Raw genomic sequence first — 106,129 nt, 5'->3', positions numbered from 1 at the left:
CCCCCCCCCCCCCCTCCTTTTTTTAATTTATTTTTTTTATTTTTAAATATTCAACACATAAAAACACAGTACACTAAACACACAACACAGAATAGATTTTAACAATAAAATCCACATACTTATCATACTTTAAATCTTTTTATCTTTATATTCAGTATAATAAATACATCTTCAGTGGTGGTGGTATGAAGAGGAAAAGTTTTCTTAAACTGTGTGCCTTTATCCTCCTATACCATGGCAGGCTTTTCCCCTTGTTTTCAACCAATGACCGGCCATACAGACTACTTTATAAAGAGCACACCTTGGCCTTTAATGCTTTTATCCCCTTAGCCATCATACCTATTACTATGATTTTCAAAAAAATCTCGGACAGCATAATATGCATTGTTTAATAAACAAGTCTGATAGTACCAATAGTCATACCTGAAAGATTATTGTGTTGTTAAATTGAAGCCCAAATAAAACAACATTTTGCAAGTTAAAGTCCTTGCCATCATCAATTTCTAGTTTATAAAATACAGGCAGACATTAATTTAAGAAAAAGTAATAACAGTTATGGACACAAAGACACACTGGGGATGGGAATCACCAGAGACCCTTCTAAAGGATATTATCATGATAAACAAACATGCACTGCAATTTATTACCCCCTTTTAAACTGCAATTTATTTATTTATTTTTTGTCAATCTAACATGAAGTTTTCAGCCTGATCATCTCACTTCAGTCATTTTCATTTATATTTCAGCAAAATATTTCTAGTGGACTAAGAAAGCAATTCATTTTATTATTGGATTTGCAATATAAATAAATGATACAATAAAAAAAGATACTTGGCATTTGTATATCAATAAAATATTGTCATGCAAAAATCAAATATGCTGCATTAATTTTTCCATTACCTCTTAACATATACTAAAACAAAAGCATAGATGGGATTTAAAAGACTGGAGACAACTGGAGTGAATGACCTAATGAGCTTGTTCAGTTATCAGCAGGCAGGATTTGTCTATAGTGAGATCCTTGATCAATAAGTAGTAGAACTGCTGTTTAGGTGGCTCTGGTCTTACTTTTTGCTGGGAGGCCTACAAAAGAATTTCATAACATAAAACAGTGCAATATCACGAACACAAATTAACATTTTCTCTTCATCCTTCTCGGTCTCTGCCATGTGAAACACATCATTCTCATGTCATAATATTTTCTTTTTTTCCCCAACATCCTGCTGTTCTGTCTCTCAAACTAATGATACAAAATGAACCCGAGTCACTACCAATTCTCCATCCAAAGCCCAAAACTGGCCTTAATTTTGGGTCTCCACCTGTCAGTGACAGGGGCTGACACAGACCATCCCCTTCTCAAAAGGCTGCGTGCGTGAACGCCTGATTCAGAGATGTTTGACGCAGCTGCCACAGCCTGGCAGTGTTCCTCTCAGCTCCAGTTACATTTGTACCCCTCTGTGTGGCATGTCTGTCATGGGTGTCCACATGGGACAAACAGGTGCTCACAGCTGTCTGCTGGCTGACACAGCGCTGTATGATTATATAACACAGTATGCCGTTGTAAGTTGGCAGACCTTGTTCTTATTGTCTAAAGCTATGGTTCGTACAGAGTTTGGCAAAAGAGCCTTTATGTATGCAGCTCCATATGTGTGCAGTCTTCTGCAGAAAGACTTAAATCTGCACTCTTTGGTTCCTCCAGGCTGTTTCAAAGTACTGTTGCAGGACTTCCTCTACATACTAATGTCAGGGAGTATATTAGCTGGTCTTTTAATTGTCCTGTGTTTATGGTTTATTTATAGCATATATGAACATACTTTTCAGTCGTTTCTTGTGTTATTTTGTGTTCTTTTTGGTGTTTTATGTCATTGCTTTGGAGTTGTTTATTTTGATTTTGGATCCATGTTGTCTGAAATGTAAGGCATGTGTTTGTGTTTACCTGGTCTGTATGACACCTCTGACACATATTTTATAAAAGCGGCAGTCGTCATATCCCAAGAGTTGGCTGCAAATTGATGTATGTGGTTCTAGGTACATGAATTTAGGGCCGTTTTATGTCTTTGAGCGCCCAAATTGAGCTTCTGGGATTAGATCTGCAGATTTATGGCAAGGCTTACTCAGTCAGAATAGTGTTTGTCTTTGAAATATTCATTGGCCTTTCAGTGCGCTCTGCATCAGGTGCAGCCATGAACGTGCACATCCGTCAGTATCACCTAAAATCCCCTAAAAAGTTTTTAATAAAACAACTTGTGACAGTTCTGACTCTACATAAGCGCACATTTGAAAGAGTCTGTTGTTGTTGTAACTGTTATTTGACAAGTCAGACTCCAATGTTTATTTTCTTCTGCGGCAGTCTCCACAGTCAGGTTGTCATGAGGGGATTAGGCATACTTCGTCTTTGTAAAAAGGAAATCGGAATGAAACCAAAAACAGCAGCGGCACACACGATAATATCTGGTGCCAGTTTGCCATGCCGGCCTGATCCTCTGTGTGTGTGCTGTGAAAACAATCGGCATTGTGGGTGTTTTGTCCCACCCACTCGGCAGAACCTGGAGCCCCACTGAAGCGAGGGGACTGGGAAAAGTTCATACATGCACAAATCCTAAGCTGCACACACATGCACTTTGCAACGCCTGTATTTTCTGTACATACATGTGCACACAGAGTACAATGTCGGGCTCTGAGCTGTGAAAATCTTGATAAGTTCATGACCGCACAAACAGCAGCACGTCTCCCTCTCTTTACTGTCTCCTCTGCTGACCCCTCTCTCTGTCCTCTGTCCACTCCATCTCCTCCTCCTCTTTTATTCTCTTGTCATTTCACCTCCACCCTCTCTGTCCTCTCCCACTTTATCTCCTCCTATTCTGCTCCTCCACTTGTCCTCGCAGAGTGCACCTGAGTGACCCCGTTACGTTGGCAGCTGGGAGGCAGATAGCCAGCACACCCGCCGGCCTCAGTATCGCCCTCTTATCTTCCTTGCTAGACCAAATATCTCTCAGAGTGTACAGGCAGACACAGTGAGATAGCAGGTTGCATTCACACGAGCGCAACCAACATAAATACATAAACAACACACAAACATCATCGTCACTGCTATCTCCCATCAACTTCTGTATCCCTGTGCCATCACCCTCATTACTCGTGGCATCTTAGTCGTGTCATGTTCCTGTCGTAGATTAGTTGATGAAGCTTTAGATCAGATGGAGCAGATGATTTTTGTTCCCTACACTGTGGTGCAGACAGTCTCTGTGTTTAAAATGAGCCTACGTGTCCCTGTCCTGTCATTTACTGTCACCTGCAGTACCCGTAATGATACACTAGGTGTCAGTGTATGGCTGTGGTTAACCATAGTCCTTCCTGGCTGTCACTGAACACAACACACTGAAACTGCTGTGGATGGATTTGCAGTGAAGTCTCTTCAAACACACTTGTTGCTGCAGCAGAGGTCTTTCCTGTAAAATAATGGACTTGGGACTGGGTCAGCAGTTGAAATTCACGCTGTAATTTTGTTGTGTGAAAAGAGTGATTTTTATACTCTTGATTTTGGTAGAGTACTTGCAAGAGTTGGCTTGTAAGCTTTTTGCAGGGATAAACTCTTTGCACTGTCAAATTGCCTGAAGCACCCTTTCCTCAGTTATGCGTGGTGTACGAATTCGGGGTCGACTGATATTGGTTTTTCAGGACTGATACAATATGGATTATTAGAATTTAGTGAGTCCGTTTTGCATTTTCAATCAAAATGAAAATATTTCTGTTGAAATTTAGAATTTGGATTACAACAAACTCCAACACAAAACTTTGTTTAAATGCCTTTAGCAAAAGTTTAATCAAAACTGAAACTTAAACATCATGTACAGCAAGTTCCCAGCAACTCTTTTTTTTTATAAAGTTAAGTGAAAATCTAAGTAAAAAACGAATGAATAAAAACAGCTCCCTGAGGTTTTACAAAATAAAAGTTCCTCCCATGCTGGCACTTTCTTTACATGTATTGCAGACTGCCTTCCCTGCTGTTGGTTGACTGTAATATGCACACTTTTTCGTTAATTAATTTTATCTGTGATTATTAAAATAAAACAGTGATACAGATAATCGGCAAGATGCCAAATATCGGCCGTGATAATCGGCCAGGCTGATAATCTGTAGACCCATAGTACCAGTTCACGTAAACAAGTGAAGTGTTGTTTAAAGCAGGTTTAAAAATGCAGAAGTTACAAAGTGCCCTACAGGAAAAGGAAAACAGAAAAGGGAGATCAGGAGACACTATTTAAAACAAGGAAGAAGAAGTTTAACAATGGAGTGTATTTATTCCACAGAAACTTAAAGAGACACAACGTCTGGCCCATGTCAGCTTTTGTGTCTTAACATGACGACAGTCCATCTGGAGAAATAGTTAATTGCAAAAAAGTATTTGTCTTTCATCTATCTTTGACCCCATTATAAATACAGCTTTTTTACGAATTTGTGTAAAAAATTCTAATCTATCTGACTCTTGCAAGTCATTTGGAATCAAATTTTGTATCTGTAGCAGACCTAATGTTTGGCTGATATCAGACATAATTGTCAACTCGTTACACTCCATTTCTATCGATCCAACTCGAACGCCGTGGAGTGGGTAAATTCAAATATGTGGACTTAGGCAAAACCACTAGGTCATTGTTAATCGGTATTTAATTCCTGCTTTACGTCATCTTATTGCCATCTTTAAGATGTACCTTTATTTTGAAATTACCGTGCCACGTCTTAGTCATTTCCACCCCTGTGCTAATAGTGCTAGTTATCTAGCCCCGGGCAGATAATAATCTTAATTTGTGTAGAACTTTTCAAAAACAAGTTTACAAGGTGCTTCACAGACATAAAAACAGAAAATATACAGTACAATTATAAGATTCAAATAAGTTCAATGCAGCTGAGAAAAAAGAAAGAAAGAAGATAAGAGACAATGATTAACAGAAAATAAACAAATGAATCAAAGCATAATGGTAAGAAAACAAGTAAAAGACAGTGAGGATATTTACTATTTCAAAATCGTGTCATGACAAACTTTGTGATATCAGTAACGTCCAAAAAATCTGTTTAATACCGCATCATGATGAAACTTGTGATTTACTCTATGAATAATCAGTCAACATATATGACATACCTTTTTAATAATTCTTGTTATCTATTTGAAGATGTATTTCTAAGCCCTATTTTCATTTTACACGAAGCAGAGCACATCTTCCAAATAACCCTTTTCTGAGCTGAGATATGATGGATTGGTTGCTTCCAAAAATACCCGCAGATCCATTTGAGCTGTTGTTATTGTGCGGCTCTGGCACTTTTAGGACAAGGCCTGGAGGCGTACGAATGTTTCCAATCTGCCTTGATGTACCTACTACCTCTCAGAGTTCCTTTCTCACTGATTGTCTGTGATTGAAACCTGAGAGGGACTTTGTTTCCAGCCAAGTATTGTCTTGCTGTAGGGAGAAAAAAACGACAACCAAGCCCTCAATCAGAGACCTCTGCAAACACACCAACTAACTTCTCAGCACTGATGCAGAACTATTCAATTAAATCTCATACTATACACACACCGAGCCATCCTCGGAGGTGTGTTTCCTCCTCTGAGCGAGCCTTAACCACACTCTGCAGCTCTCTCTCGCCGTCTCTCCTCCTGAGGTGTTTGCATAGGGAAATGGTCCGTGAAATGGCTTTGATGGAATCAAACTCCATATTAAGACAAATACATATTTCATAGAAGTTGATGGACTGATTGATGGCTGTGTCTTCATTTCCTCTGTGCATCACAGCCAGAGAAGATCTTTATCAGAAACAGTAATATGAAGGATCATGGCTCGGCTTGTTTCAGAGAGGAGCTGTTCTCTTGTCGTGTTGTGACTTTGGATGATTCTTGGTGTGAGGGTCTTTATGTGTAAAATAAGCATGTTTTTTGTGTGTTTGTGTGCTCGTACAGCACCTGTTGTCTTGATAAAAGCCACAAGGGGGCACCAAACTGCCACATGTTGATGTTGTGGTGTGTCCTGACTGAAAGCTCACTCTGCTGTTGAAGGCAACAAACACACTTTTGAAAAACTCACTGAAGGATGACCAAAAATGCGGCAGCAACAGTGTCCTGGATCCACGGCCAGTTGATGTGGCAGCAGACTCACATCGGAGAGGGTGGAGGGCGGTTCACGTTTTTTAACCAATGCAAGTGTTGTTTTAGCATAACAAGGCTGGCTGACAACCCCCTCTGACCTACCCCACCTCGCCCACTTGCACCACCTTTCATTAACCTCAAAACCCAAATCCATCCAACTGGACCAGTGATGGCAACTCGCTGCCGATGCTGGCGGTCACACCCCTCTGCACAGCCATAATGGGCCGTGGCACAATTGGGGGCCACGTAACCAACAACATTCCCCGTCCTTCCAAGAGGCCGGTTGCCTCTTGCCTGTTACCAGTAACGCCGTTTGTCCCTGTTTGTCTGCGCTCACCAAAAAGGAAAGAATGTTTTCCCCCACAACATGGCTGTGTGGGGATTAAGGCCCATTCTGAGTGGCCCCGGGTCGTGCGGCAGATGTTAGCCAGGATAGTGCTCGTTGCCGTGCCGACAGTGAGCCGGCGGGATCGGCCCGCCCAGACGACGTTAAGCCTATGTACACGTACGGGAGAGCAGAGGGGGGAGGAGTGGGCCGGTGGAGGGCCTGTCACACATTGGTGGGAAATTTGTCACAGTGGTCACACACTAATTCATCGACACTGTCTCTGATCATCATCACACATGCACGTGCACAGAAAGAGCTTCGTCTCATGCTGGACATGAGGACAGGAAATAAGTGCCCTCAGTATCTATCTGTGAGTGGACGTTATTACTTAAATATGTTTATTATTTCTGATTAGCCTTGGTTAGACTACATAAGGTACATTTACACTGTAAAAACACGTGTGTTGTTGGATCAGCTTCACTGCGTTCTGTAAGGTGTGTACGTCAGGTGAGCTTCTAAACCAACAGGTGCCCATCATCTGTCAAACTCGCTCCCCTGTGTTAGAAATCTTTTACCTCCCAGCTGATGTTTTAATGTGATGTGTTGTTTTAAGTGCTAAGACCTCAAGTGCTTGACACACAGCCCGTGACTAAATGTAGAGATGGCATCGTTGATGAGAGAAAAATCATTCGTGGCAACTATGGACGATTCTGTTGTGTTTCAAAGAAGTTTTTCACCAATATAAAAAGAGCCCTCACATAAAACTAGACTTTCTCTGCTCGGGGTTGACAGATTATCAGCCTGGACGATTGTCAGGGCCGATATTTTGCATTTTTCTGATTATCTGCATCAGCAATTTATTTTAATGAGCACCAACAAAATTAGTTAGTGAAAAAAGTGTGTCAGTTCATGTGTGTCACGTGTGTCGTTCAATTTTCACTGGACTGTATGCAGGGAACTTGCTGTGTATGATGTTGAAAGTTTCAGTTTTGAAACTAAAGCTAAAGGCATCTAAACAAAGTTTTGTGTTGGAGTTTGTTATATTCCAAATTCTAAATTCAGACTGACATTCGTTTTTAGTGTAAATGCGTATCGGTTCCAAATATCTGTTATCGGTCTCATTAAGTATTAATAATTGGTATCGGCCCTGAAAAAACAACATCAGTCGACCCCTAGAAAGATGCAAATACTTTTAAGACTAGTGCTTCATGACCAGAGAAAACAGAGAGAAGGGAGGTAGAAAACCTACAACTACCAGAATGCATCTTATCAGATGAAAAAACGTTCTTGCTGGTGGGATGATATAATGTGGACTGGTCCATGTGTAGCAATGGCAGCTGACTAAATCTTGTATTACAGTTAAACGGTAAACTAAAACATGTTTCTGAAAACATCTGAGGTGAGAAATGTGTAACTCAGTCACAGATTCCTGGTTTATATTTGATCAGCACATGTGATCTACATTTTTCGTCCAATGGAGTTTCGCGGGGGTGAGGGGGGATTTCCAGGCATTGGTTAGATGGAGGAAAGTTTACCACAGTTCATCTACACAAACTACCCACTATGTTTTGATGCAAAAGTGGTCGAAAATTAGTGAAGTGTCCCTTTAATGCATAGATTTTTAACTTTTGGCAGGATTAAAGGAAAAAAACGAAACCTGATCACAGCAGCTGGACAGTAGATGTAAGAAAATACTCTTTTTATCCCTGAAACTAATAATGTGTCATTGACATTTTGCTAATACAGATGCACAACGGCAGGTGAGAAAGTCTAAGTACATGAAAGAAAAGGATTGAAAAGGGTAATTTTAATAGTAATTTTTTAGCTTGTTTTGCATGTTTTCGTATTTCCTACAGTCTGCGCTGTAACCATTTACCCTAACTGCAGTGAACTCTGTTTGAATTGTAGGCGTGGGGTGAGGTTGTATGGTCGTTTGATGTGAAAGACGAGCCTGTTCCTTTTACGTCAGACAGGTCTAACTGCAGGGTGAATGTGTTTAACATGGGGGCCCAGCACAGGCCCCTGTGGTACTTGTAACCGTCAGGCTCAATGGAAAGAGGATACAGGGTCTGACAAGACATGACTTGACCCAGCGGTAGAGGCAGAGCCCCGCTATTGTCCTGAATAAACAGCAGAAATCAGTGTTGGAGAATTTCCCCTTCTCTGTTTGTGTGTGTGTGTGTGTGTGAGAGAGAGAGAGAGATAGAGAGAGAGAGTGTGTGTGTGTGTGTGTGTGTGTGTGTGTGTGTGTGTGTGTGTGTCTGACAAAGTGCAGGGAACAAGGAACTCCTTCGGGGCAAGCGGAGCACAACACTGACAGAAGCAGTGTGTCTAAGTCGGTGGACACAACTTCCACAATGACTGTACTCTCTAAGGAAGACTATTGGGCAGGACAGGGCTGTTTTCACGCACGGCTGGGTGTTTGGGCGTCCTGACAGATGGAGAACAGCCAGATGTGTGTGTGTGTGTGTGTGAGTGTGCATGCACGTGCGTGTGTAAGGTTTCCTTATTTCGTGCTCTCATTCTGCTGATTTCAAACCTCAGCAGCAGCATGACTGACCCTTTACTGCAGGCGACAAATGACTAGACTCCACCATGATGGGAAGAACTTTTCCCAAATGTGTGTCTTGACACCGTAGAGGTGCAAAGGCCAAACTAATTTTAAAGGGTTGGCCGCCATCTTGGCTTTCTTTTTCACAGTGTATGTACTGTTATGGCAGTTGCTCAGCAGGTAATGGTATAATGGCAGGTATTGTACATAGTTTCAGAAACTATGTACAAATCACTGAATAATCCTCAGATCTTTTTATGAGCAGATTTGTTGGCGCTACTTTCTTCACCAGAGATAGTCCTAATGAAAGACTCTGTTCTGTCACCAACCAGCTAGAGTATGTCCTTTAATAGCATGGGCAACTTTATACAAAAAATACTATATCTTGTGATTCTATTGTTGGTATAAAGTGATCACACATACTGTTCAAGCTAGACACTCAGTTCACAAATATGGATTGATTTATAGGTATTGGCTTCATAAAAATCCAACCAGAAAGTGTCAAATCCCTGCACTTTAGGGCTGTCATTCGGCAAAGATGCGTGTAGTTTAATAGGCTTCTACTGAAATACTTAGAATAAATAACAGTCATGATAAATGGTTTGTTGTCATCTGTTAGGTAAAATGCCCAAAATGGCAGATTGCAATCAAAATTTTTAGATGAGGTTTGGATTATGGCAATCACTAATAATATATTGTTAGCTGCTGTCATAGACTTTATGAAGGTCACTGCAGTCCCAAAATAGAAAACAATGAAACCCCCACCGTCCAGACTAAAGATCATGTGACAATGATAAGGTGTGATAGACAACTGCCAAGTAAAGGAAAGAGCTGAGAGTCGACGCTAGAAAGGATTTCATTTCTACTTCTAGACAGGAGCGTACTGCAGCAGGGGGAGCAGGGAGATATGACACCGGCGTCCATCTCTGAGGTCACGGCAAAGGGGACAAACTTCTTGGTCCGAGTGCCATCGACATCCGACCACTCTGTGCCATGTCAACCTGTCAGAGAGGGAGAGAGGCGGAGGGAGGCACTGCCTGCTGAGAGGTGTCCGAGGTGTCATGGCCTCGTCTGGGAGGTGACAGACGGCGTGTGTGTGAGTGTGTGACGGGGGAATAAGACCGCTGAGAAGTCTAGGGGACGTTCATCGTGACCTTTCGTTTTGCCAGGGTCCATCTCGCTCTGTGCATCTGACAACAACTTTAAAGGACCCCGTCTTCCTGAGCCCTTGACAGGTGTGTGTGTGTGTGTGTGTGTGTGTGTGTTTTTTGGGACCTGAGAGTGCATTGAGGTTGTGTACACCGATTGTGGAAAGCATTGTCTAAGCTGTAGGTTTCTGTATGTGTTTGTACATGCCCAAAAATAGAGCTAGAGGACATTTTTGTCCTAAAATAAAGACTTTGCAGACACTTAATGTTCCCCAGCTGCATTCCTTTTGATTCATAGGGAAAGTAGTCATGTGTCACCCAGTTAGATCTGAAAATATGCTCGCTCTATACAAAATAAAATGACTGTTTATTTAAATGGAGTCTGGTGGAATTGGCAATGCCAATTTCTGGGCTTTTTGTAATTAACCCTTTGAAACTGGCATCCCTTCCTGTGCTGCTTTGAGACACCTTTCACAAGCATTTAAACATCTGAACCCTTAGCCAGTTGGTTTGATTTCTTTTGGAAACATGGGAAGAAAGGCAACTAGGAGCTCAGAAAGAAATGAAAAATAATTATCAGAATTATTAGAATTTTTAAGCAGTTTATTGAGGTAATTTTATTTAATTTTATTTTTTTTCGGAAGTGAGAGTAATCTTACTTTTTTAAAAAAAAGTATATCTCTGTAGGGATCCTTCCAATAATGTGTTCAGACACTCACAGTCTGATCCTGTCAGTGGAAAAAACAAGTACTTTTAGTGGATGTAAATTGATGGTGCCCACGGGCCCATAGTAGTTACATTACAGCCTGTTAAAGGCCACTGGATGCAGTGGTCTCACTCAACACTGGACCAATTTAAAAAAAAAAAAAAAAAAGGTCTTTCAAATATTCATGGGAAAGTACGATCCAGGTTGAAAAAATGCTTGCCCCTTAAAGTTATTTGACGAAGCGTGAGGCGCCGGTTAGTGTGTGTGTGTGTGTGTGTGTATGAACTCTGTACGCCTTCAATATGCATTTGTATATGTGTACTTAGGTTGGTTTTTGTCTTTTTGCTTTTTGAGCCATATGTTTTTACATGTTTTGTGCATGTGTCTGCACACAGAATAGATTTATTTCACTCTGTGTTTGTGAGTCCATTTGTGCGTTTACCGTTTATACGTGTGTTTGTGGTCAGGAGGTGAGGGGCGAACAACAGGGCACCAAACAGCTTTAGGAGAAGAAAATCCAACAACATAAACAAAACCGCGGTCAGTGTGACACGCGTCACCTTCGCTGTGACAGGGGACAGACACCGGAGAGGCACATAGTCCCCGAGAATCTCTTTGAAGTCAGCCAGAAATTGTGCCGCTGGTTTGGAAGTATTGTCTTTCCTGCCCTTGGGCGTTGTTGTAGGGCAGATGCACTCAGCTTTTAGAGAAACACTTGCCAGGATTAGGCCTATTAGCTGAACAGGGTGAATGACAACTATCACTGGTTTAGTGGAAATTTTAGATTCTTGTAACATTTTGTAGGTGTGATTAAACCAGAGGCCTGCCTCGTCTTTTCCAACAAATCGTCTGACTAATCAAGACTTGACTCTCCACCAAATGTCTCTTTTTCTCAGTTTTGTCTTGCCTGTCTGTCTCAGTCATTACTGGAGCTGTGTTTGTGTTTCTGCTCCGGGCGTTGGGTAAATACCTCTGCTGGAGTATTTTTTCCGCCCCCCACTTCCCACCTTCCTCCCTCCATTACCCCCTCTAATGACGTTTACACATCTGCTTAGAAGAGCTTCCACTCATCTCTCCGTCACCCCGTGTCCATCTTTCCCTCCCTTTGTTGCACATGGACATGCTGAGGCTGCAAGATTATTTTTAAGAATGACATTTTCGATTATTTGACTACAGAATTTATATTCTAACAGGGCAATTTAGTAGCACATAATGTTCATACTCCCCTGACCAACAAAAATGAAAGAGTTGCGAGGAACAAAGATATTCACACGCCCATAAAAGGCGACAGATGAGAGAGGGAGATTCATGACTACAAAAGGACGTCAGTACTTCTCTTTGGTTCCAAAATTACATCTCTCTCATTTCTCAGAACTGCACTATTGTGGCCACATGTTCAAAAGTCATAATAATCATTTTTCGGTTCTACCTTTTAAAGTTTTAGTGTGGAGAAATTAATGATATCCAGCGGTGATGTTGCAGAACTCAAACTCTTCTGTTGTGCCAGGCATGTACAAGAACTACTGTGGCCAATGTGAAAACACAACAAATGTGAATAGCCCTCGTTAGAGCAGGTGTTTGGTTTGTCTGTTTTGGGCTACAGTGGAACAACATGGTGTACTCCGGAGAAGAGGACCCGCTCCATATGTAGACACAGTTGGCTCATACATAGTTAAGGAAACTACAGCAACTTATTTCTTATTTGTTTTCCTTGACTATAAACTAATAAAAACATAGTTTGTATATTTTTACCATTTCTGCAAGTAGGTGTACCCAAATCATACACACTGGACCTCTAAAAAGGTTAAATAAGTCCTTAGCTGTAAAATAATCAGTTGATGAACTGATTTGTAGAAAATGTGTAAATATTCTAATAATTGCTTAACTTATTAGTCCTTATTTTAAGCAAAAATGGCAAATAACGTCAAATCCAGCCCCTCAAATGTGATGATTTGGTGCTTTTCCCTGTCGCAAATGATCGTAAACTGGATATTTGGGAGTTTTGTACTTGTAGGCATGATGAAACAAGGTTCTTTAGGACACCACTTTGGCTCTTGGAAATTATTATGTGCATTTTTCACATTTTTCTGACATTTTATTAACAAAACCATTAATAGATTTATTTAGAAAATGATCATCTGGTTAACCCATAACAAAAATATTACAAACTCGTTTGTTCTGTTAGCAGTAGTTATGATCCCTGCGTTTCCTTGTCTGATCACATGTATGTACACTGTGGTCAAACTTTTTTTTTTTTAAGTGTTTGCTGTTACTTCTTGTTGTGAATTGTGTCATTATGGGGCAAAAAGTCCCTCTCACTCTTTTTCTCTGGACACCTGAACTTTTCAACTCCTCACCTCCGCATGCCCTCCAAACCTGGAATAGTGCTTCAAGTGATCTACACACATTTGCATGCAACAGTACACACACACACACACACACACACACACACACACACTCATATTCTTGCACACATCACTCGATAAAGAGACTTGCCCAGCGGTCATGTCACTCGAGCTTCGTTTTCCTGCTGATTGACACGGCCTATAAAACACACAGTCACACACACATATGCACATGCATACAGAGTGACTGTACCTGTCACCTCTGCTGAATAGTATTACCTTTACCTCATTTTGTTCTGCCTGTCAATCACTTCTATTCTTCTTCTGCCGACAGCTGAATGGGCTCCTGTGGGACTCTCTCTGTGTGTGTGTGTGTGTGTGTGTGTGTGTGTGTGTGTGTGTGTGTGTGTGTGTGTGAGAATGTGAATGAAAGCCTGCTGCCTGGCGCCACTTCGCCCACCCTCCACTGTCCTCCGCCAAACCCTCTTTCTTGTAATGGGACAGTTGAGACCATACACTGTACTTGTGTGTGTGTGTGTGTGTGTGTGTGTGTGTGTGTGTGTGTGTGTGTTTGTGTGTGCATGTGCACCGCCGACAGGCCTCACAGCATGTTAACTCTGAAGAAAATAGTTTTCAGTTCGTCCCCTCTTTTTCTCTTCTCAGCGGGTCAAGTTCAGTTACGCCTTAGGTCCTCAACAAACCCGCTGAAGTAGAGTGACAGACAGACAGACAGACAGACAGACAGACAGACAGACAGACAGACAGACAGATGGTAAGAGAGAAACGGTGGAGAAGAAGAGAACTTGACAAGAACATGACTAAGCGAGCCTCCAGACGAGAGGCTACAATGTTTTATTACACCTCACAGTACGCCGCACAACAACGTTGTGTTGATTGTGCACTTTGACTGAAGTTTTACCTGGTTGAAATTGACCAATCAGAGCTCAGCAGGTGAAATTAAGAATGTGAATGTCATCTTCCTACATAGCCCCTGAGCAACATTCAAGAATCAAGGGGGAGATACTCATGTTTGTTTACTGAATACGTCCGGTGGACATTCCGATGTTGTTGTTTTTTCTTGCTTATATTTCATTTTTGTCGTCTTATTTCATTTGCCATGTTTGATATAAAGATCAAACTTAATAACAGTGCCAGAAAATAGTGATGAGCATGAGCTGCATGAGCTGTACAGAAGTAACTCTGAAGTTGAATTTTTTTTTTTATACCATCTTCTTGGCCGTTTCAGTAGTAGTTGTTGAGATATGCTCTGGACCTGCAATTTCATCTGAAAATTCAGGATACAAAAGGTACTCACTTGTTTCTCAAAGCATTATTCACCCATAATGCACTCCTCCTCCAGGTCATGAATCAGTATGTTCTGAATGCATAGATATGATGCACATATTCTTAGATTCACAATGACTTACGCTCTCTGAGAATATCATTATCTGTGCAATCGTTGTCAATTAACATTCATAAATCTGCTTCCTTATAACTCCAGAATGTTCCTGAGAATAATCACTTTAGATACACTGATAACAGGAACTGCAAAGGAATATTTGGGCATGTTGTTAATGGTACCACCTTCCTAAAGAGTAAACGCATGCAAAAAAAACGTTGTACTTCCTGTTTACATTGCTGGAGCATGATTTGGAGCTGCAGAGCTAAAACCTTAAGCATGATTATCCCAACAATAAAAGTAATAAGAAAAGTTTAATAGAAGGAGTGAAAAATCTGTGTTGCACCATCAGTATTTTTTATTTATTTTTTAAAATTTGACCTTTATGTTTTGGTTCTTTTACTTAGAATTTGCAAAAATCTCTTCTCCACCACACAGACTCACATCTTATCTGTTGTCTCAGCGGTCACAGCCCTCCGCGATTTACATTAGACTCCGTTCAGGGATTGATCTTTTTGTTTTATCCGTTTTTTCACCCCTGATTATCTCACTCTTTCTTCAGCGGTGTGCTGTTTTCCGATTTTGTCCACCTTTCTTTGCTCTGATATGACACTGGAAGGGAGAGGGCTTCTCCCTCAAGGATACACTGAAGATAAGAGCTGGTGTGAGTGTGTGTGCGTGGTTTCATATGTATGTAAATGCGTGCATGTGTATATTTCCTCAGGTATCGCACAGTTAAAAGATAGGAGGAAAGTATGCATCGTACTGTATGTGCCTTTCCATGCATGTGCTTGTGTGCCGTTATGAGTTCACATATCAGAAGTTTGAGAGATTGGACGCAGGACTGACTTGAGTACCTGAGTGAGCTTACTGAATACATGAGTGTATGTATTCAAGTAGTCTGACTGAGACTTGGCAGGAACTCCAAGGCACCTCAGATTGGAAAATATGCACTCACAATTACACACTCACACCCTACCTATCTCTCTCTATGTAGATATACTTTCTGGTCGCTCTTTGTATGTTTTTCATGTTTGCAGAGTTTCTCTCAGAGAGTCAAAACAAGACCAGGCAGTCGCTGAGAGAGAGAGAGAGCGTCTGCGAGAGATAAAGGTTGTGAGAGAAAAAAAGCCAGAAAATTTGAAACACTGTCCTTTTTGAGAAAGATGAGACAATAAAGAGTAAAAACTGCAAGAGAGAAAGAAGAAATCAGACACTTAAATACTGTCCTTTTAGAGAGATGAGACAAAGAATGAGGAGAGTAAAAATTGTCAGAAAGAGAGAGTGAATGCTTGCAGAGAGGGTCAGAAAGCTTAATGCATTTCTAATAGGAGGTACCTCAGAAAAACATGAAGGACAAGAAAGGTGGGGACAAAGATAAAAGGCGTGGGACAAGTAGGCAGAGGGATGATAAGTGAAGGTACACAAGGAGAAATAAGAGAGAGAAAAGACTAAACTGGCAAACTTACACAGAGCCAGCTGAGGAGAGAGTACGTGTGTGTGTGTGTGTGTGTGTGTGTGTGTGTGTGTGTGTGTGTGTGTGTGTTGGAGGGTGGGGGAATGAGGCCAGGCTGTGATGGCCTTGTGTCAGTCATCCCATGGCAGCTCTTTAACCCTGTAATTTACCACGTCACTCTTTTCATAGTGATGGGACGACTGCACGAGCTGACAGCACTGCCTCTGGCGTGTGTGTGTGTGTGTGTGAAAAAAGAGAGAGATGGTTAGCGAGAAAGAGTGCATACCGATGAGAAGGAATTCTTGAGATGTCAAACAAAATGTCTTTGAACCTGCCTTCATTTCGACTTTCTCTCTCTCTTGTTGCAGTGCAGCTCCAGATCTGCACCACGGCCCTAAGAGACCCTGAGGTTATCGCCACATTCGAACTCATTTATCACCTGACCACTGTTGCAGCATAAATTACACTGCTGTAAGTACCCCGAAATTATCTCACAGTGACCAGTCACCAGCCACTGGTCGATGATGCTTAGCTAATAGCAGATAAAGATGAATGACGCTTTGCTGAAGTGAAGTGAAATATCTGAGATTCAACAGTTGCCATCTTGAGCTGGTGACGTCATTCGGGGTCTGATTCGGCACAGAAGCGATCCCCGTGTTGGGGGAGTTCCCATCAAGACACCTTCTGTCCAGTCTGACCAATCACAAGCAGTGTCATTGAATGTTAGCACACAGATTGGCACACACAGCTGTCAATCATGGCAGAAAATCCCCTTTGAATAACTAATTTAAAACAAACTTATCAGAAAAATAATCACTCAAACAAACTTCAGGTTTTGGGAAAACTATTCAGTATGTACTTTGAGTTTGAAGTTTATCCCATGTACCATTTACCAACATGGAGGGGGCGGGGTTTATTACCCATACTGCACTCAGCCACCAGGGGGCGATCAAGATGTTTTGGCCTCACTTCGGGGGAGCTGTCATGTCGTCCATCTTACAATCTGCGCTAGAAACATCGAAAACTTTTATGGCAAACAGAAAGTGACGTGTTCTCTATGTAAAAACATCAAGACATAAAATGTGTTGGTCCTTTACGGGGTTTCCACGGTCATGGAAAACCTAGAAAGATCATGAAATAAGTCGAAATCATAGAAAGTTTTGGAAAAGTCATCAGTGTTTTTGTGTATAATGAAATTGTGACAGTAATCTTCCATGAATAAACATCCATGTAACATGAGGGTATATACTCTTTCTGAAGCTGTCAATGTAACATAGTTCTAATATTTGTCAGTGTGTTACTTTCTGTTAACCGTCACGTCCGTTTCATCATTTTCTCACTACGTTTTGTCTCTTCTGTCATTTATGCCTGCTAGCTTAAATTATGTTTGAATCTGATATGTTTAAGAAAACTTCAGGCAAGTTTGTCAAGAAAAAAAGGTTCCTTGAAAAGTCAGGGAAAAGTTTGGAAATTTTGTCCATGAAAATATGCGGGAACCCGTCATTCGCGATTGAGATCGGTCAGCTGAGCATGCGAGACTCAGCTGTCCCATCAAGTAATAAAACACATATTTCACAGGTTTCATAACATTTAGCAAACCCCCATTCAACCTACACAAGGGCCACAGAACGTGAGGAACTCCTCTCGATATCATATGATCCAGAAAAACACCACTAAAGTGTTTATGCTTGACACACGGTGGTTAGCAGGAGTCCTGCCATAGATACCTGTGGCATCAGCTTTAACTTTACAGTTTAGTTTTGGATTTCACAGCGGGCAACTCGAGACAGATGTATCGTACAAGATTGGGCCATATTGTACTTAAGTCCTATTTCTGTATAACTTTCTTTCGTTCACGTTGTGATGTAGAACTACAGTGGAAAGCTCATGTATGTTGCCCCCGAATCTGTACTGGCTTCCAAAATGTGTTTTTTAGGTGGCTACAGAGTAACTACAGTGGATTCTCAAGCCACCTTATCAGCCTGCCGCCCCAAAACCTACTCGTGTCATTTATACCTTTAGGGCAGCACAAGTCAGGCTCGATCCACACGTGATAGTAAATTTCAATGACAAGGACAAAACTTTCATCCATATTTGTCAACCAGATCAAGATTAAATCTCGTTTCAAAGCCCCCTTTCTTACCAATGAACATCAAATTTCAACTCAATCAAGATTTCGACTCTTTTCAAAGCCCCCTTTCATACTAATGAACACTAAAACGACCCAGTATAACCTTCACATTTTAATGAGGTATTAAGAGAGGAACAAAAGTCTCAGTTCATCCCGTCTAAAAGGTTTCCTTTGCATAATCAGAGCAGTTGATGAGACACTGATTGTCCCTCCTGCCTCACTGTACATTTTGCTCTCACCTTGGCCAAGAAGAAGTTTTCAATTTTTCAAGTCTGTGAGAGATTTTGGATGTCCTTAACCAACCAACTGTAATTGTCTTCATCCTCACCATCATCATCTTGTCGTATCTCTCGAGACGACCTGTTTGGCTTCTCCGTCATTCAAAATCAAGACCAAATTAAATCAAACATGCCCAAAGTACAACCAGATAATTTTATTTTGGAGAGGTCAGAGTGTAGCCTTGTTTTAAAAGAAAATTAAAAATATCATCCATATCATCCATCTGTATATGCAGTCTTAGGTGAAGACATGTCAGTCTTCCACCGGCATGTTAGAAAAGTTATTGGTAGGAGTCAAAGAACGATGTTTGTGCTGAATACCCACCTGGACACCCTTCGCAGCCGGACATGTTGTATCCATGTATACATTCAGAGCATTTAAAGAACAATAGCTCTGTGTTAGATTTTGTTAGCTTAAATAAATATCCATTCTGGCTGTTGAGAGCAAGAAAGAGTGAGAGATGGGACCGGATTACGATCCTGATATCTCAGAAAGGCTTTCATTGTTTCTCTCTGTCTCAGCTAAATATTTACCTATAGTTCTGTCCGTGACTTTCTCGTGCTGTTTCTTGCACACACAAACACACATTGAAGCACACTCATACAAAGGCACTTTCTTCTTTCTCTTTGCACACATACAGACACTCACACATGCTCTCGCACTCAGTAACCACCCAGAGGGGACAGTGGAAGAAGAGCAGAGAAAGAGATGCAGAGAGCAGACAAGGTCGTAGTTCCTGTAGACTGTCTTTGAAAGAGGAGTCGTATGTTTTCCCTCCCCTCCTTTGATGTTAAAGCAGCCTCTTTACTAGTGTAAAGACAGGGTACAATAACCTAGACCCCCCCACCCCCTCACACAGCCCTCTGTACGCTGGCCGCACACCCCCACAAAGCTCTGCGGGGGGACAGGTAACCCACAGCAACCCCAGCCAGAAATCAGAATGAGTGTGGCAGCTGTCCAGGACCTGTGCAGCATGGTGTGTGTGTGTGTGTGTGTGTGTGTGTGTGTGTGTGTGTGTGTGTGTGTGTGTGTGTGTGTGTGTGTGTGTGCGTGTGCGTGTGCGTGTGCGTGTGCGTGTGCATATGTGAGTGAACATTTTTGAGTGCAGTGAAGTCACTGTACCAGTCTTGTAGCTTTCAACAAAATGTGAAACCATTTCAAAATCACAGAATATTGTTGTTTTTCAACACGCTGCTCAGTTTAATTCATACCTGTGTATGACTGGGTATTGGGACTCGATACCTTTTTAAAGTATTGACCCAGTAACCTAATATTAAGTCGTATCGAAGTGTTTTCAGTCAAAAGATTGTTTGCTGTAGGGGTCTGAACCCTGACACTTCTGACTCCGTGTCAGATCAGCAAACTCTCTGCTACTGCCGTCTCTGGAGCTGCTGTCCTCCTAGAGGACGTTCTGCCCGGTTAGCACGAGCTAACAGAGCAGCTGCAGCTAACATCTAACATCGAGCCATTAAATGGTTCCCTCAAACTCACACTGACACAGAAATCTTTAGACTGTTGTTCAACTAGTTAATACTGGTGAGGCAACATTAGCCATGTGATGCCAACAGTTAGCCTTGTCACCGTGTGTGTGGCAGGCTGAACTCTCACAATTGTCCTTGGCACCAAGCTAACTTTCGTGTAGCAGCAGCTACAACTCATACAGTTGTACACGGTTGAGCATGGTCTATTTGATTTGTGTGCTGTGATGCCACCAAAACATTCAAAAATATAGCTGTCCTTCAAGCCACTGCATTCGCGAATGAAGTACTCTGTTGGTCTCTGTGCCACTTTAAGGGTATTGGTATCATAATTTCTTACCCAGCCCTATATCTGTGATAGGTTTTATACGTTACTGTCCTCAAATTATGCCATCACACTGCCTTCTTTTAAAGGCAGGTCTATAAACGGGGCTTCGCTGAGCTGCATATCATGCTTTTCTGGGGTGTTTGTTCTGGTAATGCAAGTTCGATCGATAAGGATGTGACTGAGGACTGTCTGTGTGTATTTATGTGCATTTTTCTAACTCATCTGTGAGTAACAGGTAAACGCAAGGCATGGCAACTTCAATTTACGAAGTCACATTTTATTAGAGGATACAGGAAAAACAATACATACACAAGAATACAGTTAGTAAAATCTGAAAAATGTAAAAACTACAAAAGAAAAGGAGTCAATAAAATAGAAGAAAAATGGCCCTTACACAAAAACGGCCGATGAACCATTTAGCCACCTCACAGAAACAAACAGACACACACTGTATATATTATACAGTGTATATATTAATCAATCAATCATAAGGCTAAGAAAAGAGCTTGTGACAGATCTGCAGTCATCAGGCAGTCTGTTTCAGAGAACAAAACCAAAATAACTAAAGCAGCCTCACCAGATCTGGATTTTACTCTTGGTACAGTTAAAAAAAACACCTACATGATGACCTAAAGGGGTCTGATCAGAATGTAGTTGCAAATGTGCAGGGGAGTCAAACCATTAAAAATGTATTTCTATATTGCACCAGCGAAGTTAATGCAAGTACTGGAGCCATATATTTGGATTTCCATGTAAATAGGCCGGAGTGGGAGTCATTACATGCTGATGTGTAGGATGTGACAGCGGGGAAGATCTGCAGCCACTGTTAATGGACTTATCTTCAGTTACCATTTTAGCACACACAGGAACACCTCGTCCTGAACAAGCACTCTGTCCTTCATTGATGTCTCTCTCTCTCTCTCTCTGTTGCCTTTCCTCATTCATATGTGCCCGCTGGGTTTGTGGACACACACATCATTCCTGCACGCTCACGTTTTTACTCCTGTATTTTCTGTATCTATGTCGGCCCCCTTGTTTCTTCTATTCTGCCGTAAATTCCCCGAGACCCCGACAGCTGCAGAACAAGGTCTCAAGAACTTTTAGTTGAGCCAGATGGGCAATAACTAAATGAAAGCTGGCTGAAATGAGGTTTTCCCTCCAAAAGGGCTGACTTCCTCTAAAAAAAGCTGGTTAGGAGAGGATAAAAGAATCCTCTTATGTCAGTAAACTCGTTACGCCGTCGCTGCCAGGCCACGCTAGCCCCAGCGTTTCCATGGCACCCAGTGTTATCTGTGTGTATTTTTGTTGGGACTTGTAGTTTTGGGGTTTGAGTGGGAAAATGAGATTTTTTTTCACCCCCATACCATGAGGTGCAAGAGGGGAAAGATAAGAGAGAGTCCCCTCTCAGCGTTAACGAGAGAAATAAGAGAGAGGGGATGGAGAGACGCCGAGCATTAGCTGCACAGATAGAGAAATGAATGGCCTGCACAGCAATACTGCTACACCTTTAGCTACACCGTACAAAGACTCTGCACAGACTGTGGAGAATATACTCTCACACACACTACTGTGTGCTGATCTGAGTCCATCCCATGTAGGTTGTAATTTACACAGTGGAGTATCCGAAAGTCAAGAGTAAGGGTCGACAGATTATTGTCCTGGACAATTTTTGGGGCCTATATTTGGCCTTTTGCAGATTATCTGTATCTGTGTTTTTTTTAATGATAGCCGGTAAAATCAATAGCTTAAAAAGTGCAAGGAAAGTGTCAGCATGGGAGGAGCTTTTACTTTGTAAAACCTCAGGGAGCTATTTTTATTTATTGTTTTTTTTATTTGAATTTTCTCTTGACTTTATAAAAAACGTTTCTGGGAACTTGCTGTATTTAACGCTGAAAGTTTTAGTTTTGATTAAACATTTTCTAAAGGAATTTAAACAAATGTTAAACTGAGTTTGTTTTATTCCAAAATCTAAATATTGACAGAGAGATTCTCATTTTTATTGTAAATGCATATTGGTGCCAAATATTGGTTATCGGTCTCATAAACTACTATTATTAAGCAGTATTGTTTTTTTATTTTTATTAATTTTTATATTAGCCCTGCTGTGTGTGTCAATATTAGTCAACCCCTAGTCAAGAGCAGGTGTAATTGATATCTTATTGATTCCACAGTGGGAATTTCTTCCTCAGAAGTGGCTCAGTACTCAGTCGGGACTCTGCTCACACAGACAGAAAAAATAACAAACTATCATTATTAAAGGCAAAATCCCACAGAGGAGAACAAAAGTTAAATGACTGAAAAATAAAGTCAGTAATAAAGGCGCAGGGATAGCCAGCACCTGTCAAACACTCGTCCTCTGCTCATTAGCTGATGCGAGGAACACGGCCTGCTTTGTTTTTGCTGTCAGCTCCAAAGTGTGCGTCCGTCACTGCTCACCTCTTATGTGTGAGCGAACGTGCAAACATCTCAGTGTCAGTCTGAGTTCATGTGCATGTCTCTGTCTGTCTTTCTTTCAAGCTGTTTCAATGTGTTTATTGGTCAAAATGTGCACTCTTACCTGTAGAGTAACTGTTATTCCAACTTACAGGGAGTGCAGGTACAACAGGTGCTAGACGTGGTGCTGCATAAGTTTGTTCTGTTGCAGCACTGTTTTTTATGGACTCTTTATGCTTTTTTATGTTACTTTGACCTCTAATTGCTGCTACCAACACTATGGAAAAATTATTAGCTTAAAGCCTCTGGGAACCCAGATCACCAAAAACTTTTTTAAAGATTATTTTTTTGGCATTTTAGCCTTTATAAGATAGGACAGATCTATAGCGTGAAAGAGAGACAGAGAGTGGGGACATTGTCTTCATTGATGTGGTTCCTGCCATTGATGCCACACCAAAAATTTTCTTAATATGTGAGTTAAAGTCTTACATGCATAATAAAATACATCAAATATGATCAGAAATTAGCCTCAATCCAAATATGAAATACTGTCATTTCGATTTTTCACAGTTTCCTGAAGCAGCATTGATTTGGGTGTGGTTATCCCCAATCATATGTCATATTAGATTTAGGAGTCAAAGGGCTGAACTACACCGACTCCATGGCTGTCGTCATGGAGATGAGGGACGGTTGTTAAAAGTGGGATCCAAGGAGTTGTCAATCAAAACATGATCTGCCACGCCCACACCGTGTGGAGAAACGCTGTTATCCTAAAATGAGCTATTTGAATTTTCATTCAGAGTTTGTAGATACTTAATGAGACACTCAGCTCTGATATAACATGCATTCTTACTATTTTAGGCCACATTTCCAAAGCTTTAAATTCAACAGTGAGTTAAAAATAAATTAATCAGGTCACTAGAAAAACATAACCATTACTGGTACTGTATTTCTATTTCTATTTTTCTATTACGTTTTTTTAATTTTCTATTGATATTTTTATAAACTTTTTATATACAACTCCACTTCCACTGTGCTGGCGTTAGAGTGACTGTAACGAACCACAATATCCTCCTGGGATCAATAAGTATTTCTTTTTCTGATTCTGAAAACAAAAAGTAAATTTTCTGTTCTGCTGATAAATGTTCGGTCATCAATGTATTGTGTCTTATCTGTGAAATAGAAGTAAATAAAGGTTTCCTTGCCACTGCAGGAAATGGTTCTCTATTCACAAAAATAAACAGGAGGTCTGTGTCAACGTGACATTTTAGATTTCTTACCGTTAGAGTTTCAGTGTAGAAGTATAAACCTGGCTAAAAGTCAAAAGGGGACATTGCCTTATAGGAATTTATCTTTGCTTTACGTAAATGCTTTATAATACTATAGAAAAGTGCTGTTTTGCTTTTGTAGCTTCGTGGTCGTAGTAACTGCAGGTCACATGAGTCTGTGTATGCATACATGCACACTTTGTTTGACTATTAGGTTTATTTATGTCAATCTATTATGTCGTCTTGTCAAGATATGCATCTGCGGTTGTGTTTGGCTCCTTCATTTGTTCTTTCGCTCTCACTCTTCCCTCCCTGCAGACTCGGGTTACACTCCTCCGTCAGATGGCGTTTTGCCTGGCTGAGCTGCACTTGTGGTCCACCAAGAGCTCACTCCAAGTCAAAGGTAGCACTTATCACCGTGTTCAATCTCCCCCTCTCTCAATAATTCTCTCTGTCTCCTTTCTCTCGTCCCACTCACTCCGTCTTGCTCCGCGTCTTTCTGTCGTCACTCACTTTGTTTTCACACCTTCTCCTCACCTTCACTGATATCTACTTTAACAATCTGACTCTCAGTCAACGCCATTTCTCTCTGTCTGTTTTCACTTTTTCTTTGCTGTCTTCAGACTCTCCCTCCACCAATGTCTGTTTATTGCATAATGCACGACGTTCTTTATATTGTTTTTACAACATGAAAATGTTTGTCTGGACAGTTTAAAGTGTAATTGCTCAGCATAACCACAAGAAACTCACAAAACCAGTGAAACATCTGAAGGTCTCCTGAGACTACACACACGCTGACTAATGTTAAATGTTTAAAAACATAGGAAGAAGGAAATGAGCACCTCAGGAAGAAATGAGCCAAACATTTGCAAGATATCAGTAAAAAGGACAAGGAGTCACCTGAAAATTAGCACAAAAAAAGGGCACACAAAAAATACAATAGGAAAGTAAAACAAAAATAAACACACAAAACAAAAAGCAGAAATTAACCCAAAAAAAGTGCTTCAAATTCTGTAAAATAATATTTTTTATAAATGGATAATTTGAAATAAAGTTTTCTGTACATTTTTGTTTTTTCAAAAATAATTCTCTGTCTTTTTTGATACGTCTGCCAGTCGCTGATTTTGGTGCCCGACAGACTCCTCATCTGAGTCCGGGTCTCACTGAGGCTCAAACGTGTGGCTGAATCTCTCTGTTTCCTCTAACATTAGCCGTGTTGATGCGCACTGCTCTTTCAGCAGCCACACTGCATTTATTCATATTTCTAATTTCTTTTGGCACTCTGGCAGTCCTCAAACCTTTTCAAACATCCCGTTTCCCTTTTTTGTATGTACGTTATTCTTTCCAAAGGAAGTTATTCGCATTTGTCTAATTCAATATGTGACATTTGGATTATTAGGCAGACACTTAAAACCTGTCTGGGTTTGAACTTTAAATATTTGGTCAGCTTTGTTACTATACAGGTGTGTCGTGCTCTAATCAAATATAAGTTATCAGTCTGTCATTGGAGGAAATGAAACAAAAACAAACTTTTGAAAGTCTTCTATCAGGATGAGCTGTATTTGCCAGATATGTGGACACACAAAGAATTTAACTCTGTTTTTCACGTAACGTTACAAGCACACTACTGAAGAAGTCAGCTGCACATCACTCCACCAACATACACTGAACGAAAGCGAGCAATTCTTCCCCATGAGGCCCGGTGGGCGCAGTGTAAGTTTGACTTTTCTGGCAGTTTTTGTGCGTTTTCCTGCTCGCCACCTATCAGTCCATCTCCTCTGTCAGACAGAAATGCTCTGTTTCTCCATTTTCTTGTTTTCTCCTCCCTTCCATTCTGTCTTGTCTTTCACAGTCTGCTGAGCTTTAGACGAAGATAGTGTCTCTCTGAGGCTGACTCTGTTGTGTGTGTGTGTTTATGTGTATACACAAAGGTACGACAGGGTGTATATCCCAGGTGATGGTGACATATCCTTATTTGTTTGTGTTTTTTTTCCTGCTGTGTGTGTCTTTCTGCTATCTTGGAAAAATGTGGATGGATACATCTGAGCGAAGAGGCCTGGTCGCTCAGGTGTGACGCTCCCTATCACCACCTTCCTTACATCATATACATCAGCCTCAAAAACAAAAATATGGATTCATAAAAACAGCTTCTACTGTGTGACGCTGTGAAAGAAATCTTTTTTTATGTGGTTTGTGTGCATGTTTTACATGCGTTGATGATGTTTGCGACATCCCTCACAGCCTTCTGCTGTTTGGCTCTGAGCAGTTTGTGAGTTAATCGCTTTGCACAAGAAGACCTCAGCAGATTTTATTATGAAAAAAAATGTGTTTATCCTTCTTCCACAAGAGACTAGTTTAGTTTAGGAGTTAGTACAAACTGGCCAGAGTTTGGAGGTTTATTTGCTAAATGTTAAGGAGAACTTGGACGTTTGACCTTTACTGTGAAGATTAATAAATGCGCAGAATTTGACACAAGAAGGCTGTTTTCACATAATCTGGAGAAAAAGCGAATCTAAGTTTAAGAATTGCACGGACAAGAGTGACTTTTGTGACATCTTGACTAGTTAGGAAGCCGATCAGCATCCAATATATATGACAATAAACTGTCTTTACAGCTGGGAAAGACAGAGACAGTTATTGGCACTAAATACAAGCTTAAGATAAATGATGCTGATGAGGTACAGTGTGAAGCAAATATCGAAAAACGGTGTCAAATACCAGATCTCTCGACCAATCTGTCTTTGGGGAAGAATCTGCAGCAACAATCTGATCTAAAATTGCAATAAAGCTGAAGTTTGTTATTTCCTTGCAACCATTTGCTAATATTAAGGTGAAACTTTTAGTTGACTTATTAATCCAGCGCCACTTCAACTACGCTCGTGCTGAAAGTAGGCTTCACCAAAAGCTTAAAAGCAAAATGCAGGCAGTGCAGAATAATGGAGGATAGAGGGGTCAACAACAAAATGTATGTGAGCTATAAAAAACACAACTAAAATGTACTTTATATTATGAATATTTCCACCCCTTTACTTTGCCATCAGACAATAATTTCCAACGGGGAACTAAAGTCGTCACTTTGCTCTCCTCGAAGACCGACTCCATTTAGTAAAACAGTAATTTAACATCACTGAACACTTGAGCTGCTGGTCGATGGCCGCCTCGATCAGTTAATTAATGTAATTAATTTGTTAATTTGTGTAATTGTGTGACTTTTTGAAAGCGTTTGCTCGGATTTTCCAAAGTCACACAACAACGCAGACAAACTAACGGACCGAAGCAGCAGTAGACGAGCAGCTCCCGTGTTCAGTGAGCTAAAATGACTGAAGCATAGAGGGGGAGCTGAAGCTGTTAACGGCTTCACTTCTGTCTGAAAAAAAGGAGAAGCGAGGAAAATATTCCCAATAAAGCGTCCACCTAAAACAATATTGATTTTCTTGAGTGGGACCATCTTAGGTGGTGAAAATCCGTTTTTCTGCTGTCCCCGTCCACAGCAGTTTATTCCTTAGCTTCCATGTAGGTACTCCTGCCTTTTTCTCCAAACTGGGGGCATGCGATCATTATCTACTTTAGGTAATACATTAACTATGGATAAGCACCTCAAACAGGCCCATGTCATTTCATTCAGTGTTAACGCTCAAAAAAAATGCTTTCTGCGGGTTTAAGAGCATCTTATTCATTGTTTAAAAGAAAACAGTTAAGGTTGGTATTGGCAGAAACTCAAGGTTACAGACCCGCTATCCGTGTCAGAAAAAGTGACATCAAGCCATTACTAATAGTGGTGTGTTTGTGTGTGTTTGTGTGTCTGCCATCAGCTCTCCTGTTGTATTAGTGTGACCTGGCCTCGGGAGCAGCAGCAGCAGCGGCGGCAGCAACAGTAACTGAGCGATAAAGAAACGATGTGTTGTGCGAATCCGAGTCTGGCTGCTTATGGTTTTGGGCCTGCAGGAATAACACTGACAAAAAAGGCTCCGCTCAGCAGTTTGTGTGTGTGTGTGTGTATATCTACCAGAGTGTGTGTGTGTTTGTTTGAGCTTGTTTAATGCTATATGTATGTCGGTCATATGTTTTTATAGCTGCCTGCTGAGTGTGTGTGTGCATCTGCTTTTAAATGTTTATGTTGCGTGTGTGTAAATCGGAGTCAGTCCCTCAGGTGGGATGGGTTAAGGCACACTCCTGTCTTTATTAATACCCCTCTGCCCCCCCCTCTGTTCTGGCTCGGGCCCCCCCACACCCACCCCCCCCCCTCCTCCTCCCCCCCCAGGGGTTCTCTGAACTGTTTTCTGGCCTCGGACCCCCCAACACCCGGTAAATGCCCGAGCGAGTAAAGAAACGGTCTGGGGTGAGGTGGGGCTAAGTCCTGGGGGGGAGGTGGGTGGGGGTTGCTGTTATGGTTTGAAAGGACGCAGTTATAGGCCCACACTGCACTGGTAAAATGGCCGGGCCTCCATCCGGCATTTTGGGGCCTGTTCATTTATATCAAGGGGTTTGTGGGGAGAGTGGTGTGTTGTGCTGACGTGGGGGGTTAATGCATACTGTAGGTGGTTTGGGGGGGGCTGACACACTAGGAATGTGACTTCTTCATTAATGCTCATAGCCCTCCTTGCAGGGGAGGTGCCGGGTGCTTTTGGGATGGCCGGAATGTTTAGTGGTGTGTTGGTAAAGCTACCAGAGGAGAGGGGGTCCCTCCAGGTGGGGATGAGTGGGATAGTTAATTGGCACAAGGGGGTAGAGTCCTAAGAATAAGAGGGTTTTATTAATACCCCCTCCCTTGTGCCCTGTCGGATCCGTAAATGTTAATGATTTTTCCCTGCGTTAATAAATCGAAAAGAAGGCACTTCCCTCAGGTTTTGCCTGGGACCCCCCCACTGAGGAACAAGGCCTTTGTATAGGCTCTTCGGTATTAAACACACCAACACCACCCCATCAACTAGAAAGCTACACACACACACACACCCACCCACCCTCCTCCTCCTCCCTCACAGGGTCTTATCTGAACTGTGGTGCTGGCAGACGGGACAGGCCACTGGCTGATAGCGATTGTTTATCCCACGGTGCGAAATTGCTGATCTGTCTTCTGCTTTTCCCTGACAGCTAGATGTTCATCTCTCTCCCCCCTCTCTCTCCCTCTCTCTCGCCCCACAGATACAGATATTGGCACCTATCAGTACTACGATAAAGGAGAGCCAGGTAAATAGTGTTTTATATTGGATGTCTGTTTGTGTTTAAGATAAGTTGCATTTTGTCTTGTTTTCGGAAAGTATGTGATTTCCTTATATATGAAGAAGGGCTTTTTGCTGCCTCCCACGCTCCCATAAGCTGTAAAAACACACACAGACACACAAATTATTGGTCCTGCGTATTTCACCCGTTAGCCACACACACACTCATGTCCACACAGAGCATATTAGTATGTAGGATTTACAGCCTAAAGCCTTATATACACATGCACATACACACACACACACACACACACACACACACACATACACACACAGGTTATTAGGCCTCCGTGGTTCTATCTCTTACACCGAGTGTGTTCCTGTTGACCCGGGGTCTTGCCGTACAACGATAGGGAAACTAAACTGTTGACTTTCTCCTAGATCACATAGCAGGAGGCCCCATGTAGTCCAGCCTCATATTGCCTCGGGCCAGGAGGCTTCCCTTACCGTCAGGAAGTGCTCAAATCGCTCCCCCACGGTCCTCGCAGTGCAGGGACGGGCTGCTTATCCTTCGTTTTTCTTTTTTGTTTTTTTTTTAAAGGAAATGATGTGTTTTGTGAGCATTGTTAAATTTCCCAAAGAGGGTTGCTACATCATCATCTATGTGCCACGCCTTAAAAATGTACCTTGCTGAATACATTCAAACTAATTTCCCAAAGTCAGCTTTTCCAAAATTACACTTATGTTCCCAAGAGGTGCTCCAAATTTACAGCTCAAAATTCTGTGGCTTAATCTTTGTCCAAAATTTTGGTAGATTATACAAATGTATAAAGAATGTAAATAGCGCTGGGTGAAATGAAGAAAATCAAATATCACAGTATTTTTCACCAAACGCTTTGATATTGATATATAGATTATAATTTTGGGTTGACTATTGGTACCTCAACAAAATATTTACACAATGAGATTTTTTAAATGAATAATCATCAGTGCTGTGGATATTATGACTGAATGAGTGAAGGCAAATGATAGGACAGCTAGAAAAAAAAGTCGGAGACTCAACTCATCAGTCGGAGACCCTCAGTTGACCGAGGTTGCTTCAAGTCGAGCAGTCGTTTTTTTCAGCTTTCAGCAAGTTAACACAGTCTCTCTGTTTTGTTGATATCTAGAGTCGTTAGCTTGTTAACTTTATATAGATTATAGATTATAGATTTGATGGCCGCTGTCACACTGAACGTCCCGCTAAGCCCCGTTCAGACTTTAAAACTTTGTGTGGAAAACAAAAGGAATCATTGAATATTCAAACTAACCGGCCAAATCTGATGTGATTGACATAATTCTGAATCCGGTACAGCCCTGCTTACCATACTACAATATCCAAACCTAATATGACCTAATATAATACTGTTACATTGGAAAACAATGAACCAAACTTTTACGTCACCAGTAGAACTATATTTCCCCACTTAATAAGCCCTTCTGCTATGCCAACAGGTTATCTTATCTTAAAGTTTGTTTTTAAACATTTACAATCGAGTTTACATTATCAAAAGTAGGCTGCTGCTAATATTTCTTTTCCTTTAGAAAATGTTGTGACTTCAGGTGTGGCGGTGGCTCAGGAGGTGGAGCCGTCCATTTATCCAACGGTGGTTCGATCCCCAGCTCCTGCAGTCCAAATGAGTGTGTGTGTGTGTGTGTGTGTGTGTGTGTGTGTGTGTGTGTGTGTGTGTGTGTGTGTGTGTTCATTCCTGATCAGAAGCCTTTTGCCAAAACTGTATGAGTGTGTGTGTGTGTAGCATTTTAAGTGGTCGCTAAGACCAGAAAAGAACTAAATAAATGCAGTTCATTTACCTTTTATCTATCACACGGGAGACTGTGTGTATTGTTTTCTGTCTATATTTTAAATTTGAGTATTATTAGGTTATAAAAATACCTTCTTTTATTTAAAAATTAATTCAGTACCTGCAATAATTAACTTTTAACAGCCACCTGGGGAAACTAAATGCTCCAAACACAACATCAGCATATTATCACCTTTTAAGGTAATACAAGGAAAATATTAGCAAATAGACTCATATTTGTGTCCACTGGATGATTCAAAGTATGATTTTTAGTTGTATTTAGTCTCTCCTGCTCCACTGTCTTCACCATCCAGTCTCTAACTTTGTCTTTCTGCTGTTTTTGCTGCTTAGTTTAAATGGTTGAAATAGTTATTTATGTGCTGGAATAGAGGTGATGAGAGAGATAAAAATGAACCAAAACAATTACGTTTTGGGCCGTAAAACCAAAATAAAGACGGTAGAACGCTCTGAGGGGAGCCGCAGAGTTAGGTGATAATTATTTGAAGGTTCAAATACACCTTTAAAATCAGCTGTTTGATGCATTGTGAATATGAACAGTTGATTAGAGCAGCTTTAAATCGGACATTTCTGAGTGCATAAACCCTCTCTTGCCCGTCGTTCTCTATTTTTAAAGACATACTGTAAATATCTCTACTTTTCCGTGCTTCCTCAGTCAATCCTGTTTTTTGTGTCTCTTTCTCTACGTCCTCATGTCTTCCCTTTTGTTACTGTGCCTCTTTCAGATGTTTCCGCCTCTCTTTCGCTGATTTCCTCCTCTTTGTCTCAGTTTTTCTCCCACCATGTATATTTTTGTTCCCTCTCATTTTGTGTACAGTATGTCTCTCCCTCTCATCACGGGGTCCTCTCCCGTCTCTCTCTCATCTGAGAAGCTGCCTTCTCTTTCATTCCAATCTTCAGTGGGGAGACGATGCTCTCGCTCCAAATCCTTTCATTTGGAGGATTACTAAAGTGTGGCTTGATATCAGAGTGGAGGGAGGACAGGGGGAGGAAGAGGAGGGGAGAGACAGAGCAGGGGAGCACTTCCCAAAAGTATCACAACATTTTCACACAGCGCTGTGACGACAGCTCAGGTCATGATACGACTGCATGTTAAGTAGATCACATTAGATTAGTATAAAATGTTAGTTTGATATTTTGAATGGACACTTAAACATTCATCTTAACATCATAAATTGAATGTGTCTAACAAGAATATGACCAGTAATTTAGTTTCCCCATGTAAACACAGCAGCACAGATACACACTTCAGAGTTTTACACACTAGAGAGAGGAACATTAAACACATATTCTCATCAAACTCTCATTAATTATGCATAATGACTCATAAGACTTATTTTGTATACTGTAATGTACTGTTGCATAAGCATATACAATGCTTGTTTTAACATCAGTCAACCATAATATACTAATTTAAAGTGAGCAGGCTGACCATCTAAATACACTGACATTAAACAAATAAACAAAAATGTGCACGTGTGTTCAAAACAATATACTGTCTTAATATTTTGGCTCTTATTACACAAATCCATTTGGCATTCAAAGTCCTTGAAAAACTGCTTCATATTTTAGGCACATTATACAATGTACTCACACTATAACATTTAATATTCATCACTTAGTAAGCAACAAAGTAAGTTTTTTGTCTTTTTTTTTTAAAATCTGGTTTTTATTCATTAACTCAAAATATTGGCTTATCTGGGTCATTAGAGGCTTGTGAGTGCATTCGATTAAATTTGATTGACTGATTAATAAATCCACCATCTGCAGAGTACAATGTTAGTTTTTTTCCCACTTGTCTGGTTCAGTAATCTATGTGCCATTAAATCAATTTTTACTTGCCATTATAAAAGCTTTTAAATTTATTATTAGTTTTCAAATAACAAAAAAAGACTAAAAATAAATGTTCATGTTTCATACATAAGCAGGCCCTGGAGGAGAGGATGTTGGTGACCTGAAAGATGCTATCAGTTCCTGTTATGGAAGTCAAGAGGTTTTAAGAAACTTCCTTTGAAAAAATTTACTTCTTTCACTCACATCCGCTAATGTAACACAACTACACTCCTGTTTCCAAGATGATTTAAATGCTCATTTGTGATTTAGCTCCTGAAATTTGTTTTTGATTACTCTGATTTCTGTATTCATGCATTGGTGCATAACATCACCTGCATCCTAACTGGCCACCTTGAAACTATCGAAGAAGATGCGCAGTGAAAAAGAGAAATAAATCTCTAATGTGAAGTAACATTAGTAACATTTGTTCATGAAAGACTCGATCACTCACAGTAAAGAAGCTGGTACAATAACCAACACCATATCTTAACCAGAAATCTTGATTTTTGAGCTGATATTTTTCCAGGTGTTGTTTTTAACCCCTTGAAACCTGAGCAAATTGACCTGACTTCTTCAAAAAACATGGGAACAAGGCAATTCGCAACTTAACAAGAAATTGCACAAATAATTAGCAAGAAATAAGTAGAAAGTTACAAGTAAATTACCTGAAAACAAAAATAAATGAAAAAAAAGAAAAAATGACCTAAAATGGTATAAAATAATATTTTGTTTTCTGTAACATCATTTTAAATATATAATTATGAGAATGATAGTTTTCTGGATATTTTTTCCGAGTTTTTTTCTTTTTTGAATAATATCTAATAATCCCCCCAGCTAATTTTCAGGTTACTAACTTGTAATTTTTAAGTAATATTTTGTAATTTGCACGACATTTGTTGCTATATCACTTATTTTCTCCCCCCTTTTAAAGAAATCAAGCTCAGGTTTCAGAGGTTCAAACGCTCAGAAAAGGAGTTTGAACGCAGCACAAGAAACTTGATGTCAGTCCAGGTGTTAAAGGGTTAAGTGTGCACTCAGCTTTAAATGTCCATGGACCAGATGTAAAACTTTGAGTAGCCCTGCACTAAAATAATCAGCTACCTCCCCATATTTATCATAGAACGATAATTACGCAAGATAGCAAAGATATCTGCTGTGCCGTGATTCGTTGTTCCCCATCTCATGGCGTGTGTTGCACAATGTTGTGTTTCAAAAGTCGCACTTTATTAATCTCAGGACGCAGCCTTCATGCCCTGAAAAACAGGCACTTTTGAACGCTTGCATTCTTTGTGTTTACTAAAAAATAAATGGAGTTGAGAGCCCAGAAAACACTGCATGTATGGCCCCGAAGAAAATATGTTTTTAGGGCCTTTTAAACTGGAAAAAAAGTATTTCCTTCTTTTTGTGTGCGCACTCAGTTGCCAGGTATTACATTACACTCCATTAGATTAAGCCCAGTGTACCCAACAGTCATGCAGTAACTTCCACTCATGTTTTTGTTGAAATGGCTTTGAAGAGGTGTTGATTTAACTATTTGACCATTTTTGGAGGCTGTGTTGCTGTTCTAGTTCTATTGCATTACACTGACAGATGTCTGTTATTTTTGTCCACCTTATTTATATCAATGACGACAGGCTACATAAAAAAAAAAAATCCTCTCTGGGGCGTTGGTGGCTGAGTGGATAAAGCAGGCACCACATTAATAAAGGCAGTGTCCTTGCTGCAGCAGCCTTGGGTTCAGCTCCCACTCAGGGCCCTTTGCTGCGTGTCGTCCCCACTCTCTCTTTTCCCCTTTCACGCTATTGATCTGTCCTATCTAATAAAGGCTAAAATGCCAAAAAATACTCTTAAAAAAAACACCTCTCTATAAAATAGTTCTGTTTATATCAGTGGGACCACGTTGTTTGGTCCATGTATTGGTGTTGTCGCTCCGGATATCAGCATCATTGAAGTGACTGTGACGTTCAGTATTTGCTTGTGTTAGTTCCACATCTCCCCACTAGAGGTAGACCCAGGCTCATTGGAGCAGCTCCGAGGGTCCCCTGCAGCCAAACACCCCCCTCCTCCACCTCCACCCAGCCCCAGAGCAGGTGCCCATGTCTGGGCCTGTCTGGCCCCTCACCCCCTTATCTGATTAATACTACTAATCCTGGAGGTGTTCCTGCCTGCCAGAGAGGCCGGCCACCACACTGGCCACTTTCTTGCTCACAGTGACCGGGCCACGAGGCAACGTTATGGGTTACAGTTTGCCAACAAGGTCTCTTGGTGCTAAAGGGAGGATGTTTGAGCTCCAGCTTAGTTTCCCGTTCCCCACAATCCACATCACATGGACAGACATGAGTCATTTATATCCCAAAACACCAGACACATGCTTCAGATGTGACACGCTAAAGGCACAATCTGTCACTGCTTGTGGGTAATGTGGTCAAAAGTTTTTGGAGGGAAGTTCTTGACCTGGTTCGTAAGATAATGAAACCGAAAATCCCTGTTGGGAGCTGTGAATCTTGGGTATTTATCCAAGTGATTTTACCGTGCGCTAATAGACTTGTGTGTCCTACAAGCTAAAAGAGCAACAGCTAAGGGAAGAAATATGTGAAAAAGTATGAAGCATTTTATTAAGTATTTATCAATCAGTGTTGGAAAAACTGACATAATTCACAAAAAGGAGAGCGATCAGTTTTTGAAAATATCTGGAGGAGCTTCATGGATTTTTTGAAACCAAATGTTGATAAATATCAATAAAAACAAAGGAGGACTGAGATCAGGACAATTGGAAATAAGAATATAAAGTCTTGTAGCCCATGTAATCTTCATGATTTCTGTGTATTGAAATCACTGTATCATCTATGTTTCACCTGTTTTTTTGTCTGTTTTGTTTTTTTAGGGATGCACGATATTGGATTTTTTCCCCCAGATATCTGATATATAACAGCTCATTTGGCTTTGATCATCAAGTCTCTTCTGTAGTAGAATAAGCATTATATAATGGATACTCCGTTTTCGTGATGTCCCACCAGAAGATGGAGACATGAAATATGATGCTTTTCATAATTTGTAATATTCATTCATTGTTCAAAATAAGAAAAGTACTTCAACTTGGGGTTTATGTTTTGTACATGTTCATTTTTGTCAAAAAATTTCATTTTAAAGCCAATATCTGCCGATACCGACGATATGTGATATTGTAGTGCATTCTTATTTTTTTGCTTTTGCTTTCTTTTGTTTGGTATACCATATTCGCTATTATTTCTAAGTGATATTTGTTATAATTTAAAAAAGTTGTTAAAAAAAAGACTTGAGTCATAATATATATTCCAAATCTAACCCTTTAATTGACCTTTTTATTTTATTTTTTCCAGCCTCTTCCCTGGAGCATCACTACTACAATGAGAAACTACATTTCAGTGAAGGTAAGTTTCTAACAGAGGAGTTCAAAGTCTGATTGAGACAATTTATTCTTCACGTCCACCCGTGTGTGTGTGAGAGTTTCAGCCCTAACAATCTTCCCAGTGGATGACCATCTTCAAGAAATCGCTGTCCTCGTCAGTCAGCTGTCCCACATCCTCTGTTCTCTCCCTCCCTCCCTCTCTCTGCTTTTCACCCAGTAGTGGAATACAAACACCCTTATCAGGAGACGAACACTCGTCCCCCCTGCCCTCCCCTCCCTCCTGACCCCCCCACCCTCCACACCCTCATTTGCATGCATCTGTTTACCTCCTCTTCCCACTTATTCTTAATAGAGAATCCCACTCCTTAATGGTTCGTTTCAGTGAAGATGAAAAGAAAGAGTGTAAAATAAACACATAGGGGAGTGATTGCTCCATACTGAAAACAGCAGTCCTTCCTTTCCTTTTTTTTTTTCCTCCTCTCACTGAACTTCATGTATGTGCGTGGGCAGAAGCAGATGCACAAATTCAATTAGCTGTTTTTTTTCCCTTCATATCCTTCCCTCCCTCTGTTTAACCACTAGAGATGGAGGGGAAAAGGGAGGGCTGGGAAATTAAAATGAAGGGGCCTTGGTGTGGTACGTGTCGAGATATGTGCCGCTAACTGTGAGGTTGCATTTGGGAGATAACTCAACTCAAGAGCGCCAAAAGTCCTCACGATTAAATATTTGCTGCTCCTCGAGGACCGGTTTGTGTGTTTTTGAAGGGACATTTCGCTTTCAGTCGAATATTTTTACTCCTTCAGTGCGGCTACATCAATCTGTAAGCAGCAGATTTCAGACTTTTGCTGCTTTTGGGATTTGGTAGTCAGACATGTAAAACTTGTAACTGCATCAGTGTAGTTTCTACATGGTAAGCTATGGTTTTACATTGAGTCTTAAACTTAAATGAGTGGCATAGCTACTGGTGCTAAAAGTGACCAAAGCTAGCGTCAGACGTTCACAAACTCACCTCTGATCATCTCGGCCATATACTCAACAGATTTCATGTTTTTTTCCTTGTGTTAATACATTCCCAAATGACCATTTGTATTCATTATATAAATTAAACTTTGTTTTTATTACATGCCACTACAGTGAAGAGAATCCTAAAAACAGTCTTTATGAATACATTTAAACTAGCACCACATATAACATTAAAACAGCATCAAAACATCCATTTACAAACTCTCACACAACTCGTGCAGTATTATCCAAGTCTCATTTATGCAGTCGTATGCTCCAAACTTCTTCAAATGCATGCCTTTTCACTAATACACATTTTTCTTCATACATGTAGTGTTATTTTTAAGTGTAGATGGTTTTGCTGAGTGTTGGAGAAATCGGTTGTTTTCTCCAGTTGAATGGAAATAGTTGGTACTCGATTTGTGGTGCTCAAAGTGGCAAAAATTACACTTGAAAAATCAACAGCAATGTCTCTTTTCAGAAATCATGACCCTGTTACTCAAAATAATCCACAGACCTTGTTGTGCACAGTTTGTGTAGGAACTATTTTCTTTCTACCGATCTACACCCGCCAACCAAATCACCGCGCAGAAAGAAACTTGCATGTATCGCCTGTTGGCACCACTGAGCCGAGGAGGACACCTTTAAAGTTGACATCTTGCGCTGTCGTGATCCAGGCCTCTCCCCCATGAGGTGATGCTTCCTTACTGAGTGATTCGGTTGTATGGTGTATTTTTTGGGCACTTTGAGCACCCCGATGAATGCCATTTAGTTCCATTATATTGGAGAAAGCAGACATCTGCTACTCACACCAAAATAATCTAGACTGATAAATGGCACTACAGGTAAGTGAAAAAATGTGTATTTTTTATTATTTTTTTAATTTTAGGATGAATTTTCCCTTTTTTAACAATGCTTTTAGATGATTTTGACTGATTGTTCCAACATAGCTTTTCAATTTTCTTACAATAGAAGACTGAATTTGTAATATAGAACTGACACTAATGCTGCAATTAGTAAATACTTCATAAATGATTAACCTGTTGATTATCTTTCAGTTAATCGATTCATTTGTTAGTCTATAAATTGGAAGAAATTGGTGACAAGCATCAATTGCAACGTTACAGTCCAAAACCGAAAATGACTCAGTTTGCATCAACATCAAAATATCGATATATGCAGTAAATCATAACGTATGAAAGCAAGAACCAGCAGATGTTTGACCTTTTTATTCAACCATTATAAAAATGTTGAAAAAACAAACAAAGCACTAACTCGGGATTTAACTGGATTTGACTCAGAATTTCTCCGTGTGGTGAAAATGGCGCTTAAATTCATGATTGTGCCCTTTACTCTGTATGCATCCACGAACAGATTGAGCATTGCTTTGTGGGACGCCAGCTTCATGTACCTGCATCTCTTTATTCCACCTGACGGTCTTGTCACCACCCTTTATTCCTCATGTCACCCCTCTTCATACTTAGATCTCAACTCCGATATAAAGTTCAACCCTTTTACCCTTTCCGGTTTTTGGTGCCACATTCTTCTGAATTCCCATGAGGGCCTTTAAAAAAAAAAAAACAAAAAAAAAAATTCTCGTATGTCTGTGTTTAAAAGTTCAAGTCACATGATCTTCAGATTCTTCTTGTGTTTTTCCTCCGTAGCTCGAGGCTATTCGTGGACCCCCAGGAACCGCCGACCGGAGAAGCTCCGCGATTCGCTGAAGGAGTTGGAGGTACCCGCCTCCTCTGTTAAACCCTCCACCAGCTCCCCGCCCGGCCTCTACCCCCCGTCTTCTTCCTCCCTCTGGGGATTTTCGGAGTTTTCCCTTTCCGAAACGGCCGATTGATTAACAAATAGGGGCATTCTCTCTCTTTTCTCCCTCTCCCTTCACTCTCCCTGTCGTTCCCGTTTGTTCTCCTCTCTCCCTCTCCTCTCTCATCACCTCTCTTTTGGCCGAGCTCTGTCATCGAGGGGGATATTTGAGGGGATCAGGGGGCTGCAGGCTGCCCCCTCATCCCTCCTCTTCCTCCCTCCTTCTCTCCCTCTCTCAACCTCTCTTTTTTGGGCGAGCTCTCTCATCGGGGGGGATATTTGAGGGGATCAGGGGGCTGCAGGCTGCCCCCTCATTGCTGGAACCTGTCTGTGGCTGTTACACACACGCACGCACGCTCCCCACCCAACCTCCCCACGCCCCCCACCTCCCTCCTCTCACCCGTAACCATTGTCTGGAACCAGAAACACCCCGGCTCACCTCCACACCCTCACCTCCTCCTCCTGCTCCGTCCCTCTCTCCTCCCATCCAATCACCCCAGCTGGGTTTGGAATGTGGCAGGAATGACTGACCTTACACACACACACACACACACACACACACACACACACACACACACACACACACACACACACACACACACACACACACACACACACACACACACACACTCTTTACCTGCATCCTCTTTCAACTCTCCCAGCTCTCTGCTGCAGCAGCAGGTGGTAAGTGTCCGGTGCTTTGTACCACCAAGACAATTAATGCAAGTATGAGCTGCACTGGCATTTCAAAAAGATGGAAACTTTTACTGCAAAGATCACTTTTTCACAACTAGAGCCGAGAAGATACTTTTTCTAGTTTATTACATAACATGAAATGTGCATTTTCAATCCATTTACTAATATTAAAACTACCTACCATTTTTCTTGCGCTGCGTTCAGATGCCTTTGACAAGCTGTTTTACCCCTTTGAAACTTGAGCAAATTGGTTTAATGTCTTTCAAACACATGGAGAAAAAAAGGGAATGATCAACTTGGCAAGAATGTCCAACTAATTGCAAAAAAATAGTAAAAGTGAAGCGGAAAATGACCTAAAAAATTAGTTTTAAAAAGAGAGGAGGATTATTAAAAAAAATCCAAAAAGAAGAAGAAAATGTCCAAAAAACGATATATAGAATTACAGCGATTTTATATTTAAAATATGTTAGAGAAGGAAAAAAATAAAAGAGAGATAAGGAATAATAATTTTTTTTTAAAATAACACTTTCTCTAAGATAATTTTCTTTTATTTTTAATTTTCATTTATTAAGTTTTTGCTCATTTTCAGGTAATTTTCTTGTAACTTCTTTACTCATTTTTGCAGATTTTCGGGGCCATTTCTTTTTAAGTTGCTTGTTGCCTTGTCCCATGTTTTTGAAAGAAACAAACCAATTTGCTCAGATTTCAAAGGGTTAAGGACAGTTCTGTTGCGGTCAGCAGCAGGTCTGCGTTCCCATGTTTACTTGTGTCATCGGGTGCTTTGTCCCCAGTTTGTTCTGTTAGTCTCACCGTCCTTCTGTCTTTCCCTCCGTTTTCTATGACGCTCCTTCAGGAACTGTTGCAGACCAACACCTGCGTTCACACCAGATGGAGGAACAAGCATTGCTGCCAGGTACACACCCTCCTCAGACCACAAACACACACACACACACACACACACACACACACACACACACACACACACACACACACACACACACACACACACACACACACACACACACACACACACACTCTCTCTCTCTCTGTTGGTCCGCCCAGACCAGGCCTCAGACTAAGAGCTTCACTGGACTGTAATACCAGTTACCAGGTCATTTATGGATAATCGGGAACATGTCAAACAAATCATCAGAATTTTGATTTGGCAGTATTTGATCCCCCATTTTGTATTTGTTATTATTATTTATATAGCCCAATATCAGAGGAAACTTGCCTCAAGGGACTTCACGATCTGTACAGCACATGAGAATCTTTGACCCTAAATTCAGGGGAGAAAAACAATGTTTAAAAAAACACTTAAACGGGGGAAAACTGAAGAAATCTAAAGGAAGAGCATCAGATATTGTTTGCATAGAAGAGACTACAAAAGCAAAATTACAGTATGGAAAATCAGCATGATATTAGCTGTTTATCTTAATTGAGGTTGAAGTTTGAGAAAGAAAAATTTAGCTTTGACAAGTGTCTTTTTTCAGAGCAGAGGTTTAACTGAGGATCTTTTTTGGCTAAATTTAATGTAAGTGAGATGCCAACTTGATAAACTCTCATACAGTTTCATTCATTTTATTAATCTTAAAGTGATGATCTTTGGGATGCTTTTTCTTTCTTTCCAGGTTTGAGATTTAACCACTTTTACTGCTGATCTCTGTCAGCTGTAATCTTGTAAGATTATAGTTCATGTTTGTTTATTACTTGTTGTGTGTGTGTGTGTGTGTGTGTGTGTGTGTGTGTCTGGTACCTTGCAGGTGTTGCTGAGCAGTGGCGTATTGGTGACTCTGACTCTAAATGGACCTCAGCTTGATAAAGTGTACGTAGACCGCACATTAGTGGGCCGACTACCAGCCAACACTGTGAGCGATGGTTAGTTACACACACACACACACGCTCAAACACACACACATTGTACAATAACAGTGACTGAGTTCAACTATATTTTAGTGGTGGAATAAAAGTTTCACTTAACTTCTGAGATTTTACGCTTTTAAATAGATTTTTTTAAATTCCTGAATCAATATAATTCAAATGCAGAGGTGGAAAGAGCAATACAAGTCACGTGACATTTTATCTGTTTCAGGAAAAGCAAAACCAAAGCAAGAAAGAACACAATGTTCTCTCATTTAAGGTCTGAAAAACAGAGCGATAGCAGTGCAGGAGCTGAGCAAATCAGTGTGCTGTGCACAGGTCTGCAATGAAAAAAGATTTTACCCAAATTTAAAAAAGTATAGTGTGGATGATAGTGTATGGGAAACACTGCATTAGCTTAATGCAGCACAGAGCAAGGTTACAAACTTCAATGGGATAAAATTGTTAAAAAATAAATACAAAAAAAAATAGTGATCAGTTTATTTGCCACTGTAAGCAAATATAATACTTCTAAAATAAGACTGACATGATCTGCATTGTTTTTGGAAATATGTCTAATGATATACAGCCTTGAGAAGTGTACAATTTAATGTTTACCCATGCTCTAGAGTTAAAAAAAATATTTAAAAAATTGCAATGAATCTTAATATCAGATCACAGTTCTTGTAGAATCCAAACACATTTCACATTGGCGCAAGTATCGTGATAAATCGTCCCATCACTACTCTAAATCTTTGTGGTTTTTCCAGGCTTCAGATAGCTTGTTTTTTTGTCTTAGGAATGCAACATACATTATATGTGTCTACTTCCATAAAAATATATATGTTTTTCCCTCTTTGGATGCTGATGCTGGGTTAGTGCATTGAAGGCTTTAGTCATTTTTGACTGTGATTTTGGTGACTTTGGTGCCACTGATGCTAATCAGAGCTGCTGCAAAACCATCATGCCTGTTACGGCGGTGAAGAATTCTTTCTCCCGTATTGTTGCGATGTTTCCATTCACTGAATGAAATTATGGTTTGTGTATGACTTAAATATTCCTGAGGTTTACTGTGGAGGTTCACTAAGCAGATTTAAGGACACAAGCGTCATTGTTTCCACCACATGGCTGGGCTACCTATCTCTGCCCACAGCCCAGCAAACACAGGGACATTTGCATTCAAATGTTTAAAAGCACAAAACCATCAACCACGCACTTTCTCTCACACTGTCAGCACCGATTGAGTGTTTACACCTGCTCACCCCCCACACACACACACTTCCCACTCTCCTCACCACTTTGTGACGCAAACACCCGCTCACACACACACGAGAGGCAACTCACACACATAACAGGTGCCACAGGTGAGCCAGGCGACTCTGCCAGCTAATTGCGGGCAAATCCTTTTGTGCTGTGTGTGTCCAGGGGCCTTCCCTTAAGAGCATCCATCAGTGTTTTTCTCTCTCCATTGCGCGTTCCTCCAGGGAGTACCCCCCCCCCCCCCCCCCCCCCCACACACCGCGCTCCCTCGCTCTGCAAACCTGGCAGGAGAGAATAAGGGACCGTGGACACCGGCCCAAATCTGCTAATTATTTCTTTCTTTCTGTATCAATTATTTGTTCATAACACCGCCCTCCCTGCTTCCGTCCGGGGTCTCCAGACACCTGATAAAGCCCCCATAGTGCACACACACACACACACACACACACACACACACGCACACACACACACACACACACACACTCACACACACACACAGGCAAACACGCACACACTCGTTCACACATGCATACATATGTAATTACAGACTTTTCTTTTATATAGACCAGCAAGCACTTACCGTATGTCCACTTACATTTACAGGCACACACACAGTATAACGCACATGCACACACCCACGCACACAATGACACATAGTGAGGTCCACACATACACACACACATCCACACACACCCAGGTACATGTACACCCACTCACCTCCCGCTGCGCTCCATTCAAAGCCTCAGAGGCACTAATTATATTGTGTGTGTGTGTGTGTGTGTGTGTGTGTGTGTGTGTGTGTGTGTGTGTGTGTGTGTGTGTGTGTGTGTGTGTGTGTGTGTGTTTGGGGTGGTGGTGGGAGTTGTAGGTTAGAGGCTGTTCTCACATCTGTCACTTGTTAAATTAGCCTTAGACAATTCAGAAGAGAGCCAGACCACATCACGCCATCGAACACATTTATAATGTACAATTATTGAAACAGTTTACAGTTACAATCAAGTTGTGACTGGTGTGTGTGTGTGTTTGTGTTTGTGGTGTGATGTGATGTACCATAGGTACATTTATCTACTTGCTGTCTCTATGCATTTGTTTGTTCAATCACTGCAATGTCAGATCAATTTTTTAAGTCAAGTGCTAAATAGAGCTGCAACCAATGCTGCGTCTCCTGTTCCCTGATTCCATGTGAACGCAACATAGAGGTTATTTTCATAAAGGATTAGTCTATAAAATGTCATAAAGTAGTGAAAATGCAAATCATAACTTAAGAGTCTAAATTGAAGTCCTTAATTTGCTTGTTTTATCTGACCAACAGTCCAAAAAAAAACAAAAAACATTTATGAAAATTTCTTGTTAAATCATCACATTTAAGAAGCTGAAATCAGCAAATATTTGACATTTTTGCTTGAAAAGTGAGTGAAACTATCACGCAATTATCAAAATAGTTTCCTTTTAATGTTTTTGATTTATGGACAAATCATTTCACCTAGAGCCAAATATTTAAAGTCCAGTGTGTAAGATTTAGGGGGATTAATTTTTGTTAGCAGTAAGGACTGCAAATTGTAACCATCTGAAATTTCTCCTGGTTGAAATTCCTTCAGTGTTTGTTGTTCAGGAGGTTTTTATCGGGAGCAGAATTATCCACAAGTCTCTTTTCTTTCCAAAACAAACATTCAGACTGGTACAAACACAAAAAAGAAGTTTTACTTAACAAATCTTCTCCCGATGCTGCTTGTTGCCTTTGGACTTCTGCAGTACAGTGGACGACGTGAAAATGTCCCTAAATAGAGCCAGTGTTTGGTTTGTCCATTTTGGGCTACTATAGAAAACATGGCGGTGCTATGTAGATATAAACATCTCATTCTCAGGTATTTTCAGGTGATTATGCACCAAAGAAAACATACTTATTATATTTATTCAATTTCTGCCAAAATATCCCCCTAAATCCTACACACTGGACCTTTTGAATGAACCGTAGTCACTGTACAATGACAGGGAATTCGTTTACATTTTCGGAACAGGATCTGACAACTTTCTAAAGCAGAGAGGTTACAGTATCTGAATGCTGAAGAAAATCCTCTTTCTGATTTGCACGCCTTCATCTGAATGTGAGGCCTGCTGCGTTTTTGTCTCCCTGAGACAACAAGCAATTGCAGCCAGATGTGTTTTTATTTCACAATGCAACAAAGCGGGCTTACCGTCCCCTCGTAAACTTTGTACGTTCAATGCCGGTTACCTTCCTGTTTCTGCCATGAGCGCCGATTGCATCATACAGAGCAGTAGATTACACATATTTTACACCATCAAAGTATTACCGGCTTCCTTTGGCCGATGGCTGGGCCAAGCTGCGCATATGCTCCACGATTAAGCATCCTTAAGTGATTTTTCATAGCCGGTTTCATTTACCCGTGTTTAAATGTGCTTTTGGTTAAGCCCATTGGCCTCTTATGTCAACATGCTGCTGAGGAGATGGCATTAAATGGATTTAGGGGACTGTGTGTGTGCGTTTCTGTCTGTGTGTGTGTGTGTGTGTGTGTGTGTGTGTGTGTGTGTGTGTGTGTGTGTGTGTGTGTGTGAGACCATGTGCGTGCTTTAACATATTGTAGGTTTGTTTTATGCTTGTGGGTTTGAGTTTGTGTATCTGAGAATACAAAAAAATGGTTGCAGGCTTGCTTGTATGAATGTATGTGTTGCTTTCTGTGCATATCTGTGTGTGTGCGTGTGCGTGTGCGTGTGCGTGTGCCTGGGTGTATCAGGGTGGGTCATGAAGGTCTGGCCCTTAATGCCAAATCAGCCACCTGGTCCCAGATTGGGCGGCAGCCTGGTTTCATATCCCCTCCTTCATTTGGGAATGAATGGGATTAAACCTAATCCCGTTTATAGACACCCATAGAAATCAATACTAAACTGCATTTAACTTGATTTGTCTGTAATCTATTACAAAGACGCTTACTATTGCATTAAATGCTGTTTCAGGAAGCCATGGCATCATTAATGGCTGTATTTTACGATGGTTTTAAGCCTTGAACCAGTTTTCATTACAAATGCTTCATAATCCAACTTCAACATGAGGACAGACTGACTCAATTGACCTGATTTAAGATGCTAGTTTTTCTGTATTTCTCAGCGATGTTTCACTCCCCTCTTGAATATTTGCATATTAATTTGAAATTTTCACACAACAGGGTGATTTGAAGTGTAATCATACCAAATACCCGCACGTTTATAAATACACACATGCCACGGCTAATTGGCGGTTAGATTTCTAAATCTCGGGGTGCAGCCTTACTCGCTCAACTCAAAGCAGGATATCTGAGAGACATGTGTAACAACCCCCCCCCCTTTCCATTTAATTGGTTTCATAAACAGATTAATTTGAAGGAGAGGGGGGCTTAATTGCTAATCAGCGTTTCCATGCAGCTCCTGAAGAGTTGAACAGGATCAAGTGTGTTCTTCTACCACAAAAAGGCCTTTAGAGCCTGCAGTACACTGACAGGGGAAGAGACGAGAGAACAGGGGAGGAAAGAGATACAAAGAAAACGAGAGGCAGGGCAAAGAGAGGATGCAGGAGAGAGAGGAGGAGAGGAAAAAAGAAGGGAAATTAGGTGAAAGGGAAGGAAAGAAGAAGTAAGGGAGAGGAGAAGAGGGAGAGAAGAGACGATGAAACCTCTGTCCTCCCACTCTAAAGTAGTGGATATTAATAATATAATGAAGTGAAAACATAGAAGAGAATATTCATAAACATTATCAGAATCTAAATTGATTGTCAAGTGCAGAAATGTTTGAGAAAATAATTCACTGAAGTTGCATCCAAGGCATCAGGAGAGTAAAATAAAGATTCACAAACTCACAAAATACAGACTTAATGCAGCAGAGAGCTGGAGTGTGAAACTTAATGTTGCAACACATTGACTCCACTATGTTCCTATAAATGCATTAAGTTAATTTTATTATGTTTCTATCACCTTTGTTGACACTGATAGGCTAAATATATATATATAAATAAAATAGGCCTTCATCAGTATGAGCTGCAGTAGTCTATGTACACTCTTACACGAAGGCTGAATTGTTCAGTCATGCAGTGACAGATAGATAGAGAGGATGCTGCATCTTCAACATAAAAACTTCAAAGTAAAACAAGAAAACTGCACAAAACTTAATCACAAAAATGAGAGCAATTTAAAACAGGTAAATCCTTTAACAAATATGTAACATGTTAGTGAAGATTCTCAGTCATCCAGGTCAAGGTGATTTTAAGTGCTACATTGTAGGCAACTGGACTTGCTTGAGTGTCTTGAAGAGGTTTCATCTCTCATCCGAGTGTCTTCCTGAGGACTGAAGAGGACGCTTGGATGAGAGGTGAAACGTCTTTCAGAAACTCAAGCAAGTCCAGTTCCCTGTGATAGAGCGCCTAGAATTTATTACATAACAATAAAATTAACTGTAAAATGCTAAAATGTTAATTCATTCTGCTTGGATTTAAGATTTCGAGATTGTAAATTTAGAAAGTCAGTGTTTACTAAGGAAGTTAAAGGGAATTTTTTGGTGTGGCTGTATGGGGTACCTATCCATGGTCAGTGTATTACCTAAAAAAGATGTAGTAGTACTACAGTTTGCTTGAGTTTTTAGTGACTTTGGTGAATGCGAACTAACCCTTTAAAACGCCAAAGTCACACAATAAGACAAACAAACAGACCAGCAGCTCCCATATTCTGTGAAGTAAAATGATTGTTTTTGTCAAAGGAGCCTGGTGGCTTCAAAGAGAGCGAGGTGAAACATTAGAAAATACAATCGAAACCCACAATAGAAGTAAACAGTATGTGATTTATGGCATGTAAGGAGATGGTGAACTTTTTATGGATCGCCTCAATGATACACAGTCGTATTTTGTTTTGAATGATGACATCCATTGACATTTGTGGTGATGTCATTCCCAGCGGTGCTGAGCGATCGGCTGATTCTGGTGTCCCTCCCGGAGCAGAGCCAGGTGGCTGCAGTCTACCTCAACCAGAAGAACCAGGACTCCCCAGAGGCTGGCAGGCGAACAGACAAACTCTCCCCCTCTGAAATCAAGGTACAGTGGAGCGCACTGATGGAGTCTGCATGAGCTATGTGTGTGATTTAGCATTTGTGTGTGTGCATTTAGGCCATTGTTTCTAAAAAAGAGAGAGAGAGAGAGAAAGCAGAGACAAGAAAAGAAAGGCATTAACATGTCATTCTGAATCACCGTCCAACTCTATTCTTCATCGTACCTGATGATGGCCAACATTTCAAAAATGTTATTCTTGTATTTCTTTCATGCTTAATCCGAAGAGGAGAGTACACTTTAGTCACATGTTCTGTCAGTAGCAACACACACCAAGAGCCATTAAACTGTTAAAAAAATACTAGAAACATGCTATATAAGGTAGAATCTGATTACTTTCAATGTAAATTTTATCAAATCCAAATTGTACTAACCCTTTAAACCCACTCTATTTGAATCAAAACACACTAACTGAGTCTTTCCTACATCACTGACCTTTTTTACCATGACAATTAAAATAAAACACGGTTTGGAAAGTCTACTCAGAATATTGGCTGTTAAATAAATCGGTATTACTTGTATATACAAAGTGGCAACCACTGTAACACTAAAATGCCCAACTTAACAGCAGAGATAAACATGTTTACAGCCTGGTATAAAAAAAAATATTTTGTCTCTATAGCTGATTTCAGCATTCATGACAATCAGTCGGATCAACCCTCCGTCCTCCACATCTCCAGCCTCTTGCCAAAATTTGGTCACTTCTTGCTCCAATAAACCGAGGTGATTACAGCCGTAATGCTGAACTTGAGGCTACAAAACCTACAATGGGTGGCGTCACTGTAGCATCGTCCATCATTTTTACAGTTTATGGTACGTACATGACAAATGAGGACTTTGGTTATGTCACTTATCTAACATTTAACTTATTATCAAGCAATGTGGAATTAGCGAGGACGTAGCTTGTAATTTTGGTGGTTAACCAGATAGCTGCCCGCTGTCAGGATCTATCCTGATATTTCTGTGTGGATTTTTGGTGTCCGTCCATCCTCTCTATGTGGCCTAATACAATTAATAAATGATAAATGTTTGTATTTTTGAGCACAACAGGTGCTCAAAGTATGCGTAGGTTCAATGTAAACACCATGTGCCATCTGTGGTGTAAGTATGCCTCCAACTCTCTCCGTCTTTCCTGTTTCTGTCTATTAATCTCTCATAAAGGTGTGTATTGAGAGGCAGTGTGATCTGGAGGTGTTTGTGTAGGTGTTAGTAACAGGTCTGATTATGCTCCGTCCCGTTCTTCCCTCCCCCAAAAACAAACCTACACTGTGTCCTCCGTCACTCGCTGGCTAACCGCTAACCCTGGCATTATCACATTACTGCCAGGCCCTTTTGTTAAGGTGTGTGTGGGTGTGTGTGCGCGTGCATGTTGGTGTGTATAAAAGCAATCGTACCCGGCGTGCGTCTGTCTCCAGAAGTAGAGTCCTGATAAGACACCCCCCTCCTCTCCACCACCACCACATATTGTACACCCCACACCTCTGTCAATGCATGTGCATGCAACCTGCGACATACACACACACGAACGTGTGCACACGCGCACACCCGACTCCCCATCCCCCATAACAAACACACACATGCACACACACACACATACACATCGCCCTGGTCCAGTGGGCTAAGCTGGAGAAGGGAGAGTGGGGGGCGTTGAGGGGGGGCTAAACTAATCCGGCCCACAGAAAGTGGTTTTTGATTATTGCTGACCAGCAAACGCCAGCAGAAAAAAAAAGAAAAAAAAAAAAGAGAAGAGGGAAGAGATGGGTAGGGATGGTGGGATGGAGGGGGCGTAAGGGGGGTTGAGATAGTGTGTTATTAACCCCGTGATTTTCTGATTTTTTTTTCTTCTTTTCCATTTCTAATCTGTCAGTGATCTCCCGTTCAGCTGTTTGGGGCAACTCTTTGTTCCCTTTATCATCAGATGTACTTCCATCATTTTAATTCATCTCGGTATTTTGTGTCCAAGGCAAATCCTCCCGCCCCCCCCACCCAAGGGGGCAAGGAGGGCAGACATGGACCACTGAACCTTCAGCTTGTCGATTTACTAATTTCTGCATGTTTCTCCTCTTTTAAAGTCATTTTTTTTGTACCGAGGTTCATGTTTATGACGTATTTCAGCTTTTACAACATGCCTTTCTGTCACACGTGTGTGTATAGTTTTGTATGTGCTAATGTGTGTGTGTGTTAGCCATCGACTCTGGTAGCTGGTTCATTGTGTTAGTGAGTGTGACTGGAGATAAAGTGTATGAAAGGCCTGTATATGGGGCTCCGTGTGAAGAAGGAATGAGCTGTGGTGTACATGAAAGGCAGGGTCACAGTGTAAGACCTGCAATTTCACCTGCGTTAAAAGTGCTTCTGGATGGAGCACTGTTTGTTTAATGGTGTGTGTGTGTGTGTGTGTGTGTGTGTGTGTGTGTGTGTGTGTGTGTGTGTGTGTGTGTGTGTGTGTGTGTGTGTGTGTGCACTTCTCATACCAGTGCCTCTACATGTATGTACATGTGTATTTGTGTGCATACATGCATGCATTCATGTCTGTGTGTGTTTCTGTGCGAGTGTGTGTGCCCCCCACCCCAAGCGCCACGAGAGCTCATTACTGTGCGTCTCTTTGTTGTGGCCCGTAGAGCGTGGCGGACCTTCCCAAAAATATGCACATCACTAAAACAACAAGCCCGACAGAACAAAAAACACACACATTAATAATGGAAGCTAAAAAACAACCTTAGATATCAACAAAAACAGGATGGGGGAAGGACATGAGTGATTTTTTTTGGGGGGTGGGGAGGACTGCAGATGTAGAAGTTTCAGAGCCCTCAGGTGTTAACACACCAGGTAGGTGAATCCAGATCACTGAGACACTCTGAAAACTTCAGGTCTTCATAAGATATGCTTTAAATCTGTTGATCTATACTGTCTGTTTATATTCTGACTGTACTGCCCATTTTCCACAATCCATTCTCGCTTTTGTGTTTCCATGTGCAGGTGTTTTCTGTTGAGGCGAGCGGACGGGGTCGTGGGCTTCGTAGACGTGTGTGTCTCAACCGTCTCCAGGATGTGGCGCTCTGCTGGTGGGACCTGGAAGAGTCTGGTGAGGAGCTGTGGCCCTGGACTTCAACAAGCACGCACAGGAACAACCTGGTCCTGCTCAGCTGCTCACCTGCTGAAGGACTCAAGGTACACACACACACACACACACAAAAGAGAGTACAAGTCACCAGGTAAAGCCAGTATACACTATGCGATTTTGGGCTGTCTCTGTCAAAAGATGTCCTTCGTGAAAGAAACATGCCGATATCTTTGGTGATGGCTCGAAGACGGTCGTCCTACGTCACTTAGTGAGAGAGATTCAAGGATGGCCGTTGTCATGGTTGTGGAATAAAATTTCTGACAGTGGGTGGGCTTTCCTCAAATTGTGCAAATTAAATTGCGGATGTAATGTACGTCTGATAGAAACACGTCAATTTCTAAAAAACATTTATTGCAAAAAAGTTTTTACGCTCACATAAGGTGGTATTTCAGGCGATTCGAAAAAGCCATATTTCACAGCCCTGCAGTGGAATCGCTATTTCTTACTGTTATAGGTCACAGGATGTCTGTGCACTTGTCGGTAGAAACTGGCTCTTACAGGCATGATGCAGCAGGTGCTACAAGAGGTGTTATTGCATCACATAACATATAAGTTGAGCAGATCATTGTAAAGTTTTGAATCCACAGTTCCTCCGTGAAATCATGGACTATCACCTCCCAGAAATCCCTGATACGAGGTCTCTCCCACATATAAGGGCTCGCCCTTCCATTATCGCTCACATAACACGCCAAGTTCACCTGTTTCGATTGGAAATAATGACAGCTTGTGCGGTGGCTGCAATAAAAATAAAGCTGCTAATGTTTTGAACGTCCATCGTCATGCTTCTTAGGCTGTTATCACGAGAGGAGAAGTCGCACAACATCATTCAAAAATATTGCTTATGTTTTGTGTTAATCTTTGATGGAAATTTGGGATTTGGTATGACCATCTTTCTGTGTGACTGCTGTTACGTCCTACAGTACATCTACTGACCAAACAATAGAAATGCAGCATGAAATGACGCGCTCTATTAGATCCATGTTGCGTAGTGTAGCTTGAACTAAACTTATAAGATTTATAAAATGTCACCGTCTGCAGGAGGCTTGTGGGGTTACTGCGTCAATGTCAGGTGGCAGCACAGATGGAGATTTTTTGGGGGATGCAGGCGACGTGTCCACCTCGATATTTAGAACGTGTGTTTGTCTCCACCAAACAAAACATGAAAGTAGCAGGGGGCTTTTTTTTTGACAAAATAGACACTTACACCACAAATTGATGCATAAAATTCACCAGAATGTAAATGTTTGATACTCAAAATTTTCTGACGCAGGGGCTTCAAGCCCCCTTGTCATGTGTCCACCCTTAACGTTTAAACAAAACCCACGCCCTTGGTTGGGTGGCTGGTCTGCTGCAGTAAGCTGTAGGGTTCTTGTACAACTGGAGTGAAACTGGAACAATTTTCTAGGCGATAACTCGAGTATGTTCTCAGTGAGTGTTGGCTAGCAGCTATACTCAGTTTCCAAATAAGTGATTTGTTTTTATATTTGCAGAATTGGAGCATTAAAGGCCAAAAAGAAGCTCATCCCACTGAAATGTGAAATGTGTCCCAAATATGACTCGACTGTTTTCAACATGGCAGCCAGGTCACAAATGTTTTTTGTTTTGTTTTTTTTTTTTACAGCTAAACAGTACACTAAAATATGTTAATGACAATGTTTTAGGCGAGAAACAGGCCGTGCAGTAACAGAATACTGATTCATATTTGACCATTGCGACCTAGTGTGACAGTTAGACCTGAGTTTGGTCTGGGTTCGAGAGAGAAGAGGGGGGCAGGTCTTTCTCTTGATGTACTTTGATGCTCTTTGTGTCTGTTGTTGCGACATGGGTGAAAATATGAAAATGAGGAAAACCTGTAGTTTGAGCAACAGCTTAAGAGCCAGCAGAAATGTTCACTGTGAGGGGAGCAGAGAGATTTAGGCTCTGGTTAGGTGGAGGGAAGTCCACCACAGTTCATCCGCACATACTAACCACATTAATATGATACAAAGTTTGTTGAAAATCTGCAAATTATCCCTTTAAGATTATAGTTTTCCCTCTTGTTGCTTGTTTCTGCCTCCTTTAGCAGTTGGTGATGCGAAGGCCTCGACAGCGTTGTTATTGTTTTTGCAGGAAACACTAAAAAAAGGTCCAGCTCACTTTCTCTTTATAATGAAATCAAAGCTTTTTTCATCAGCTAGAGAGAACGAGCTTGGATTCAGATTCAGGAAACAAATCATTTTAGATGTGGCCCAACATACAGTGCAAAACAAACCGGAAAATAAACGTACAGCATGTGTTCATAATAAAACTATAATTTAGTATAACACTGTGTGCAAAGATTGATAGTGTTTATGTAGATGTACAGGTCATTACCTTCCCTTTTATTTAAAATGTTAATGGCAGTTGTAATGAAGGAGTTTTTAGGTGTTTTTCTTGACAAAGGGGACTTTATAGCAGCGACCTGATGGTAGTAGCTAGAGAGGTTTATGCAGAAGGGGAGTGGGATCTCTTGTAATGTGACTGGCTGTCCTTTCAGCTGTTTGGGGATAAATCTCACTAATAATACAAAGATTAAATACAACAAAACAAGTAATGACATTGCACAAGTGCCTATAATAAAGTTTTTATCTTTAACCCTTTTTAAAACCTTTTTCCGTGCTGTTTAAAGCCTTAAACTCAGTAAACAATCATACCTCCAGCTGTTTAAATTTATGTTGTTATTTTTGCACATGCACACACACCTACTCACACACACACTGAGGCCACATAGTAAAAAAGGCAACAAAGCCACTGTTGTGAGTGGAGACCTGTGTTGTCCTGGATGGGATTGGGGACGGTGTGTTAGTCACCTCAAGGGTGGCACCTCTGTGTTGCACCTCCATGCATCACCATATGAAAAAAGCGAGGAGAAGCTAAGCTGTGGTACAGCGTGAAGAGGAACGCCTACACACTTACACACACACACTCTCACACACACTCGTCTTAGACACACAGCCTCATGGCCTCTGGCAAAACCCTACCCGTGACCCGATTCTCTGTCAACGTAGGATTGTCCTGGTGCCAAAAGCAGATGAAAGATCCCAAATTACCGAACTGGGCTTAACTCTACTCCTCATACCGTGTTCCCCGGTAAACATATGCAAAATATTTCACCACACCAGAGAGAGAGGGGAGAGACTCTGCGAGAGGGAGGAAAGATGAGCGTTACCAATTGCATGCTAGGAAAACAAATTCACGCAGGAGAGAATGAGGGAGGGATGGGAGCTGTGGGGCGGGGGGGCACATGAATATTGAAATAAGCAAAGCAGATGCTGTTCGCTGCTTTTACCGCTTCTTGTTTTTGGAACGCTCTTCACATTTATCACACTCCTTCACCTAGTTTATTCTCTCTGTCTCCTTCACCCCCCCTCTCCTCCTCCTCCTCCTCCTCTCCTCCTTCTCCTCCTTCCTTCCTCCACGCTTCAAGAACATTAAAGTCTCTTCGTGGGGCTGCGGCATCGCGCTCTAATGAAAGCGTTTGTTGTCATTTTTCAGATGCGCGGTGTGAAATTAAGCGAGCAGTTTATGTAAGAGCCGTGGCGGGAATCAAACGCCGGGCACACATCGGGAGACGCCAGCTACTTCAATCACTTCAAGCTCATATATATGTTCCTTTTGTTCAGTTCGCTATCTGCCGCACTAAGCCAATTTTCTAGCCAGTCTCTCGGCATTTAAAAAAGTCTGATTTCTTTCCCTATGTGGTCTTAATTCGTATGCCCCCCCCTCACGCTGATAAGTGGAGCCACGGCATGCAGGGGGGTGGAGGGTGGGAAGGAGAGAAAAACACATACATAGTTCGTTTTTATGCATCCAGTTAACATTTTTAATTATCCTTCCTTCATGCTTCCCTCCCGTAACCCCCCCCCTCACAAACACAAACACACACAAGATCCTGGAATTTAATAATCTTAATGAAAACACCAGATGAATGTTTTCTTGCTTTTTTTAAAGTTGATTTTTGGTTTTTATATGTGTGTTTGTGAGCATACTTTTTTTTGTTTGTTTTTTGAAGCGTTTGCGATCCTGTTATCTGTCACCAAACAGTTTCTCTTCAGTCGTTTGATCTGCATTTGTGAATTCTTTTAATTATTTGTGACTTTAGCACTGTCTAGCATGGATTTTTTTTGTTATATATAATTATATAGCAGTTAAATATTCCTTCCCTTAACCCCTCCCATAAACACACACACACACACACACACACACACACACACACACACACACACATACACACGTACACACATATATCCTGGAATTTAATTATTAAAAAACAACAAGAAAACAGTTATCTGGTGCTTGGTGGTTGTATGTGTGTCTGTTTGTGTTTGTCAACATTTTTAAAAATTTGCGATCCTGTTATCTGTCACCAAACAGTTTCTCTGCAGTTGTTTGATCTGCATTTGTGCTGTTTTTTAACTATTAGTGAATCTAGTACTGCATGGGATTTTTCATCTGCAAAAACCTAAACAGATTGTCCATAAAAGACAACCTTAGCTGAAAAACTTTCTATAGAAGGAATATATAACCTTATAGCAATTAAAGATTTCCCTCCCTTAACCCCTCCCACAAACACACACAAGTTCCTAAAATTTAATAATGAAAACACCAGATGAATGTGTTCTTGCTTTTTTGAGTTGATTTTTGGTGGTTGTGCGTGTTTGGGAACATACTTTCAATCTTTTTTTAAATTTTGTTTTTCAAAGCATTTGTTATCTGTCACCAAACATTTTCTCTGCTGTTGTTTGATCTGTATTTGTGTTGTCTTTTAATTATTAGTGACTTTAGCACTGTGCAGCATGGGATTTTTCGTTTGCAAAAACCTGAACACATTGTCCATGAGAAACGACCTTAACTGAAATAATGTGTATGGAGGGAATATGTAATTGTAGAGCATTTTATACTTCAGCTCCTCTGCAACTGCTATAATTTAGAGTGCATTAGAAACTAAAATAGCTGTATAAAATGGTAAAATTTGCCTCCAAATGTAAAAAGCTACAGCCTAAATGTGCAGAATTGAAGCATTTACAGCAGGAAGCACATTTCCAGCAATGCACTGCAATTACCCCCAAGCTCCAGTTCTTTGTAAAAACCAAGCTGCTTCCACAGTTTCGGGTCCGGTGAATAATGTTCCCTCTGTGCTACAATTATGTTCAGTGGTACCAATTATGGCAGTTAAGGTGTGAGGAATATTTCTGTTAGTAATCCCGCTGCGCCTGTGCATTTTCTCACATCAGTCCCTCAACGCTAACCCTAATTCAAACACCTAAAAACTTCCCAGTCCCACCCCCCTCCCCTCCGCCTCCCTCCCCGACATCCCTTCATCCCTCGACTCTCCTCCGAGTCCCTCCGTCTCTCTCTGCCCGTCTCTCCCTGTCTTTCTCTGCTCCGTGAGCTGGAAAATTGGCTTCAAAAGGCCACTGCTGTGAACAAGGGCCAGCCACACAGTTGGGCCCGTCCGCTTTATCTTTCACGCCACGGAGGGGAAAAAAAGGTGCCGGCGAGAGAGAGACAAGAAGAATGGAGAAGAATAGTTTTGACCAGTCACTGAAACCAATAACCAGGAGAAAGCTACTTACTAGAGGCCTCTCTCTCTCTCGCTCTCTCTCTCTCTCTCTCTCTCTCTCTCTCTCTCTCTCTCTCTCCTTGTCTTCCTCCCCGTGTCTCCATCCTCTCTCTCTCTCTCACTTCCATTCTCACTCTTTCTCATCATCTTTTGTGCATATTTCTGTCTGTCTGTATCCCTCCCTTTCTGTCTCTCTTGCACATCCTTTCACTCACTTGCTCGCTCCCTCTCTTGACCTTATTCATCATTTTCTATTTTATGCTCTCAGAACTGGGGAATACAGCACGCTAACATGCCACAGTATATCCTGGAGAGTTCACAGGCAAACAAAGCTTTGCTTTTATGAATATATTCAAATGACACATGCATGCTGTATTTCCAAAGTCCTTTTTCTCCACTTCTTTTAAATGCTGGCTGTTGTTTTGACTTCCAAAGTGTATTTGGGCTTCATTCATGCAGTAGTTTGTAAAACAGGAGTGAAAATTGTTGCTTTAAAAATGATAAAAGAGTTGGAAATGTTGCAAATAGCCTCAAGCAGTATTGAAAGATCAATGCCCAGAAAACTCTTCTCGTATTCATTCCTACCAGCATTTATATTTAAGGTCCGTGGCAGAGTTCATACATGAGTCAGCTGCAGATGAATCTATATGTCATCATTCGTCCTATGTTCATGTGTCATCATGCTTACGTTAGCATGAGTGTTTGCAGTTTAAGAGTTCACGTGTTGAAAACCCCGCAACCCTGAGAGTCATGAGTGGCTGTGCTCTAATCTCCAAATCAGCTGTGTTGCCTTCAGGGGCCTTTTGCTTGCCTTTGCTCAGCTCGTACAGAATGTAAAATGAGGCGCAGCGTGGCCTTAAAAATGACCCAGAGTCAAAATGCTGACTGTATTAAATGTTGTGTTTGTAAAAGAGTGTGAGATGCAATTTTTGCTCTGCGTTCTGCTGTAGCTCTGTTGAGATTTATGGACTGTGTCAGACTGCATATTGCACTTTTATAGAACATTCAAAAGGCTCTTCAGCTGTACATTTAGTCCCAAGGTACAGACGGTCCAGGTCTAAATGAGGTCAGGGCACAAGTCGTGTAGCTGCATTTTAGATGCTGAATATTGAGTTAGAAACTTTTAAATCTGATTGAAAGGATCTTAAAGTCAACCAGCACCTGTGTTAACAGGTTAGAGCAGCCGCACCGCCTGTAAGCAGTGCGGCACGGGCAGAGATTTGGAGGCTTGCTGCTTTTCTTTCAGTGTGTTCCTTTTTTTCTCATGTACGTTGTTTTTTTATAGCCTTGCACCTACATGTTGTGTCCATAACTACCCTCTCGACTTGCATAATAAACTGTAACATAAAGGAAATACTAAATTGTTTTTGCGGCCAGTTTCTTTCCGTACCAGGGTGTTGGAGAGTTCTGGTGTGAAGATACCCCCAAAATCCCTTACTTTATCCAGTTTTTACTGGCTGAACACGTGTTGATTCTCCAACATCACACCATGTTTTTTGTGTAAGTGTCAAAATAAAAACATAAGTTAGTCTTGCGCTCTTTGACCTCTTTGGCTGTTGAACCGGGTCGTGCAGTGTTTGCTCTTCGCCTCTGAGCTGCAGCCGACACGGTCCCCCTTCTCGTTTCCTCGGAGGGTCACCTATCAGGGGAGGCAGAGCTGATTCAGCTGCACCTCATCCCTCGATGGTGCCACGGTGGCATGCTGGCACAGCGGGCAGCGGGCACAAGCAAGCCGGGCACGGGATGAAAAGCTGAGAGGATGAGATGTGGTTTGTTTGGGGAGGGGGGGTCAGGGTTTGTGGGATGGAAGTAGGTCTTGTGAATCCTGTGACAGCATTCTGCAGGATGGACTCGATGGACCCTTCGGCTGCTTTGTGTTTGTGTGCAAGTTTGTTTAATGCATGTGTCACTTTGTCCCCTGCAGAAATGTAGCTATCCAGAGAACCGCACCCTCCCAAGGATACCCCGCCCCTTACATGAATTGAGCCCCTTTTGCCTGCTGCCTCATATAAACACACACACACACACATATACACACACACTGCACCCACCCCCTGGGGAGCAGCAGGAGCTAGCTCTGGGGGATTATGGAGAGGAAAAAAAGCTTTCAGGAGGACAGTCATCTGCTTCTCTCCTGCTGTAGACCACGAGCAGGCAAAAAAAAAAAAACCTTCCTCCCTCTAAGTCCCTTTTTGGCAATGCCTGCCAAAAAACTGGGCCGGGCAGCTTTGCGAAAGGAAGGCAGGCAGGCAGGCGATCCTTCTTTCTGTCTACACGGCGAAAAGAAATGGGCTCATTTAGCCAAAGCTGCCACGGTCAATGCAGAGCTCTGATAGAGGCTTTGGTTAGGTGAAATCCCTCCTATAAAGCTCCGTCAGAGACTGAGGAAGTGTTGGGCTGCTGTTTAGCACAGGCTGATGTCTCCTGTCATCCACCTACTGTTGCCGGTTCCTCGTGGGTGTTTTATCGACAGCGCCACCAGTGACACGGCCTTTCTCCATCAGTGTCAATGCTCGCTTGTATAGCGGGTCCATTGTGTCCACTCCCACCAACTGGTTTTGGTCCAGGAGCAAATCATCTGAATTCTGGATTTGACCATTAATAATTCCAAGATTTCCTCTTGAATCATCCTCTTTTATATTGAAAAAGGCTGGTTTCTTGTCAGTCACCATGTCTAAGTGTTGAGCTCTTGGCTCGTCGTGCAGGTAAACAACAGAGGAGGTTGTTTATCGCTGGGTGCTGGGTGCCAAGCTGTGGCATGCTCAGGGAGAAGACGTTGTTGACCTTGAGTTAAAATGGAGCTCTTATCATTAGCTGTCTTGATTGACAGCCTGGTGTTTATGAGCAAAGTGGAAGGCTCTATTTCTTCCATCTCCGGGGGGATTTGGGGCTGCTGCCATGGCATGACTCATTTCTCTGTGTTTCTCTCACGTGTTCCTTATCCTTGTTTCAGTCAAAAACAGTGCTGGCATAAGTCGACATCTTCCAACTCTTAAGAAGAAGAACATGTTAAAACAACAACAATATTACCAGATCAAGTTCCACTTAGTGATATTTATAACCTGAAGGGTAATGGCTAACCACTTCAGTAGCAGGAGGGAAATTCCAAAACCTAAGATAGATACAGGCAGAAATAAAAACAGAATCATCAAAACAAAACAAAATCAGTTCACAGACTTTAAACCGTCAAAAATACATCCTGCAAATCCACCCACTTCAGTTCAAGTCTACCAAACTTAGATAACGTATACGGTAAAGTTCAAGTCTCCTAGATAATTTGACAACTCTATGGGTTTTGTATCATATTCACCAGTTGTCCAGATAATTTATTTTTGTCCCGTCAGTTTTCTATAGGCCCTCAAATCAAGAGTGCTTAGAGCTAAATGTTGACGTAACCAACTCATCGCAGGTATACAGTTTACCATATTTATCATCTTAATTTAGAGTGTCAGCATGCTAACATTCACTAACTAACATTAGACTCAGTGCAGTTTGATAGATTTTGACTGTATAAAATGATGGACATTGTCACTGAGACACAGTCACCCACTGCTTTGTGGACTCCTTTTTTGAAGCCTGGAGTTTGGCTCCATTGTTGTTTTTTTGGAGCCAAAAGTTACAATGTTTGATGACGGGGTGGAGCTGAGGTGGATCTGACTGATCACCTTGAGTGACGCGTCACAGACAGTCTGTCACTCATTGCACCCACGCCCTTATATATGCTTAACTTTCAGCCTTAATATAAATGTAAGCAGACGAGTTATTATAAAAAATGATCTCCCTGCACAGTTGTCATGAATGTTAAAATACACTATGAATACCAAAACCACCAACGAGGCTGTACACGTTTATTTCTGCTGTAAATGTGAACATGTTAACATGGGGGACTTTTGGGATCAGCTCACCTCTGGATCCAGCCTCAAGTGCACATTCAAGAAACTACCGTTTCTGGCACTTTATTTTCAGCCGCAGAGGTTGCCGCTTGTTATTTAGTCATAAAAACATAGTATTGGACAAATTAGTGTTTTGACTTAATGATGGTAATAACTGAACAGTGAAAAATCTCAAATGTGATAACTCTTTGTAATAATATGACAGTTATTCCTAAAGAGCCATGAAAACACAAATGTCACCCTTCTTGTGGTACAAATAGAAAAGAAAAGTCATTTGGCATCTTCCTCTGGGGACCATGAATAACATGGCTTAACAGTACCTCATAATTTCTAATCTGAATTTGAGAATCTAAAAAGTTTTAGAATAGCGAGTTTGACATCCTCCTGCTTCCACCTTCATTTAGTGATGCAGTCAATAGGATTTTAGGTCAGTCAGTGGATGTTTTTAAAACTTAAATAGATGAGTAAATTCTCATTCATACATCTTTGGTAACAAATGTTAAAGTTTTTGTCTTCCTACCCAGAGAAGAGAAAAACATGTTATTGTGAACTGTTGAATCAGATCAGATTTATAGGGAGGATTTTCAAGTGTCCATCACTTGAGGACTCTTTGTAATCATTCTCCCTTCTCTCTTTTTTTTCTTTTTCTCCCTCTAAAGGTCCTCGGTTCTCTGCGGACAGAAGGAAGTCCTCTGGACTGCCGCTTCAGTTTGCTCCAGCCATACCAGCTGCTCACAGTGGAGCTTCCTGCAGGACCCCGCGGATTCAGAGAGGGGTCCTGGGCCGACGCCTGCGTGTACGAATGTGCAAGAGGTCGCCTTCACCGCCTGTCCGTCACCCGCATCCCGCTTCCATCCCACCCTGTCTCCTGCTCGCGTCACCCCTGTGAGACCACACTTCTCCTCGGCTTAAGTGACTCCTCCTTGGTCCTGTATGACCAGCGCCGGGGGATCTCGCTGCTGGCGTCCTGCTCGGTGCCACCCACCCTCCTCGCCTGGCACCCTGCCGGCGCTGTGGTCGTCGTAGGGGGAGAGAAAGGGGAGCTGATGTGCTTTGATGTGGGGTTGGCACCTGTTAACATGGCGCTGGTAGCAGAGGAGGTCGCTTCAGCTGCCACGCTAAGACTAGATCGACACCTGCGCGGCGGAGGAGGACTGGAGGGACTTCAGTGGGCGACAGGCCTGGAAGGAGATGTGCTGATGTTGGCCTTTCATGGGGGACCACTGGCAGCCCTGAGATTCAAACTAGGTGAGTGAAACAAGATTTAAAAAAAAAAAAAAGATGACACCGTAGCAAAAATGACTGATAAAAAAATCGGTTAATATTTCTGTCAAAACTCAACATTTTGGCTGTAAACTACAATAGTTTATTTTCTTTATTAATTTGCTGATTACTTTTCAATTAACTTATGAACTGTTTAATCTATAGGATGTCGTTAAACAACTACCGATGCATTTTCAACAATGAAATATTTCTGCCAAAATTTAGAATTTTGATTATAAGAAACGCCAACACAAAACTTTGTAGAAATGCCTTTAGTAAATGATAGTCAAAACGGAAACTTTCAACATCATATACAGCAAGTTCCTAGCAACTTTTTTTTATTAAGCTCAGTAAAAATTTAAATAAAAATGAATGAATAAACACAGCTCCCTAAAGTTTAACAAAGTGAAAGTTCCTCCAATGCTGATACTTTCTTTGCATGTATTGCAGACTGCATTTCCTCGTGTTGGTTGAGTATAATACGCACATTTTTCATTAATTCATTTTAGCGTCGATCACGCACATAGTGGTCAAAATGCCAAATATCAGCTCCAATAATCTGTCAGCCCCTACTTTTCATACCTCTACCTTAGAATGATGCAGCCATTTCTTATTGTAACATGCTGTCTACAATTACTACGTTTCTGCAAATTGTACTTTTCATGCAGTAATTCTAAATGGTAAATAGTGTCCAGACCTTCCAACCCGTCGCAGTCGTCTCCTCCTGATGAAGGTGCCCTCCTCCCTTCAGAGGCTCTTCCTCTGTTTTGGATCTGACGCTGTATCTGAACCCCGCTGTGTAAATATGGCTGCTGAACCGGTCGTCCTCTTTACCTCTTCACTGCTGAGGGAAGTTAATTTGTTGACGGGCGGGAAGGTTAGCAGGAGTCACGCTCTCAGAGGTCATTCAATAATCGCCCCGGGGCAAGAGCCCCCCAGGTGCATTCTGGGATGCATTTTTCCGATAAATCGTTTACAGTGGCTGCGCAGTCCCTCGGGGCCCCCAGATAAAGTTTGCCAATCAAAATTTTTCCGAAGCAGCCACCACTAACACACGCATACACAAACACACACTCGCACACACACACATTCAGCGTCTTTAATTGTGACTTTGGAAAGAAGATGTGACAGTGGCACGCAGCTCTCTGCTGAAGTTTGAAAGCAGGAGTGTGGGGGCGGAGGGAGGAAGGTAGAAGATTGTGTGCATTTGAGTTTGTGTGTGTTTGAGGGTGTGTGTGTGTGTATGTGTGTGTGTGTGTGTGTGTTTGACTGTGTGTATCCAACTGCGTTTGCCTGTGTGCGCAGGGAAAGGGGAGGGTGTCTTCCAACAATAGCTTCCCCTCCTCTGATCGTCTGCCAAGGTTTTGATGAAGAAAGTCACTGCACGTCTTTTCTCCATGATAATTCTTCCCCCCACACACACACGTGTGTGTATTCTTCTATTTCTGTGCTTCTTTGCGCACACACACACACACACACACACACACGCACACACACACTCCAACTCATTTGTTTGTTTGCTTGCGCTCCTTCTCTGTATTGACTTGTTTCATAAGGCCCGCTACATGACAGAAGGAGTGAGTCGGGAGACGGCGAGGAAGAAAGACTTGGCAAAGCTCCAAGTTCTCTTTTTTCCATAGGAGGCAGCCCTCCCTGGCGCCCCCCCACCCCCACCCTCCTGCCTGCACCGAGTTATCTCATCTGGGCACACGTTGGCCGCGGCTGGGCCTGCACCGGTACAGGCAGTGGAAGGGCAGACCAGGGAATGTGCTGCACGGCACACGAGGAAAATAGTCTTTTTTTTGTAGGTATGTGAAATATTGTTGATGTTTAATGAAGAATTACATAACTGGGTATACAGCTGGTGTATAAACAAGAGAGAGAGACAACGAGAGACCAAGCCGACATATCTTTTTTTTTATATTTAGTTTGGTTACATACTAAAGCCGAAAAACGTGCTCGGGAGGCGCCATGGTAACATAAAGATTCTCTCCTTCACTGCAAAACCTGGTGCTAATTTGATCAGAAGTCAAGTCTATCGAACGCAGCAGCTTGAACCAGCCTGCGTTTAATCAGCTAGTGTGGTAGGCTGTAACAAAATATTGACTAGTTCCATTCTTATTTTTTTCTTTTTTTCCCATTTTTCATATCATTTTTATATCTGAAAAGGATATGTATTGCACAAAATTAAAACAAATTGTTATTTACCAGGGTGTCTGAAGGTCCTTAAAAAGTCTTCAATTCAATTTAATAAATATTGAGCCATAAAAGTCGTCTTAAAAAGTCTTAAATTTTAATTTCTGGGGTCTTTTGCAGACATTTTGTATCATGGAGAATATACTCTGCTCCTACATAATGTGAACATTGTTTGTGTGAAAAGTTATTTACCTATTATACTATAATACCTACTATAGGTAAAAATGTAATTTCCACAGCATGTCAATTATTTCGATAGATTTGACTAGATTACATAAGAAAGTTAATTTCTAAAGAATCATATTATAAAGTGCCTACACGTCTTAAAAAGCCTAAAAATGTTAAAAGCCTTAAAAGTTTTTAATATTGTTCAGTTGGAATTTCTTCATTGCCACAAACATTTTATCTAATTTCATTTATCCATCTTCTATTTTATTTCGGTTAAAATTAGTCTGTTGCATTAAAGTCCACATTTTTAAACTTACAAATCTTTAAACCTACACTTTAAACTGATACTGTCTTCTATAATTGCACTTACCTGTTGGCAAAATGGTGATTAATCTGACTTACTCTAATGATCATATTCCTACATAAAACCAGCCTCTGCACAGGATCAAAAATATATTTTGACCTTTATATGTACTGAACATGCAATGCTTTGGTAAGAAAAAGATGATTTGTCCAAAACTTAGTCTTAAATTTGGTTAAAATTATCTTTAAAAAGTCTTAAAAACAGTAATTTAAGTGTCTGATACCTATTGACACCCTGTTTACTGGATGAATGTCCACAATAACACTGTTATAATGGTTCATTCTGTCTTATTTAATGCTCAGCTATCATTTTTGTCCGTTGGGATGAGGTCTTTGTCAGTACTTTGTGTAGTTGTCGGCTCACAGTATGAGTACTCTGTCGCTGTTTGTTGGAGCTGCTGCTGATCTCGTGCCGCTCCGTGTTGTTGTCTGAACTGAGCTGGTCAAATAAGTCAGTGCGGACAGGTGTGGGAGAGAACCGACATGTCCTCGCCGCCACAATGATCCATTGTCTCTGCTCAGCTTAGAGCAGACGTTAACGCCCAATTCAAGGACCCCTACACACACACACATAAACACACACAAACCGCACGACGCTCAGCTGATGTATTAGCCACATTAGCCCACTCTTAAGGGGATTTGGGGGCTTGCTAATTGCCGGCTTGTCATTTTAATTGCTCGAACAACTCCCCCTCCCACATACACACACACACACATAGACATACACACACAACTTTGGCAATTAATTAGACAAGAGTCAGTGGTGACTTTTTGTGCCTGCAGCCTGGCCCGTTGACGCTGCTGCTGTCAGTGATCACATACTTTGTGCCACCAGCTATGTCCAAATTTATTTCTTTTTTGAGAATAATTACAGTGTGGCAGAATATGATTTTTGACAGAGTAGTTAGTCGTATTTATGACAGCCTGAGTTTTGTTGTTTGGCTCTGCTGCTCCGGTTCACACCAGCCTCTCCCAAAACAAGTTAGTGATTCCTGCAACTGTTGCACCACACACACCACCGCGATCAGGTCACAAAAGACGGTAATCACCCCTGGCATCCAACACCTTCACTTCCCGTACGCGTACTGTGTAAAGCCCACAAAAAAAACCCACCAAGCACCTTTGCCCTTTTACACGCAGAACGAGACACCTCTGCTGCCGGGAAGGGCACAAAACCTCTGTCCTTTCATTATTCAGCAGAGTCCTAATGTGCTCACACACACACACACACACACACGCACAAACAATGGCATAATCAATCACCTCTGGTCAAAAGGCATAATCAGTTGTAACATTCCTCTCATACATACTGTATGCTCAATGTTTTTTAGATGTATTTAAATAGATGGTGATGAGGACACACACACACACACACACACACACACACACACACACACACCAGGGATTGAACAGATAATTGATTGACGATGTCAGTCTAACCAATCCAGTGCTGCTTCACTGTCTAAACCAATCCACTGGACACTCACTTAGCTTAAGTAAGTGCTTCAGGAATATTCTGCATGAACACACGCAGCAAGGTCTGTTGCACCCGTCTATATTAAAAATCTGCTTTTTTAAACAGGAATAGGGGGAAAGTTTCACTTTTTGTTTCAGCAGCTGCATTTTTAAAGTCATGTATAAGTGAGGGTTATACTTTGACATCAGTGTAGTGTGCATATATAACAAAATAATCCAGGTAAATACTCTGAGGCAAATTGTGATTTTGGTCTTTGTAAATGTAACAGAATTAAATGGAAGTAACCAGTGCAAAATAAAAGTAGATAAAACTGAATTAAATAAGGAAAATAAATACCAAAAAAATGAAATGAAATAACCTCCCTCTGATGATCAGAAGGTGATCAGAGGGATGAAAAACATCACCTTTTCCAGTCCTGGAAAAGCCATTTATTAGTGAAAATCATTGCAATTTTTGGAAAAGTCATGGAATTCAGTTCTGCATAATGAAATAGTTGCAGTAATCGTCCATGGATTACCTTAATGTACCATAACTGTACATTTGTTTTCTATAGTTGTTGACTTAAGCTCTAACGTCTGTCGATGTATGACAACATTTATTTACCTTTGTGTACATTTCTGCATTTTCTCCTCGTGTCCCGTCTCTCCCTCCCTGTATATCAACTAACTAATAAAACAGCTCTGGGCAAGTAGGACAAGATAAAAAAAATAATATAATGAGTCCTTGAAAAGTCATGGAAAATATTAAAATATTGTGCATGTAGATGTGGGGACCCTGAATATTATCATCACACTATACTTCCTGCCACTGAGTGAGATCTTGGTGCATTTTAATGAGATCTTTTCTGTTGCTTTATTTTGTGTGACTGGCTGTGACAGGAGCTCTGACTGGAGGCCTGATGGGTCCCGGGGAGCTGCTGCAGCAGCGGCTGCGTTGTGGCCAGGTCAGAGAGGCACTGGGCATCCTGGAGGCCATGGACTGGAGCATCATGGGAGACGAGTGCTACAGAGGCCTGAGCTCGGTCACCAACCACCTGCTGAGGCTGGAGCTGAACGCAGAGAGAGAGGGTGAGTCCAACACGTAATGTTAGATAGTTTTTAGTTTTAATATTTCATCTAAAGTAGCAAACCAATCAAATCCAAAGAACAGCAGGTTTATTTAGATTTTTCTGGCTATGTAACATCAGACTGAGGCCACGTTTAGACGAGAATGGCCCTACTGAAAACTGAAAAGTCTGTCCTTTGCGCTGTAGTATGCATGCCGGGCCAGTAGTTGGCAGTGTAACTTTGTAATGACACACCATAGAAGATCAAAACGCACATGCACAAAGTGCGGCTGTGATGTCACTGTTCTCAAAGGATCCGCTCATTGCCAGTTTACACGGCGACAGAAGGGGTTGTGTTTTCCAAAGATTACACTCTCGAACCTGGCTTCAAAAGTTTGTGTTTTCAGGCCGCTAAAACACCGTTGTTGTGTGACAGAAAGGCCAAACAGCAACAAAAGTTTGACATTTAATGCAAGAACTGTTGCCGTTTGAACTGAATCCCAGTGAAATATTGTTGTTTTTGTTATTGTTTTCTATCTTAACAGTTTGCTGCTTAAAAAATGTATTATGTAAGCTAAGCAGTATAGCCTAAAGGTTTGAAGGTTTCTAAATTTCCACTTAAGTTTCCACTTAACTTCCAGAACCATTCCAGCAATTTACATAATACTGGTTTTATACTTTGGTTTTGGAAAAAATAAAAATGTCTAACATACTGTTTTAGTGTACTAAATAGCATGTTAGTCTGGATTTCAGACACAGCTTCTGTCTCTGAGAATATTTCTGAAAAGTTAAAATATATATCAAAACATTTATTAATGTGCAGAGAAGCAACAAATGTACCTGCAGCAGTGATTTTATCTTTTAATGCCACCTTGCAAGTGAAAGTTGTGGCTTGAGGAATTCTGTTTTTTTGGTTGTCCGTTTGTCTCATTTATTGTCTTGAACCCGATATCTCAGGAGCGCTTGGAGGGAATTTCTTCAAATTTAGCACAAACATCCACTTGGAGTTAACAATGAACTGGTTTAAATTTGGTGGTCATAAGTGAAATGTGAAGGTCACTGTGACCTCAAAAATCATCGACTGTAAGAAGTTTTAAGATTGTTTTTTAGTTTTGGTTTTTTTTTTGGATTTGATAAATGACAGTGTTGACTGAAGGTTGAGGAGAGAGAGGGGTAATGACTTGCAACACAGGTCCCAAGGCTAGAATCGAACATGGGATGATGTGCTGCGTATCTGCAATGTCTTAAAACATAAAATGTTTTACCAAAAATCTTTAAAAAAAAAATCTTAAAACCAGGAACTAAACTTCTCTGTAAAGTTCTTTCACTGCTTGGCAAAATAATTTGCTACTAAACTCAAACTGAATTTTATCTGTCTTTATGTATTTTATTGTGTGCTTTTCTTTTCTGACTGTAGCCCAACTGGAAGCAGCTCTGGGTGTGTTTTATGCTCCACCTGCTCCTCTCTCTGATGTGGTGATACTGGAGTACAGGGAGCCAATCAGCAAGTGTGCACGCCGCTTTTTTCACCACCTCCTCAGGTAACGCCACCTACTCTGTCGCTGTGGTCCTAATGGGATCTTCTTGTTTTGCTTCATAAATATACCATAAAACTTTTATTTCCTTTCTTACAAAACTGTTGCACAGCAAAGATGGGAAACACAGTTATTTATTATCAGTGAAACCTGGGCAGAATGGCTTTATTTATTTATTCTAAAAAAACATGGGAAGAAAATAATGAGCAATCAAAGAAGAAAAGACCCAAGTGCAAGAAATGTACTTGAAAATTTGCCCCCAATTAAAAAAAAAACTGAGAAATGACCTGAAAAAAAATCTTAAAAATTATAATTCTTTAGAATATTTTAAAATATATCTTGTGATAATTCTGAATATAGTTCACGAGACATTTTTCCTGAGCCTTTCTGCATCTACTCTTTTTTTTTTTGTGTCTCTCTTGTCTACTTTTCCGATAACACTGTCTTTGTGCTCATGGTGTTAAACATACATACATATTTATATGCATGAGCTAAGCAGCTAACTAACGTTATCTCCAGCACGTAGCCAACAGCCCAGTTTTTTACATCTAAAGAACTTCTGTAAAAATGAACCAGACCTCTAATTCAGACAGGTGTTTATTTGTCAAAATGTGAGGCCACACTGGGCTGCTAAAAGGGACTAGGCGTTTGATTGTGACTAAGCTAATATTTGAGGTTTTATGGTATACATCAACAGTATGTTCCTCCATTAGGCTGCAGATCAGTAACTGAAAGCTGTGGTCATGCAAACTCTATATAAAAAATTGTACACATGTAAAAATACGAGTATTTTTAAGGCATTACCAGAACATTTAATTGGAGGAAGATTCAGAATAAGAAATACCATCCAAAAAAGCTCTTTGTGGAAGTGACATCCATTGCAGATACAATTTAATACAGCTTATTTGCCGCTCTCTTCTGCTATTTTAAAAATCCCAAAAAAGAAATGGCTTTTGAATTTCATCGCACACGCTGATGCAGCTTTGAGTCATTCATAAGGCAAAGCACCTCACATGCACCTGTTTAGACTGTTGTTTCATTTTCCCTTCTGCCATGAGAGCCTTTTGAAATGCCTGTTTGACTGAAATAGACCCTGTTGTTCCCACACACTGCTGCTTACTGCTCTCCATCCTGCAATTACCTCCCGTTTCTCCTCTCTCTTTTCTTTCTTCTTCCTCTGTAGCAGAGCTGGAGCGTTGTTTGGCATCCCTCCTCCTCTCCTCTCTTATCACCTACCTGCATTCTTTTTCTCTCCATCGACATCAAATGAAGGAAGCCCCCCGCACACCTCCTCTCTCTGCTTGTGTTTGTTTGTTTCATGTTGGCTCCAGACAGGGAAAGTTGAGGTGTTTTGTACTGGGAGATACAGCTCTCTCTCTCCCAGCTTTAATTCTGGATAATAGGACGAGGACTCGCTACTCTCAGTTCAATTATTGACAGTTGTGTATGTGGCGATGTGCGCGGATCGAAGTGTGTGTCTGTGTGTAGACCAAAGGAAGGAGAAAATGTGTACAGCTAACCTATCTGTCTATAAATTTTCATCAAAAGTGTGTTTTCAGATTGAAGATGATTGTTTCTTTATTGTCAGGATGTTGTCGTGCTTCCTCTTTATCTGTCTTCACTCTCTCCGCAGACACCAGCGCTTTGAGAAGGCCTTCCTCCTCGCTGTAGATTTAGACGCCAGAGATTTATTCATGGTGAGTGCAAAGTAAATTTCACTGTAGACGAAACGTTCGTCCACATGTTACAATCTGTTGAACACAAATGAACAGCTCATATGAGGAATGAAAAATCAATCGCTCTCCCATGGCAACACATTTGAAATTTACTCAAATTGCAAAAGCATCTGCAGGTATTAAAACTTTGTGGAAAGCAGCAAACTCAGTTTCCTCAACAGAAGTCTTAAAAAGTCTAAAATGTAATTTTCAAAAGTCTGAAATATTTCCATTTGCCTGCTGTAGGCAGTAATATCAGTTATTAGAGTTGCAATGATTAATCAGTTATCCTTCAGCTATTAAATCATTTACCAGCTAATTCAGAATGATTTATTGGTTTGAGACCTTTTTTTAAGGAAAAGGAGGTCAAGATTCTGTGATTTCAGCTTCTTAAATGTGAATATTTTCTGTTTATCTTGCTCCTCTGTGACAGTAAATTGTATATATTTGGATTAAGGACGTCATCCTGGACTTTGGGCAACACTGATCAACATTTTCTGACATTTTATAGACCAAAACATGAATCACTTAATTGAGAAAACAGTTGACACATTAATCTACAATGAAAATGATCATTGGTTGCAGCCCTTAAATGAAACGTTTTAGTCTCTGATTGCAGATTATCTGTAGACTCACAACACCAAATGACTAAACTGTTTAACTGTTGAGAAAAGAAATTGCTCGTGTAGGAGGCTGTTCAATGCTTTTTCCATCAGCACTATCTGACTTATGTCAAACACTGTCTGCTGCTGCAGAAGCTCGGAAGTTCATTGTCTTAGAATTTACATTTTACATTGCTTATCAGGATGCATTAGATAATTATATAATCAATACTCATTGATATGTACTGCTGGGAAGTATGAGTAAATGTCATTTTAATAAGTCTAGGCCATATTGTCCAACTGATTTTTAAACTCTGGCCAGTATGCTGGTGAAACGTTTTAAATTATATTCTCGGTGGTTTTAGAAAGGTTTGAAAATGTCTTATGTTTCCATAAATATTTGATTAAATTACCGCAGAGGTGACATTTGGAGCTTTTGGCTTTTCATCAGACTCTTTTATTTTAGCCCAGTCTAGTGTACGGACATCAACAACAACATCTACATTTTTTTAAATAATTTGAAGAGTGCCTCTTGCATTTACAGTGCTGTGTATTTTATGCAAAAGTTTCTTTGATTTTTGTCATTTTAAAATGGGTCTTGTATTTAACTTAAAATGGTATTAAATTTTAAAAAAAAAAGGCTAAAATATAACTTGCAGTAAGATGTAGCAACATTGCACAAGGAAGGTAATGCTCAATCTGAAACTTTGGTCTTTCATAAAAGAGGGGTTTTTGTGTGTCTTTTTTTGCCTTCTTCTACCCTCAACGACACCACAAAACCAAAAATGTCCGTTTATTTTTTCTTTTGATTTTAAAATTGGTCTTGAATTTCATTTCAAATGGCATTAAAAAGTCTAATAAAGGCTAAAATATAACTTGCCATAAGACGGAGAAACACTGTACAAGGAAAGAAACGCTCAGTCCGAGACTTTTAAACTCTTTTATAAAAGGATTTTTAGTGTGGCGTTTTTGCTTTTAATTGGAGAGCTTGATAGTAGAGATTCACACGCGCAGCTACAGTAATACTGTACAACCTGTTTTAATTGTTCAATGACTTGTGATTGTGTTAGGATCATTTGCACATGACTGTGTGTGTGTGTGTGTGTGTGTGTGTGTGTTGCATGTCAGAGAGCAGGTGTGATCTCAGTATGGGCCCCTATCTTTTCAACCTCCGTGGCCTCAGCTCGGCCTTTTCCTCTCCTCTCATCTTCACTCTAACTCGCTCTTTCTTCCACTCCACGCTGAAATGCTCTTCTATGTGTTTGACCCCCTTTTTCGTGGGGGCCCCCTTTGCTCCATGCTTCACCAACACCCTAGACATTAATACAGACCCCCATACACACACACACACACACACACACACACACACACACACACACACACACACACTTGCTCCCTCAATCACACTGATAGCACTGGTTCCAATTACCTCCCCACTAAGTAGTGCTGCTGGGAAGCCGAATTGAAAAGGTGGAGTCGAGCCTGTGGACCTTGAAAGAGCGCAAAGGGAGGAGGGGGGAGCGGAGAGGAGGGGAGGAGGAGGAGGAGGAGGAGGAGGGTGATGGTGTGGATGGAAAGCTATATGACAAACGCAACAAAAAAGAGAAAGGCGAGAGAGAAAAGAAACAAGGTCTTGCTCGGTCACTTTGGTGATGATCAGAGATGAGTGAGGAGGGAGAGAAGGAAACCGAAGATGAGCGCAGAGATGGAGGTGCAGATGCAGTTCAGCCAAACATGCAGATACACATAGATTCAAATGCATGTAATGTATGTGCACTAGCTTCTTAAAATCTTTGTCTTTATGTAAATAATTACCTAAAACCTCTGCATGCACAAACTAAGGAACTTTGAATTCTTAAATTAACAATTTAGAGACACGTGTATGCTGATACCCCTAAAATCCTTTTCATATTTTGTGCAAAGTTATAGACCATGAAATAGGAAATGAAGTGCAAGTCACAAATCGCTGCTGTCGGGCACAAACTTCCTATGTCCAAAATTGCTATTTTTCAGGAATTAGAAGAAAACGCTGTGTTTTTAAAAGAAGGATCTAATGGAGATAGGAGGTTCAGTAACAAGAAATAGTAAAAGCCACTGATAGGCGTAGAGCAGGACCAATAGAATTAATTTATGAAAAAAAAGAGAATAGTGCAATGCAGAGATACGAGATTTGCGCCCAACGACAAAATCTTAAGTATGAAACTGAAAATATTCCAAAAGAATTTTCACAGTTTTCACTATATTTTCAAGATGTTTTTATGTGTAGCTCAGTAGGAAAACACACATTAAAAGCCAGTGTTTTAGGTTCCTGACAGGGAATCATACGGATAATTTGGATCACTGCAGAACTTGATCTCAAAGGATCTCGAAGTGTGATGGTGTGAAGTTGGTGTGAAGTTGGTGTGAAAAACTATAAAACTTCTCAGTTTTTTCTCTTCAGTTTAAGAACTATGTGTCCCCCCTCATGTGGCTCTGCACCCGACAGAGACTGTAATGTCTTTTTTTAATTTACTGTTTTACGTTAAACCACATGTAGAGTGTTGGTACCTTAAATTGACATTATTCCTAGCTTTTCTAACCCGTAAAAACATATTTTCCTATTTTAGTATTATACATTTTATACAAACAAATTTAAGAGACATAAATAGATAGCATTCCCCATCACTATTGTGGTGATTTCCATACATCTGGCTCACAAACACAACAGATAATTATTATTCCACGTGTGTATCACAGGGTGGCCTATGTCCAGAACTTTCCATGTTGGCGCTACAGAAAACATCATTTTAACTGGCTAGTAAAACTATTCGCCATACTTCAACACCTGCGTGCATGCAGTGCCCTGATTTTGTCTTTTTTACATATTTAGATCACGCAATTACATTAAGGCCCAGAAATAACAAACCAACATAAAAAAAGTACTGGCAACAGCTATTGCATTGCTTTCCATCGCTTTTGTCTCAACCAAAAAGTTGTGCATAAACACACCCCAAAGATTACAGCCCCCAAATATGCTCTGTACCGCATGAGAGGAAATTACTCTCCGTACCAGCAGGTGGCTGTAGTCTGTAGTCTGTATTCATCATTCAGAAAAGGAAGAAATTACATATTTCTGATCATAGAAGCTTTTGACACAACACATGTGCATGGACAGAAACATACCAAACACCTAAAATCACAGGAAAATGACTCATCTTTGAATAGTACATTTCACACATCACACAGCTGTGCCTATCAATGTGGTCTAAACGCCACTCTGTACAGTTACTCATTACATTTACACGATTCAATAGTATAAAAAATAATTTTCAGCGACATTGTGTGATCGCAAAGATTAACACCAACAATTACTAATGTTTTCTGCTAAAAGTCCAAAGGCTAAAAAACATCATTTTACAATTTGTTTTGATTTCTCGCTCTCTCGACTTCAGTCATTTGTTTGCATTTCTCACTTCTGTATCTCTTCTGAGTTAAACTGCAGATCAGTGCTTCAATATGCTGACTCGATCAAAAATCAGACAAGGGACGACTAGTGCTTAAGCAGCGGGACACACTGCAAAAACGGCCCAGAATTGACAGACGGTTGACCGTTGACTTGGTGTGTCAGGGCCCAAAACTAAGACATTACTAGTCAGTCTGCGAGTTAGTTTATTTTTTCTGCACTAAAAGTGGTCAACACAGAGAGTATCAGTGTCATTTTATCCAACTGTTCATTCTGAACTGACATCAGTGTGTTCACTTGGAAATACTATATTTTCACTTCTGGTTTTTATTTCTATCACAAGTTTGGTCTTAAATTTTATTTCAAGTGGTCTTGAAGGTCTTGAATTTCCCTTGTTGGTACCTTTAGATAAACACCCTGTAACAAAGTTAATGCTCTCTCACAATGAGCACTTATTTTCGCCTCAGCGACCAAGAGAGCAGCAACTCGTCGTCTGAAGAGAGCGACAGAGAGAAAGAGGAAGAAAAATAGGACGTTGACATTTCACCCCTCGCTCTGTCCTCCGCTCTAATTAGGTTGTGTTGTTGCTTTAACCTGCCGGTCAGCTGATTGAGTTGGGGTGGAGGGGGTTAATGAGGGCAACCCCCACCTTCAAACTCTTTCTAACTTCCAAAGTTGCCCGCAGAACTCAATAACGCACCATCGACTTGGTAAAATGCTCACTCAGACAGATAACATGCACACCCTCACCTCTTCGAGAAATACCCAGCATGCTCCGCACCCCCTCTACACCCCCACCCCTGCAGGCCTCATTGTTTCCCAGCTAACAATAGAGGCCCTCCAAGCCTTTTTTTTTTTTTTCAAAAAGAGAAACCTTTTGTTAAAATGAAACACTTTAGTGTCGGGCTAAATTGAGGGGGAGGAGGACTCGGGGGTAGGGGGGTGTTTTTGTGGAGGTGGAGGTTGGGGGATGTATGTCGAGGTAGTAGCAGGGGGTTACTGAGTCGTTTGCATTTTTTCTCATAATTGGCGCTGTTCTGTAGCTCCCTAATTAGCCTTTGATAATGAGTTGATAATGTAACCAATTAGGTCATTCGTCAGCCGAGTCAAGCCGACGACAAGTTGTTTTTTTTTCTCCTCCACCTCCCTCCCCTTTCTCCTCTTCTTCTTCTTCTTCGTGGGTCTTTGGCTCTTGATGTAGCTTGTTAATTAAATCAAATTGTGTGATAGCCGAATCTGATGCCGGCGCTTTTGTTCCCCAATGAGGGCTTGTACTGTTTCTTGTTAGATACGCTAGCAGTAAGGCAAGCTGCGTCTGTTGGGTTCACCTCCTATCTTCCTCCCCTATCTGACGCCGGGCTTGGCGGCACTGGATGAGGAGGAGGAGGAGGTGGAGGAGGTATCGCACGTCTTCGGCAATAAGCTCATTGTTGTCGCTCAGATGAGTAATTAGCGTTATTAAAACGTTAAGTCCTTAACACCTATCTGATAGAAGTGTTAGTCAAACACAAGGCTCCTGGATAACAGGTGTGTCAGAATCGTGTGTGTGTGTGTGTGTGTGTGTGTGTGTGTGTGTGTGTGTGTGTGTGTGTGTGTGTGTGTGTGTGTGTGTGTGTGTGTGTGTGGGTTCAGCAAATGTGCTCATGTCCAGGGATTATGCCGGATGTTAATTAGTGAATATGTATTTTCATGTTTGCATGCTTGTGCCTGTGTGGATTTGTGTCCAGTCTCCTTGCCAATATTTGATCCGACTGTACGTTTTTTAGCTAAAGGGAAACACCTTTAAAAAAAAATCCAATTTAAATTTCTGGGACTAATTATTATTGGTTATATTTTCTTATTCTCTGCTATGTGACATTTGTCTGAGGTATTTCTTGGGGGTTGCAAGGAAGTTTTAAAACTTCAAAAGTGAGTGATGGGGATTTGATGTCCGTCCCTCAGAATCAAAGAGCAAAAGCTTCTCTCTCAAAGCGTCTTTTGGTGCTGATATTTCACGATCACAAAGGCAGAAATACATCTCGTAAAAAATACAGAGACTGAGATATGTGGACCTTTATATATTTTTTTAATATTATGTGACATTTTAAACAAAAAGTGCTGTAGTCTTTTTCTTATTTGTACTATTTGTTTAAGTCGATGTATAAAGAGAGAACATTTAGACAACATGAAGTTGTTTGGTAGAATCTGTCTCCTTATTGAAACTTATTATTATGTGACACTCGATTCTTCTCTATGCATTTATTTTTCTCTTGTGTTGTTTGATAAGTAACTGTAATCTATTTCTTTTGTTTATATATGTTTTGAGAAAAGGGCGGGTAAAAAAAGATTTTTTTTCAGTCATAGAAAGTGTTTTAGTGTTTTATTGTTGTATTGACAAATTTCTGCCTTTTCAATACAAAAAGTAGATGATTAAGTATTTTCTATTCTATTCTGCTCTTGTTAAAAGACAAGTAATGTGTTGCAGCCCTCTCGTTTTGCTTGAAAATACTGGAAAAAAAGAGAAGAATTGAAATACTATGATTAAAAAAAGTCGCTAACTCTGATGCGTTAAGTTGCAAATAGGGAGTGATTTTAGATACAGGATGCATCTCTGCAAGACTGCAGTATAGAAACAATATTTGTCACTATTTCTGTTGCTCTCTGCACCTCCAGCTCTCTGCACTAAATGCAACAAGTTGTTTCCCATTCTCTGTGAAATGTGAAAAGGCAAATAAACCAAGATCCCAAATAATAATCGCAAAATACCTCCAGGGACGCTGTAAAGATCACCACCGTAAAATTACATGGTTCTGTCTGCGTTCTGAGCAGTTTTGAGATCTTAAACTTAAAAGTTTTGCATTTCAAATAGCATAAATGATATGAACCTTTTTGTTTCCGAATAAAAAGTGCCTAAATGCATCCAACTTAAAAAAAAAACACCTCATGCAATGTTGATAAGTCGTCACAGAATAAGAATATATGAACAACTTATTAACTCAGCCTGCAACTTCTGAGGAGAGAAAATTCACCCAACTTTCTCAGTCACATGCACATGTCGTGGTAAAAAAAATCCCAATAAAACTCTGTCTGCTGATCATACATGAATAATAACCTTTTTTGTGCACATAATGTCCAGAAAAAGGTGCAAATCCACCCTAAATGTTCACATTTGTACTTCCCATCGATGCTGTTTGACAGTGACCTGCAGACTGCAAACATTCAGACACGATCCCGTCTATTAAGCGCTGCCATGTGCCAGTTAACCTAATCCCTCATTTATTTGGAGGTAACCCAAAATATCAGTCAATATCGGGCTCTTAGTGTCCACCACCTCCCCTCCCTCTCTTCCCCTCTACTCCCCAAAAAATGGCCCACTAAAACGCCCCTCTTTATCAGGCGCTGCAACCCCTAAAGCTCTTATATAAATAAGATTAGTGTCGCGTTTGAGCGTCTGGGAATAAGAGGTGTAATATCTGATGGTTTTATATGCAGTATTATTGTTATCCCTTCTTAGTCGGGCTGATACTCCTCTTTCTTTCTCTCTCTCTCTCTCTCTCTCTCTTAGCTTTCAGTGTGCGTCTCTCTCTCTCTCTCATTCCCCGTTTGTTCATTCGTTTATTCTTTCTCTGGGTCCCTCTCTCCAGATTCAGACAGTATTATGAGGAGCTAAGCTGGAATAAAGCGCCCCGGCATCAAATGTTCATATTGTTCTGTTCTGTCTGTCATACAGTCTCTCTCTATCATTTCTCCTCCTCGCCTGTTTTAATCTTCCGCCGCTCTGTTTGTTATCAATTAGGAAGCCTCACTCATTTCTAATTGAGGGGCCGTGTCCTCGTTCACAGCGGCTGAATTAGCCACCTCAGTCCTGGGAGCCGATTTAGGTCCTTTTGAGGCCATTTTGTTGTCGGCCATTTTCACATTTCCTCCCAACGCCTCGCCACAGAGGGCAGGCACCACACTATAATTACCCAATCTGTTCCCATTCATACTCCTCAATTTCAGCACCTCTCCCTCTCTCTCTCATTCTCTTTTACACCCCCTCTCCCCCCAGCCACAATCCCTCTCTGCTCCCCTCCTCTTTTGGAAACCAGCAACCCCCTCTCTCTCTCTTTTTTTTCCTCCGGGGGTACAAAAGCTGGGTTACAATATGGGGGTATTAGGGCCGGGTGCAGGCTCAGCTGGGGGCAGGCTTTAGCCAGCTGAGGGTTATCCATGGCGAGCCCTGAGTCACGGCACTGATGTCCTGTGATGTCGCTGAGGCGGAAGACTTTCCTTAACACGCTGTACCCTTTGATGCCCCCTCAGGGCCTGCGCTCGGCCTGAGGAAACCCTGCGACCCTGAGTAGCCCCTCGTTGGGTGCCAGGATGAGAGTGTGATTCTCTCTGTGTTCAATCAATTTAAGAGGTTGGGTGTTTTTTTTCCTTCTTTTCTAAAATTTAAAATCGTACTTCAGTCCCTTTTTTCTACCTTTTTTCAATGTATAGTTTTGATTTTTCTCAGTTTTATCTATAAATGATCTAAATGATGTCACATTTCAATGGGCCACTTCACAAGGACTGCAGCCAAAGAAAATACTGGAGTAGACGAGTCACAAATATATTTAATAAGGTGCAAATGTTTCCGTGCAGACTGCGTCTTCTTCAGAGTCAAACCTGTGTAACACACGTTTGTATATCAGGCTTTCCTCTCAGAGCGACTGGGAGCTGACCAGTACATTTTCAGCGTTTGCTGCTGGTTATTGACGGGCTTCACTGGAGCCACTGGGGCAACATGCTGATTGTTATTAACCCTTAAAAACTTGGATCGACATCATTTTTTTTGTGCTGTATTCAAACACCTTTCACAAGTATTTTACCTTTGAAACTTGTGCAACAGTTCTCTTCAGAAACATGGGGAAAAGGCAATGAGCAAAATGCAAAAAAATGGTAAAAAGTAGACAAGAAAATGTTAAAATTGAGAAAGAGCAAGAGAAAAAAGGATGTAAAATAAAAAGCAGATTATCCCAAAAAAGGGTGATATGTCCAGATATTATATTGACTATATTATATGTTACTGACTATATAATAATTTTTAATTTTAGCTATTTTTTTTAAAGATAATTTCCTTATTTTTTTTTCTCTTTTTTTAGCTTTGCTTTTCTAGCTGTTTTTTTAGGTGATTTTCTCGTAAATCTGAACTTATTTCTTGCTAATTTTTTGAGTAATTTTTTGTTAAGTTACTCATTTTCGTCCTCCCATGTTTTTGCAAGAAATCGAGGATTTTCAAGGTGTCTAAGGGTTAAGGGTGTAGTTTGCATTAACTTCACAGGATTCAAATCTCAAGACAGAGTTTCACGCCAGTTTTATACCCGTCTGATCCTCAGACTGACAAATGTGAAACTGTTGGTGGTCATTTGTACGGTTTGGATCATCAATTATTTGTCATTTCAGCACAAGTCCTGAATTTTCTAGGACCTCTCATTCAGCTGATGTTGAAACAGTCTTATCAGGATACACTCTTTTAAAACTAAACCCTTTTACAACATTTTTATTTCATTTATTTATATTTTTTTATCTTTTATTTAGCCACAAAGATCCCACGGATATAAGACGGCAGTGCAGTCAGTTAATGTGTCCAATAGTTAAACACAAACAATACATAAAACATAGTTTTGTTTTATGTATTGTAGAATTCACTTCTCTGTCTGGTGCGCATGTATTGACTCATTGACAGCTTCTCATTTGACTTTGTGCATGGCATTGTGGGAAAACGGTGCACATCAGCAGCACTCCTACATACGTGCTGCAAAACTACCCTGTTGGTTGACCGGACAGTGCTCCTGTTGTCCTGTTGCTCATATCTGCGTTTGCTTATGTCTGTTTCTGTGAAGCTGTAATGCAGTTTCTGTTGCTCATGTCTGTGTTCAGCTGTCTTTGTTTTACTCCTGCTGACCATAATTGATATGCTTCACATCATGATTATTGTTCTTAAACTTGTTTCTTGATTTTAGGCAGCCAAACTCACATTTAAAACTAGTCTTCTGGCTAATTTAATAAAATGTAATGACATTTTTCTATACAGGACATAAATCCTGCTACAAAACATACAACAAAATAATATCACACTATAAATAACAAAACTACAAACTTTAAAATTATACAAAATATCCTTTGTTGACCAGAATGTATCCAAATTATTTTTTAATGACTTAACTGAAGGAGCCCACACTACGTCCTGTGGAGGCTCATTGCATGATTTTCGAGACATTGGGGAGACATTACTGGTTTTTTTTCTCTTTTCGGACAAACGTCTTAGTGGAAGTCATTTTAAGGAGTTCTGTCTTAAATCATGTCTATTATTCCAACAGTGGATAACAGGCTCTGCCGAAATATATATTTTGTAAACAAGCTTATATATCTCAATCATGTCATCTTTGTGTCTAATGTATGCTGGAGTTAAAAATAATGATCTTAACCTCTCCTCGTTTAGTAGCTATCCTCTGAACTTTCTCAGTTTATTAAAATATATTTTTACTCTGGCATATTAACAGTAATGTTTATCGAAACAATAAATACAATTACACTATGCAGAATTTCACCAGTAGATTTAATTTTTTCACATTTCAACACTACATACAACAATTATTATTTGAATTAGATCTAATTTATTAAAACAACAGTTTGAGGGAAAAAAACGTTTATTTTATTTTTTTTTTAGGTATTTAAATACACAAATTGACCTTTCTCGTTCCTTATTCTACATCTTAACCACTTTATTCTTGAAATCTTGGTCTCTTATTTATCCACCGCTCCAACTGCAAAACAAAAGCTGATCGTGCGTTTGCTGTTTTAGCTCCTACCTCTGGATCGATCTTCCCCGGTCTGCAGGGTTTGCTGAGTTCTTGGACTGTTTAAAGCGTCTATTAAAAAAACACCGTAATAAGAATAGCCTTTCTATAGAGCAACATGTGCTGTGTTTGTGTTTGTTTTGGTCTTGTCTGTCCCGTTGTGTGTGTGTGTGAAACGCTTTGTAACTGTGTGTTTTAAAAAGTGCTATATCGTAAAGGTTTTTTTTAACTTACTCACCTCAGCGTTGCAGCTCAGCGCACCTTAAAACAGGAGCAGCTGTGTGATTCTGTGTGGTTGTTAATGAATAGTATGGCAGCGTTGGGCTTTAAATCAGCCACCCTCAGACATCATTTAGCAATATTATCTCTCTTTATGGCCCCGTAAGTCTCAAACAGAGAGATACAGAGCAGACACGCTGTTTCCAATATTGTCGCAGGCTGATATAGTAATGTGCTCGGCTGGATATGTTTCTCCGTAAAGAGAGAATACCAGCGTTTCTGAAAGGTGAACAGTCCCTCGCCTCCTCTCCCACTTTTGAAATGTGACAGATAACATCGTCCCTAGTTCAAAAAACGGAGAGACGAGGGTGTGAGGGGTGTGTGTGGAGGGGGAGGGAGGGAGCGCAAGCAGGCTGATTTCAAAGTTTTTGGAGGAACCGGCATTTCATCCAACCGGTGCTCTTTCTGATGTTGGGCTTCAAACAGCTCATTTTTTCCCTGTCATTTCATCTGTTTCTTCCTTCTCCCGCCAAAACACCGCCCCCACCCTTCCAAAAAAAAAAAAAAGACCATTGTCATCGTAGCCTAGATTCATTTTAGATTAACGTTCATGTTTCTTTCTTTCTTGCATTTCCTTCAAAGGACCTCCATTATGTTGCCAGCGATAAGGGCGAGGTGGTGCTAGCGGACGTGGCCAAGAGGAAAGCTAATGAAATCGAGGCCCGGACCGTCGCAGGCAACGGTAAGAAAATAATCATAATGTTTGGACAGAAAAAAAGACACCAAATGTGACTGGTTATTTCTCCTCACATCTGAGATGGGAGGTGGACTCCTGATAACCTCGGTAACTCACCCACTCCGACACACTTTTCTGATATGTAACACCAGGTATTTTCTCAGGCTGTCACCCTCGTTTAATGACACAAAGGAGAATTAAATCAGATCATGTCTGACAGAGTAATATTCATGTAAAATCCACACAACCTGTTGCCTTTTTTTAAAAGACGATATAATCTATATTTATGATTGAAAGTGAGATACTGGGAAAGTTTGAAAAGTCAAATGGAAAGCGTAAAAATCAACCTCTACATAATCACCACCAGCACACAATCTTTATGTCTTTTTCCTTATTTTTTGGTATTTTTTCCCCCCAAAAATAAAAATAAAAAATGCGATATTAAGTCTTAAATCTTGAATAATAAAGCCTTTAATATCAGACTAATGAAACAAATTACACTTAAGTTTTTCGGAGTAAACAGAAAGAGGAAGAAAACCAGCAAAGGCCCTTTTTTGTCGCTACTTCAGGCTGTGCTGCTGCCCTTTGACAAACACTCCCGAAAGCACATACCAGAGGGGATCAAGCCGAGTTCCTGATTACACACACACACACACATACAGAGACAAACACACACACACACACACAATTCCTCACAGAGAGGCTTCAAGGGCCAACGGGTGAGCAGAAAACATTCAAATTTGCGAGGGAACTAGATGAACATGTCTGATGAGTCCTTCATTGGTGCTTAAAACACACCAGAAGGCAATGCGCTCAAGTGTGTGTGTCTGTGTGTGTGTGTGTGTGTGTGTGTGTGTGTGTTTAGAGACAATGAAATGAGGCGAGAGAGGTATTTAACTCCACTGTATAAGGTCAGACCCCTCAGGCTGAGTGTCTGTGTGTTTGTCGGTGAATGAAAATGAGCGTTTGTGTAACTACGAGGCCTGTTTGCATGCAATTTCTTTTTCTTTTTTTGTTCTAATGTGATGCATAACACGTGCACTCCTCCTCATAAGCCTCTTAATTATGTCCTAGATGATTTACCTTCATCACCTGCAGCATGTCCTATCCTTGGACAACAGCGCTTCGGAGAAAGAGGGAGGAAGGGACAGAGGAGGGAAAGAAAAAAGAAGGGATGATGGAAGGAAGAGAGGAAAGAAAGACAGAAGTGCAGAGGGAAGGGGGAAGAAAGACTAGGATGAAATATTGAGGAAAGGAGACAATGAAGGAAAGAGAAATACAAATAAAATGAAGAGGAAAAAAGAAAGAATATAAGATAGTGAAGAAAATTAAGAAATAAATGAAAATTAAGGGTTGCTTGAATATTGATCTTATTCAGACGCCCATTGTTTAGGTTTTCGTTCCTTTTCTCGTTGTGTCTTCTAACTTCCGGCCCCTAAATCAAACAGAACTAAAAAAAAAAGTCAATTTACACAGCCTGCTACGCATGTCTAAAGTTTTTAAGCAAGCATCGACATTTATAAAGCGGTCCTGAAAAAACACCACAACCAGCGCAGATATCACACGCACAAGCTTAACTAGCTTCCAGCCTGATGTTTCAGCACGGTCTCATCCCAACTCGTCACATGGTGCCGCTCTGTCGGTGATGTTACGCGTAGACTCGTGACGTTTTAGGTATCCTTCGCTTTCAGCTGTTTATGTTATGCGATGCCATTATAGTGATGTCAACAAATGCACATGGTGGGACGACACGTCACGGTCCTCATGTTTATGTAACATGAGCATCAGTGGGGACAGTCACGGTGGTTACGTTCAGGCAAAAGAGGCACGCGTTGAGGTGCAGAAAACAAAAATGACATAGAAATGGGAGGCGAAATCAGGACTCGTGCAAGTAAGTTGTTTATTGGACCCATCCACCTCCCCTCCCGGCAAACCTATAAGCCACTCACACTCTTTAGACTGCTTCATTACCAGCAGTGTTATTTCCTGATGCCTTCTTTCCGCGTTGCATGCATGCGTCCGCTGGCGTGTCAATGTCTGTCAAACTGTCGTGGAAGAAAGCTTTGACAGACTTCAGTGTTTAATGATATATTATAAAACTGGTCAGGTACTTAATAAAACAAAAAGTTAAAAAGACGTAGCTCCTTGTTGCTGACATGCTAATGTCAATAGAAATAAGGAGAGTAGATAACAAAGTGCGGAAAAACTGAAATGTTGAGAAAAAAATACAGAAAAATGAAAAGATATACAGATAGGAGCGTTCTTTAACACACACAAATGCACACACACACGTGCACACATACACGTGCACACATTAGTTGCAAACGCACACACTTACAAAGAGGATATTGACATCTTGTCACAGTCAGTAGTGGAGACGGATAAACTGATGCCTATGTGTGTGTGTGTCTGTGTGTCTATGTGTGTGTGTAAAGCGAGACACCTGTTCACTGGAGCCTTCTGCTTGAAGCGAGCCACTCATTATTTATGACCTGGCTTTTCTGCTCCGTTAATGTGCTGTCTGCTTGTCTGAACGCTGAAGCACAACTGTGCAGCACACACACACACACACGCACACACACACACACACACACACACACACACACACACACACACACAGCTCCCTGCCTGTCTGTCACACACCACCAGGATCAGCTGTGGCTCCTAAGAACACACTGCTCTATACTTCTGTTTAACTATATTTCAGAGGTAGATGTTGTACTTTGTGCTCTTCTGACAGCTGTAGTTGCTTTTCAGATTGTACATTTCTGCAAATCACAGATATACATTTTTACGTTTGATACGTATCAGATCAGTTTCTTAAGAGATGCAGCTCTGATCACATGTGAGCTGACTAATGTCATCTGAAAGGTGGAGGAGTAAAGTGGTTGAAGCCTCCGTGAGACAGCTGACAAGTATTAGACAACATTTTGAGACCAACAAACAACAAAAACTGGGTGTTTTTTTAGCAAGACAGTACAGTTTCCAGCACCGTTTTAGTCACCAAAACTGGGTATATTAAGCCAAAACGAGCTCTTTTCTTAAGCATAACCAAGTGGTTTTTGTGCCTAAACTTAGCCACAAGTTACCCACAGCATTGTTGAAATGTAAAGACCACTACATAATAATGTACAAAAGTTGCAGATCTGTGGTTTGCAAACATACAATAAAAAACAGAAACGTGCACAACTCCAATAATCTTAGACCATGTGTGGAGGTTTACAGTTGTGGTTAAAATCTAAAAACAATCAGAACAGCTCTTTAGCTGAAATGTGTCTTTTTCTGAATTTTCCTGTAGTAAATACAGAAAAATGTTCAATGAGTGCCAGTATTTTAAGTGTTCTCTGAAACATACAAAGCTCACGTTTATTCTGGTGACTGTGTCATTTAATGATGCCAGGATACTAAACTCCCATAACTGTATATTAAGTTTTAAAGCAGGCTGCACCCAGAGCAGCTACAATGAAATGCTCCTCATCCATTCTCATATGTGACATTTTACTGCAGAAACAGAACTTTCACTTTAAGTACATTTTTCACTGTAGGTTATAGTTAAAGGATCTGAATACATCTTCCAGCTGTTTGCAAATGTAAAGTTTAGTTTAGCTGCATTTTATAATAATAATAATAATAATAAACTTTATTTGTATGTCACCTTTCATATAAGAAATGGAGCCCAGTGTGCTTTACACCAAGAAATTACATGCAAGAGCTTCACATGAAAAGACATGAAGACATAATAAATCTCACACGTAGAAATAAGTTAAGATCAGAATAGAATACATAAAATGCATCTTCACATGGATAAAACCCACTTGATAATGTTAGTACAAGTAAGATAAAAATAAGGATAAAAATGCACAGAATGCATAACATAAGATGGAAAAAAAAATTTATATTATTACATTTTAGTTTATTTACACAATAGTAAAGCAAATAGATGATGGCACTCGTGATTTTAATTAAAGTAACATTTTGCAAAAACAAACAATAATGAATTTCATTATTAAAACAAACCCAAAGCCGTATTAAATAAGGTTTCCCAAAGTAAGACAAAAAACTAATATTTGTTCTTTGTTATGTTGTATGTGCATCTCATAAATAAGTAGCAGCATTAGAGTCAGTAGAGAATTCAGCGCTAAGCTACTGTTATCACAACATGCAAATTAATCAGGACTGTACCAAATAGCATCTTCAGGTCTGGTTGTTGTTTTATCACCTGAAACGTTTTCATGTTTTTATTTCTCATACCTGTATGTTGAAAAATGGCGGCCGCTGTCTGTTTGAACACGCTAAAGTCGGACACCTTCCACATCGACTCAACGCAGACAGTCATCGCCCACATGCTTTTCAAAACACACAAGTTCCCACGCTGCCGCTACAGGGACCTTTGGCCCGGACCAGCACTTTTTCTGTTTGAACACACGCAAGAGACTGAAATGTGTTTGTTCTCAGTCATAGTCACACACTACAGCTCAAATTCAAAACAGCCCTCGGAGACATATGTGTTTGTGTAAATATGTGAACTGTATGTGTGCAGTTGGGTGTGACGTGTGAGGCAGGTCGTATACAGAATCCTGCATGAAGCGAACATTTGCATTGTCTGTTCATGTAAAGCAGGTGTTCCCTACAGCGAGCTCCGAGTCCCAACACATCCGTCTGTTTCTCTGTGCAAACAGCGAATGACCTGAACCAGGTCGGCTTCTTGTTATGAAGGCAAATACACACGTTTACTGCACATACACACACACACACAAAGCAGCCAGACTGTACATTTCACACTCTTAAATTAGAAGTAGATTTTTCACTGAGCTGGATTTGCTCGCAGCCTCGACACCCCACAAGGTCCTAACAGCACCAGAGATTATTTAAAATGCAGAGTAATTACCTAATAACATGGATACTTGATTGATCTTTTTAACTCCTATAAATCTGCACTTTTACCTTCAGAAAATAATTCTGTGTGCGTAGAAATCCTGTGATGAAAGTATTTATAAGTCATGAGCAGTTTGCAGTTTATTTTGCCAGTTCTGTAATATTGTGGCTCTGATGTGTTTGTTTTCTTTTGTGGGTGCAAAGGTGATGCCACACGAAACACTTTTGGAAGTGAACTTACCATAATCACATGAATGAACAACTCCTATTTTATTACTGAAACGCTTCTTCAGGTTTTACACAAACAGGAGAAATAGTTGATAATCGACAGCAAGTTCAGGATTTTTTGATGGTTCTGTTTTTGATGGAGTTTATTAAAAGCGTACCTACATTGTCCAAGTAGCCGTCCTGCAGGTCTCATAGGGTTTTATTTCAATATTAAAAGGGATTCAAACAGAATTTTCTCACCTCCAGGTCAAGTAACATGTTCATCTTGACTTCAGTATTTTTTTTAACTTATACTAAGAATAGTGGTATCATTTGTTTTTGTCTTTCTAACGCTTACAAGAAAATGTTGACAAAGCTCAGCTCTTTTTCAGTGACTCGCTGCATTAAGGCTGAAACCTTTTTTTCACTTGAAACAACTTAAAAACCATTTACATGATATTTTTTTATTTTGTGTTGTTCTGCCTCCCAACAGAAGTTGAAGCAACCAAACCTTTTTTGCTCAATGTGTTGTGTTGTAATTTGGGAGATGTGCGTGTCAGTTCTTCTGCGACCTACAGCGACCCATAGATCTACACCTAAGCATAGTTTCATCATAAATCAGAGTCAGCTGTTCAGATTCAGGCGGGAGCTTAAATCAGTGCTCCTGCTCCTTTGCATTGAAAGGAGCATGTTGAGGTGCCTCAGGTCTCTGAGCAGGAGATCCCTCCTGGTCGCTCTCCTGTGGAGGTATTCTAGGCACGTTCAACAGGGAGGAGACCCCGCGGCCGAGCCAGCACACGCTGGAGGGATTACGTATCCCACCTGGCCTGTGATCCCCCAGGAAGAGCTGGAGGACTGTGGGTGTTTGGACTTGTTTGCTTAACCTGCTGCCACCTCGACCCAGATGTGGATAAGTGGCAGAAGTTAGACTGATGGAGGAATATTGATGTCAGTTGTGCTGAAGCCGTGAAGCAGCTTGAAGGTGGTAGCAGACAGTTTACTAGTCAGTCAGTGAAGTGCAATTGGTGTTTCTGCACCCCAATTTTTTAAAGAATTTAAGAAACGGGATATAACCAAGCAGCAAACTCTCAGGTTTAAAAATGAAGCCAATGCAGAAATGCCAAAAACTGCTTTTCTTTGAATGACCACTTGAGGCTGGCTTCAAACCAGAGTAAATCCCCAAAGACCCGCATGTTGAAACACCCAACTCTACTGCAGAGATAAACGTGTTTGCAGCCTGGTTTCCCATTCATGACAACACATATTTATATAAATCACCAGTTTACATTTTATTAAGGCTTAAAGTTTTCATAATTAAGGGTGAGCCCTTTTGAGTGACAGGCTGTCTACTTCTCCGTCAGATCCACCCCTCGCACACCAGAATATGTATTATACTAGTCTATTAGTCCAGTGTGAGGACTTCCATGTTTTAGGTTAAAATTAGTACTTAACTTATGGGAGTTTCTCCAAATCAGTTGTTTTAATCTAGAAACAACCAACTCTCAGCAAAAGGCAAATACTTTTTCCAGAATACTGAACCTTTCCTTTGACTAAAAGTCAGTAGGTTTTATTTCTGGCTCTTAAAGCTTATAGCACTGCTACTTTTCATGTGAGCCTTTTTTTAATACCTGAAATTAACTGTTATATTAACTTTACATTAACTCCCTGATGGCACAGAAACCAACCTGTTGTGCTTTTCTTTTCATTTTATTTTTATTTTTTTCGCCTGTATTTGAGAGGACAGTTAAGGTGTGAAAGGGGGAGAGAGGGGATGACATGCAGCAAAGGGCCAAAGTTGGGATCCAACCTGCGGCTGCTGCCTCTGCCTCCGTACATGGGGCGCCCACTCTACCAACTGAGCCACTGTGAGCCCCCAGTTGTGCTTTTCGTGAGCAGCAGGAGTAAAAACAGCTGATCTAGGCCATCACCACCCTGGCTTGTTTCATTTCACTTCAAGGAAATCATAGAAACGAGTTGGATTTGCATCGGAAAGAAGAAACGTTGGAGAGAAGAGCGAATCTCATGCTTTTGTTTGGACGATTTTTCCCTTGTTTTCTAAAAAAATGAATCAATACCAGATCTAGTGATTCTTCTAAGGTGGATGTCTTGGACTCAGATTGGGCAGAGACACCATGTTTCTATGCACCTCTTCTCATATTCAAGTACCTCCATTATAAACGCCGCTGAACAGAAATCCTGCCTCCGTACACACACACACACACAAATAAACACACAATAGAGGACACACATTTCAGCTTAGCATCGGTCCCTTTTTATAACAGCGTTGGAAATCGCTTATAGCTGTCTGGCTGACAAGTGTGTTGATTCAGAGAGATACGGCATTGTGCGAGGCAGAGTGGTGAACAAGTGCGAGGGAAGGCGTCTTTCTCTTCCTCTCTATCTCGTTTTCTTTGGAGTAGCGTTTTTTGCCAGGAGGAGAAGCCAAGTTGTTTGCCTGATCGTTCTGTCTCCCCCTCACAAAGGCTGATGTGACTGCAGGGCCTTTCAATGGGCAAAGAGACAAGAGATTTATCTGAAGATCCACTTCTCCACCTCCTCTCTCTCCTTTCTTGGTCGTTTTGGTGAAAGCCTGTTAGCTCCGGTGTGTTGAAGGAAAAGCTTTCTGTTGGTTTCGGTTCCCCTCTCAGCTCTGTTGGTCGCTGCGATCACAAAACCTCTGTTACAGCTCGACTTCTCGTCTCAATTCAGAAACTTTACCAGCATGACGTGTTTTTGTCAGAAATATGATTGCCAAGGTTTGACGTCCAAATTTGCAAAAACCAACACTCACATACATGCAACTGTATCCACAAACAATACAGAGACGCTAGATTACAGAGCTGAAATCGTACTATAGACGGAAATCTGACAGAATATCAACTGTAACGTGCCAGCGTTTTGATCTCAGAGATTACATCAGGCTTTGTCCGGAAAACCAAGTAGAACATGCCTTTTTTTTCCCTTTTAAAGGATTTTTGGAAGATTTTTTCGGCTGTGAGGATCCAAGGACAGACGATGTTGTAAAGCTCTCTGAGGCAAATTGTGATTTGTCATATTGGGCTTTCAAACTAAAATTAAAATTTATAAATTGTTTTGAATATTGAAACAGATGAAAAATCTGTTTATAAACACCCAATACTCAGGTGGTTGTGATCTGCATAAATAAAAATTAAAAAATCAAGACAAAAATATTCAAAATAGTGCTGTAAAACAGTCTAATGATGACAATGTTTTTTCTATAATAAAGTAGAAAGAACATCAAACATATTTTAGGAAAATCAGCATTGAGCCTCTGTTGTAATACAAAGTTGGAAGAGTGCAGATAAAAAGAGAGTGATAATACAAAAAGACTAAAATAACGTCACAGCATGTGAAAATATAAAACTTAATCAGTAAATAAAGTGCATTTCATCATAAACAATAATGCCCACACCAGGTTACCAGTATCGATGATAAATATAATAGGTAGTACTCAAGTACTTATTGTAATCTGGATGATTTTTTTCTTTAAATATGATGCCATAATGTTTTCAGATTTTTTTTATTTGATTTTATTTTTTTATTTTATTAGTACATTTTTGCACAGTAACTTTAGTTTCAGGATGAGCATACAAAAAAGTTCTTGCATGAAGCCCATCAAATCTGATTTATTGCAAAAATTCAACAAAATACACAAGTTTGGTAAATTATCCAAAAAAGAAGGCAGTTACATAAAAGAGTTCACTTAGGCAAGACCAGTAGGAAAAGTAGAATTCGAATAGTGTATTTTATTTTATTTTATTTTATTTTATTTTATTGTCCAAAAATAATTTAAAGCGTACAGTACTGCAGCACATAGAATTTAGTTTCGTTCTCGACCACAGTCGACCTGGTGTTTGTTTACTCTTGTGTGCTTGTGTTGTTTACTTTCCCTCAGGTTGTTTTGTTTTTTGTTGGGTTTTTTTTAAACATAAGGCCAGACTGCATGGCATTTTTCCCTCAACAACCTGTTTCAGTTTTTGATTTGAGTTTGTTTTACTGTTGTGACATATTTACACATCTGTGCTGACAAAACATATACATTTCCTTTAAGTAAATATTTAACCGCTTGTCTAAATTTTTACGTTAAAATTTGAATGAAAGTAGATTTGATGTCTCTTCTCGTCATTTACCAGCAGAATTTTTTTTCTCTTTAAAGTGAAATAAGTTGATTACAAATATGAAACCAAAAACACTTGGTTGTATCAGTATTTTTTTTAATAGGACACTTTAATAATCACGTTCAGCCAGTTAGTTTTAGAAGTAACGTATATAGTTCGTTGCCGTACAACAACACTCGTATCTGCTTTTGGGAAGTCAGTACTGCAGTAAAACATACCCCATGAAGACAAAATAAGACTCCAGGCTATAGACGGATACAAGAAAATATCTTTGTGTGTCAAAAAGAACAAAATACGAAAAGTTACAAGAGTTAAATACTTTTTTTAGGCACCTTAAAAACAACAGTGGAGAAAGAGGCTGTTCTTTTATTTTATTCGCAGTTAGATGAAAAATGTTGCTCTCGCTCATCCTCATCCCTCTGTGTGTTTGTGTTTGTTGTTGTTTTTGTTTCCCAGAGGATCCTCTGAGAGGCAGAAATGGTGTGTTGTTGTGTGGTTCGAGCCTCGGGGACAGACAGACGGAGAGGGACCAGAGTGCAACAGGACGTCCGCCCCCCGACGCTCCCACAGCACAGTGAGTAAGACGTGTTTGTGTCGAAGCCTGTTACAGTACGTGTGTGTTTGTTTTGTGTTTTCTTCTTTTTTCTGATACACATCTCTCAGAGAGCAACAGGGATGACGGTTTTTTTTTGTAGGCCAACCTGGAAGCTAATGTCGCCGTGGTTTCCTCATCAAAAAGACAATGGGATTTTTCCATTGGATTTTGGATTTTTGCTGAAAATAAGCTCTGTGGTAAACAAATGTTTATGATACTTTTTTTTTTTGTTCAGCAAGATAATCTTCACACATGAAGACCACTTTTATGAAGCTTTGGCTTAAATGTAATCACCAGAAGTAAAGAGCTAACGCTAGGCTATATATGAGCTACAGTCACAGGACTTAACCCTTTGAAAACCTGAGCAAATTGGTTTGATTTCTTTAAAAACATGTGAAGCACGTGGTGAGCAATTTAAAAACACATGGACCTAAAACTCGCTAGAAATTAGTTTTTAAAAGTTACAAGAAAATTACCTGAAAATCACCAAAAAAATATAAAAAATAACCTGAAAAAAAAAAACAGAAAATGAGAAAAAATATGTACAGATTTTTTAGTTACAGATTAGTTTAAACATAGAATTATATTGATTGTAAATATAGCTTTCTGGACATTTAATTTAATTTTATAATAATTGCCCCTTTTTTTAGAACTAACTTAAAGTTAATTTTCAAGTAATTTAATTCGTCACCTTTGACTGATTTCTTGCAATTTGTGTATCTTCTATGTTTTTGAAAGAAATCGAATCAATTTGCTGAGGTTTGGAAGGGTTAATGTCGCCACCACATCCAGGCTGTAAAGTCTTGTTTGGCGTATTGACGATCCGCAGTCTCATTTAGCCACTTGTTAGCAACTGTGTTTTTTAAGACAAATAAAAGCTAAAAAACTTATTAAATTATTAATGTATTTGATGATGGAACAAAACGTTAACGTCTCTTCAGCTTGTGTTTACCACAGACCTTATTTCATGCATGTAACCAAAAACCCACTGACTTAAAATATTATAATAATAATATTGCTGAATAACAGAATAATCATGACGAGTCCTGTATGTTTATTTAAATCTGATCAGAGAAGCTTTTGCAGCAGCACATGTTTATCAAATATCCACGTAGTCTCACAGTAATTTAACCTTCAGACGTTTGGAGCCTCCTCACCTGCCTCGTGCTGTCAGTGAAGGACTCGCAGGCCTTTGCAGCTGCTGAAACCATTATCATGAATGAATTATACTTCTTCATGAAGTTCTTATTAATCATAATAACACTAGCCCATTTCCAAGTTTTAGGACTCATTCTTGCACCACTCTTCTTTTGGCTGCTAACATTGACATATCGTCGCTTTTTAAGTTAAGATGTCGAACTTAATCATTAACATAATCATTCATTTATACTCGTGCTTGAGTTCACTTGAATGTACGCCCAATTTTATCTTTTATTTTTAGCTTTGTTTGTTGGTCTGGACCACCTCCTGAGTGAAGCATTTGTCTCTTTAGCTGCTAAATGCTCCTCTACGTTCACCAGCTAGTGTCTAACTGCGTCTGTATGTCGTTTGCTGCTGAGCAGGTAGTGTGCAGTCAGTTTTTACAGTTTTTTCTCCAAAAAAATGATCAAAAAGGTCCACATGAAAGTGGCAGTGAGAGTGAATCATAACCGTAAAGTTGCGGGTTGGACAGTAAAACAATGAGCTGTACCTTTGTCACTTTGTCATTTGGTACATTTTTGTCATAGAAATATTGATTATAGCCACTTTAAATAAACACAAAATATTTCGTTCGACTATAAATGAAGCCACAGACATTTTATGTGCGGAGGATTCACCGTTTTACTCCTGGTCGTACTCGTCGTCGTCTCTCCCGCCGCGATCCACCATTGTCTGTGTGTGAATTGTATGAGAGCGTCTGTGGCCAAATGACCCAGCTGCAGCCTAAAAGCCTTCACTCCCAGTGACATTTCAAATGTCAGAGCCACATCAGTTCCGGGTCTTACGCTTCCAGCCATCCCAACGCTGAACCCGAAGCCACATTTAAAAACTCCACCGGAGTCCATTTTCACCACGGTTCAGTCTCCGGAGTGCCGACGAAAACTCACTGTTTCAGAGTGATTGTTTAATACACTCGTCTACATGAATGACATGTTGAAACGGCGTGACTAAAGACACACTGAGAGCATCCCTCTCTTTGTGCCGGCCTGTCTCACACACACACACACAAACAGATACATACAAATATAGCCATCCACGTCTCTATTATTGTGGGACGGGGTGGTGGGAGGGGGGTGACGGAGGGGCATTCCTTGTCATCCACCAACTAACATATTGGAGTATTTATATGGGATTTGTGTGCATTAGATAAAAAAGGCGCTCTTGTTCTTTTCATCCTCATAGGCTTTTCATGGCTGTTTGACTGTAACACTGATGACTCTCTGCACCCCCCCACCTCCATCCCCTCCACTCTGCGTTTCTCTAAGCCCCCTCCATCCATCCCAAATCCCTTCCTATCAGCCAATTTAAACAAGCTGGGTCCAGAGAGAGAGAGAGAGGGGAAGAGACGGAGAGAGATGCTCTGTCCTAAGCTCTTTTAAAAAACAGTAAAAAGGAGCGAGAGGAGGAAAAAAAAGAGTGGTAAAGAGGGTTAGGGCGATTTGGCAGCCAAAAGACCGGTCGCACTACCCCAGGTCTTCCCCCTGCACCGCTGACAGAGGCTAAGAAAGCAGATCCCCAAACCTCCCAAAAGATAATAGCCACAGAGAGAAAGAGACAAAAGCCTCTGCCTTTTTTATTCCACAATTTCCCCCCTCCTTTAGAACAATTTTTTATATTGAACCCCCTCGTTTTTTTTTTTTTCCTTTTTGTAATCTGGTCTCCGATGAAGTTTCATTGTTTCTCATGTGAAGCCAATGACAGCTTAGCCGAGATGGAGTAGGGGAGGCATTGTAGCGCGGGCGTTCTCCCGTTTGGCTCGCTGAGAAAAGAGCAGAGAAAGAGAGGGAGGCAGAGCACAATGGCAGTTTGGGGGCTCCTCGCCGATTCCCGCATTCCCCAAATCCGACTCTGCTCGTGGAGAAGTGAGAGAGAGCGAACGAGACGGGAATCTGGGAAACATCCCAACGTTCCTTTGATGGCTGCTGGCCTCTTCACTCGTCACGTACACCTCTGTCAGCGGAGGAAGGAGAGTGGAGGCTATTTTTATTTTGCTTGGTGGAGGCAAAAGTTAATGAAATACTGAGCTCATAATTTAGATTTATTTTCAGTTTTTATGTATTTATTTGATATTTGTGTCCAAAATCTGTAAGCAGAAAAGAGTTCAGTATCTTGATCCTGAAGCCTCAAACAGAAACACGAAGGCTACACTTTCTGTCATGGTTTGCCAATTTATCAAAATCATGAGCCCCAATCAATAAAAGATCAGAAATCTGCCTGTTATTGACCCCCACTGTCATATGACGGAGGTGAGGATATCTGTCTCACACCACGTAATGATAATGACTACTGATGTAGCTAAACAAAAAAATAAATGCAACCGTTTGCATCCATTTTTGGGAGTTATTACAACCTCTAACAACCAACACACTACATTAAGTTAGGGTAATTATTTTTTCTTTCAACAACTAAATGTGTTTTTAAGTAGTGCTTACTTTATCATTTATATCAAAAACGTACATTTTTATGTAACATGTCCTTTGTGTCATGGTTGTGTGGCCTGCAGGTCCCTGACACACAGTCTTAACTGTCCGAATTTGAAGTTAAATTATAAGTCAGTTTCATTAGGTTACTACAACTTGAATTTTGTTACTAAGTCAATTAAGGCAGAAATTTGACTTTAAATTACACACAGTGATAGGTTGATGTAATTATCAACATTTTTAAGTCAACATAACTCATCAAAATAATGTCTGCAACTTAAAAGGTTTATCTAAATCAATAAATTTGAATTTTTATCCTGCTACCACACATTTAAGTCGGCGGTGGTGATAAGTCCCACAAATTAATTTTTCCCAAAATAGTAAGATGAAAAGAGGAGAAATAAAGTCAGAAAAAAATATATTGAGAGACAGTTATAGATGTGGATCAATACCTCCGTCTTCAATCTGGACGAGCGAAGTCAACTAAAGTCAAACGTAAACATGTCTTGAGTTGGACGCAGTTACAATGTGCTGTGATAACTTCTAGGTTTCTTTTTTACCAATGGCCCAGATTTTTAAATGCAGTTTCACCAGACGTCTGGGGACTGTTGATCTAGTGGGTAGAAAATAGTAGCGAAAGTTAGCTTACATTAAAATGAGTGTTTTTATGCAGTTTTTAGTGGAAACTCCACTAAAAATAAACCCTTTCTGATTTTTTTTCTAAGATTTGTCACGTTCAATGTTAAAAATATGCCATTAAACAGCATCCAACAGTAGAAAGCAGCATGGAGCCCAGTGAAAAATGTTAATGTTGTTGCCTTAATATAACAACGTGCAGCATCATCCCACCATGTGCATTTGTTTACATCACGGTAGTGAGATCCCAGAACGTAAACATCAGACACAGAAGAATACCAGACTCCGAATATGGAGTCCACTGACAAAGCGGCAACATGTGACGCATTGGGATGAGAATGTGTTTCATTTTTGGTATATTGTTGTGTATCGAAGTGTCTCTCTCAGTGCCAGTGACCTGTCTCTTTATTTCATGCTTGAATCAGGTAAAGCTCTCAGTTTGCTGTCATGTCAGCGTCACATATTGCACAATATTAAAAACAAAACTGCTGTTGTATGCTGTTCCTGTCTATTTATGTGCCAACTTCCAAAACGTCATTAACGTCCGTTACGGTTTGTAACCTACTAAAGACAAAAGCCAAATGTCAGTGAGTATTAGTGTTTTTTATTTATTTCTGTATTTATTTTTGTCTAAAAGGGCTAAAGTTGCTTTGTAAACTGTAAAAAAACAAACATCTTTTGAGTTAACGATACTGTTGCAGAGAGGCAACAGTTTAGCTTTTGACTCATGTTTTTTCTGCCTCATCATTCAGTGTTTAGCTCAGCTGAATTCAACAAATTAACACTCAAGTTTGTCAAAAAATTTGCAACGTTTCAAAACCAAGTACATATTATGTTCTGTGTTAACTGCTGATCCTTAAAGTGAACAGATGTTTTTCATCATTTCTTCACACGTCAAAGAAAATAGAGGCTCAGAATAAAATAAAATACAATAGAAGAAACATGTGGAAGGGACACTCCGAGTAAGATACCTAAAGCTTTTGGGAGGGAGCCATAACAATAACACAAAACACTTTTCTTTTTGTTCCCAGTGCTGAAAGAGCCAATCAGAGGAGACCGCAGGCAGAGAGCATACGTGTGACCGTGAGCCAAGACGTGTTGAGGACGCTGAGACAAACAGGTCCGTGTGAGTGTGTCTGTCCGTCTGTGTGTCCGTCTCACTTTCAGCTGCTGTATCTCAGTTGTGTCTGCAGTTATCTAATGCAGCAGATTAACCTCACTCTGCTAAAGAATCACAGGAATGGAAATGAGCAGCATTTAACCTGAAGATTAATGGAGAAATCTGATAAACAAGAGAAACGTTTGTTCATGAAGCTTTACGTTTCCTTGAAGTAAACACGGAACAGAAATATTTCATTTTTAGCCGTCATATTGATTTGTGAGTCTCAAATCCACAGATTTTGCACAACCAGTAATATCTGTTTTTGAGCCATTTGCGGCTCCAGAGTGACGTCACTTGAGTCAGCGATTGTTGAAAACTAAAAATTTGAAAATAAAAGAAATCTGTTGATGTGGAGTTAAAAAATAGCGAGCTTCCTGCACCACTAATAACAAAATTCACTCAAATCTCTGATACAAAAGTCTGCTGCTCTTTTGAGTTTTCTTAAAAGGATTTGTGTGCAGTCAGTTTGTTTTATTATTTTAAACTTATTATTATTTTTGCTCCTTTGTATAGAGTTGTTGTAATAGAGTTTTAAAATCTTTATTTTTCAATATTTTCACTTCCAAATCTGAAATTTTGACTTTGTGATAAATAGTGTACTACAGGTCACAGATTATCGGCCTGGCTGATTGTCAATATTTGACATTTTGCTGATTTTCTGTATCAGCGTTTTATTTTAATGATTGCCAATAAAATTAATTAATGAAAAAGTGTGTGTGTTACACTCAGCCGACACCAAGGAAGACAGTCTGTGATACATGCAAACAAAGTGTCAGGACTTTTACTTTGTAAAACCTCAGGGAGCTTATTTTAATTATTCATTTTTCTAAATTAGAATTTTCATTGAATTTTATTTTTAAAAAAAGTTGCAGGGAACTTACTGTATATGATTTTAAAGTTTCAGTTTTGATTAAACATTTTCTAAAAGCATTTAAACCAAAGTTTTGTGTTCGTTATATTCAAAATTCTACATTTTGACAGAAAATATTTTAATTTTTATTGTAAATGCATATCGATACCAATTTTTTGTTATCTACTAATATCAGTATCAGCCCTGAAAAACAGTATCAATCCCCTTTAGTGTATTTTTGACGGTTATCTCAAAACAGAGAATCAGTTGAACATCAGTCAGTATTCCTGTGAAAAACTATATTCCAAATATACAATAATTTCTTTATGACAAACTTTTAACATCTTTACAGACTTTAAACATACAAACCTGTCCAAACTGGAAATACACTAAACTGCAGAAACATCTACACTTAGTTTTCTGTTGACTTTAAACAAAACCAGACTCAAAGTTTCTCCGAATTCTCCTTAAATGACGCCTGTTCTCGTTGTCATCAGTACCGGCTGACAGAGTCACACCAGTTTATTAAATCTGTTCACGTTCAACACGTCTTTTTTCAGGGACATATTTTTAAGCCCCGCAACGATTCTCAGCGACATTCAGCCTGTTTTATTCTCTAAACGTCGCCTGAGTGCTCTCCTCTCCTCAGTCTCACGTGTGAGATAACTACATGGTCATTTAGGAAAAAACACACATTAAGAAAACACTTCTTCTTCTTTACTTCCTCGTCTCTTCTTCCTGCTCTCCCCATTTTAATAATTACATTTTTTTCGGGTGATTAGCAATTGTCTCACTATCAAATCGCTCTGTCACTCGATAATCCGGACTGTAGGCTATTGGAGAGAATTTGCATCAGCTTTTTTAAATATCTGTATAAGGCACGCCGGGGTTTTAATGTCAATCATAAACTTATTAACGCAGGGCTCAGAGCGAGAGAGATCGCCATGAGTGACAACGGTTTACATTCGTTAAAACCCAGAAAAAGGCGACATGTCCGACCTACTGAGCGAGCATGTAACCTGCTCAGGCATTCAGCCGGGTGTGTGTTTGTGTGTGTGTCTGTGTTTATGTGCTGTAGGGCTGCTGTGTGTGATTATGCATGCCTAATGTTTTGGTTGTTGTACTTGTTTAAAGTGTCACGGCTGGTTTACAGGAAGCTCTCTGACAGCTGCCAATATTTCCTGTCGTTTTTTTTTTTTTTTGTGTGCAGGAAGCAGCCAAGGTGACAGAGGCGGCGGAAATGTGAGTTGATTGAACGGAAATTGATTTTGATTTTGATTTTTGTTGACAGAATTCACGAGGCTCAAGCCAATAGTTTATATAGAGATGTTATGTAATAGCAGTGCAGTGGTTCCCAATCCAGAAAACATACAAAAACTCAATTCTGCTACCAAAAAAAAACATGTTTATATGTTACATTTTACTTTAACACACCCTTTCTTTTCTATTTAGTGTTTATAAGCTCTATATTAACATTTATTAATGGCTTAAAACACACTATAATGTAGTTATACTCTGAAATTGCATCCACTAACTGATTTCTGTAAAAGAGGGGGTTTGATTTTCCCAAAAGATTACTTAAGACATATTTGCATCAATCTGACGTCATTTCAAGTCCACAGTGTTGCGTCACTGTGCCAACGTACTCGTTTTTCCAGTGTATAAAGAGTGGCCTGAGCCATAGTAAAGCATGTTGGAAAAAAAGGTCAGTATGTCGAGAAAGTCATAATATAGTATGTCAAATAAAAGTCATAGTATAGTCAAGTCAAGTCAGTTTTATTTATAGAGCCCATTATCACAAAACATGGTTTGCCTCAGAGGGCTTTACAGTGTTAGATAGTGTATCTAAAAAAGTTGTTGTAAACCAGGTTGCAAATAGTCATAGTATGTCGAAAAAAGTTCAGTATGTTAAAAAAAAGTGATAGTAAAGGATGTCAAATGAAAGTTATAGTATAGCTTGTTGAAAAAAGTCATTATATTGCACGTCTGAAAAGTCATGGTATATAGTATGTCGAATTATAAGCCTAAAGCATCACAGTACAGCATGTCTAAAAAGAAGAATTTGGGGCTTCTTTTTAACATATATGATAATAAAATAAATATTTTTGTTTTTTTTATCTGTTGGTCAGATTTAATAAACCACTTTAAGGTGATTACTAAGGATTTTGTGAAGTTGTGTTTTTCACAGTTTTTGATATTTTATAGACTAAACAATTAATGAAGAAAACAATCATTATTTGTAGTTTACTTTCTTCCGTTTACGACCTAAAGCATCAGTGATGCTGAAGCCTTCAAGGCTTTATAATTAAAGTTATCAGCAGTTAACATTTTGTCTTTCCTGTGTAGGTCAGTGCAACTTTCAGGTGTGAATTTAGGATAAAAGAGGACATGATTCAGATTCAGATCATTATCAAACCTTTGAAATCTCCATGTGCTTTTAAGCAGCTGTCTTTATGTTTCCACACTGTTCATTCAGGTTTATAAAATGCAGTTTTTTCTCTCCCTCAGGATGTTGACGACCTCGGGATCCTCCATGTGGTTCATTTAGGAATGGTTTGAAGACATGGACTAAGATACGATAAGAGACACAGAAACACCACACCAACAACAAAAACAAACTCTCTGTCTATAAATGTAAATGCAAAGAGTTACTTACCTGTGATGTTACCTCAGGAGGGACTCTTTGTACAGCAGAGGACTGTAAACACTGACTGAAGTGAAATAATATATTAATGTCATATGTAAATATATCAGTTTAGCATCACCACTTTTGTTAGTAAGTTGTATATTTTAAATTGCTTTTTTTTTTCTTTTTTTTTAGACCTGTCATTGTTGATCTGTGAAATCAAGACGTGAATTCAGGTTAAATTTTTGTCTAAACCAAATCAACGTTAAAAGAAAACAGCCTTCTGATTTAAAAAAAAAAAACAAAAACAAAAAACGACTGGAAATGTTTTTATGTTTAAAACCTTTCCATTAATCATCCTGAAAAATAAAGACTTGAATTATACTTCCATCATGCTGATATTGAATGTTCCAGGCTTCGTGTGTGTGTGTGTGTGTGTGTGTGTGTGTGTGTGTGTGTGTGTGTGTGTGTGTGTGTGTGTTGGCCGAGATTACGGGCCACAGTTTTATTCATGAATAGGAGCCAACCAGCGTCTTTAAAGCATCGCGCGGAGCCCCTTTCCTGAACAGCAGCCATAGCCGTGTCAGAGCTGTCGACGCGCTGCGCTCACCGACTAATCTGACAGCGCCGCGCGAGCCCTAATCCCTCACTGTATCGTAATCTATTTACTTTGCATTCTAAGAGGATTTCCACCAAAAAATATACAAGAAGCGATGTTGGAAATGGACAGAAGATCAGCGAGGATGCTTTTCTGCTCCTTTTTTTTGTTTTGTTAGCTTTAAAAAAAAATCATTGTATGTTTTTTGGGGAGTCAATCCCCTGCGAGAGGGATGGGTGAAAGGAATTACATTTCTGACTGATACTAATACTTCTCTTATGTAAACATCAAAATGTTATATTTCCCCTCTGATGATACAGTCACACTGCAGAGGCTGCTGGAGATAAGTGGCATCTGTCGAAGCCTTTAGTGCATCTCTTGACACGTTTATAATTTACAAACCAAGGCTGCATTATCTCCCGATTGTCTGACTTGACAGCTCGAATAAAAGCTGCAAAATTGCTTAACAGGCGAGCACGAGTTCCTCCCAATCTCTCTGATGGCCTACACAGTCGCCTTTTTGACATGCAAACAGTGAAATCTGCTCTTTCATAACGCAGAAAACAAAGTAGGAGACCAAACGCTCTCCTCAGTTACCCTTTAAGCAATTATGTCAGCTTTGTAAAATCATAAATAGTTATGCTTCATTTAAAATGTGGCCAGCAGCTGTGTTGTAAAACACCGCCTCGCGCTCAAATCTCTGCCATCCGAGATGACTCGCAGAGATAGGCTTATTAGTGGTATTAACATACTGCGCGGCACGCTGGAGCTGTGAAACGGCCTTGTTAACATTTGGAAATGAATCAAGCCTCCGGCGCTCGCTATTATCCAGGTTATCTGTTGTTTGATTCTCTCCTCTGTGCAACAGCTGTGCAGAGTTTCTGCGGAGGCCGGATCACATCTAATGACGGCTCTGATTGGACTGATTCTGCGCCCCTTCAGGGCGATGTTGTATGTTTTATAGGTTTGTCTCGCTGATCTGCACGAGCCAGATCACCCCAAAAATATTATAGACACGTGTGTCAGGGCCATTAAAGACATCAAAGAGGCAAAATTACAATCGAGGGGAACTGGAAGAATCTTATTCCCAGGAAAAATTACAAGTGTTGAGTTTGTCTTCAGCTCTCAAGTCAGTGAATGAGATGTACTCTGCGTGTAATTTTTTCATCAAGAAAAGTACTTAATGACGATCATCTGTATTAAATATCTTCCGGCAAAAAAAGCCTCTGAGTCAAAAAGAGTTATGATTTGATTCTCGCTGATTAAAACAACCTTATACTGAGGTCAGACAGAAACACTCAGACTGCTGAGATTAAAGATAAATGTTATATTCATGGTCATTTTTTTAATCAAATATCCTCAACATTAATGTTCTGGTGAGAGTCCAGGAGACCTCTGACCCTTTTTAACAGCGTTTTATCACTTAGACCTCCTGACTTTCACAGATTTGATGAGAAATTGTTGTGGATATTTTGATTTAGAGCTGCTGACGTGCTTCAGAAGTCGGCCACTGAACATTTTTACTGTTAATGGTTATTACTACATTTACCAATGGTAATTAATGTACCCTTATTGTAAAGTGTTACAATTTTTATTATTCACTGGCTGTAAAACACGGTTAAATACGCTGGATTTTTATGTGCTTGTTGTCTATAAGGATTTCTGTTACATGTTTATTTGTTTTTTTGTGGTTCAACTGACCCTTAAAAAAAAGTGTCACTTTGTCAGATAGTTTTTATTTTTGTTATATGGGCTCTGAATGAGAAAATATATTATGCTTTTATTTGCCAAAAAGTCATTTAAAGACAAAGTGTGTGCAAAAAGAAGAACTTCCTTGCTTTGCCCATATAATGTTTAAAACAAACAAACAAACAAAACCACTATTGATTTGTCACCTTTGTCAAATATGCAACCCCATTTAAGATAAGGGTTAGGAAATTGCAAATTGTAAGCACCTTCCTTAATCGATAAATTTGTAAAATTAACGATCAATTAATCATTTGAAAAAAAACATTTGCTTATTTTGAACAAGTGTGTTTTACCCTCAAAGCTCACAGAAACATTTTAAATGACAGATTCATCTGTAAGGGTCAATACTTTTCTACAAATTATTTTAATAAGGTTATAAAAAGTGTCTAAAAGGGGACAAATGTTTAATTTTACACATATTTTATTTATTTTTGGACTCAAACAAACAGAACATCATCATTTATCATTTCTGTAGCTAGTTTACTGAAATTAGTGTTTCCTTTATCCCTACTGAGTTAAACCTGTGATTTTGTATTTTAAAGTTCAAAGGTCAGGAGTATGATTCAGACGTTTTAATAATATGTGTATAAATAATGCTGCACATCCAGTCCACAGATGCAGACAGAGTTTGTGCCCTCTGGCTCCGTGCGCAGAGAGAAATTAGTGAAGAACAAACTGAAAAGAGGAAATGCGACCGACGCATCAGACGGCAATCTATTGACACTCGGAGACGACGTCCTCGCTGGGAAACACTAAAGCCTGCAGGCCAGCGGGCCTCCATTAAACTTTCCCACGTCTGCAGGGCTTAAAGCAAGAGACAAGTCGTGACTTGGAACGAGAGTCTGCTGCATCCTTTCCAGATGAGATAATACGAGCCCTCCTCAAACACCTCCGCTCCGTCCCTCCTCAGCTGATTCACAAGGACGTCGTCAGAAGGAGCCTCTTAAGTCAGATATGAACGGAGTCGTTCTGTCCGGAAAAGTCGGCCCTGAGCTGCTTTCACCGGCCCGCTCTTGTCTGATTTCCCATCAGCTACTTCAAAGAAGGAAGGAAGTGTTTGACTGCTCCGCTGACCTCAGAGCCGCTGCCGAACAAAAGCTGCACATCCTTTAATTTATAGATGAACTGTTAAAGACCTTTGTTGAATTTTGGGAGTTTGGTGCACTGATCAAATACCGTACAACATTCAGCCTGAGCTGAAAGTGCTAATCAGAAAATGTCAGCATGCTAACACCTTTTAAACATTGTGTTGTCAAAAAGGCTGCGACTAAAGATTATTTTCAGTATCTATTGATTAATTTGCCCTATTTAACACGATTTAACAGTTTAAATGTGGGTCACAGTGTCCTAGATGTCCAAATGATGTAATCAGATGTCTTGTTTCATCAAAATATTACCGTTACTATAATGTTCAGACCATCGACTGGATATAAAAATGGACGGTGCTTAAGTGAAGCTAAAATATCCGGGATACGGCTGCTGCTTTCTTGCACTGATGACGCCATTCGGAGCCGGAGTCTGCTCTCAGTAGCAACATCCGCGGTGGAGGACTTCTCGCCAAAACACCTGTCAGAACAATCGCGAGCAGCACCGTTGAACACAAACGCACGGACTGGCTGACACAGCTGTCAATCATGGTGGAAAATCCTCTTTTTGTATAATTGAATAACTCATTTAAAACCAAACTTGTCGTAAAAACGATTACTTGGACAAACGTCAGTTTGGTGAGAACTACCGTCGGTGTCAGAAACCATCTTTGGAAAAAATGTATTTGTTGTGTACTTTGAGTTTTTAGTTTGGCCCATATCCCATTCACTAACATGGAGGGGCGGGCTTTATGACCTATACTGCGGTCAGACACCAGGGGGCGACACAGATTTGAAAGTTAAGAAAAAAAAATTAAATGACTAATCAACCCAAAACAGTTGATTAATTTCTGTCATTTAACTAATTCAGCAGTTGAACAAACATGAGTTTTTTTTGTCTTTGTATGCACGATGATTGCTAATGTTAGCATTAACGTTAGCTGACTCACAGAGCATGTTTTATTCTTACAACCTGTAAATTTGTTATCTGTAACAACCGAACCTCGGCCTTCAGCATAATTTAAACGTATATACAAATCAGAAAAGTAAAAACACTCTCTTTGGCCTCCAGAATTGCTACCGAAAAACTTTCTCAAAAACTGCTACTATACTACGACGTTGCCATAATATTCCACGTGCTATGACTTTTTCAAACTGCTATCCTAATAGTTTTTTTCTTTTGACATGACATAGTATTACTCTTTTATACGCTAAACTACAACTTTTTCAACATGACCAAACCTCCTAACACACCTCAGGTGACCAGAGAGCCAAAACCCCGAAAGTCAGTCTTTCTCTCCGCTGATGTGGAGTCAGGAGTTTGTCTCTGGAAGAAAATGAAAGAAAGAAGCTCGCCGTCGCCCTGACTGTGTCCTCTGCTCAACTTTACCCCACAGTATGTAAACCCACGAGGAATCTCATGAATGCTCTCAGTGCCCTGCGTCGAGTAGGGATGACTAAGCTGCTTTCACTCCACCAGCTCCACCTGGACTGTGAAATCCCCGCAGAGGAACCAAACGCCACCTTCTCCGAGTTTGGATTCAAGCAGCTGTTGGCGTCTTTATTACATGTATATGAGGAAATGTTTAAAAAATGTACAAAATAAGACTGCAGCCACCAGCTTTATGTGCCCATGCTTGATGTTAACCCTTTAAAATCTGGATCGCCGTCAGTTTTCTTGTGCCTGAAACATTAAGCAGCTTTTTATGAAAATTGCAAAAAAAAAAGAGGAAAAGGTGACAAGAAAATAAGCTAAAAAAGAGAGAGATAATCAAAAGAAAAGCCCCGCCTCCCTCCATATTTATAATTATTATAATTATAAAAAATTATTATTTTATTTTACCACTTTTTTTCCGGGTTATTTCCTGTTTTATTTTCTTTTTA

General features: G+C 40.3%; 1 protein-coding gene across 2 annotated transcripts; it reads left to right on the top strand.

The window, feature by feature from the left end:
• Positions 1–9,968: 9,968 nt before the first annotated feature.
• LOC121954604 (WD repeat containing planar cell polarity effector) lies at positions 9,969–101,132 on the top strand. Of its 2 annotated transcripts, XM_042502206.1 has the most exons (19): positions 9,969–10,250; positions 16,438–16,540; positions 24,305–24,389; positions 29,129–29,173; positions 36,197–36,247; positions 38,892–38,962; positions 40,592–40,651; positions 41,502–41,616; positions 47,793–47,929; positions 50,918–51,109; positions 61,196–61,784; positions 66,882–67,070; positions 68,466–68,589; positions 70,217–70,280; positions 82,010–82,109; positions 91,781–91,898; positions 97,207–97,295; positions 99,398–99,429; positions 100,696–101,132. In XM_042502206.1, exons 3-19 carry the CDS (start codon positions 24,329–24,331, stop codon positions 100,744–100,746), a joined length of 2,088 nt encoding a protein of 695 aa, XP_042358140.1. In that variant the 5' UTR covers positions 9,969–10,250; positions 16,438–16,540; positions 24,305–24,328; the 3' UTR covers positions 100,747–101,132. The 2 variants fall into 2 exon arrangements, with proteins under 2 accessions (XP_042358140.1, XP_042358141.1); XM_042502207.1 differs by lacking the exons at positions 29,129–29,173; positions 36,197–36,247; positions 38,892–38,962; positions 40,592–40,651; positions 41,502–41,616.
• The last annotated feature ends 4,997 nt before the right edge of the window (positions 101,133–106,129 follow it).

Source organism: Plectropomus leopardus, chromosome 15, assembly GCF_008729295.1.
Source record: "Plectropomus leopardus isolate mb chromosome 15, YSFRI_Pleo_2.0, whole genome shotgun sequence".
Taxonomy (NCBI): Eukaryota; Metazoa; Chordata; class Actinopteri; order Perciformes; family Serranidae; genus Plectropomus; species Plectropomus leopardus.
This window is presented reverse-complemented; position numbering and strand designations above follow the sequence as displayed.

Excerpts from the sequence above, each read along its gene's own strand:
- LOC121954604 (XM_042502206.1), top strand. The coding sequence starts at position 24,329 with ATGGCGTTTTGCCTGGCTGAGCTGCACTTGTGGTCCACCAAGAGCTCA. Across the intron at positions 68,590-70,216 it reads TTTTTTCACCACCTCCTCAG|ACACCAGCGCTTTGAGAAGG; the intron begins GTAACGCCACCT and ends CTCTCTCCGCAG. Across the intron at positions 99,430-100,695 it reads GTGACAGAGGCGGCGGAAAT|GATGTTGACGACCTCGGGAT; the intron begins GTGAGTTGATTG and ends TCTCTCCCTCAG.